This window comes from Anastrepha obliqua, chromosome 1 (assembly GCF_027943255.1).
Source record: "Anastrepha obliqua isolate idAnaObli1 chromosome 1, idAnaObli1_1.0, whole genome shotgun sequence".
NCBI classification, from domain to species: domain Eukaryota; kingdom Metazoa; phylum Arthropoda; class Insecta; order Diptera; family Tephritidae; genus Anastrepha; species Anastrepha obliqua.
This window is the reverse complement of record NC_072892.1, coordinates 57839835-57984013: the sequence shown is the minus strand read 5'-3', so window position 1 is coordinate 57984013 and position 144179 is coordinate 57839835. Positions and strand designations below refer to the sequence as shown.

General features: G+C 33.3%; 2 protein-coding genes across 3 annotated transcripts; one reads left to right on the top strand and one right to left on the bottom strand.

Annotated features, from left to right (window-relative positions):
• The first annotated feature begins 44742 nt into the window (after positions 1–44742).
• On the top strand, positions 44743–51096 carry LOC129253020 (nuclear protein localization protein 4 homolog). Its single transcript, XM_054891237.1, has 7 exons — positions 44743–45024; positions 47173–47316; positions 47379–47468; positions 49816–49982; positions 50049–50577; positions 50658–50856; positions 50918–51096. Exons 1-7 carry the CDS (start codon positions 44995–44997, stop codon positions 51094–51096), a joined length of 1338 nt encoding a protein of 445 aa, XP_054747212.1. The 5' UTR covers positions 44743–44994.
• A 29288-nt stretch (positions 51097–80384) lies between these two features.
• Positions 80385–141669, bottom strand: LOC129245085 (putative cyclin-dependent serine/threonine-protein kinase DDB_G0272797/DDB_G0274007). Of its 2 annotated transcripts, none has more exons than XM_054883070.1 (2): positions 141612–141669; positions 80385–82694 (listed from the first exon to the last, which is right to left on the bottom strand). In XM_054883070.1, exon 2 carries the CDS (start codon positions 82692–82694, stop codon positions 80385–80387), a length of 2310 nt encoding a protein of 769 aa, XP_054739045.1. In that variant the 5' UTR covers positions 141612–141669. The 2 variants fall into 2 exon arrangements, with proteins under 2 accessions (XP_054739045.1, XP_054739037.1); XM_054883062.1 differs by lacking the exon at positions 141612–141669 and adding an exon at positions 138932–139019.
• Between the last annotated feature and the right edge of the window lie 2510 nt (positions 141670–144179).

Here is a 144179-nt window from a genome sequence, read left to right as displayed (position 1 = left end):
ATTATTTTTTTTTTTTTGAGTAACGGGTAATAAATTATTAAATTTTACCGTGTTATTTATAATTTTAATCCTTTCATGAATCCGTGGCAAGAAGAGTTTGAAAAAATATTTATTAAAAAATAAAATAAATTTTATAATAATAAAAAAAATTCAATACCAAAACGCGCTGTATTCAAAAAAAATTGTATTTGTTTTTTAGTCCAACATATTTGTTTTATTTATTTAGTCCAACACTACAACTGCAGTTTATATTTTAGTGTATAAGTAAATAAATATATTCAGTGGCGGTCAAAATAATAGCAACACGTATTGCCGATTTTGACCACATATTTATTTTACAAAATTTTTTTTAAATTTCTTCCATATTAAAAAATTTCGAGCATTCGTTATGTGAAAGAAAATCTATAACACCATCAAAAAAAAAGAAATTTACTTGAGCCATTTATTTGAGATTTCCAAAGTTGCACTTTATTACACCAAAATTCAGTGGGCTATAACCATAAGTATGCAAAGTAATTTTGAAAATTCTCTCTAAAAAATAGGAAATTTTGATAAAATTTTTTTGATGTTTTGTTTTTTAATTTGCAATGAAGTTTGAAGCTTTAAGATGCATCGTTTCTGTTGTAGTAAAAATTGGCAAATTGTCTCTCTGATATTATTTTAATCTCATATATCTAGTGTAGTGTGCGCAACAATGCTAACAGTTTTATATATAGTTACCACCCTAATCAAATCATCATCCCTTTTAAACGTTGCGTTCACTCCAATCGACTCGCAGTCAATATATTCTTGCATGCCAAATATTGTGTAATAACCACAAATTATATATTACATATCAACACTCCGAAAAAATGAAAATTATTCATGACGTACCTCAAATGTTAAGAAGAGCAACGTAACAAGAAAAAAATTATACACAGCATTCCTTTTTTTTGTTGTTTTGTAATCATAAGCGTAACTCATTTTATCTTTATTCTAACTTGCTTTAGATAATTCAGAGAAAAGTTAGGTTTTTATTATCACAAATATGTATGCTGATACATACATGTACTATAGTTCTCTACTTTCTTAATAAAATTATATAAAAATTTATGAAATTATTATTATAATTATTAATTTCATATTAAAAATTTCCCCCTTCGATCGCAACGAGGCTTTGGAGACTCGCTGTCTGCTAGTTAACAATGTAATGGGCGAAAACATTCCCACCTCACACTGCTGTTTACCTTCGCACAGAGTAAACAAATCACAAAATTCATTCAAGCACAGACAACAGAGGCAGAAACCATCAGCCACCACCTACAATCACCTGTAGCCAATTTGTTAGACATCCTCGTACACTTGTGCGTAAATCTCTTGCATTTACATGACGCATATGTATGTGCATGTTTGTTCATAGAAAACCCCGGAAAGCAATAAGTAAACCTCCATAGGACTATGTATTATCAGAACTGCCAAAGTGTGTGTGAAAATCAATGCTATGGCTATTGGTTATACTCGAACATTGATAAACAGGCATGTGTATGTAATATTACAATGGCGCACTGAACTGTCAGCCCTTTATCGTTTTGCCAAGATAAATTGAATTTCTGCTGGCTATCAGTAGTTTTTTTTTTTGTATTTACTTATTTATCGACTTTGTAAGCTATAATTTTACTGTAATACTCGCCATATTCCACAAAGGTAAACCGGCATATATTTGACAGATCGAGTATTTTCCTAATTGTATTTTCATAATCCGGGTAATGTGTTATCTTAATTTTGCGCTGCGAATATGAAATATGCATGCAATGTGTGCAGAAGGGCCTACAGGTTCTTATACATATATCATACAAAAGAGACTTTAAGTACATATGATAGTATCAAAATTATAGTATGCATTAGGCTGGATCAGCTTTTAATTCCATTTGCAATGCCCCTTCATGAGTGGAAATTTTTACTTCTGCCATTGATATTGATCTGGATGAAAGAGCCATGAAAACACATTTGAGTTCTGGAATACCTAATGCATAAAAATGCTATACATCGTAGAAGACTAATTAAGCGAAAATTCTAGGACAAAAGAAAAAAAAGGAATCTTCGGTCTACTTCTCCGTAAGGCGTAAATGTTATTATCTTTCTCGCCACTCGAATGGTAGATATTGGGTAGTGTGAACCATTCAATAAAATTTCCCAATTATAGTGCTTTTCAACATATAAAATTTGAGCATATAAAATTATTTGCCGTACATTCTTTGCTAGGTATTTGGCTGACCTCTCTCTATCCTCTAATACGTGGTGTGCGTCGGGATGTTTTTCTATAAATAGCTACCTTCCAGTGACAGATGCAGTTTTTTTATTTTTATTTCTCAGATTCTTTTTTTTTGTTATAACGACGATATATCCATAGATGTAAAGTACTTATTGGGACAATGATACCTGTATAAAAATATAAAAAAAAAATCGATACCAAAAACTATAAAATTCTAATGTCTAGCAAGTCTTCACATGTTTTTCTAGCAACGAATGGCGCACGATGTATAATGTTATGAAAAGAAGAAGAGAGAGAGAGAGAGAGATTAACACTATTGTTAGAAGAATAGTTCTATCCTTGACAGAACCAGTTTCTTGAAATTTTTTCCACCCTTTGAATATTCGACTCTTTGGGACGATTATTTCTTTAAAAAAAAAATCACCAATTCTGCGTTATGTTGTTTTTAAAGATCGGCCATTTTCATAATAAGTTTCAATAATTTTAACGTAACATTTTTCTATCATGTAAAATTGTACATTTGTCTACATGGCAAATGTCAAAGATGGCTTAAAAAAAGGCACCGTCTGGTAGCTTCTTAACTACTAACATCTAGGCATCTCTTCTGGAAAACCCTTTACAAACACGGTAGTCTAAAAAATTAGGTAATGAATTTGAGCAAAGCTAAAATATTAAAAAAAAATTTTTTATAATTTTCATTAGGATTTAGTGAAAGACTCTTTCTTGAAGACTTTCTTCTATTTTTTCAAAAAATTCGAGGCATGAAGAAGCATTTTGGTATAATATTGTGCAAATTCGAAGTAGCTCAACAATCGCGTTGACTATTCAAACAATTTTCGTGTTGGTAGTCTTCTGCATTTTTTCCATACATAAAACACTTCAAGTACTCGTTATGCAAGGTGAAGTCCAACATAAACAAGACTGGCGTCATAAAAATGATTTTGATGGGACTATCTTTTTAATGAGTTACTACGTTGGAATTTATATCACTAGCTGACTTCCAGTGAAAGCTTGGTGACATTCAGTTCAGTGAAAGCGAAGTTATTGCGTCTAAAGTGTCAGCATGATTGTATCATCGGCCAATCACTCCCCGTGTTTTCCTGATATGGCTCCCTGTGACTACTACCTATTCGGAAAATTGCATTTGGCCATGAAATGAAAACGTTTTGCGTGCGTAGAGGGTACCCAAAAGGCTTGGACCGGATGGCTGTTCGGAGTTGGCTTAAAAGGAGGAGGTGCTCTGTTAAATAACAAAATAAAATATATCAAAAATCAATGTGAACATTGGGTCTATTTTTAACTGACATAATATTAAATTGGCTACAAACTTTTGCATAAAAACGTTCATGAAAATTTGTTGAATTTTTTTAATATTATAAAAAGTTTCAAACTTTGAGCTAAACGGTTTATGTTTTGGTTTACACTATATTTTATAAAAAAAAAAGAAAATTTAAATGGAAAGTAATTAAATGGTCCCAACTTTACCACATGTCCAGCTGATATTATTGTGAATGTATTTGTGTATGTTATGGCGGTAGATGTAAACTTCACAACCAACCTGTTTCTGTTACTAATGTACCCGCATAACTATAGGTGGTCTGGCATTGGAACACAACTTTCTTTCTGCCCATTTCAATACAATTATTTGCTTCATTTCCCATGAATTGTCGGCAGTAGAGACTCTAATCAAACGTTTGGCTCGATGAAAGTACCTTATGGTGCACAATTCACTTCCAATTCAAATACGCAAAATTATCTTACTTGGGGCTAAACCCAGCTTTGCTAATATTTGAGAAATTTCTACTTGCATTTTTCAGGAATGTATAGGATACATTTTTTACCAGCAGAAATCATACTATATACTTTAATACATATAAATATACATATATACTTTAATAATACTGGGCACTGTGCAGCGGTTAAGATGGTACAAGAATGCGGTATGGCAATTGTGAAAGAAGAAGAGCTGTTAAATATTGGACCATCTGTCTTTTTGTCTTTAAGCTTTACAATTTTTTGCCACTTATTCATTTATTATATTTTCTTTAAGGGTATATAATAAATTTTAACGGTGCTTATTTTAGTGAAATATTTTATTTTAATGTTTCTTGCACATGTGAGTCATTTTGGCCCTTATTTTTTAAAATCTAAATTCTATTTGTAAATTTGTTGGAGAATAAAGATGCTCCACGAATATATTTCCAGAAACATTTCAGTATGAAACTTTTCAGACGAGTGAGATAATGGACAAAAGTACATCATTAACTTGTTTCTATTAGCAGGCATATGCTACATAGATGATATTAGAAAAAGCCAGGTGACTTACAATTGTTTTATTTATTTAATTATTTTCTTTTATTTATTTATTTATGTAAATTTCTCAAAACGAGTACCTCTCAAATAGATTACTTAAAAGTAAAAAATAATAATAATTTAAAAAAATATATATTATGGACTACTTATTTTAAAACTCTTAAAGAAATTTGAGAATGCGTTTAAATTTTTAGAACTCAACCGCCAGTGCCAGGACAATCTTTCCAAGTAGGCAGGATAGGAAAGAAGGGAAAATCTGTACCGATGCTGGTACTTCTAACGACACTGGCAGTTTCAAGATGGAATCAGGAGTCAGAGCAGAGAGTTTCTCTAAATCAGCCAATTTATTTATTTCCTCAAACTGCCGAATACTGCTAGTGTTTTTCAGGCAGAAGTCTTTGCCATCCTGCAGGCATACAGAATGCTTAGGGAACGTGGGAGTGAGGGAGAAATTAACATTTTTTCAAGCTGCGATCAAAGCTCTAACGAGCTATGGTGCAGAGTTAGATAACTCCTGAAAGGAGGAGATCAAATCTCTTGGGTGTGCAGGTAAAATTTCTCTTATTTGGGTTCCAGGACGTTGGAACATTGAGGAAAATGAAATTGCTTGTCAGGAAGAGGACTTAATTGGTCTCAGAGACCTCTCACCCGGTCATCAGTATCCCCCTGACTGTTGTTAAAGGGCATTTCTCAGAAAAGTGCATGACAGATGGAGCTCCATTTCTTCGTGCCCTTTGGTACCTGCGGACTCCTCGCGATTCAATTTCCAAACTCATAGCTGTATTCACCAGTCATTGGATGAGCTGTATACGCGCAGAAAGGCTAAGGTTATCACTTAATCTCTATTGCAGATGAGGTGGGGACCCCTCAGAGAAGGAGACTACTGAGCACTTTCTCTTTAAATGTCCAGGTTTGGGAGCTAGACGATGAAGGTCACTGGGTGCTCCTTTCTTCAACATCCTGGAGCAGTGCTCTAACCTAGATCCCATTAACATTTTGCATTACATCAACAACTCTGGTTGGCTGTGTAAATATCTGCCCGTTGGAGATCTCAAAATGGCCTTTTAGTGCTACTTGGGGAGTGCCAGAGTGGTATTGTAACCATTTCACCTATCTGACTTGGTTAGTCAGCCTGTTAGACAACGTGTAAGCGATGTATTAATCCCGAAATCGATTTTGTGATAAGTTACATAAAATTTGTCCCAGAATATAAGATCCTTAGCAGGACAATTGTAAAGAATTTACTCAATCAGAAAGTCGGAATCCACGAAATTTTACTACGCATTTCTAATGTCGGCAATGCCAACAGAAGGCACCTACTTTTATAATCAGGCATACTAAAATTCCAACAAAGGGAGTGAATGGCATACCCAGTAAAGCTTTTTGAACCTTTTCTACACTTAAAGTGGAGCAAGAATAGATTAGATCACAAACGATGCTGCAATACTCAATATTCGATCTCACAAATGAAAAGTATAAACTCTTGAGTGTGGAAAGCTCCGGGAACTATTTGAATTTTTCTTTAGGGAACATAGTAGCACAAGACTTAGACTTAGGCTTAGTAATCATAAAATCTATGTGTTTAGTAAAGGAGCACTGAATTATCGTTGCGCGACTACTTTATAACTTTATGAATAGTTTCATCAATTATTACACCGCATTCTGAAATTTGCTTTTCACTTAATTTCACAGAATTATTTTCCCAAACAAAAGGATATATAGAGAAATTTCTCTGATTTGAGGTTTGCACTTCGACCTCCAAAACAAAATCATAATGCGAATAATTTTTTTTAATTTTTTCTAATTCATATCACTTAAAAAAAAAAACCACAGAAACTGCTAAAGTGATAACTACTAACTACTTGTCAACATATAATTGCCAGATTAACAAAATTATGCCGGACGATATTTCTAGTAAAAAAAAATGCCGAATACCAACTAAAATTCTGCCTTTGATAAATGGATCAAACTGTTTCTGCGGTTAACAGGGCTCTACTACATATAAGCATGGCTATACACCGTCCAATAAGCGCTTACTCACACTAATCTTTTCGTTCAATAACGCTTGCTGCATCCTTTCACCATCATGACCATCATCTGAAAGAGAAGCTTTTGCTCGCCTAAGCATTTGTGTTTACTTTCACATTTTGTTAAAACGTGCTACTGCCTAATGTCGCACCAATCCGTTATCAATAAAAAAATTCATTTTTTACACACTTTTTGTTACTGCCAACCATTCCACAGCAATAAAAATAGAGGAGATCGCAAGTACGCGCCGGCTCGTAGCCATAGCAAATTGATAGCGTTTACGAGTGGAATGCTTATATTGTATTAACACACACTTTAAATGGCGTGAAGTACTTTTAGTACTCCGCTTAGTGCAAATGTATATTTATATGTATGTATGACAGTGTGCACTACTGTACTAGTAGAGCTCGTGTCAATTGATGGTACATCAACATTTTAACCAATTTTGACGCTTTCTTTTTTTTTTTTGGATTGTCATTATTTGTGTATAGAAATAAAACTCATTGTTTAACAAAGAACATTTTAAATTAAAATTTTAAATTTTATAAAAATATTCGAAAAATTCCGCAAACTTCTTATACCAATTCCGCTGTAATTTTATTAGAATTTTTAGAAAGACTTTTGAAGGTGCTAAAAAATTCCGTTGATATTTTATAATTTTTCCCCTGGTTGGTGCTATTTATGAAAAAAATACATAGTAACCGTTATAAAAATGGAAATAGTCAAAACTGTGTTGTGTTATCATTTTGTCGCGGAGTGTACATAGGTTTCCCTGTTGGAAAGTCCACTACTACCGAACTGGTCTGATTCTAGTGAATTTAGTATGCATCATCACCCACTGATAATTTGGACCTGAGTACTTAGTACTAAAGTCTGTCTCAGATACGCATTTTACTGCGCGGAAGATGTAGGCGTCACATGATGGAACAGTTGTAATTGCGGATTGATTCCGTTTACTTATCTGCTTTCACATATTTTCACACTCTAAAACAGGGTAGATTAGCATCCAAACAAATATTTAGGTTTGAACCCAATTTTTGGTTAAGTTAAGAATTTAAGCATATCTCAAAACACCGTAAACGTTCTCAACAAAAAATGGGTATTTTTCTTTGTGAGAAAATAGGATCGTTTCTCAAGCTGAGAAAAATTTGAGAACTCAAGCATGATTATGATATTGGTCTCAAACATTTCATTGAAATACTGAAATTTAAATAATAAAGTAAAATAATTTTTTCATATAATCTTCTTAATTTTTCTAATAGTTAAATAAGACATGGGCTGCGAGGTCCCGTGCCTAACAAAGGAAACACGTTTTTTTTGGTCAAAATTAAATTTATTCATCAAAGAAATTTCCATGAAGAACAACGTAATCATTCCAGCGCAGCTCTAACATTTCAATACCACTTTTGTAGAATGATTTATCTTTCAGTTTGAGCGGTAACCTCTTCATTCGAGCAAAATTACTTCCCGGCGAGTAGTTTCTTTAGGTTTGCGAACAGCCAGTAGGCAAATGTGGTTAATACGGTGGATGTGGGAGCAGTTCATCATCAATTCGTTCAGTGAGCAAACGCGTCGCCCACTTAGGACAGCGCTTTCTCATAGTCAAATGCTCGTGCAATGTAAAGCCAACTCAGCTAACTCACGCAACTTCACTTTTCGATCATTCCAAACGATTTGGAGGATTTTTTGTATGCATCCTGGTATTACCGCCTTATTTGGACGTTCACTGTGTTGTGCATTATCTGTGTCTCTACGACCACGTTTTAAGTCAGCGAACCACCATTTTTTGTTTCTTCTGATGGAGCGGACTTCTCATAACACTTTTTAAGCCATTGCTTAGCTTGAACGGTATTTTTTCCATCAAGAAGCAGTCTAGAAATTCTTTTTGATCCTTTGTTTTGAAAATAATAAAAGTAGCGTCATTCTTAGCGCAATAACTCACGAACTAATGAATAGAATATCATAAAATTTAACACTTGCCTTTTTAAGGTTAGTATCAGGTCAGCCCATAAGTTCGTGCGTATTTTACCCATAATTTCACTTTTGTACGATTTTTGCATAAAAAAATTATTAGCAGAATATAACGGAACTATTTATACTTTCTCTGATATGTGCATTCAACAAGTGATTTTAATCGCGGATATAAGCACGTATTGTTAAAAAATAAAATGGAATCTTCGAACGCGTATAAGAGGCACATTTAGTATTTTTTTTACAAAAGTGGTAAAACTGCAACAACTGCTGTTGCAGAAATAAACACTGCTCTCAGAGAGGATACCATGAGTGTAAGGACTGCGCAAAAGTGGTTTTCAAAATTCCGAAGTGGAAACTGCGACGTGGAGGATACCCCGCGCGCTGGTCGTCCTGAAGTCAGTAACTCCGACACCTTTGAAAACATTAGGCAAGCTAAACTAGCTCGGATGGGAGCTAATGCCGCATCCACCATACTCTCCGGATATTGCACCTTGTGATTATTACGTTTTCCGTGGACTTCAATCCCATATGAGTAACAAGAACTACTCCTCAAAAGAAGCTATAAAAAGGGAAATCGAAGCGTATTTTGGCTCCAAGGACAAACAATTTTTTGAGCAGGGAATTAAAAATTTGCTTAAACGTTGGGAAGACATTGTAAATAATGAAGGAAAATATATTATTGATTAATAAATACTTTAAACATCTTTTTAATCAACTTTAAAACCCCCTTTAAAAAACGCACGAACTTATGGACTGGCCTGATACTATCTGAAAAAAGGTGAATGCAATAAAACTAGCACCATCTAGCACCGGAACTTTTCGGCCCATGTTTGTTCTAGGATTCAACGCTTCGGTTGTATTATTTCGAATGCAAATACTTTTTCAACGCCGTCGCAGTGGGAGAAATTTGTTTCTCTCACGTTTAGCTCAACTCTTCCGGTTCAATGTTAGAAATTAATTGAAGAATGATGTTGAATATTTTGTTTTGTGTATGTTGGGATGTTACTACTGAAAACATTTGTAAATTTAAGGTGCCAAGTGATTCATCTGTACCCCAAGGCTATTTAACTAATAGATTTTTTCCCTACAGGGTATTTGTTTACATAGTACGCGACAATATTCACTTTTCGGTCTGTTAAGCTTAGCAATAAGACCGAGATTTGTAATGTCTTCTGCAATTATAGTCGTAGTAACAACAACAATGGAATTATTATGCGCCTTTTTTTGCTTACTTTACCGATATTAGAGATTGACATATTTTAGCAGACACATACACTCACGTATAAGCGGGTACAGACATACTATCTATTTATGATAATTCGATTAGATAAAACATTTATTACGCTTTGATAAAGGTGCAATTAGATTCAATAGACAAATTAATAAGGTTAGGGAGGGTGTGGAGCTATTGAATATGAATATGAATGAATTTGTTAATAATCCATGTATGTTTGTGTATGGAAGGGGCCTCTGATAAATTTGCAGGATAAAGTCATTAATGAAGAAACAAATGGATTTATGTTTTTGTTCGACACATTTTCCATACAAGTTTGATGTGTTACGCCTTTAAACCGAGGAAAATATAAAAATATTATATTAGGGTTTTAACAATGGAGCGGCTAAATGTCAAACTAGGGATTCCCTGCATTCAAAATCTTTGTTTTTTATTCAATAAAAAGTTGTTCAAAAACTATTAGGATGATTAGTTTTGCGCCTTTTTGTATTTAAAAATAGTTTCCTTAAAAATTTCGGGGCTCTAAACTGGATTAGAACTTTTTTCATAGAATATTTCCTTGTTCTTTTAAAACGTTGCGAAACTTTATGGTGAAAGAAAGCAAAAAATAAAAAAAAACAAAACCAAAATACAGCCGTACAGATGGGCATGGCTTAAACTCATCAATTTATCGTTCTGATCACTTTATTATAGCTTTTTAGAGGTTTCCCTTTTCTTTTTCTGGTACATACGAGTACCAACATTTGACCAAAGCTACAATATGGTTCATGGTTTCATTGTCTTATACAACTAAAAAGTCAATGAAGCTTAATACCCATTAGCTATTCATTTTGTTTAGTTGTGGCTTTAGAAAATTATAAAAATTTGTTTAAAAAAATTCGTATGCAGATCTGTTAATCATTTCGATGCTGTTTTTTATCCTTTCCGTGCTAAGAAATTCTTTATATTTTCCTTGCTTGATTGATATGTACAAGATGGCGTAAAATCAATCATTCAATATTAAATATAAATTTCGATTTTGAATAATGCTTGTCTGTTTACATGCTGCAATCATCTAGTTCACAAGTGTCAAATATGATTGACGTACGATGCCATTTGCAAAAGTATAAATCTTCTTATAGGGTGATTAATCTTGTGCCACCTTGTATGTATAGGACAAGAATTATATTTGAGGATATGGTCAATAATGCATATAGAGACTTTTGTAATTATTTTTAAGTGAAATAAATTAATATATCATTTATTATTTCGATATTTTTTTCGACATTTTTATTTTCGAAATTGTTTTCATATTCCTGACTTTCTAACATTTTTTTCACCACAATTTTATTTTCGACATTTTATTCGATATTCTTAGTTTTCTAACAATTTCTTATTTCTTATTTTATTTTTTCGGTGTTTTACATTTTTACACATCGTTGCAGTCCCAAGTACTAACGAATAATAGCAAACTTATCTTTAATATGATATATCTGTTGTTTTATCAGTTAAAGGATTCTCCTATTACTAGACCTTTTTTTAAGATCATTTCTTTAATCCAAAACCGTCATATGGGGATATCTCGAAAACATGAGAGAAAACAAATTATGTGGATTTTCGTACCTTGCGACCTATTTTTCATAGGAATTACGTGGTCTTGTTATATGTTTTGTTGTAACATAATAAAGACCCTTATCTTTGGGCAGGAAATCGATTAATAATATAGTTAACATACACCAGAAAATGGTCACCATAAACTTGGACGCCGGCTTTTCGGCTTTGAGTTTCTTTTGTGGCCTTTGTTTCAACTTTGGGTCATACTGATGAATCCTCGGTTGCTTTGACGGTCAAAAATGCCATCCACTTTGTCCTCGGTCAATTCCAAAAGCTCTTCAGCATGTTTGTCTTTGCTGTTTTATCAGCCAGAGGTTACTTCTGCTGATAGTCATATTTTCTTAACTTTTTGATTGGTCACCACCGTCACTGACCATCGGAAATATACCTGCTATTTATACTATCTCTAAATTTAGCAAAGAATATCATTAGTAGCGAGAATCATCACTCGCTTGCCTATATCACGTGCTTATCAAACGCCCCTCTTACTTGCAGAAGGTATTCATACGCTCAGGTGCTCATTTCCGCTTGCACTTGCATTTTAGTTATTACATTTACTTATTTGGCAGATAAATGACCTAACGTGTTGCATTCCAAATATTTATAATCTAACACTGTACGACAAAATTCAATTTTTTTTTCATCGATGAGAAAATTTATTTGTATTTATTTATTTATATGTGCGGGATCCACCAGCATTTGGATCCAGAATTCGAAAAAACTATTATAAATCTATTAACTATCATAAATCATTTGGTGCTACGAGGGTAATTTAAAAATGTTATCACTTGCAATTGTCCTAGTTGAAATATGAGATAAATGTCCTTCGAAATTTATATTATTCAATAACTTAGTAGATTTATTTAATTCAAACTGTTAAAAGAAATTTATTTATTCAATATCTTCGAAAATTTTCATCACAGATGAAATACAGAAAAATCTTAAATTTCGTTTCAAGTGACTTAGCCGCATCTATGGGTATTTATGAACTATGTATTGTATGTATCATGGTCAAAATAATAAATGCATTACATCTTGACACGTTTTCTCTACTTTCCTTTTTTTAATTTTATGAAAAAAAAATTATCAAAAATTAACGCCATTTTGAACCACTTCAAACTTATACTAAGATTGGATGGGCTATACAACTGGGTACCCAATTTTTTATATTTTTTAATATTGAAATTCAAAAGTTTGAAGCTGTTATAGGATTTTCTCGAATTTTTATAAATCCTGTACAAAGTCAGGAAATAGTCAAATTAAAAAACAAATACAGTTCAAAATTAAAAATAAAAAATGGTACCCAGTTTTACAGCCGATCCAATATTAGTATAGCCAAGTCCAAGTTTGAAGTGGTTCAAAATCGAATTAATTTTTGATAATTTTTTTTTGTTTGTAAAAATTCGAAAAATTTCCATAAAAGCTTGAAATTTTTGAGTTTCAAAAATAAAAAAAAATAAAAAATTGGGTACCCAGTTTTATAGTCCATCCAATCTAACGGTCTTGTGAATTTTCTCCATATAAACAAAATTCGTGTATTCGTTACTTGTACATGTATAGTACTTTTAATGAGCAATTAATAAAATTAGAAATACAAAATTTTTGGCAAAGTTTTTCTAAAGTATATTTCAAGAAATATTCAGGAATATAAAATACAAGGGCAAAAATTCCAAAAGACATTTTTTACTTGCTTCAAAAAGAATAAGCGTAATTACAAAGTTAAGTTTAAGTTTCTTTTTAAAATGACTTCATAATTTTAGTGATGTCATGAAGCAATTGAAAATTGTGCTTTGAAGTTTTCAATCTGCAATATCCTTAAAAATGTTCACATTTCAAGGAGTGCAGAAACCGCTTCAAACAGGGAAAGTCTAATAAAATATTTTTGAGTGTGCTCCTTTCTGTTGATACACATTTTTCAAAATGATATACTTTTATGTATTTATTTTTATGTACTAATACCAATTTTTGAGTGCTGTACCCTAAGTGAAATTTACGGATAAAAAAAATTCCTTAGTAAAAACACACACTACCACAACTGAGTTCTAGTACAGCAAGCACATCGAATTTCTCATGGGTAAGAATTACTATCGCACGGTGTTGTATATGTAATCATTGCCCATTACAGCATTGCTCGTAGCGATTTGCGCGTTGACTGCAATATTTACATTCTGAATTTCACTCGCACATACACATACGCAAAAAAAGTGGTCACAGGGTTCGCAAATAAAATAAATGCGCTATGGTAATCGGAAAACTATTTATTAGTATTTTAGCAAATTATAATTGGAATAATCAAAGTATACATTTCGAAAATCAATGAAAATTTGTTTGCTGATGGTAATGGTTGTTTTTGTTGTTGGAAATGGTTGTTTTTGGTTGCGGAAGTACTGGCAATTGGGGAAACTTGTAGGTTACTAATCACAGATTTCTCTTGGCACTGGACTCGGCTACAACAACCTCTAAAGTGGTGGAGCAAAGTAGGAATAGCCTCACCACCTTGAGTGAAAACCACAAAGTAACCTTAATTTGGGTTCCGGCATACCGGAACATAGAAGGTAACGAAATGGCCGATGAACTCGTAAGAGTGAGAGAATAACGTTCTTGCAGTACCGGTATTCACACCATTAGGTGCAGTCAAGAATGCAATTTCCCTAAAGTACCTTCGAATTGCAGATTGTAGATGGAGAGACCAGACGAAATGCAAAATCAGCAGGATGTTGTGGCCCACCTACAACCTCAAGCAATCTTCGACATTGATAAACATGAACGGGACGCCTGTAGACTAACGGCAGTCATAAATGGCTTCTGATCTATCGGAGAACAAGCCGCAAAAATGGGCATCCCTCACAACACATACTGTCATAGTTGTAAACAACCGCAGAAAAAGGAAACAATATTCCATTTCCTCTGTGAATGCCCTGCCCTATAGAAGGATAGAATGTTAACCCTTGGCAAACCGCTGTTCGATAGTCTCGAGCAACTGCCTGGCATAGACATCAACAGCCTAATAAGGTTCCTAAACCGCACATCGCACAGACTGGATATAGTTTTGCTGTAAATAACTGTTAAGCAAGTTGGTAACGAGAATGTGGCAACAAAATGGTGCGGAAGCGCTAGTTGGATTCTGAATGAATCACCACTCTAACCAACCAACCAACGTCAGATTCATTCCATTTTATTAGATCCAGGCGTAGCAGCAAACCTTTTATCTCTATAGATTTCATTAAGTTGCTGTAGGAAAGGCTCAACGAAAGAGCGAAGTTTTGCTAGACCTGAACATTCGCGTAAATAGTGGAGAAGACTTTATTTCACCCCCTACGCCTGGCAGCTTCTACAGATGGGATTGAAAAAAAGGTTAAGTCTGGCCGCATGATTCCCTATCAGTCATGTTTTTATTGTTGTAGTGCATGTAATTAATTGCTTCCACCTTCTTTCGGCTAAAGATTAAAATAGTAGTGGGAAGCAATGAGCGTTTTTATTGTTTTGAATAGGGTAGCAACAGCCAGTCTCTGTTATGCTTGTGCCGAACCTTTTCTTGCTAGCTCATTTGCTGTCTCATTAGACTCTATTTTACTATAATCGGGAACCCATATCAGAGTAAGAAGAGATCGAAGCCAATAACGAAGCAACACTAGTTCTTCTCTACACTGTAAAACTAGTAGTTTGAATGAAAAGGAATTATAATCTAAGGATGGTAATGGTATTATTATGATATTAAAGAAGTGTTGCATATACTCTTTTGGCTTTAAATCCACTCAGACATAGTATCTGATGCCATTAAAACCTCGAAAGAAGGCAACTCTATCGACCGCAAAAAAATACTTAGTCGCCATATCAATCTCTTAGTAGATTTCAATATGGCTTGAAATGCCCTCTGATAAAGTTTTAGAAATATGCTTATAAAACTAGTAATACTCTCAGCACTGCTGTTAAATTTCTATATATAGCTGAAATTACTTAAAAAAAGATAACAAGTGACCTCTAATTTCGAACATCAGCCTTTGGCGTCTTGCTGCAGCCATAACACCCATCCTTCTGGTTGCAGTGGGGATACTTATATGGTCGACATGATATGTCAATGTTTTGTTTCTAAGTCTCGCATGAACACCCTTGCTATCCTTTATTACAATAGGGACTCGAAATCCTGACCCACTATTTGAAATTGTCAGGTTTTTTTTATCTTCAAAGATCTTTAACCAATTTTAACAAGCAAAATTTAAAGTAGAAAAGAGCAGAGAGCGGATTACTGCAATCCACTTGGCAATTTTACCATTTTTATGATTGGCACAAAACCTGAGCACTGAGTCTCCCTTTTCAGTTACCTTTTTCTGTAACATCTGTTGTAGTTAGCAATCAAGGAGTCTTTGGTGTGACTCGAGACAGAATACTTCGTGATAATCATAATGATATTGAAATTGAAAGAGCTTAGTTTCCCGTTCAATTGTAAACTTGCGCTGAAGAAGGTCGTAAAGGAAACAATACTCAAAGGCATTAAGGTTACCTGACTTAGGATTCTAGAAGAAAGTGGAATGGTAAATCAGCTTAGAAGGCAGGCAAAAAAATTACATTAGAGTTGACTTCAAAGGAAAAATATCAAGCTGTCATTTGACGCAAATTAAAAGAAATACACAAAAATGCCTAAATTCTACAAAAAATTAGAAAACAGAAAAAATATGTTCAAAAAACATACAAAAAAAAAATTTTTACCAAAAATATTTGAGAAACTTCAAAATTCTGAATGGCAAATGGGTTTGGAAAGCAAAAAAAAAAGTTACGTTAGGGTTTATTTAAAGGGAAAACTTTCCAACTTACATTTGAACACAATTGAAAGAAAATGTCAAAAAAAGTTTAACTTTTGCACCGAAAAATTTGTAGAAAAAATATGGAAAAAAATGTTAAAAAAAAATTTCGAATTTAGAAAAACTTTCAGCTTTTGAGCATAATTAAAAGAAAAGTACAAAAATGTCGAAGTTTAAACTTTTAAACCGAAAAATTTCTTCAAAAAAATTCGAAAAATCTGAAAAATGAGCTTGGAAGACAGGCAAAAAAATTACATTAGGATTCATTAGAAAGAAATAACTTCAAGCTTCTACTTGAGCATAATTTAACCCTTGTGGGTGCAAACCCAAAAAAATCTACCCGGGTACCCCGACGACAATTTTTTGGGTATAAGTCCTCTATATCCCAAAATAGGTGTATATAATCGATAAATATATATTTATTTAAGTTGTAAGAACATATTTCTAACTGAATACATCAAAAATATTGGTATATACAGCAACTTTCATATTCCTATATCAGGTATAAAACGCAGGCAGCTGCACCCTAAATTTCTCGTTTTTGTGAAGGCCAGGTGGATTGAACTTGAAAGGTCTTCCTAATCTGTTATACCTGAGGTATGTTCGAGAACACTTTTGAAACCAATATAGTTAAAAATTTTGAAAAGCAGTATACTTCAGTTTTCATCGTCGAAGAAGCAAAACGTAGCGGCGTGCAGTCATTACTAAGATAGTTTGTATACTTTAGCGTACGTGAAAACGCGTGTGTTAATATTTTATCTGATTGTGTAATTTTATATTGTGTGACGTATTTTCTGAAATTTGTGTATAGTACTTTTTGAAGTTTTTTATCTAAAATAACAAATAAGCATGCAATAAGTGCAAAACTGTGGAGGAGTTATCGAGATTGAATTTTTTGAGGTAATATAAAGAATATATGTAAAGTCTGCTAAATACGGTCTCAAAGTAATTTGTATGCGCGATGCAAGTAATGTTTATCCGCTGAAAGGGATCCTCTATACAGGCAAGCAAGGTAATACTCGGGGGTAAATCAAGGAAAGCGAGTTGTGAAAGAAGTTGTCGTCGCTTACAAAGAATCTGGCCGAAACATTAGCATGGACAGATTTTTTACAACGTTACCTCTGGTTAAAAGCCTTCTTTCTTGGAACCTTACTATCGGTGGTACTTTGAAAAAAGTAAAACATACATTCCTCCAGAAATGAAACCGTCGAATCCTAGAGAACTTTTATCAACTCTTTTTGGCTATCATGAACAAGTTACCATGTGTTCATACGCACCAAAGAAAAACAAAGCCGTGATCCTTCTTAATACGATGCTATAATCTCTGATTTAGCATTACAAAAACCAGAAATGATTTTGTTTTACAACAAAACCAAAGTCGGCGTTGATACTATGGATCAAATTGCACGAGGTACAGTACGCAACGGCGAACTTGCAGATGGCCGCTAGTTTTCTTCTACACTATGTTGGATATTGCTTATGTTGCTGCTTACGCCATTTATGATGAAAATAATAATATGCTTTCCAACAAAAGCAGTCGACGCAGAATCTTTTTGCGCCAGCTTTCGGAAGAGTTAGCTATGCCGGTGATTCAAGAGCGAGCTTCCAACCAGCAGGTTATGCAAAACCACGCAACGACGCTTGCAGTCGAAAGTTACTTCGAAAAACCAGTAGCGGTGGTAGTATTTGCTGACAACCAACAGCGTAATGTCACTGGCAGAAAAGTTGTAGTTGGATCATGCTACATTTGCAACGAGCAGCTTATTAGTAAGCGAAGAAAGACAAGGAAGTGTTGTGCCGAGTGCGAGGAGCCCGTTTGTGATGAGCACTCAGTAAAGATCAATAAATGTTTACATTGCGATCAGTAATTTTGAATGACGCTAAAAATTAATCATTAAGATTTAATTATTTATAGGTATTTCTCTGTTTATTACTTTTATTTTTTACTTTTATTAATTTTTCACATATTACTGACTGGGCAAATTGCACTATTTGTCGATGTCGATATTTTTTTTCATAACAATCACATTGCAAAATGTAATAATTATGTATATTTATTCAATAAACAATTTAAAAAGAATATATTTTATAATTAATTACTAATAATACTTATTTACTTTTTATTTGTATAAATAAAGATATTTTCATGACATATGTACATGAATCTCGTGTTTTCTGTATAGGGGCACCCGGGTTTCGAGTTTCGAAAAAATTACAGATTTTATTTGAGCCTAATTAAAAAAAAAAAAAACAAATACCGAAATTCGAAATATTAAAAACAAAATTATACAAATTTTTAGCCGAACAATTTGTTAAAAAAATACGAAAAAAAAAATGTTTAACAAAAACGAGATTTTTAACAAAACAAATTTGAAATTTTCAATACATTTTTATCGGAAAGTACTAAAAAAAATCCTATAGAAAGCGTATTCTATGTTGAGCCAACAATTATTTGACGTGCAATTCAAAAAAAAAAACATGCACAATCCAAGTAGCACAATTTATGCCATATAGCATAGCCTCCTTATCAAGTTTTGAGCTGCTCTTGTCCTATTTTGCCCCATATAAGAACAGACCAGAACTTTAAATACCCGTAACGAATTCACGAAATTCTCTAAAAACAGCTATATTTGCCTATCTTTAATTTTTCTCATATTTGCGCCCTGTTAGATGTGCAAATCGTCAAATCGCTCAACTGATTACTTTGTGATATGAGATCGTTTTATTAGTTTAACAATCAGCTATCATCTCACTTTCTTTAATATTTAATCAATGATGTATTTCAATGTTCACCACGTGGTATACGTAACATTTCAACATCATATGAACTCAAATGTTCTCAACTGCATCGAGCAAAAGAATCGACATAGCAATAACTTTCACACATTCATTTATTATTTATTTTTATTATCTCTGTAGGCATCTACACAAAAAATATTTTGATTACAATTTTGCTCACTTACGCTTGAGACTGGCATAGTTCACATCTTCATAGTAGGTATGCTCAGAATTTCTCTTCGCATCGCAAGCCGGTAAAACAATAATTCCAAATTTGTTTCTTTTTTTGCGCTGCACAAAAACTCTTTAATATTTAAGCATGCTATGGGTAGGCTTTAGTTTTTTGGGTACTTTGCAGCCGCAAGCTGCACCTACAATGCGAATAAAGTTGTTCGAATTTTACTTAGTGGTTCTTTTTTGCGGCCTAACAATGTTTTATAGGGAAGAATGTGGTGGTTATTACGCTCATTTATTTTCTTCGCACTTTAACGGAAACTTTTTCCCTTGTGTAGTCTATTTTTTCTGCTTCTGTGGTCGAGGGAGTCTCACTTCTCCCTGTGACCCTCTCCAACACAATTGTAGCGTACGTGAAACTCACTTATACACCAAACTTTTTGTTGTATACTCTTTTTTTCTTTGTTTGCAAAAAAGCAGGGATTAATCACTTGACTTATTTGTTTTTGTATGCTTTTAGGCGCGAAAAATTAAGTTAATTGTTGTTCCGGTTGGTCTTACCCGCACGTGACAAGAATACGTGTTAAACAAGTAATGTTGCTTTGTAAAACATTTGTACAACAACTACAATTGTAGTTGTTTTTAATTAGTGTTTTTTACTTAATTTTTTTTTTATTACACCTTTTTTTATTTTATTTTATTTTTTATTCAACTTCGTGTTATTTAAATGTATTTTATTTTATTTCATTTTATTAAATTTTATTTTATTAAAGTGTTTTTAATTAACAATAAGTTTAGTTAGTTTAGTTTATTTATTTAATTTTTTCATATTTAACTGATTTTTTTTATTTAATTTAAAATTTTTTTTTGTACTTTACTGGTTGATTTTATTTTCATCTATTCGTTTATTTAGTCTAGTTTTTATTTCTGTTTGCTTAAATTGATTTATTTTTTTTTAATTTTATTCAATATCGTTTTTTATTTTATTTTATTTTCTTTTATTTTCATTTCCTTTATTTTATTTAGTTTATTTATTTTAGTTTATATATTTTCATTTATTTTTATTAATTTAACTTAATTTTTTTATTTTATTTTGTTAGATCTGGTTTTATTTGTTATAACTTTAAATTTTTATATTTTATATAATTTTTGTTTTTATTTTGTTTTTCTTCTTTTATACTTAATTTTATGAATTTGATTTTCATTTATTTTGTTTTTTTATTTAATATTTTTTATTTCATTTAGTCTTATTATTATTATCTAATTTTATCTGATTTTATTTTATTTTATTATTTCAGTTTATTGTATTTAATTTTTTGTCTACTTCATTCATGTATTCTATTTGTTTTTTATTAATTTTATTGATTTGTTTTGTTCATTAATTTAATTATATTTTTTACGAAATTATTTTATATAATTTTTTTTATTTTTGTTCATTACTTTATTATTTTATTTTATTTTATTTTATTCTACGTTATTTATTGATTTTTTTTTAGTTTTTTTAATTAGTTTTATTTATTGTATACTATGATTTTATTTCTTTAATTTTCCCTTTTTGCTTGTGATTTCACTTCATTTTATTACTTTTATGTTATTTTGTTTTTTATTATTTTTATTTAATTTTGCATTAATTAATTCTATTTTTCTGACTTTTGCTTACTTTATTTAATTTTTTTTGACTTTATTAATTTATTTCGTTTTGTTTTTATTTTAATTCATTTACAAATCTTTGATTTTTTGTTTTAATTTTATTCCTTGTCTATAATTTAATTTTATTTTTCGTTTTAGTTTTATTTTCTTTTTACTTACTTTTATGAATTTAATTTTTAGTTCCTATCATTTATTTTTATTTATTTATTTTTAATGTCATTATATTTTGTTAAATTTCCTTATTTTTTTTTTATTTATTATTTTTTAAAATTATTTTTATTTTTTTCAATTAATTAATTTTACATTATTTTATTTCAGTGTATGTCATTTTGAACGAATCTCGCGTTGTTGATAACGCCGTAAAATATGCTTCGCGTCTACTATAAACACTTCATTACGTGTACTAGCACCAGAATTCATTCAGAATTTTATCTTTTTATCCGAACAAAAGCATGGTATTTAATTAAAATGCTTCCGAATTTGCTTTCCTGCCACCAATGTACCAAAACAGCAAGAAATTAGCACACTCACGTACGCAAAGTGAAATATTCACAAAAGGAACATATTTTTTATTCAATTAAACCCGGTTAGTACCGCTCACGTTGAAATCGGGCGCATAAGTAATGGCCCAGACGACAACAAACACGCATCGAGGCCTTTGCAAAGGGATGCAATTCACTACATAAGCAACACCCGCAAACTACCAGCAACTCACTGGCAGTTGTCAGTTGAAAATCGAATTTGTCTTACTTACGCAGTAAAAACCGCAAACGGAGCTTTAGTGAACCGCACGCAAGCATCAACAAAAGTGTACTGCAGGTAATCTCCGTCCATAGCATCAACTACTGCTGTTGCCACTGCTGCTGATAACGTATTTCGAATAAGGACTTTCGAAAAATATTATTCGAAAATATCAGCTATATGCGCACGCATACTAACACAGCGTACCAGCTGACAGTGAGAAGCAACGGAAAGAGCAAAAGCAGCAGCCTCCTACAAATCCGAGTGTAACAGTGGTTGGTTGTGGTATGTTTTTTTTATTTTTTGCAGAAGAAAATGCGCCCTTTTGGCTTTGTTTGTAGTGATGTGCTCACGCGAAAAATTGTATCGCAACAAAATGTCTGATAAAATAGTAGATACGAAATGCATTGAATAACAGCTGTAATGGTGTTTTGTTGCTTCCTGTGGACAGAGGAGCATTTTAGTGGTACAAATAAAGAATTATGATTGTTCGTGAATATTTTAGATTGACTAGAAATGTATCAAAACATTTTACAAAATATGAAAATTGACTTATTTAAAATATTTAATCAAGGTAGGATATACGACCTCTATTATTGTAGTTATTCAGCAGGCCTTTCAAACCCACGTTTTCTTCTGGAATTATGCTTAAGTTATCATCTTTCAAAAAATTTGTTCCACAGTCTCTGCTTGTTGTTATAACTAATGGAAATGTAATAGACGTCCTAACTATTTAATCTGCCCAACTAAAGAGGCTGTCCTCAAGCTTTGTTGATTGACATCCCAAATACTTACCGAACAGGAGACTGCAATCGTTTGAGATCTAACGGCAAATTTCTGGGTCTCAATGAGATTCTAGATCGGACGACATCTCTACTCATAACAGAGATATACTTAGTCTTGCCATAAATTCTGTGAGAAATTTCAAATTTTACAATGTATATGCACGCGAACAAATTCGCAGAAATTCCCGTTGTTTTTGCTCATGTTGGTATACTTCGCGAAAAAATTCGCAGAAATCCCCTTAGAAAGCAGAAAATCATGTACAGAGAAATGAATGCATCGACCATATCCAAGTCAAGACTAGTTAGAGATGATTTCCACATGAAAGCCTTCTGTAGACAACTCAATAGATGGAAGCAGCTTCTTCGGTGGCACACGCTAAACGGCCATGAAAATATTATTTTCACCGATGAGAAAATGTTCACTGTTGAATAAGTTTTTAATAAGCAAACCGAAAAAATCTATGCTAAAACTTCTAAAGGCGCAGAAAATGTTGTTCAATGGGTTCAGCGTGGCAACTATTTAGCCTCCGTAATGATTTGGTGGGGAGTGTCTTGAAAAAGCGTAACATCCCTTCATTTCTACGAAAAAGAGGTAAATACCGGGGCAAAAGTGTACCAGGAGGATGTCTTAGAAGGCATGATGAAGCAGTTGAGCAGTACTCTTTTCAATGGAGAGCACTGGATCTTCCAGCGAGATTCCGCTCCAGCCCATACGGCAAAAACCACCCACTTCATAGTCGCAGAAGTTTGACCGTCTGGAAGTATATATCTGAATTCATTGGACAAAAGTTTCTGGCCGACGTCAATATCCATGGAAACCGTGAGTTCTGCAAAAACTGAAGGCTTGTGAAAAAGCAAATCGAATCAAAACTTATAATTTTCCTTTTTTTCCTTTATATGTGTATATATACATATATATAATTGGCACATATGCCCTTCTTTTGGGTGTGTGGCCGAGCTCCTCCTCCTATTTGTGGTGTGCGTCTTGATGTTGTTCCACAAGTGGGGCGACCTACAGTTTCAAGCCGAATCCGAACGGCAAATATATATATTTTTTTATTTTTATGTGAAACTCTTTCACGGCAAAAAAAAAACACTCGGAAGTTTGCCAATGCCTGCCGAGACTCGAACCCACGTTCTCTCCGAATTCCGAATGGTGGTCACGCACCAACCCATTCGGCTACGGTGGCCGCTCTTTTTAATATTTACTTAATGAAATAAAACTAACTTCATTAAAAAAAAGTATTATAATTTCATATCTAACTCATATCATAACTTGTAATAGAACTTATGACAGGACTAAGTATAATGGCTTAAAATGTACTACAAAAAGGTTTACCTAAAAATTCTTCTATGAGTCTTATAATAGTTACTTCAAAGTTCTAAATTCAACTTAAACACCAAAAATAAACTAAAAATGTGTACTGTGACTTACATATAGCTTATTGAAATTTTACCAAAACATTTTATTTTTTAAACATACTAATAAAATTAACCCTAAGTAATTTTTCCCCTCCGCAAACATATCTCGACTCTAGCTGCACCTACCATACCCCGGCTTCTATATACACAATACAATCTTATTACATAAATTTGAGCTTAAAACTGGGTTCAGTAGTTTTCGTATATCATTTGTTAGGTTTTCGATCAATTTTGTTCTTCACACAAAAACAGCTACAAATTCGTTATGGCTAAAAAGTTGCTAAGAAACGAGCAAACCTGAAAATCATACAGCGTAATCTTAATTATTGCAAAGCTGCGCAAGCCCTCCGGGGTCAAAACGTGCATGAGCACAATGTGGATATAGAGCTAATATCGGAGCAATTTCAAAACCACGACAGCCTTTCTTGGATATCGGATGATCTCAACAAGTAGGCGATAGGAGCAATGGGAAAAATGCTAATTGAAAGCAGGCCATTGCTAAGTCTCGTAATGCTTAACGTTCCTGGCCATTGCACCTTTCAAACAGAAAGAGGTAGCTCCACTATGAACCTGACTTTCGCACAGAATGATCTAACGCAGAATAGAACATAAGCTCTATTTGCATGCACGGTGATCATAAAGCTAACATCATCAATATACCAACTGATGGGAAAGGGTATAAATGAAGTACAACGAAAGTTGGTAAAAAGAAGTCTATGATTCCAAGGTATTCAACGTGATATGGTGAAGAGTGACAAATGCTGAAAGAGTGGCAATGAAAATAGCAGACCACCTAGAAAAAGAATGTGATGCAAACATGCCTGGGCTGCATAGAAGACGAGACAGTCTAGTCGAGAATACGAGAACAGAACAGTAATGACCAATGTTTCAAAGAGCTGCGTGAGACTCGCACTCTCACCCTGACAGAACAGGTTACAGAACTGTCTTGAACAAGATTAAAGTCCGAGGGCGCCGCAGCCAACGTGCTCTTCTGTGATCAGTGGTAGCTACACTTTTTCCGCAACAGGAAGAAGCCACACTTTTCCATGATCAACCATGTTGGTGAGCGTAACACCCCAGATGTAACCACAGAAGAAGTAATTTCGACAGCAAATTGCATTGCTGATAGCAAAACTCCCAGCCAAGATGGTTTACCAAATATCGCGATGAAAGCAGCTTTAAAGGGGACACCTGAAATGGATACAGGATGTACATCGCATACTTGAAGGAAGCCGTTTTCCCGCCACCCTGGAAACATCAGAGGTTGGAGCTCCTGCTCAAGCCGGGGAAGCAACCTGACCTATCTTCGTCATACCGTCCTCTATGTATGCAAGACACGCTTGGAAAAATCTTAGAGCGCATTATTAGCAATCGAAGTATGTATTTAGAAACACACTGTGGCCTTTCCGAAAATCAGTACGGCTTCAGGAAGGAACGATCTACTGTGGATGCTATCGAAGAGGTCATGAGTATTGGCTCTTAGAAGTATTGTGCAGTTATAACACTAAAAAAATGCAAAAAATGCATTCAACACGGCAAGCTGGATCCAAATAATGAGTGCTCTTAAAAGTTTCGAGGTACTAACAGTGAATGATTGCTGCTTTACGATACGGACGTTGGCGTAGAGTCATAAAATATTACTGGAGGTGTCCTATAAGGATCGGTGCTGGCCCAATTACTATGGAATGCGATGTACGATAGGGTTTAGATGGGTTAAAGTCCCACGGTTTCCACGCTTGCCCACCTCTACACAAAAACAAAAACAAAAAAAAACGACCCTGAGACACCTCCCAGACGAGTCAGGAGATATCTCTTCGACTGTGCTGACGAGATCCAGGACCAAACGTGACTACAACTACTGGACTTGACAGTGCACATACAGGCATTAAGCGTCATTCATCAGCAGCTCCTACGTACCTTCCTAAACTGCCGACCTCCGAATGCCGTTATCGGAGTCTAATCCCCACCCATTGCAGATGAAGAGCTGCAACGTGACATTCGCGTAATTTTGGCTCAATTAAGTTCTGGATATTGTAGCAAGTCAAACTCCTAAGTATTCGGAATCGACCACGACATACTCAATATATGTCCGGCATGTGACGGCACACCGCACGATACTAACCACCTGTGAATAGATGGGTGAATTGGTACCAGCTTAAACCCTCTGACCTAACACCGTTCCCCCTGGGGGTCAAACCCAACGACACAGCACGTTTCGTGGGCCTAACGTTAAATAAGTTAGACGATGACGATCGAGTTAGACGATGACGAGGACTGCTACAACAATAGAAACAACAACTAAAACAACTCGAATTCGCCTTCACTACCATACACATGAAGAAACATCAGCCTCGTAAAAGCCTTGCGTGCGCTCCCTACTGAAATTTCATTGAATTATGTAAGCATCTGACACACAGTAAAATATATGCACGTGTATGTGTTTCGATTCCAGCCCGTTGTCTATGCGACAATCTCATTTGAGGAATCCGCACAGGCAACGTTAGCGTCATTGCTGATGTGGCGCGGATTTATTATTTCTGGAACGAAACGCCACAAAAGTGGGATGTTACCGAAAACCGCACTGATAACAGTTATTAGTGAGCATACATATTTCTATTTTTACTGCCTTTTGCTTTTATTGCACGATGCACAACTGCCACAGAACTCCAGGTTTATTGTGCGACACACTTAGGCGGTGTAAAAGTGAAAACAATAGGATCAGCTCAAACTGAGGGTAAGGCAAGAACAAATAACTTTATGCGAATAAACAAAAGCATTTCATGGAATCTAGCCAACATTAACATAAGCAAGCAACAACAATACAGCTATGAGATGTGAGTGATTTGCATTGTTAGCACTTGTGACACGTTGACGAGTGTCGCTGTCACTGTTGCTGCTGACACTGTTGCTTTAGCTGTTCATTTTATTTTTATTTTCCATCCTGCCTGGCTTCAACCATAAATAGATGCTCACATTGCCTTGCGTGTGCATATTTCAAAATCAATTCGAATATCAAATGCAGTAGCATTAATTTCCATTACGCGTTGATGTATTGAAGATTTCGTGCTTTTGCATAAAGGTGAAGGTTGATGGCAATGTACCATAGAACACGCACGTATGCCGGTTGCCACATTCCTCTGTGTGTGCGACGCGCATATTTCATGTGATGCAGGAAATATTGAAAGTCTTCAGATTGAGCAATACATTAAATTAAATGGATTGGGAAAGCGTCTAGATTTGTTAAATTGTTTTGACGAAGCAATATGGCAGCTACAAAACGCTCCTTGTACTGGTAGCGAATGTGAGAATAATTCTGCTATATTTAGATAGCAGAGTTACTTCTTAAGCAATTGCCAAAATATGCTCTTTAAAATGTCTGTACACAGCCAACTTCACCTCACTATCGTAGGAAAAATCTTCAACCCGGTAGATCTTTTCGCTATTAACGGGGAGCTCAGCTCTTTGCGCATCGTCAAAGAAATTAGGGCCGCTAATGCCTCCGCATCAAAATCCAAACCCAACAGTCACTTTTTCGGTGTGTAGTGGCAACTGAAGAATCTGTTTTAAATTTTCGTTTTTCCTTGTATACGAAGCCACGTATGAAATGAGCCTCGGCACTGAATATCATTTTTTCAGCGAACTCAGAATCTGCCACACGGAAGGTTTGTCGAACAGATAACTGATTTTGATAATAAATTTTAACAATTTGGACGCATTGTTGAAAAGTTTAGAATTCCATGCTAAAATTCGAATACATAGTAAATATATAAATTTATATTTTTTATTAATTTTTGAAGGATGTATATTTACGGCGGCCGCCTTAGCCGAATGTGTTGGTGCATGACTACCATAAAGAGAAAAGAACGTAGGTTCGAATCTCGGTGAAACCAAAATTAATAAAAACATTTTTCTAATAGCGCTCTCCCCTCAGCAGGCAATGGCAAACCTCCGAGTGTATTTCTGCCATGAAAAAGCTCCTCATAAAAATATCTGACGTTCGGAGTCGGCTTAAAACTGTAGGTACCTCCATTTGTCGAACAACATCAAGACGCCCACCACAAATAGGAGGAGGAGCTCGGTCAAACACTCATAAAGGGTGTACGCGCCAATTATATATTTATATATACTATGTATATTTAAAAACAATTTATAAACAAAAACGTGTTTAAAATTTTTACAAAAAATTTTGTGAACAAAAACATTTTTATAATTTTTTTTGTATAAAATATACTTGTATAGTATAAAAATATTGTTTTTTTATTATATTTTACCCTAAAAAAATTACTTGTGAAAAAGAATATTTGTGTTAACTATTTTTTTTTATACATTTTTTTTTAATATTTAAAAACATTAGTATTTATAAAGATTAGTATTTTGAAAAAAGTATCTACAAATTTTTGTTCATATATCAACATTTGATTATATATCAACATTTTTTACAATTTTCTTTTTAGTACAAAATATACTTAAAAAAATTATTTAAGAAAAATTATTTTTTTAACTATTTAAGATAAAATATTTATTTTTAAACACTTATTTGAGAAAAAAAAACTGAGAAAAAATTTAATTCTGAGAATTGAAAAGAGTTTAAATTTTTTGTTAAAAATTCTTAGATAAAAATATTTTGTTTTAGTAAAAAATTTACTTAACTATTTAAGATAAAAAGTTTTTTTTTCAAGTATTAAAAAAAATTATTTGAGAAAAAAAAATAATAAAGAAAAAAAATGATTGAGAAAAAATTTAATTCTTAGAATTTAGAAATAATATAAATTTTGTGGTAAATTTTAACTATTTAAGATAAAAAAATTGTTTTCAAGTATTAAAAAAAATTAATTGAGAAAAAAAATAATAGAGAAAAAAAATGATTGAGAAAAAATTTAATTAAGAGAATTGAGAAATAATATAAATTTTTTGGTAAATTTTTTTTACTTAATTTTTTTTTTTAATAAAAAATTTACTTAAAAAACTTATTTGAGAAAAATCATATATTTTAACTATTTAGGATAAAAAAATTATTTTTAAGCATTAAAAAAAATGTTTGAAAAAAAGAATGGATAATTGAGAAAAATTCAAATTTTTTGTTTTAATAAAAAAGTTACTTAAAAAAAGTATTTGGTACAAACAATATTTTCTTAACTATTTAAGAACAACAGTTTTTTTTAAGTAGTAAACAAATTATTTGAAAGAATAAGAATTGAGAATATATATTACTTAATTTTGAGCATTGAGAAAAAAATGATTTTTCCTTTTTTCCCGAATCCTATTTCACGAAATCCTTTTTCACCATAACCGGTTTCCCGACAAATATTTTTCCCGAATCTAATTGCCCGACAACTTTTTTTTCAAATCCAATTTCCCGACAAATGTTTTTTTGTTTTTTTTTTTTTTGTTTAGACATTTTTATATCATATCATTCTTTATTGTTGTCCTGGTAAGAATATAACAAACATTCTGTTTTGTTTATAAACTTGTAATTTGACACTTCGAAACAAAATATTTCTTCAAAATTTTTGAGAGAAAGAAATGGAAAAACGTATTGAGACTGTTTTACAATAGGAAGAAAACAAAAATTCTGGCACTGTTTCCTCATATCTGACGTTATTGGCACACAATATTGCTTTTCGATGGATTCCATTTTTATACTACGATTTACATATAATATATTAATAAAAATCCTTTTACTATTTATTATTATTTTTTAACTGTCGGGACTTGCATTTTCGGGAAAAAAGTTGACGGGAAATTAGATTCGGGAAAAATATCTGTCGAGATACAGGTTGTCGGGACACGAGTTGTCGGGAAATAGGATTCGGGAAAAGAGGCGGGAATCACTGAAAAATGTTGAACAAATTTAACAATTTGGATATCATTTCAATGTTGAAATGTTGTCGGTGTTTCTTAACATTTTGGCAAAAAAAAAAATATTTTTAGAAAAAAATATTCTTTTTAAGAAAAATTATTTCAGAAAAGGTTACATTTGGAAAAAAAAATTTAGTCATTTTTAAATACTTATTTTTTAGCAAAACATATACTTTTCAAGAAAGTTTGCTTAAGAAAAAAACTCTACTTTAGAAAAAAAAATTTTCTGGCCATTTTTGAAATTTTTATTTTTTAGAAAAACATATTCGTTTTAGGAAAAATTACTTAAGGAAAAATAATTTTGTTTTGGAAAAAAAATCGTTGGCTATTTTTGAAAAAGGACAAAATTAAAGAGATTTCTTTCTTGTTTTAATAATAGCTTAGACTCATCTCTGAATCCCTGCAAAATTAATAGTGGAATTGCCACAACAAATCACTATGTATTCAATATATCGTAGGTATCATATATCAATACATAGATATATGCATGGACACATGGGTGGCGCAAAATTAATTACCATATTGGAAGATTTATAGTCTTTGCAAATGGCGACGTACGTCAATCATATTTCACACTTCTGAACTAATCAGATACAGCACTCAAACAGACAAGCAATGGGTCAAGGTCAAAGTAAGAATTTTATCACTCAAAATGATTTTTTTTTTATTTAGTAAAAAAATTATTCAAATACAAAATTGATGGCTAGTGTTGCACCACCTTGTACTAAATACATATGTACATATGTATGTATATACCCTATCATAAAAAAGAATCGGTAATGTTGAATTTAATCGAACCGCGCAAGTGGGTTCTGGTCCATATTTTTTTCTTATGTTGGTAGGACTGTAAGAATATAAGACACACATCTGTCACTTTTAGAGCCATCGGATCATTAGTGTCTCCCTGTACGTCGCAAACGGCCGGAAATGTGGGCAAACAATTATTGGATTTAGCATGATGATAACGCGCAGTCGCACCGAGCCCAAATTGTGCTGAATTATTTGACCAAACACCAAGTAAATACCATCGTGCAAGCACCGTATTCACCTTTTATGGACCCGTGCGACTTCTTTTTGTTTTTCAAGTTGAAGTTACCACTTCGTGAAAGGAGATTTCAGTCGATAGAGGAGATCAAAGAGAAAGCGACGAAAGAGCTGAAGGCCATCCCTTCGTCGGCCTACCAGGGGTGCATGGAGAACTGGGTTAAGCGTTGGCAGATGTGTGTTGCTTTAAACAGGTCATATTTTGAAGGAGATAAAATAAATTTGCCTGAAATTTTACTCTGTTTTACTTTTGGTTCACGCTATTAGTCACTGCTATTAGAAACAACTTTTTCTATAATTCGGTGCTTCGAACCTACGCACTTCCGAATGACAATCACGCACCAACCCGTTCGACTACAATGGTCGCCCATGCACTCATACAAGCATATACAAGTAAGTACTATATACAAATTTGCACGCTTGCTTATGGTTTCTTAGGCTCAGACATTGTTCGCTGACTCAAACAAAAACCCAGAAAATACCAAAATAATGCGGCAACTAGAAATGCGAAGGCACTAAGTTCGCCAAGCATTGAATGTCAGCGAAGAGACGCTCGGTCAATCAGTAATAAAATATGATTAGAAGAGAATTTTATGCGCTGAATGCGCCTACTAAAGTGTGCTTTGGAACTAAGCTGATGTTAATAGCTTCATATATACATATTTAAACAAGCGCGCAGACACACAAGCAAAAAATATAGTACAACCATCTTCGCCCTTGTTATGCCTAACGGCTTCTGCTGGTCATCATTCCACGTTCGTACTTATGCCAATACTTAAGTGACTTTTGCTGGAAGCGCATTAGCTGACTTCCACGACAGTCGGTTCTACGTAACCGAAACGACCCGGATTTATATCCGGCCAAGGACTGTCACTCCAGCACCATTCTCCGTATGTAAGTATGGGGAATGTTTATGCTGCTACAACAACAACAACAACAACTACAAGACTTGTTCGAATTATTGCCAAATCTTTGCTGGTGGTTGTGTTGGTGTTTTAGATCCATAACCACTATATATTTAGACGTACGCAACACTAAAGAGTAAAGCACTATTGGAGTACTGATTGAAAAGCTCTTACAGCTTGAGTTCTGCTCATTGTTCGCCTGACCAGTGTGGCCTGCGTGGTCCGTCTGCGTTGAACTAACGACAATCGCATTTCAATGAGCGCTATTTACATGCGTGTATTATGCGTAGATGTGTGTCATATATAAAGGGTGTTTTTTTTAGAGGTTAGGTTTTCAAGATGAAATAAAACGTATATAATTTAATGTTATGGCCAAGAATTTAGCTTTATTATAAAGATAAGGGTTTGCCATTATGTTTTAAAAATGATTTCGGGCAAGTGGCCGCCGCGGCTGGCTCGAATAAATTCCAGCCAAGAGGCCCAATTTTCGACCACTTTTTGCAGCAATTGGGGCCGTATGTCAGCAATAACGCGCCGAATATTCTCTTCCAAGACGTCAATCGTCTCGGGCTTATCTGCGTAGACAAGCGACTTAACATAGCCCCACAAGAAATAGTCCAGCGGTGTTATATCGCACGATCTTGGAGGCTACGCCACAGGTCCACGGCGCGAGATAATGCGCTCACCAAAAGTTTCCTTCAATAAATCGATTGTTGCGTTGGCTGTATGACATGTAGCGCCGTCTTGTTGGAACCAAAGGTCGTCCACATCAACATCGTCCAATTCAGGCACGAAAAAGTCATTAATCATGGCTCTATAGCGCTCTCCATTGACTGTAACATTATGGCCGGCTTCATTTTTAAAGAAATATGGACCAATGATTCCCTCTGCCCATAGAGCACACCAAACAGTGACTTTTTGAGGATGTAACGGCGTCTTAGCAATGGCTTGTGGATTATGTTAACTCCAAATGCGACAATTTTGCTTATTGACATACCCATTCAACCAAAAGTGAGCTTCATCGCTGAACAAAATTTTCTTGTGAAAATCGGGATCGGTGGCCATCTCGTTTTGGGCCCATCCACCGAACGTGCGCCGCGCTTGATCAGGTGTAGGTCTATTCATTATGAAATAGCAAACCAAACTGAGCATAAATCAAGTGACAGCTGTCAAAAAGACCATCTACAAAAAAAGTAGTGCCAACTTGAAAACCTAACCTCTAAAAAAACACCCTTTACGTGCCTTTACTTTCCCTCACTGGCATCAAATTCAATCTGTATCAGTTGTGGCATCGAGGGCACAAAAATGCGCAAAGATAGATGGTAACAGTAGTAGCAAATAGCTTGGTAAATAGTGAAAGAGATAAATCTGTCTCTATATTACATACTTTTTATAGGCGCATACATCGAATATGTGCATATGTATTCTAAGTCTACATACGTGCGTGCCCCTCTGCGTTATGTAAAGTGCAACACAATGGCCACTCATTGACCTTGTTACGGTTAGTTCACTTGCGAGCATTCGCTGGCGGGCTAGATGCGACAAAAATGTTACTGCAACACGTTAAACAAACGATTGTATAAATATTGACGTTCACCTGGTGCTTTTGATTTTAAGCCCATGTCCTGATTCATTTTTCCCTTCTTGTTTACTATGCATACGCCTACCACGCAGAGCCGAGTTCATATACACTTTGCTTGCCATCCTTACACTTGCTCCATTGAACAACGTGATTGCGCACATACAAGATGGCACAAAATTAATCATCCAATTTGGTTTTTGAATATCTTTTTTAGTAAACAAAAAATTGATTTTAGGTAACGCAAATCTTTATTTTGAGCTTTACGCGCTCCATTGCTTGTTTGCAGCTGTCCAGTTCACATGTGGCAAATGTGATAGACGTAAGATGCCATTTGCAAAATATATAAATCTTCCGATAGGGGGGTTAATTTTTCGCCACTTTGTACTTAAGTAACTGCATGGCGCTCAACAACAAGCAGCAGTTAATGATTGTGCGGAAGGTAAAGAAAAGGCAATGAAACGAGTAAGAGAGCAGCAGTAGTGTTACTCTTTAGGCTCTTCTTCCTAATCTCTTCTTAATTGGCGCGATAATCGCTTACCCGATTTTGGCTAACTTTAACAATGCGCGTCAATCGTTTCTTTCTCGTGCTAACCGGCGCCGGACACACCAAGTGAAGCCAAGTCGTTCTCCACCTCCTCCAATGCAGAGGAGGCCTTCCTCTTCTTCTGCTACCACCACCTTGTACCGCATCTAATATTTTCAGAGCCGGAGTATTTGTATCATCGTAAAGCGAATACAGCTTTTCATTCCATCGCCATGCCCTGCGATATTCGCCGTCGCTAATGTGCAAAGGTCCAAATATCTTGCGCAGAATCTTTCTCTCAAATACTCTAAACGTCGGTTCATCGTATGTTGTCAACGTAGCAAGACAGATTTTGCCGCCTTCCTAATCACTGTGGCGTCTTTTTCGCTGAAATTCTAGTTATCTACCTGGTTAGGCAAAAATGTGATCATTGCTCGCAATTGACTGACGCCTCTTAACGAGATAGCGGAATATTTGTATTTAATATTTCTATTTAATATGGGTGCCTGGACATAGGGGCATACCAGGGAATTGTAAGGCAGAAAAATAAACGGGAGAGACGGCACTACCACTCGCCTGCCTCTTGGTAATAGAGATTATAAGTATACTCCTCTCAACCTACAAATTACGTGGTGCAGATGCATTGTAATGTCAGCCAACACGAAATGGGCTAATAATCTGGCATGTAATGCTACAAAAAGAATTTGATCAAAATGAGACGGCAGGCGCTCAAAGGCGCTACTTATTCGGTCAAGAAAAAACGTTTCTATGTTAATTACTTTGATCGCAGGCCACTATCTACTGGGCTATCGCATTCTTCCGATATTCCTTTTGCTTCAAAAAGCAGAACAATTGAGACTATCGATGACATTAAACCTCCATATGTCAAAAGGAGAAGACGCAGGAACCAATTTTGGTCAATAGACTCAAACGCGGCACAGATTAAGGTATAAAAAGACAAGCCTATAGCAGGAAGCTGGCTACAAATATGGTGGACCTAAATGTGGGTGCATAGAACTGGCCCATTTCATGGACACCGTTCTGGGCCCTCCCGAAGTAATGCAGAAAATAGTTCCGGGAAGGGAACGTCCTCAGAAGAAGAAGAGGGATAGTTTAAGTGGCCACACCACTCAACGCAGTAGACGACGGCCGTTGTAAGTGCGAAGGCATTGCGTGCCACTAGGTTTAGATACTTTGGCTCCTCATTCTTTTTGTTTTTTTTGTAGCAACTTACTAAACCCTGTCAGAGTGATGTAGTACCAGTCGTCTTCGTCTAACTCATTTAACGGTAGACCCAGGAAACGTGCTGTTGCGGCAAGTTAGGAAGGGGGTGTTAGGTTTGATGGGGCATGTGAAAAGGTGGTTGATGACAAGTGGTTCACTAGACAGGGCTAGTTTACTGGGGCGGCAGCCCTTGGTCGGGAAAAACCCGAGTCATTCCGGTAACGTAGAACCGGCTGCCATGAGAATTATACTGATGACCTTAGGGATATAAATGTCAGCCAGATCAATGGGTTTGCATTTAAAACAAAGAAGGAGTAGTGAATTAACGAGGAGTAGCACAAAAATTGCTTCTCTTTGGATACTGGCAACGGTCTAAGTGAGTTGGTTTAGAGACCGACTGCAACTTCTACCTACCTACCTACGCTTGAGCTAATAAGTTCTTTTTCTGACCCTTTCCTAGCGACTATCTGCCACTTCATGGTCTATGTGACCACTGTGACCCTTTTTGTGGATGCCATCTCTATTATTAGTCAAAGACAGCCCCAAGCAGACTTGGAAGTACTTGTGCTATCCTGCCCAGGCAATGACCATCATCTTGTGGAATGCATAAGCGCCTTTTAAGTTATTTACCACGGTCCTTTGCTTTATTGGTTGTCTTCGAGTAGCCATCACTACACAAAATATTTTTTGTGCTTATTGATTATGAAATCAAACTTTATAAGTTGAGTATAGTCTGACATACCTTTGGTTTCAGTAGGTCAGTGTCGCGCCACTTGCCGCAAACACAAGCATCGCCCTTAAGATTATCTCCTGAAATTTACTAGTGCACTAGTATAGAAGACCAGTGAGCTTACGTTTCTGAACTAATTTTTTTGTGGGGCTATTTGTAATCACTGGTTTAAGCGAACAGACCAATAATGATGAAGTCTTCAAAGCGAACATCAAACATCCTGCAATAAATTTTTAAAACTTTTTTCCAAATTTGTAGGAGTTAATATACATATATATGTATGTATGTATGTATATCCGAAAGCAATTTCCGAGCTCCTGCTCCTATTTGTGCATCCTTTGCTAGGTATTGGGCTGAGCTCCTCCTACTATTCGTGGTGTGCGTGTTGATGTTATTCCACAAAGCTAAAGGTTTTTTTAATAAGTGGTGTCATTTTGATATTCAAGGAAAAATGCTATTTTTTAATATAATTGATCGGATGTTTATTTCATTATAAAGAGGGAGGTATGCGGTTAATAGTGGAAAATAACATAAGGCAAATGATCACCATGACCACGCTTGCAGGACAATATCCTTTTCATGAAATTTTCCATAACCAAATTGGCTACCCTATGTCCTTGATAGTCTCACGAATTCCATCTTTGAGCTCTGGAGTCGACCCTGGGCTGTTGGTGGAGACCTTCCCTTTCACGTGGCCCCGAAGAAAAAAGTCACAAGGTGTTAAATCACAAGATTTCGGTGGCCAATTGTGATCACCTCTTCAAGAGAGGAAACTTTTCCCGTGAAAGGTCAATGGTTTCTATGCTTGTGTGGCACGTAGCGCCGTCTTGTTGAAAATAAACGTTGTCCAGATCAATACCATCCAATTCCGATCATAAAAAATCGTTAATCATCGCTCGATAGCGCAATCCATTCACTTGCAACACCTGTTATTCGAAAACCTTTTACTATTTTAAGCCGACTCCGAATGGCAGATATTTTTTACTTTTTTTTACTTTTTCAGAAATACGCCCGGAGATGTGCCTGCCGAGGTTGCTATTGCTTGCCGAGGGGCAACCGCTATTAAAAAACAACTTTTCATATCATTTCGGTGTTCATACCCTGAGATTCGGACCCATTCGGGTACGGAGGCCGCAATTTATTAGCTTGATAATCCAGCCCAGGTTTCTTCGATATTCAGAAAATGCCTCAAAAAAATTTGTATAGAAAATATTTCCGAATACCAAGTTGAAATTTAAAATACCCTGTATTTGTTTAAATGACATTGAATGTTCATTCAAATACATTAAAGAAATTATTGCTGATGTCCCAACAATTTTTACTAGTGACCCAAATTAATTAAATTGCGAAACAATAGCACGCAATTGGCACATTAAAGAGTATTGATGAATATTGCAGGAATTTGACGAAAAAAAAATGTCACGTGCTGGAACATCAACATAGTTTTTAAAAGTTGCACAACAATTTCGAATCGATGACCTTAATTACTTTTGCGTTAACCTGCACCAAAAATATTCACAATTAGTGACACACCTATTTGAAAGTGGGCCAAAAGGCTAATTGATATAATTTCTTTATATTTCAATTAATTGCGCTCTTGAATGCTGGGGCCTATACCCAACATATATCTTAAAATATACAGCAAATGTCTACTAATAAGCAACAACGTAGAAGTAATCACCTTTGCAAGCTTTGGTCAAGTTTCACAAATAGTCGAGCTTGTTGTGAAATCCAGCTCAGAATTGGAAATCCAAGGATGATAGATTAATAGGTTTGCTATTTAGCTATGGTGAAAAAAAAATTGTGAGGGGTACCTCGGAACCAAAATCTGCGCGATAATTATGCACACCTGACCAAACACAAGTTCACACACTTGCCTAATCAGTCATTGTTCAGACGGCAACGAAGTGTCATTGATTGACTTTTCATGCATAGAAAATACCCTACATTTTCGAGCTCTAGACCACCGGGAAGCGATCAGAACTAGCGTAATTCGGCCTTTTTCATATTTATTTTCTATTAATCCAAGGAAAACGTAACCCAAAGTTGACAACCCAAAGTTGAGAACCCAGGGGTTCTCGATTCAATAAAAATTCAGTCACGTAAATCGAGCATTCCGCCAGCAATTCAATCGGCAGCAACAGTGCGTATTTTAGCACACGAAAGTCACCAAAAATTGGTAGGAAATTAATCAAGTGAGAGTTTAGTAAAAAGTGCGGTATCACTATTTTTACCGAAGATCTTAGCCGTTTTCATGGATTTTAATGAGAAACGGCGAAACGGAAATAAGAAAATTCCTGGAATTACGAGGTTCAAAGTTATTATTATTAATTATTGATAAATTTTTAAAAGGCCAATTTGGTAACAATTGCAATGGCTGCCAAAATAATAGCGTTGCAACATATTGCAGAGTTTTGACTATTTTTTTTCTTAGTTTTTTTTGGCAATATATCATAGTTCATATACATCAAAAACCATATAACTCATAATTTCAAATTTTGCACAGATCTAAAAAAAATACAAATTTTCAGCAAAATTTATCTTTTTAGTTAGAATTTTTAGAAATTAAGTTTTTTTATAATAAATAAAATATAATAATAAATAATTAATCATCCAATTTTGTTTTTGAATAACTTTTTTACTAGATAAAAAAATATTTTCAGTGATGGAAATTTTTTATAAATATGATTGACGTACGACTCTATTCGCAAATAATTATACAGTGTCTCACAGCTTATTTGCTGCAGCCAAAAAAAAAATATTAAGATATCAAATATATTTTATAGTATTTCCATTACAGAAAAAAAATCTTATAATTTTTTTATTGTTAAATAACATGTTTTATTTAACACCAAAAAATGTTTCATCATAAGAAAGATATAGCAAATTAAAATAATTTAGTTACAGTTTTGAAGTCACAGCTTAAATGATGCACTAAATTAAAGGTATTCAAAAATCATAAACACATTAATATTTCGATTTCATGATTACGGTAAGTATTTTTCGACTTCGTTTGTTAATGTTGGAGCGCTTAAATCGGGTTTTTCTTTAACTTTGCGAACAATCCACCTCTTATCTGCATTATTAAATATTTTATTTGGCGCAGATCTGCCTTATCTCCTACCCTGTTTTCGTGGCGAAACCTTTCTATAATGTGCTGGACAGTTGAGGAACTAATAGCAACAATTTCTGCAATTTTTTTTGGTTGGCTTTTGCCTTCTTTATAATGACGTCTTCCCTTTCTTCAAATGAGGTCCGTTTTCCTATTTTTTTACAATAATTTAAATTTTTTGAATTTTTCTTTACAAACATTTTTTGATAATGACCAAAGACGCTAAGCTAAACAGAAAAAAATACATTTCAACGTTATTGCATTCTCAGAGAAAATATAAAATACACTGCATCATTTAAGCTGTGAGCATATTTTGATGATAAAACTATTTGTTTCTATATTTTTCCAGCAAGCTTTTGTTATTGTTCTTTCTGCAGTGGTAAACAGTACATACATATCTCACTATAAGTGGTATACATTTTTTTTACTAAATTTAATAAATAACGCGTCATTTTCTAAAAAAGTATTACCTGCATAAAATAAGCTGTGAGTCACTGTAAATCTTCCGATAGGATGATTAATTTTGCGCCACCTTGTAAAGCGTTTTTCAATAGGTGCGCTTCAACTTTTTCCGATAGGGAGGGCGAACGACGCAATATTTTTTATTTTTCGCTTGTCATTTGTAAACTTCATTAGTATACATTTCATCATGGAACGCTACATACTTGAGCAACGCGTTACAGTTATTCAGGCTTATAATGAAAACGGGCGTTCAAATCAAAATGCATATCGCGCACTTCATCTTCAGTGAGGACGCACATTTTCACCTCAGTGGATTCGTCAATAAGCAGAATTTCCGCATTTGGGCGAAAGATAATCCAAGAGAGATTGCCGAAAAACCAATGTACCCACAAAGAGTGACTGTTTGGTGCGGTTTACATGCCGGCGGCGTAATTGGCCCATATTTTTTCGTTGACGAGAACAATCGCCACGTTACTGTGAATGGAAATCGATACCGCGACATGATAAACGATTATTTTTGGCCGCAATTGAATGGTATGGACTTAGACGACATGTGGTTTCAACAGGACGGGGCCACAAGCCACACAGCACACGCTACAATTGATTTGTTGAAGAGTAAATTCGATGAGCGCATTATTTCCAGAAATGGACCGGTTGAATGGCCGCCGCGCTCGTGTGATTTGACGCCTCTAGACTATTTTCTTTGGGGCTATGTGAAGTCATTGGTCTACAGTAACAAGCCGGCGACGATTTGTGAGCTCAGAGCCAATATTGAACGCGAAATTGCTGGAATTTCGGCCGATTTATGCAAGAGTGGTCGAAAATTGGGTTCAACGATTGGGCTTCGTAAAACGTGCACGCGGTGGTCATGCAAAAGAAATCGAATTTCATACTTAAATGTATATGTTCAAACTCGATAATAAAAAAAAAAATAGTTAAAAATAGTTAAAAAAGTCAAACCGTTTGTGTTTTATTCAAAAAAAAAGTTGAAGCGCTCTTACTGAAAAACGCTTTATATAACGCGTGATTTTTTAGCTATTATCATTTTAAACAGTTGGTTTAAACAGCTGCACGTTTCGTGCTTTGTTTCACTGTCAAACATCTTCAGTTTGGTCTATAATTTAACCATGAATCGTCTTACAAACGAACAACGCTTGCAAGTCATTGAATTTTATTATAAAAATGCGTGTTCTGTTAAGAAAGTTTAAGATCCACTTTTTTATCGAAAAACTGTGTTCAGCGACGAAGCTCATTTTTGGATCAATGGGTACGTAAATAAGCAGAATTGTCGATTTTGGAGTGAAGATCAGCCAGAAGAGTTGCAAGAGCTACCAATGTATCCAGAAAAGGTCACAGTTTGGTGCGGTTGATGGACTGGAGGTATCATTGGACCGTACTTCTTCAAAGATGCTGCGAATCGTAACGTAACTGTGAATGGTGAGCGCTACCGTGAAATGATATCCAACTTTTTTTTGCCCAAAATGGAAGATCTTGGCTTGCATGACATGTGGTTTCAGCAAGACGCTGCCAGCACACGTAACAATGGACTTGTTGAGAGGCGAGTTCGGTGAACATTTTATATCACGTTCGGGACCTGTCAATTGGCCACCCAGATCGAGTGATATTACGTCTTTAGATTATTTTTTGTGGGGCTATGTTAAAGCTCATATCTATTCAGACAAGCCTGCTTCAATTAACGCATTGGAAGACAACATTAAAGCATTTATACGGCGGCCGCCGTAGCCGAATGGGTTGGTGCCTGATTACCATTCGGAATTCACAGAGAGGTCGTTGGTTCGTATCTCGGTCAAAGCAAAACTAATAAAAAAATTTTCTAATAGCGGTCGTCCCTCGGCAGGCAATGGCAAACCTCCGGGTGTATTTCTGCCATGAAAAAGCTCCTCATAAAAATATCTGCCGTTCGGAGTCGGCTTGAAACTATAGGTCCCTCCATTTGTGGAACAACATCAAGACGCACACCACAAATAGGAGGAGGAGCTCGGCCAAACACCTAACAGAAGTGTACGCGCCAATTATTTATTTTTTTATTTATTTAATCTACGAACATTAAATTATATGTGACTGTACTATCGATTTAAATAAAAATGTCATGCTTTTTTTTCTGAATTTTACGTGTGTTTTTTTTTTTAAACACTTTCCTATAGCTCTTAAAAAATCACCCTTTACATATGTATTCTGATCTCCACATACTGCCATCTCCAACTTTAAGTGCCCGCTTCCCTTAAATTCTATAATGTGCATGTCAGTACGTGTGTGTATTTGTGTGAAATTTTCTTATAAAAATTCAAATGTTAATGCTGCCAAAAAAATCGGTTCTGTGTTATATTTTTGTTTTTTTTCCTAAAAAAAAAGTACGTGTAGCGTAGTACACATAACAGACGTGAAACTTTCAAGGCAGACATAGAAAGAGGGAGAGACCCGAGAGAGAATGAGAGAAAGAATATATATCTAAATAAATTCACAACATTTTCAGAGAATAAAAATAGACAAAATTTACAAAATACGGAGAAGGGTCGACCGGTATAGGTAAACGCCGAACACAAACCGTGGCAACAACGCGCACTACTCCGAGCGTTTATCACCCGCACAAACGCAGCGATTCCAGGACTGCAGCAACGGCACAAATTACCGCAAGACAATACCAATAAATCCGGCACCGGAATGGATAGCACTTTATAGTACGCACAAGCACTAGCCAGGAAACGGAAATAAGCGCCAAAAAGTAGGCACCCAAAAAACGCCAAACAAATTGGGACCAAAAAACGCCCCAAACAGTAGACACTAAGGAAATATAACGCCAAAAAGTAGGCACCAAAAATATATTTCTCAAGAGTTTGCACCAACAAACAAGTGCCAAAAAGTAGGCAGTGTTATTTCCCACTAGAAATTAGCAACCACAAGAAAAAACTCAGGAAAAATAGCCTAAAGTGTAGGCTATATAATATGACAAAGTTTAATACCAACCATATAACAAAAAACTGTTTACATGCATCGATTTGGTTTTGATAGGAAACTGAATTTCTGTGACTCATAAAATCGGTACTAATTCTGAATCGAAAATAAAACCGAGGAAATCTAATTGCATGACATCAGCATACATTTTGTCAAAAAAAGTGAGAGGGTTCAGGAACTGTAAATTTTTACAATTGTAAGATGTATTCAACCATACCTACAACCTACAGTATACGGGCATACCTAATTCGCCGGTTATATTTTCAGTGTAGCACCGCAAAACCGCATACAAAATGCGTATAAATGAACATTGCTAAAATAGCAGCTGTGGGAGTAGCGCAACAGCATTGAGGGTAGCGCTCCGGCTAGTTCCTTTGACTACTACTCCGAGCTACTGACAGGAACGAAACGTAGCTTGGAGCGGAGTAAAACCATTTATCGCGCGTTTTGCGCTACCTGCTGCACTAATCATGTGTTCAAGTTCAAAGTAGTAGCGAGAGCAAAAATGAAAACTCAGCACTAGCGAACAATTTCAATACATGTTTCTAATAGTTTCCTCAACAGAACCAGAGAAGCAAAAAAGTGAAGTACGGATGACGTCACATCCATCAGCTGTTTTCTGTTTACTAGCAGCGGTTGACAAAGCGTCGTACTCATCAATAATTTATTCATCGTATCAGCAAGCCCATTCTAAGGGTCTACTTGGGTGCTACACATTCAAGTTTTCATTCGATTGGCTCACACTTCAAAAAAACTAAATATCCAATTGAATTACATATTTCGGTTTAAGACGTGTTTCAACTTGAAGGACAAGTTAAATAGCTGCTTAAAACTATTGTGAATATTTCATATTTCGCCCTACAAAGATTCGGCCGCACTTAAACGATGGATAAAATTCACAAAAATAATGAAGTTTTACGATTCACAGAAAAGTTTAAAGAATTTAAAGTGTTAGTGCCGGCGTATTGATAACAAAATTTACTATATAAATCAATATGTGTGATCAACTTGAAAGCCAGTCTTTTTGCGTGCAATCTTGGTATACAATCGTCCCCGTTACCTATAAATTCCTCATTACTGTGTATTTATTAACCAAAGCGTAAAATATTTAATTTGCATAGCATATACCTTATAAGCAGCTAAAGAAAATTAAACTGTGCTAAGAATACCTGCTATCAACACCTTGAAAGATTATTTCTTTATTCAAAATAAACTTTCAAATTTGTTTTGTTATGTGTTAAACAAAACTGTCCTTGCTTTTAAATTTAAAACGTCTACTAAGTGTACACAGTTGGCAACGCGAAAATTGCTTGAACTACTGGCCGCACTTTTAAGCATAGACACAAACCGTCGATAAATCATGTTGGAGGAGCATGCCTTCGCTGTGCATGTTGCTAATGGTAGAAAATTGCTTTGATAATAAATTTGTGGCAGCTATGTGGTGAATAATATTTACCAATAAATGAATAAAAATTTGACAACCAATCCAGAAGAAGACCCAAAAATTCATGTATTAACATAAATTAAAACGTAATACAGGCGTCATATATTTCCCGGTATCCTGGAAAAGAGGCGTAAATGGTCCCTGATGTTTTTCACGTATTTTCTTGTAAAACATTATTGATAAAACGTCTGAGAAATGCATATATTTCAATTCCAGAATAATTGAAATCAACAAAGGGGAATATTTTCTAATCAATTGCTGCAATAGTTCAATTGCTTAACTCGTTTTTCTTTGCATTGAAGCAACTGTCTTAAATTTCCAGCACAAAAAGTTATAAGCTGGCTCAGCAAAAACTTAAAATATTCTCACCATAGTAAACTGGATTTTCACCGTACCAATGGTCTACTGATTGGCATACAAAAAATCCTATTCCTCCTATTTTTTGTGTGCGTCTTGATGTTGTTCCACAAACGGAAGGAAATACAGTTTTAAATCGACTCCGAACAGCAAATAGTTTTTTATGTGGAGCTTTTTCATGGTAGAAATACACTCGGGGGTTTGCCATTACTTGTCAAGGTTCAACTGTTACTAGAAAAATATCTTTCCATCATTTTGCTGTTTCATGCGTAGAGATTTGAACCTACGCACCCCGCAGGTATGATATAAAATTATAGAAGAGACGATTATTGTTCTCGTCCTGACATTATTCAGACGCTTTACGCAATTATTTTCGTCTGCATCTCCTTCCTATATATAAGAAGATTTTCTTCCACAAGCTTTTATATATTTTGAAAAATGTGTTTCAAATATTTTCATGATAAATTTATCCATTCCCTTTACTACTAAATTGCTTTAAAAGCTAATAAACATTGTGTATTTTACAATATCACTCAAACGCGCAGGTTCGTTTCTTAAGATACGTTTTAATATAGAGACATGCAATAAGAAAATTAAAACGGACTAACAAGAAAAATATTTTCTCTAGTACTTTGGAAATAGATGGGGCTTGAATATGTTTACATACATTGAATTCTGAATGCTGATATACAATTTTTATATTCAAAGTAAGCAAAGTTGTGTATGTGGGGTAGTTTTGTTATTTATTGGAATGCTGGCAGCCCTGCACAATGAAGCAAACGTGTTTGACATTTTGGAAATAAATGACAGTTGTCCGTGCCCGTGGTCGTGAATTTGCGATTTTTTTCTTGCGAGTTTGATATCTTTTATTTGTGCCGCAACTCAAATTTGTCTGTCTGTTGTACTGATTGTATGCCAGTTCAACCATCTCCAGTCGTAGTTCCTTGTGCAAAAATTGTTTTTGATATTTAAATAAGTCGACTGCGAAAACAAGTGCAAAACTTAGCCAAACAAACTGACTGACGTTGTGAGTGAAAATGTCAAAATCTAGCGTTGGCGATAAAATTGTAAGTTTTGTTTTTATATGTTTAGTGAGTCTTTGTTGATGCGATGCTTTTTACTGTATTGGTCGGCTTTGTTTTGTATTGGTCATGGCCAATAAATGCAGTTGAAAGGATGTTTTGACCATTGACAAAGACAAGTTGGAAAGAGGCTGCGACCGGCAAAGACGTTGCAGCTGTTTTTTTTTTTTTTCACTGCAATGAATTAGCCTGATCTAATCGTTTAAGTGGAATCACAAAATTAACTAAGATTGGTTCGTTACTCAGCAAATTAGAATGCATTTTTTTTGTTTATGCCGACTATTCTTCACATCAGCTGATGCAAGAAGCAAATTTAAGTCAACTTTTGCCGGCAGCCGGTTCATGCCGGTAAAATTCAAAAGTCAATAGAGAAAAGCCGGCAAAACACGAAGCCATCCTCTGCATCATTTACACAGCCGCGAAACAGCAGCAGCAACAAAAGTACAAGTAGGAATAAAAGCGGCAGTGATAAACTTGTCGCAAATCATGATAAATACACTAGTCGACACGGTTGTTTTGTGCTGGCCGACAATTTGTCGGGCAACCAAGTAGCTTCACCGACAACTAACAAAATAAATTCTATTCAACGTAGCAAATGTAACGTAACAATTTTGGCAACTATTGTATAAAACCGACAGTGTAGCACGAAGTGTCACAAACCGCTTGCTTCGCCCATCCACCCACTATCTGCCCGCCGTGGCTGCAAGTTTTTGCCTGCCACCGTCTAAGTATGTAATTCACTAGTCAGAATACCGCGGGCATTGAATTTGTGGGCATTTAGTATATCGTATGTATGTATGTATTTAGTTGTGTCACTTATTATTTGGTAGGGGAGTTAATTATTTTAATATCTTCCATTTATAAAAAATCAAACATGTGCATTGAGCGAAAACTTCGGATCGCTTTTACTGCACTCCAGCAATTGAAATCTTTTGCAAGTTTTAAAAGTTCAAAACGTATGGATGCTTTATTAAACATAAACGACATGTGAAGCAATAAAAAAATTGGAGGGGCATGGCTTTATGCCCTTATAATATATTTTCAGAGCACAAAACAGTCTGAAAACGCCGATCCATCTGGGGTAGTGCATAGGTCTTCATCTCACTTTCATTTAACACAAGTGTCGAAAAAGTGAAAGAAAGTCTATGGTCAGCACGAATTCGGACACGGTAGCGGACAGTCACACCGCCAGCATTTCCGAATATTTTTGAATAGTTCTTTGTTTTACTAAATTCAATTCTGGCCCCATACAAAGTTGCCCATGCTTTAAAAAAAAATAGTAATATAAAAAATGAAAAAACAGAAAAAAACCGTCATCAAAGCTCAATTAAGCGATGCAATAAAAATATATGTAAGTACATTTGGTGAATCAAATGCCATGAGGATGGTGGAAAATGCATTCAGTTTGCAGCAAGTGTTAGCAATGTCAACAAGTGCCGTGACAACAAAAAATCATACAATTTTCAAGTGCCCCTGCAGTACTTCAACGGGCCTTTCCGCCTCTATAGACTTTACGAAAATGAATAAAAACTAAATTTCAAAAAACCCGTAATCGCAAATATTTTAAATCTCCAACAAATTTTAAATTAAATTAAATTAAAAAATTTTAACGATGTCGATGTGCGAATTGGAATCATTACTCTATCGCAAACGGAATGTGGTATATGCTTTTGTGCGGCACCGGCTGATGTTGATGTGTAAACAGTCGGTAAGGAAAGGAGTTCAAATGGAAGTTAAAAGAGTTGAATAAATAAAGATTACAATGGTTAACTGCAATCATTTAGTGGGCGCGTGCACTTCAGGCATTTCGGAAATGCGCAAATTAGCAGTGATGCTGTAATTGAACTTGAAAATTTGGCATGCACTCTTAGCATATTTAGGAAACAGCAGAGAAAATCGCAACAAAATGAAACAAAGTCGTTCACTCGTGCGGAAGTAAAAAGAAGAAAAAAAAAACAACCGACGAATTATTCAAAAAGAGCGTATATATTTGAATATATGTATATATATATATTTGTATAAAGAATAGTACTTTGTATGTATTTCGATACTACTTTTTTCTCTTTGTTTTGGGCCAGAATTTTAGTTTACTTTATTCTTTAATTTGTTTTGTTTTTTTGTTCTTTCTTTCAGTTGATACGAGTTCAGACGGCGGAGGGCATAAAACGTATCGAAATTTCGCCGAAAGCTAATTTGAAAGAGCTTTTCGAGACGGTACAACAAACCCTTAAAGTTGATGGCTTCGGACTCTTCAAGGAGCGCAATTTTCTTACAGAAGTAAATTTTAAAACATATTACTTTAGATTATGAATTAACTTGGAATTCTTTATATTTTGCAGTTGCATTCTAGTCATTCGCTGAAAATCGGATCTATTCTCAAACATGGCGACATGCTATTCTTGAAAAAAATAGCTGGAGGTTCGATTCGTGTAAGCTGACAAATAGATAGTTATATATATGTATATGTATACATATATGCGCTAAGAAACACGCGGTAGTTTTAAGCTAGGACCTATTTTTCAAAATATTGACATCAGTACCGAACTATTTATGCATGCATACTTCTGAGTCTACTAATATAGCTACTGCTGAAAGAAACAATAGAATAGCAATTTGCTGGAAGAACGACATATTCCAGTATATCGAGAAAGCAGGGTTCAAAGTTTTCGATATACTTAGTCTTGCCATAAATTCTGTGACAAATTTTACAATGCATACGGCGAGAAGAAATTCCCAGAAAAAATTTCCGTTATTTTTGCTTTTGTTCCTATGCTTTATCTACTCATAAATTATACACAGTTTCGTGGCAAATTTTGCTGTTAACAATGGAGTGGGAAGCTAGGGAAAATCAAATTGCAATGCTTGCATTAGAAAAGTGTGGTAGAAGTGCAAATTTGATTTACGAATTGCTGAAAAAACTTATACAGTAGGTTCTGTTTTTATGCGGTAGATACGTTCCGCAAGAAACAGCATAAAAAAAACAGCATAAAAAAGCTACTAGTTCTATAGTAAAACTATAGATACTTTTCAAATGCTAAAACCGCATAAATCTGAAATAATGTAATAAAATCGTATAAAAAAGGGCACTAGTCCCATATTATAACTATAGATACGTTCCATAGACTGCGTGAATCTGAAATAATTAAATAAAATCGCATAAACAAAATATTGTATTTTTGAAAATTATATCTTTATTTAAGAAACGTCAGAATCGAAAAATAAATTTAAGTCAGAAATAGAATCAGACATTACCCACATGTTGCGCGTTCGTTTAGGATTTGGCGTAAAATCACTTTCGTCACTTTAGGAAATGTACACGTCTGATCTAGATAGTTATGCAGGCGGTTCCATACTTGTAGGGTTAGCATTTCTGATGTAATCTGTGATGAGTTTTTGCTTAGCTGGTTTAGAATCTTGTTTATATGTACAATTCCCGATAGGTCGACATGCATTTTGTAATTTAAAAAAAAACCGCACTATTTCAAAACCGCATAAAAAAAGCCGCATAAAAACAGAACCTACTGTATTACTGTCTGAAGTGACAGACAGAAAAAAATGGTTGTTGTTGTTATTGTTGTAGCAGCATTAACATTCCCCATACATATGTATATGGGGAATGCTGCTGAAGTGATAGTCCTTGGCCGGATAGAAATCCGGGTCGTTCCGGCCATAAAAGCCGTTCGAGAAAGAATTCGTAGAAATCCCCTTAGAAAGCAGAAAACCATGTCCAAAGAAATGAATGTATCGAGCAGATCTATTCGAAGACTAATTAGAGATGATCTCCACATAAAAGCCTTCCGTCGCTCAACTGGACATTTTTTGACAACGCGTTTAAAGAAAATTAAACTCGACAGATACGAGCAGCTTCTTCGGTGGCACACGCTCAACGACCATGAAAATATTTTCACAGATGAGCAAATTTTCACTGTTGAAGAAGTTTTTAAAAAGCAAACAGACAAAATCTATGCTAAAACTTCTAAAGACGCAAAAAAATAATGTTCCAATGGTTCAGCGTGGCCAGTATGCAACCTCCGAATGGTTTGGTGGGGAGTGCCTTGCAATGGCGTTACATTTCTTCATTTCTGCGAAAAAGAGGTTAAGACCGGGGCAAAAGTGTACCAGAAGGATGTCTTAGAAGGCATGATGAAGCAGTTGGTTCTGCTGAACTCTCTTCAATGGAGAGTGTTGGAACTTCCAGCGAGATTCCGTTCCAGCCCATAAGGCAAAAATCACCCAGCAATGGCTAAAAAACAATATTCCTGGGTTCATAGCCGCAGAAGATGGACCGTCTGGAAGTTCAGATCGGAATGGCTATCGAAGGCCTCATAGAAATTTGGGTCGAACAGCGACCTCGACCGTGCGTGCTGCAATAGCTGAATGGTCTAATCGTTTGAAGGCTTGTGGAAAAGCAAATAGCGTCGATTTCGAATGAGAACTTAATTTTTTTTAATATTTACATGATTAAATGAAACTAACTTCGTTAAAAAATCATTATAATTTCATATCTATAACGGACTTAACTTGTAACAGAACTTATGGCAGGACTAAGTAGGTTCCGTTATGTTGGCTTACCTCAAAACGTTTTTGTTTTTTTGCACTCTTCCAGCATACATTTCTCTTCCGTTTAGTTAATTAAAAAAATCAAATGCTATTTTTAAATTATTGTATAAATGATTTTAAGATGTACAAAAATATCTCGGATAAAGGTTAAGAGCTAAATTATTCCAAATCAAATATTTTTCATTAATATTATCTCTCTTTCACTCTCTTCTCTAGCGTACTAGCACCACAGCTATAGATGACTTTGAAAGCTCTAGCACTACTTTACCGCCCACAAGTGTTTCTAAACTTTTTCAACCTTCAGCCGCAGTGGTGGAAGATGAAGTGGATCAGACTCTATCTAAAATGGATGGATTAATTGAACGCGCACGCGATCCGAAACTGTAAGTTATATTAAAGAAAATTGTATTTTACAATCTAATGTCACCTATTTTTCTTTCTTTTGCTAGTTGCCGTCACAATGCTAACGGCCGTTGTGTTCATTGCTCACCAATCGAACCATACGATGATAACTATTTAAAGGAGCAGAAAATCAAGCACTTATCCTTCCATTCGTTCATACGCAAGCAAAAGTCAGGGATTGATCGCGGTAAATATGTAGGATTTGATGATATCAATTGCCGTATTAAGCCCGGTTGTCGTGAACATCCACCATGGCCCAAGGGTATCTGTTCCAAATGTCAGCCTTCGGCCGTAACCTTGAATCGCCAAATTTATCGACATGTCGATAATATTATGTTTGAGAATCCAACTATAGTTGAACGCTTTCTGGACTATTGGCGCACCACAGCACATCAGAGAATGGGTTTTCTTTATGGCACTTATGAAGTGCATGCTGATGTACCACTTGGCATACGTGCAACCGTTGCAGCCATTTATGAGCCGCCGCAAGAATCTACACGCGATTCTATTCGTTTACTGGACGATGAAGCGATTGCTGAGGTGGATGAGTTAGCACAAGCTTTGGGTTTGAAGAAGGTGAGTGGGAGGTTTTTGTTTTTGTAATTCTTCAAAAAACAATGACTCAAATAAAAACAATTTTTGCATTTTTTAAACAGGTTGGTTGGATATTTACCGACCTTATCACTGACGATCCAGCTATTGGAAGTGTGAAGCAGTTGCGTGGCATTGAGACACATTTCCTCACTGCGCAAGAATGCATCACAGCTGGCGAATTGCAAAATCGTCACCCCAATCCATGTAAATATGGTTCTAGTGGATACTTTGGATCGAAATTTGTCACTGTGTGTGTAACAGGTTTGTACTCTTTTTGGTGAATCTTAAAACTTTTGTAACTAATGTTGCTTCTTGCTTCCAGGCGATAGCAGCAAGCAAGTGCATACAGAGGGTTATGCTGTGTCAGCTCAATGTATGGCTTTGGTGCGTGACAATTGCCTAATACCTACAAAAGATGCACCCGAATTGGGTTATGTACGCGAATCAACGGATAAGCAATATGTTCCGGATGTTTACTATAAGGTAAGTGATTCGAAGTGATTGCTAATCAAAAAACTAATTCATACGCAAGATGTTATAGAAAAAATTCTTAGTTGCTATGCTCAATAACAACATAAAACAGTATCTGACATATTGTCTTATAGTTGATTCCTAAAGTTGCACTTAGTGTGGAGAAGAAGCAGGTTGCTGCATCTCCATTTCAAATATTTTGCAAATGTATAGAGCACGAATAATGTCATTAAAGTTAGAATCTATTGAGGTGGAATGCTCTAAGCAGAGGGTTATGCTAGAGTTCAACCGCGTTAATGATATTGCTGTTTGAGATTCCTTGTCCTTATAGCCTAGACAGATGGCGGCGTTATTCGGGATTATAGGCGCAGTTAATTCTGATTAAAATTGTCGTGTGACAGTCGCTTATTGCAGGGGTTAGTCAACAGCTGATTTGTTTATTGGATAGTTTCTTCAATAAAAATTCACCGCAGGCAACAAATGCGGGTTTTAGCTGCCCTGATACAAAAAAAATAATTATTTGTTTAAAAAAAAATCAGTTAATGTAATTTTGATCTGTTACTGTTAGTGAAAATAGCAATGCATCCAGTCTTTCTTGTTCTTCTCTATAAAAGTTTCAATATTTTTCATTCACAATAGATATTAACTTTCATTTGTCGGCACTGTTGCCATCGAAGATTCCCCTAATCCGCTTAAGTTATGAGAATTAAGTCTAGTTGTCAATCCGCATTAGTTGGACTTAATTCCTGAGACATAGATTCGTTTAATCTCGATTAACGCCACCGTCTATCTAGGCTAATTAGATTCTAAATGCATTCTGGCTATCAATTATAACCATTGCGAAATGCATTTTAAGCGTAGGGAGTATGAGACTCCCATGAGTGAAAGGGTATTGTTCCTCGTTCCAAGTGCTGAGCATTTGTTAGCTTCTTCTAATTGAAATTCTATCTAGAAATCTGTGACCCGAATTTTAATATTTTCTGAAGTTTCATCAGAACAAAAACACTTAAGGGGGTCTTCTACCGTCGCGCCTTAATCTCGGGCCTATTTTTGGGAATTAATTACAAAGCAACCACTTGAGATAGTGAAATCAGATTTTTTTTATTTAATTTGCACAAGTTTGCACTATTTAAAAATATATTTTTCAAATCGAATTCTTTGGCCCTGTGTCCTTGAACCGTCCTCGAGGTTGCCCTTGTAAAAATGTCCTAGGCGACTTTGTGGCACACGATCGACCATTTTACTTATCTGAAATCAAAAAAATTTTTTTTTTTATCATAAAGTGTAGCGTTGGCTATGTTTTCCCAGTGGCGATTTTAAATATTTTGAAATTTGTAAAAAATGCGTGATTTTAAAAAAAAAGTTTGAAAATTTCCTCTTTTTTTTACACTTTAGAGGCCCGCAAAATTAAACTAATCAAAAATTGAAAAAAGTGGTCTGGGAAAACATAGCGAGATGTTCACTGAATAACTGGAAAAAAGATGGAATGAATTCGACAAATATTTATAGTAGATGTGTGACCAGAAAGTTGAAAAAAGTCAACTTTCGGGAAAAGGCGTTTAAAGATAAAGTTTGGTATAACACATGATTGCAGCATGCATGTATTCTCCCCGAAATGCTCATGAAGGAACATGTTTTTCATAAAACCCTCTTTATAGCATACTCTTAACATTAGTAGCTTTTAAAAAATCTAAAAAAAAAAAAATCGATTTTTTCAAACCGTGACGGTAGAAGACCCCCTTAAGGACCTAAACGTAACATTCCCTAAATCAAATTTTTTTAAAAGACCACTCACTTCCCTCCGCTAGTGGAAATAGGTTTTCGAATGATTATGAATGCATAATATATGAAGTGTTTTTTAAGAACTTGAGAACTTGATATGATAATAATATACAAAACAGAAATATTGTTGGAATGAATGTTTTTATTATAATCTGCTAGATAATTGCATGGCTTTTATTTTTTTGAATATCGTATCCGGCATATGTCCGCTACGGCTACGATTTACATGGTCCATTCGATGCGTCCAATTTTTGAAGATTAAGATACGATGCGCTAGCTATTTTAATCGGCACTTCATATTGAATTCTCCGGTCGATAGGTCCAAGCGTCATACCACCAGACAGCTGCACAAACTGCCGAACAACCGTGCGCCACTTGCTTTCTCCAGCGATGAAGTTCAGGTGGCTATCAAAAAGGCAAAAGCTTCTAAAGCCATTGGCTCAGATGGACTTACCATGCTGATACTGAAAAACCGAAATCCATTGGAAGTAGGATATCTCATAAAGGTGTTCAACGTGTCTATGGCCACTCTCATAATTTCTGGCAAGTGGAAAACGGGGAAACCTGGGAATCCTGCTAACCAAGGGAAAGTGTTATCGTCCGATAACTCTCCTTTCTCTAGTAGTGAAAACACTTGAGGCCTTCCTATTATCTTTCTACACGAAACATCTGACCCCAGTCCCACATCAGCTTAGATTCCGCAGAGTACCACCACAGCACTCACCTCCATAAACACCTAGATAAACCGCGGGCTCAAGTTAGGCCGCCCCCGGGAGATGATGCTAGCGCTAGATGATATTCTACAGTCGACGCTCCCGCCGGGTCAGCGAACCATCTTGAGTGGTCGGCGTTCGTCAGTCATCTCTCGAGATCAAAACTCCAAACAGAGAAGGATCAAGCAAGATGTAACGCAGGTTGGTGTTCTTTCACCCTTGCTTTTCATTTTCTACATCTCGAAACTCTCTCAACCACCAGAGGGGGTTCCCCTGGTCTCCTATGCTGGCGATTTCTCGATAATGGCGTTCGGCATTGACATGTTTCGTTTCTTCATTGGGACGAATCTCCAACTTTCCCTCACTAAATCCACGCCGACCCTCTTTTTTCGGTCCAATTTTTTTCGGTCTTTCTCTGCTGGCCTCTTGCCTTTTAGTAAAAATCTATTTTAATCTAATTTCGAAACAAAAGTCGCCTAGCACACCAAAACACGTTTATTTAATCGAGTTGAGTTAAATGTTCGTCTACCTTAAAAGTGAGCAGCTCGTTGAAGTCTTCTTTATCAATTCATATACCTAGCAGATCGGTGCATATCTCAAATGTAACTGGTGAATTGAAGGTGCACACTGCGAGTGTACAATAGTCATTGACGCGTCACAGCAAGAAACTCTTCCCAGTAAGAGCGACTCTGCTGAATATTACCAGGAAACGCTGCGGGAGAGGAAAAGTGATATCATATAAAAACATGGAAGTGCTGAGGCTGCAGCTCCCACTTACCCAGCTACCCAGAGATGATCATCAAATTCGAAAAGTTAAACTGGAGTATACCTGCATTTGAAAAGAAACTCCAGAAGTAAATCCTGCACTGGTATGATGATGGCTCGAAAATCCCAAAAGGCATAGGGATTGGGATCTGCGGTCCCACAACCAAGCGCTCTGTGCCGATGGGTAGTTTTCCAAGCATCTTCCAAGCGGAGAAGTATGCCATATATCTATGTGCAGAGATAAACTTAGGCAGAAATTTCCGGAATAAGCGAATTGACATTCTGAGCGACAGTCAGGCGGCACTCATGGTCCTATCGTCCTGTGAGATCAAGTCCTCACTGGTGCTTGAGTGTATCGAAAAACTTAATCTACTAGGAACACATATCCAGCTAATTTGGGCCCTAGTACACAGGGGTATAACTGGGCACGAAATAGCGGACGTATTGGGTGCGACCTCACCTTTAATAGGACCCAAGCCCTTCCTTACTATGGGACAACACATGGGACAACCATCAAGGATAAGCTTACGAGTGTAAAGCTAGGGCTAAGGGAGGTTTGCTGGCACCAAACAATGGGACTACGGCAGGCAAAATCCGTATCCACCATAAATATTACGAGCTATCAGGCTCAAATAAATAAAGCGATGAACGAGCTTACCTAAAACTCCCACTATCCTCGATTCCCCCCAATCTCCCTAAACTAATCAACGTGAAACCTTTACATCTTTCAAAGCCAACCAAAAATGGAAAATGGCTAATTAGGTAAGGGACAAAATTCGAATTCGAAATCTGAACAAGTCCAAACAAAAAAAAAAGTAGTTTGTATGGGGAAATTTCTTACCGGAGTTTTGTTAGCGGAACGTATCGGGATTGCAACTTCTTATCTTCATACATTTTTTTGCTAAAAGTCCCTATGTTTAAGTAAATGGTACTTATCATTTCACGTGCCTTTAAGTATGTAATTGCGCGATTACTATATTGTTTCCTTCGCCTAGCATCTATCTGCACTTCTCTGCCGGCTTATGAAGTGATACATTGAAAACCTACACTCCTTACATGTGGTATGGGCTCAGAGAAATTGTGAGCCTGAAGATTCATTTTTTTGATAAAAGTTAACCAGTCGCTTTATATTTGTGTGTCACAGCCGGATTATCGTCTCTATCCCGATCCAACACTCTTTCTAAGCTAAACATCCCACATTCGTGAAATAAAGACATGCCTCCCAAATGAGAATATTTGAATGTATTCACCCCACTATTATTTCCATTACTATTGTTTTGCTTTAAGTCAGATGTTTCCTGTCGGTCGGTTTCTAATTCATCTATGTTTCTACAGTAGGGTGCATCATTCTTCATACAGAAAAAAATGGTATTGCCTTGTTTTATCGAAAATAGAAAATATATTATATTCTAAGACTTCCGTCAAAATATTTCGGATAAATATTTAAATTTTTAGAGTTATGTGACTTGAAAGTACCTCTTAAAATGTCATTATTTTAATTCCGTTGGTAAATTTTTTAAACATTTTTCTGCAGACTTTTCAAACTACAATTCTGCTATCATCTGAGGTGTTTTTGGGGGAAATTTTTTTAGAAAATAATTTTTTTTATGAAACTCGATTTTTGGAGAAGTTTTCCAATTGGTTACATTCAATGAATTTTAATATTTTTCCGAAATATTTTAGTGGAAGTCCTAATATATAGTAAATTTTATAATACCGGTGGGAAAAACCTCAACTTTTTTTATGATACACCCTAATGTACAGTACCAGGTTAATTTATTTCAATATGCCCGCCAATTAAAAGACGTTTCGCTTCCTGGCCATTTATTCGTAATTAATACCATCAACATATACATTTAACAACAAATTCATTTTGTTTTACAATTTCTTTACTTTTTCGATATATTTTTATTTTCTATTTTATTTTATTTATGTTTTTATCATTCACATTATTTGGTTTCAACAATACAACGAACAATAAATTAATGGCTTTCGGTTTTAATACGGTTTACATTTTTATTTGGAAGTTAAAAAAATGAAAAAAAACCTAATATTGGAATGCAATTATTTTATTTTCAGCTATTTTCGAAAATATTTTGAATATAAAAAATCATTTATAATTCTTAAAAGCAGTTAATCTTGAAAAATCTTAATGCAACTATGGCTGCTATTTTCGAAAAAATTTTAAATAAAAAAAGTATTTATACATCTTTTATATATTTAATTTTGAGAATTTCGAATGCAATTATTTTCCTTTCTGCTATTTTCGAAAATATTTTAAATATAAAAAAACATTTATAATTGTTTAATGCAGTTAATTTTGAGAAATTGGAAATCAATTATTTTCAGTTTTGGTATTTTCGTAAATATTGAAAAAAAAGTATTAAAATTTGTTTTATGCATTTAATTTTTGAAAATTGAAATGCAATTATTATCTTGTCTGTTATTTTCGAAAATATTTTGAATGAAAAAAGTATAAATCTTTATACATTTAATTTTGAGAATTTGGAATGCAATTATTATCCTTTCTGCTATTTTCAAAAATATTTTAAATACAAAAAAAAAAAAATTATTTATAACTCTTTTATGCAGTTAATTTTGAAAAATTGGTGCATAAATATTTTCTTTTCTACTAAATTCGAAAATATTTCTTATATTAAAAAATCATTTATAATTCTTAAATGCAGTTAATCTTGTAAAATCAGAATGCAATAATTTTTTTTCTGTTGTTTTCGAAAATATTTTAAATAAAAAAAGTATTTATAAATTTTTTATATACTTAATTTTGTACAATTGGAGTGCAATTATTTTCCTTTCTGCTATTTCCGAAAATGTTTTAAATATAAAAAAAATCATTTATAGTTCTTTTATGCAGTTAAAATTGAAAAAAGTACACATTTTTAATCGGTTATTTTTTTTTCGTAGTCATTTTCCATTAAGTAACTGTGCCTGGTGTCTTATAATGTCCTTTTGCATCATTTCTTAAAAAAAGACCTGACAATTTTTATCCTTTATGGTTCCTACAAAATGGTCTCTTTCCAACCTTAATATTTTTCTCGGTCTTTACAATGTTAATTTATGGACTTTGGAAACTATTACAAGGTTTGCTCAATATTAACGAACTTCTCTGCATAATTACTTCAAATTGAAAAAAAACCTAATATTCAAAGCATTGATAAAACATAAATTACTACGTTTACCTCGCCATGCAAGAAGTTGTGTTCTTCCGTTTGCATCTTAAACAATACAATGGATTTTCTCTATTTTTTTATTTTTTTGAAACTTTTATTATTAATTTATATTTTTTTTGTTTGGAAATTTTAAATTTTTATTTGTTGAAAATTTTATACTATTTCTTATTAAGCTTTCCATTTGTTATTTCTGCTTTTTTATTGGCTTACATTTCGTTTAATTAGACGCTTATTCACTTTGTACCAAAATATCTGCGCTCTGGGATTGTCCATTTCAAAATGTCATAATCCACTTTTGGGGTTGCTTAAATTCAAGTGGAATTTCTTAAGTTTAAAAAATTCATTGCTACACCTCTTTCGGCCGTTCACTTTCGCTGTTTATCGTTTTCTGTTTCTTTTTCTTTTTGTTGTTATTTGCATAGTAGTTCACTGGTATTCACTTTCAGCAGGCTAACATTGAATATAATAGACATTTAAATACAATTAACTTTGGTTTATAGTTTATGGTTGGCGTTGGCTAACTGGATGTGCCCTTTTTTTTTTGTAATAATATTATTTTACTCACATGCTTATATTTTTTTGTTTTTCTAATAGCATTTTAGAAAACATTTAAAGCATTTCCAGTTGGGAGAGGCAAGTAAGGAAGTGAAATTATAGGTATTTTAAAAAGCTGAAAACCTATCATTTTTTGTTGCTTCAGTAAGTGAAAAATTTGTTTTTCTTTTTTTGCGTTTTGTTTACAAATCGACGTTACAAGTCAATTAACTTTCATATGGTTTTTTTAGTTTATTTAAACAATTGCAAATTTGCTTTAATTTCAACAAAAATGTTTTGCAAGTGCTCGTGCGCCAAAACGATTTGATTTTCAATGTATTTGGTTTTGGGTATGTGCAATTTTTAATTTCTCTCGCATGAGAGTTTTTTCAACTCTATACTCGTAACATGGAACTAAATAATATTTACAATTTAGACGTTTCGTTTTTACAATTTCAGATTTTTGTTTAGTTTTCATTTTATTAGCAGTTCAAAAATTTAGTCACTTAAAGAGTTAACGGGTGGGCTGAATTTACTCACAAAAACTTCTTTCTCCGCTGTTTTTTGTTTCTTTGATTTTGTTTTTTGTTTTTTCTGTTGTTACCTGCTAGTCCGCTTCCGAGTGCTACTTTTTTCCGTTAGTAAGTACAAGTAGTAAATCTAAGTCATAATAAAAAAGTAAAATTGGTTTATACCTGTAAGTTTTCGAGTGGAAAATTTGTAAACATTTTCTACATATTTCTATGGTGGCTTTAGTGGTAGATTTCTTTATTTGCGTTTTATTCTCATTAGTTAGATAGATGTGTGTTTGTATGTGAATCGGCATATGCTTGATTGTTGTTTGATGATTTATCCAAAACTTTTTACTTTAGTCTTTATACTTTTCTCAATTGTAATTTGGAATATTTTTGGTATGCTTTAATTGTCTCACTCTGTTGCGAAATTCGTTTATATCATTTCCAATTTTAATAAATTCATAATTATGGGAATTTTCAAATTTATTGGGTTGATTAAAAGTGTAGCGAGTAATTAATGTTGGGTGACACATTTCATTTGTCAAACCATTTTTGACTACTTCCTAGTTGTTGCTGCGCTGGATATTCAAGTAAATACAATAACTAACCAATTAATGCAAGAGCGTAGAAATTTCGCTGGAATTTGGAAATTTGAATTTTTCGAAAATAAATTTTCTTATTTTTGAAACAAAATTTTTTCATTTCTGAAGATGACTTCTATCTAGTTGAGGTCGAAAAATCGATAAATAAATAAAATCTAATATTTGAAAATTCGAACACTAAATATTTTAAGGCGATTTTCAGTTCGATAATTAATTACGTGTTATCGATACTTTCAAAGTCCAAAAGTGCACTGAATACGGTACATGTGATTAAAAATGGTCGAACTTATTTTTTTTAATAAAAATAGTAGAATTTTCCTTAACTTCTGAAGATCTTCGCTTATAAAAATATTAGTTCCTAAATTGTAATTTAAACAAATGGCCGACAGGTTGCTGGAAATTTTAAATTCAAGAATCTGTTTAACGCTATTAGCGGTATAGTTGAATAACTTTATTTAATATGTACCAGCAAATCTAAAAATTTACTATGTTAAGAATTTTTATCCGCATTCGATATTTCGAATTACGTATGAATATTTGAGTAAACAGACTTGATAGGATTCCATAATTGCCGATAAGTATAATATTTTTTTCGGTTGAATATGTGTGGATGTGTAAAAAGTAACCGTTAATTGAACAAGCGATAAGTCTCAAAATTTTGTATAATGTCGATTAATTTATCTTGATTCGATATATCCAATGGCTTGTATTAATTATTAATCAAAATCTTTAAAAATAGTTTATAACCGATTATAACTACCATTTTCTTTAAATATTTATGCGCGATCAATCTTATAATTTCATAATTTTCGCCCTATGCTCCAAATAAGAGCGGCACAGTTTCTAAATTTATGCATGCATATTTGAATTTTTACTGTTTATATATTTTTAAGATTTTCCGAGGAATAAAATTTTCATAATTGATATTTTATGAATAAAATGTGTTGTCCACCTTAAAATATTTAGTATTTTTCGTATTCCTAAACACAATAATGCAATTATTTCTGAGTCATGTGATAGTTAGTCTTATAAAATTAATTCCGAGAAATAATCAACAGTCGATATAAAAAAAGTAACGATTATTATCGATTATATTTTCTTTCGACATTTAAGCACAATAAATTTTATAACCGGTAAATTAAAATTAAAAACAAAAAATTGTTATCAACAATAATGGAAAAGTCCCGATTTTTATCGATTATATTCTCTTTCTTCAGTTATGCGGGAGAAATTTTCTAATCGGTAAATTAAAATTAAAATATTTATTTTTTATCGGTACACATCAAATAGATAAAATCTCTTCAAGTGAATCTCGAAAAATAATCGATAGTCGATAATGATGAAAAAATCTCGATTATTATCGAGACTATTTTCTTTTGACATTTATGCACAATAAATTTAATAATCGTTAAATTTAACATTAATAATTATTAATTTTTTTATTAGTAAACAAAATGCCGCAATTATTTTTTAATTAAGTCAATGTTAGTCTTATGAAAAGAATCCCGAAAAATAATAGATAGTCTATAATAATGAAAAAGTCTCGACTATTATCGATAATATTTGTTTTCGACATTTAAGCGTGACCAATTTTATAATTGATATTTTTTTAAATTTTTATTTATTTATTTTATTTATTAGAAAATCAATAATTATGAAACAGAAACTAAATCACTGACTATTATGGTCTTCGGTTATCGATTTATGAATTGGAAATTGTCTGCCACAATTTTTTTACAAATACTTCGGACTACTATTTGTTCCCCAATTTGAAGAAATCTCTGGCGGGAAAAAGATTTCATCCAAACGCGGAGGTGATTGCAGAAACAAAAGGCTATTTTTCAGACCTGAACAAATTCTATTATTCGAAAGGGAGCAACAAACTGCAGCAGCGTTAGACGAAATGTATAAGCATAAAAGGAAACTATGTCGCAAAATGAGAAAGGTTTACCCCACACAATTAAGTATTTTTTATTTTTGCACGGACCTTTCAAATGATCAACGTGTATTTCAACATTTCAAGCAGTCAATCAATTTCGGGATTGATCATTTAATCTTTTTATTTGTAAACAAAGTAAACGAATTGTTTATGCCTTAAATATAGTTCTCCAATATTTGATAATCATTATCTTTATACAGTTTTCTGGTGAGAAAATGAAGCCCGAAAAAAACAAAATTCATAATCGATTTATTTCGATAGTAGAAAATCGCGGAAAATTGCAACAAAGTTGGAATATGAAACATATGCTCAGGGCGGATCGGAATCGAATGTATATTGCTAATGTGTGTGTACGAAATGTGAAAAGTCTCCTTACTTTCAGAACACATCTTGTGCACGCAAAAATCTCACATCTGCCTCGTTTGATTATGCGAATAGTGCTTACCTTGACAACATATGCTTGGAGACTGATTTGATTTGAACTAAAGTTAAATATTGCATATAAATATTAATCTAAAAAAATCATTTTCATATTTTGAAATGCATGTGGTATCGATAAACTTCCCTCCAATCGCTAGATTTCACTGATTATTCTCCATTTTACTACCCATCACTAATTACTCGCTTGCAACTCGCACTTATTCTCTGTTCACATAGAGCATTTACACTTAAAATCATTTATAAATTCGTTACTAAGAAATTGATTGTAGCTGCACACTCTATTCTTCGGTTACATACGAGTATATGTATGTATGTATGCATTGTTTGTATGTATGTAACACGATTTGGCAATTTAAATTTTTTGTTTGTTCTTATTTCCTCCTACTTATTTCGATTAGTGGAAATTTCGCTTGCGTTGTGTGGCAGTTTCGCCGTTTTGAAGAATGTCGTGAACACATTTTCTTTTTGGTTCTTTTGTTCATTAACAGATTTTCATTAATCCATATGTATGTATGCTACGCGTTTGACTGAACACAATTTCGTGAGCGAGAAGTGTTAAAATTTTTTTATTTAAACATTCAAATTTCAATAGTCAGGGAAACAATAACATTTTCGGGGTATTCACACTGCGTTGTTGGCACGTAAATTTGCTTGCATATATTTTGGATTTGTTCTGTAAAAAGAACTTTTGGATTTTGGTGCGCTTATGAAATTATTCAAGTGATTTTTTATTAAATATTCCTATTTAATTTGCGGCAGCATTTATAAATATATTTTCTCAGTACTATTTCCGGTGTGGGTGTTAACAATAGCAACGCTTCGTCATGCGAATAACAAATGAGTGTTTGAATACCCCTTTTTTTTAGCAAATGTACACACAGGTTTTGAAACAATTAATTTTTTTCTACTATGTTGCCACACATTTTTGTTGCCAAATATTTAGTATTTTCTAGGCTTTTGTTTCTTTGTTTATTTGTATATACAGGGCATACGTCAAAGTTTAGCTTAAAATTTGTTTATTGTACTTTAAAACGCATAAAGCTTTTATAACAGTTTACTGTAATCCGTACTGCCGTATTTCGAGTAGTTTTTTGTTGTGTGTGTAAATATGTAAAATGTATGTATGTAAGAATCTAAAATGTGTATATGTAAGATGTATGTATGTATGTATGTATATATGTATGAATGTGTTTAAGTATGCATTTGTTCAACAAAACGTATCGAACGATCTATATCGGGTAGAGCTTAAGTATTAAGTCTTTAATAAGTGTACATAGATACGCACATGCCTCTGTGTGGCTTAGTGTAATAGTTATTTAAATTTGTTTTTGCTTTTGTTTTATTTTTCATTGTATGTAGTGTATCGTCACGCCGTTTGGTTTTGTATAAATGTCGCTTTTTTATTTTTTTTTTTGTGTTTTAAATTTATAAATTCTTTAAAATACGCAAAGAAATTTAATGCAATTCGAAAATGTAAAAGTTAAGTCATAAGTTATACATTTTATTGTATAAATAGATTATATATATATATATATATATATATACGTAACGATTTTTATACATAGACGTAGATTTTTTTTTTAATATTTTTTCTCTGATTTTTCTTCGAAACACGTTAAATTCTTTAACGAAAAATATTTTTGAACGCTTTAAGAGTTACACGAATGCGAATACGGTTTTTTCTTTATTTATTTTGATTATATTTTATTTATATTTATTATTTTTTACAAATAATTTCATATATATACATGCATTGTGGCGCAGAAAGACAGAGAGAGAAAGAGAGAGAGCGAGTTAGAGTTTAATTTGAGCCTGAAAAATAAATTTGCCTAAATAAACTGTACTTAATTGAAGTATTCTGTATTTATGAGCCATAAGTTGTTCAAAAATATTTGTTTATTTGCACCTTTTTGAGATAAAATTCAAAGTGCTATAAAATTGCGTACTGAGTTTTCTAAAAATTCTGCTTCAAAAGTTTTAAATTTCGATGAAAAGTAGTTGAATATTTAAAAATTTTGCACCAGGTTGGAAACTTTAATGGGGAATGTTTATGCTGCTACAACAACAACAACAGAACCGCCGCCAAAATTTCGGGCATAGCAAGTTGTCCTTTCGCGGCGTGTGTCTCTCCAATACTTCTTTTCATGTGGTCCGCCTAAGTTGAAGTTTTTCTCATCATTGATGTTAAGTCACTATTCCGACCAAACTTTATATTTGTCAGCGAATTTCATTGGATCCTATTCATGGCACGGTTTTAACTTAGGTTTATGCAGCCTGTTTTAGTATTTGATGTAATCATCAGTACTCAAAATTTGGTGAATTTGACGTTTAGAGACATATAATGATAACTGGGGCTTAATGTCACCTGCATTTCACGTACTTATTAACTGCTAAATACATAATACGACGCTTTGTTCGCTCATCAACAATAGAAGGACGGCCACGCTTTCCTTGTTTTAAGTAATCTTTGGGATTTTGAAGAATCTTTAGCACAGTAGCTGCACTTAATTTAGCAATTTTTCTTATATTTTTACCTTCCACACGCAAATGGACAACTATTTGTATCATGGATTCTGAAAGAGACTTTCCGGACGGCATTTTTGCTTTTATAACCTACGAAATAGTATCAAAGTCTTCAATATTGCCTCAAAACAAATAAAATTTAACTTTTAACAGAAAATGCATACATAAATTCGTCGAATTCGGCATTTACGTAACTAAATTTTTAAATCTGAATCCACTATTTATTTCGCACACCACGAAAAGCGTATTTATCGCGCAATATCCATTAAGCACCCATTGAGATGAAATTATCTCATCACGTACTCTTCAGTACCTTTGTTTTCACGAGTCTAAGATTAAAGAATCTTGGCGCTAACTATTTTCTTTACAGCTGCGGAAATAGCAAGTTTGTGGTTAACACAAGCGTAAATAGTCGTCCTTCGGTCACTCATCACTTATATATTCCTCTTTGCTGCTACCCTTTACTCCTTTATTAATACCACAATTAATAGATTTCTAATTCATATCCAAGCAAGCATTCATATATTTGGGAGCCATCATCCAACCTGACTTTAATTATAATATTAGTCACTTAATGATTCGCTTGAAATTGTGTCCTGCAGAATAGCTCAAATTGTTTGTTTTAGACCGAAATGGGAATATATCACATCGAAAATGAAAGGATCACATAGTTTTCTATGGGCACATCACATAGTCTCGTAGATGGTGTTTTATGAGAAATTTTTGAAGCTTTTTTATGGCAGGAATACAGTCGGATGTTTGCTACTGCGTGCTAAAAAAAACCTTTCTATCATTTGATGTTTCATGTCCACGCACGAACGCCTTCAGCTATGCCGAGGGCTGGTTAATGTGATTTAATATAAATACAAACTTTAAACGCTGGCTATGCACTACTCAGTTCTTATTTTTGGAAACTGACTCCACTGGTTGCCCCCCTCTGTTGCGTCTCACTCTTAATATTAGATCCATAACAAGTGTAGATTTTAGAAGTTTTTAGGAATTTACGAAGTTGCCAATAAAAGTAGTTATTTTTTTATGAGTTCCAATAATTGCAAGAAGCAGTAAATTTTAGATGAATCTTAAATTTTTTTTTGCACAACAAATTACTTAAACCACACCCGCCAATTGGCCATATCGGCGCTTATCGCAACTATTAATTTCTTTTAATGAAATTTTCTACTATTTCCGACTATAGTTTTCGAAAAATAGCTCGATAATTGTTCTTGAGCATGCTTGAGCGTAATGACGAAATATATTGAGCCGCAGTGAAGGTAAAAGTTAGATATTTGGAACCAGTTGCATAAACTATAACACCGTGGTTAGTGTCGTGCGGGGTCTTTCACATGCAGGATATATGTTTAGTATGTCGGGGTCAATTCTGGATAAGTAGGAGTTTAACCTGCTACAATATCCAGAACGGGTCTCACGGGGAAGCTGGAGATCTTCATCTGCTGTAGGTGGTGGTTGGACTCCGATTACGGCATTCGGTGGTCGGGAGCGTGAGAAGGTGGTGATGGTCTCTCGATGAATGTCGTTTATTGTCTGTATAAACACTGCCTGGTTCAGTAGATGTCTGTTCGTTTTGTCCTGGATGCCGTCGGTGTAATTGAGGAGGTGTCTCCTGACGTGCCTGATAGGTTGCTCTGTCTCAAGCAAGTGTCTGCAAGGGTGAAACCTGCGGTAGTACCCAGCCAAAAACTGTTTGCTGAGTAGTTTATTGTGCTCCTTTATCGGGAGCATCTGTGCCTCGTTGTAAAGGTCTCTTCAACAGGAGGCAACCTGTCGCTGTCCGAAAATCAGTGGTAAGTTTTTGGTAAGTCTGGAGCTTTATCCACTGCGTGTCACTAGTTCCAGGCGACCAGACAAACGTAGCGTAGTTTAGAACTGACCGGCCAGTTCATTTAAATGTCGTTAGCAACATTTCTTTGTCCTTGCCCCAAGTGCTGCCGGCAAGCGATTTGAGGTCCTTCGTGCCATTTTGGACTTTAATGGCAATTGCAGAGAAGAAGAGCAAACTGTCAAAGGGTAAACCTAAAATTTGGTGCACGACACTAATCACCTTTTCAAATGCCCCACTAAACCCACTCATCTAACTCACTCTGGACCCAACCTGTCGAACCAGCAAGTTTTCTGGGCCTACCTTTAGATGAGTAAGACGAAGTCGACCGGCGATATACATTACACTGACAGGGCTTAGTATCACTGCTACAACAACAACACCAACTATTACACCGTTACACCCATTGGGCTTAAACACTACTCGCTTAAACAATTTTTTTACGTGACATTCGTGGATTAGCTTTAAAGAGAAATATCGCTTGCAGCTCGGAATCTATTGGTAAAATTTTTTGCTCTTCAAAGTTAAAAACTGTGGGAAAAAAATTTAAAAGTAGGGGGAAAAAGCTATAACTTCTGCAGAATTAAATCGCATCAAGTAATTTTAAAAAAATCGAACGCTCCGATTGATTTCTGTTAAGCCTGGGAAGTGTTAGTATATTTTGAACATTCTTTACTTTTTTAGAAAATTGATCTTCTTCGACTTATACTTTGATATGCAACCGATAATATTGCAATGAAAGCTGTATTGCAGCCACTTTTCGCATCTTAAAAAGAAGAAACCTACCCAAGCAAATATAAATTATTTTAAAAATAAAATTTCAACTTCATCATTGAAATAAAGCGAAAATAGGTGGAGATTTTTTGCTTCGCCTAATATTTGAGCCAGTCAAGAAATCATAACTTAAATTGTTTCGTCTGCTCCTTTCACCTTCATGCCCTCACTCCATCTCTTAAGCCTGCTTTCCGCTTCCAATATTATTTTTTATTTGTATGCATGCATATGTGTATGTATGTATTATATACATATGCACTATGTATGTATGTTACTTCTTAAATTTATATTTTTTATAAATTTTTCTCTGCTTGTATATATTTTTTTAAAGCAACGTTTACATTAAAATTAAGTTCATTGTATTTTTTGTAATCATGTTTTTGTTTTTTTTTTTTTTAATAGTTTCAATTATATATAAACAGACACATATATTTAAAACATCGAATTAAAACATCGCTATTCTTTATATATATATTTATCTATGTGTTTTTGGTTTTTTGTGTTTTAATATACGCGCGCCAATTCCCCTCCTTAATTATGTAAGTATATATATTTTTTTGCTCGCTCTATTTATATATATATTTTTGCTTAGTATTTGTATGCATTCATTTGTAGTCAACTTTTTTGTTAGTAGTATTTGTAAATTCAAAGTATTTCGAAATTGTCTTTCACTTAAAGCTAAAACACCGAATTGTTTTTGTTTTTCCTATACATGTATACAGTTTAGTATGTATGTATGTATATAGCAATAGGTATGTGCTCCTCTTTTTTCTTTAATTTTTGCGCTCCTCAATGCCTACAAAAATATATATATGCATTATGTATGTATTTGCTTATACCTACATACGTATACATATATGAGTATATAAATAAATACAAGGTGGTGCAAAATTAATTATCTAATTTTATTCTTGAAATTTTTTTTATTAAATAAAAAAAATTATTTTGAGTGATGGAAATATTTAATTTGAACTTTGCTTTTCTGTTTGTGTGCTGCAGCTGCGTAGTTTACAAAGAAAAAAGAACACGCTTCTCGTGTTTTCGAACACAAAAATTATACCAACGTTCTGTTTACGCGGCTCCCACCAGGCACAGTCAAGAGTTCCTGAAGCTAGCTTCTAATTGCGGTCGAAATACTGACAAATAAATAAAAATGTATAAGTTTATTTTTTTTTATTATTTAACCGGCTTTGAGCTCATAAAAATATGAAAACTAAATATGTAGAGGTCATTAAAATGGTTCAAATTAGCTTTTAGAATTGGGAAAAAGTAGATCTCCTCTTGCATCTTATAACAAAAATGTCCTTAAGAGTAAGAGAAAATTAGGCAGCTAACATTTGAAGACCGAGTTGATAGGCTGGGTTGTACACAATTTTCTATTAGCGCTTTTAGTTTCTGTATGACATCTTCTTTCCTGTTATTAGCGTCCCTTCTCTACTGATTCTGTTTTTTGTGCGGGAGTAAGGATTGGAAGGATAAGGTTGTTGTAGTTGAGGAATGAAACTATTATTATTATTATTATTTTTTTTTTATGAGAAAGTAGGTAAGTTTGGAAAAGTGCGAAAACCGTGCTTTACGTGGGGTTCGAACCCACAATCGCTCAGATGGCAGGCTAGTGCACTTACGCTAGACTACCGAGGCCGCCACTAATCTGTTTATTTGAGCCTTGATAATGGTGCATTGCGCGCCCCATTGCTTGCTTGTTTGTATGCTGCAGTTGTCTACTTCACGGCATTTGGGAAAAAATAGAAATCTTCTAATAGAGTGATTAATTTTGTACCACCTTGTACTTTTCCTCAGCTTGACCTTTGCATCTTTGCCATACCTTCACAAATATTTAGCACAAATACAATATATTAAAATTTTCATTGCTCTTTCTGCCCTGACTCCCATTGCCGTTTTGCTCATAACACTTGGTATTCACCTCGATAAAGACACTTTAAGTTTCTACTGCTTTTCGCTGCACTGTATTGGCTTAAAGTTTTCGTTTCGGTTGCTTATTGATTTGCGTTTTGTTAATTAGTTTAATTTTGGTTGATTTGTGAGTGGGGTATATTTTTGTTTTTGTGTTTATTCTCTGAAACACTTATTAAGCCTCATATCACCACAAGTTTTGGTTTTTTTTACGTGTTTTTTCTACTGTACTCATGTATGTATATCAACTATCTATGTAAACATGTACTCGTATGTATGTATATATGGCTTATGGAAATTTTCATGTTTTATTTTGTTTTTGTTTCTTGTATAGTTTTTGTTTTTTTTTTATTGATGTTGAGGTTCTTAAACCAAAGGTACTTATGTATGCATTCCCATTTGTCATTTTTAGACGAGTATATGAGTTTAGTTTGTGTTTTTTTGTTTTGGTTTTATGTTATTTTTCGTCATTGGCTTTGTGTGTATGCGTCTGTTGTCGCTTGCTTAGCGTCAAGTTCGCTGCTACTCCTCCGCTTGACCCCCACATTTCACTATTGCAAAAATATTTCTCTTTTATACATACATACGTATGTATGCATCCCGCTTTGTTATTATGTAATGCTATGTATTTGTTAATGTACATATGTATATGTTGTAAATGTGGTGTTTTTCGGTTATTTGCTTTTGTCGTTTTTGTTTTTATATTTTTCGCTTTTACTTTAATGCTACATAATCATAAAAAGTATGGAACGGCATTGAATTTATTGTTTTCTCAAACGGAAGTTAAAGTTTATTATAGCGACTTATCATTTTTCTACTATTCTATGCGTTTACATATGTTTGCTTAAGTTGAAATTTGAATCTATTGTACAAGCAAACTATTTCTTCATACTTTTCTTTTACAAGTGTTTTTGAAAAAGTTCTACAAAAGGTTCGCAAGGTTTTTTAATTTGAATTTTTCTGCTTTTTCCCTGTTAAAAGTCCGGGAAACCTGTTTATATGTGAAATAAAAAACAAAAACTCAGGCATTCTTTATATCAAACCCGAATTTTGAGCCAATTTCAATTTCGAGCTTACAGGATTATATATTATAATTGGCGCGTACACTCTTTTTGGGTGTTTGCCCGAGCTACTACTTCTATTTGTGGCGTGCGTCTTGCTTTTGTTCCACCTGCCAAGGGGCGACCGCTATTAGAAAAATATTTTTCTTAATTCACCGTGTTTCACCAAGATTCGAACTTACGTTCTCTCTGTGATATATATATATATAACAAAGTGGCAGTTTGCATTGCCTTAAAAGTTGCTTTGATATTTGAAAATTTTTTCCATATACATATAAAAATGTTGAGCAATCGACATATGAACGAAAAAAAAAATTTTTTTTTCGAAAATTAACCCGAATTTTGAGCTACTTGAAACTGGCAAAAAGCTACAAGAATTTAATAGGCTACGAAGCAGCATACCAAGCATTTTTCTATAGACTGCCACAAAAAAAATCCGAAATTTTGTTGAAATTTTGATTTTATTAAATATAAAATATAAATTTTTTTATTTAAACTTTAAAACGCGTTGCATTTATTGTAGCATGAAATATATTTTTACACAAAACTAGCAAAATTGGCATGAAAAATATTGCGAATTTTGTAAAAAAAACTCTGTGAACAATATTTGTTTTACCCACTGTATAAACTCTTATATTTTATTTTAGAGTTTAAGATTTAACGATGAATAATTTTTTTATTTTTTTTCCAGTCAATATTGTTTAATTTTCAACTCTCGCGAACATTTTGTAGGCTTTTACTTGCCCTTCTAAGTTGTTTTCTTCATCCTCCTAATTTGCCGCTTACATTTATTCTACTTATCCCTAACGAAATTAACCAGCTACCACCAAAAATTGTATTATCCTAAATGTACATAGATAATAAATAGCCTTTATATTTGCTTTTTGTTTTTGCTTTATGCTTTTCTTATATGAAACGTATCGCGTAAAACTATGCAATCAATCAATTGTCTTAAAATTTAATCACACAACATTTAAAGCGTAATTTTTGTTTGCAATTTCTTTGCTGTTTGTTCTTTATTTGCTTTGCTAATTTTAATCGTTACGAATATGCATACGAGTACAATTTTCATAGTTTTTATTTTGGTATCTTTTTCTTATATTTTCATTTTCATCTTCACATTAATTTTTTGTCTGTAATGTCCTTTGATAGTTCATACTTTCCGTATGTAGGTATGCATTTTTATGTGGCATAATAAGGTCGATTAATTCATTAATGTAATATAATAATTTCGTTTGATAAATATATTTGTATGTAAGTATATGCGTACACTTAACTGTGTATGCAGTTATATTAGTTAATTTAAAAATTACTTGTGTAAATTTCGAAAGTAATTCAATTCAAGCGCGGTATCTCTTATTTCTTGTCTCGCCTCTTTTCGTTATAACCGTTAAATTTTGTCTCTTACTTTTTATACGAAATAGTAGTTGTTTTCTTGTTGTAGAGATGAGTATAATAATATATTATGAACTTAGTTTTTTTATACGAATTTAGCACTTGTACGCAAAGTGTTTAATATTATTTTTTATTTATAATATAATTTTTAATTTTTGTAACTTTGGATATGTCAAGAGATTATGCATCAGTTGAATGGAATTTATAATACAAACTTTTTTTTTAATGCAAAAGTTGAAGATTTTAATTTTGAAAAAAGAGCGTAAAATTTTCTACTTATATTGGTAAATAATTTTAGTTAAAGAAATATGAAAGGAACTTTTAAATATGTAGGAAACACATATTTGGATAAATAAGCGCTGAAATTCGATAAGTGTTAATTGGCAGCTGATTTCGTTGACTAAAAGAATTAAAAAAAGATAAAATAAAATAAATTGAAAAAAAAATTAATAAACAAAACAAAAAATAAAAAAACAAGTAAATAAAAAAAACTAAATAAAAAATAAAAAAATATTAACAAAACATAAAAAAATAATTAATAAAAATAAAGAATATAAAAAAATAAAAAATAAAAATTAAAAAAATATATGCATATAAAAAATTATAAAAAGAAAATAAAAAATAAAGAATATAAAACATAAAATTTAGAAACATAACCAAAATATAAAAAAAAAAAAATTTAAATAAAAAATATAAAGAAAAAAAATATTAAAAAAATAAGAAGGGAAAAAATATAAAAAAATAAATTAGTAAATAAAATTAATAAATGTAAAAAAATATAAAGAAGATATAAAAAAGTATAAAAAATATAAAATATATTGAAAGTTTAAAAATCAAAATAATTAAAATAAGTAAAGATATAAACATAAATGAATAAATAAAAAAAAAATAAAATAAAATAAAATTAAAAAAATAATTAAAATAAGTAAAGATATAAAAAAAAAAATAAAAAATATAGAAAAATAAAATAAAAAAGTGAAAAAAGGTAAAAACAAATATACAGAAAATATAAGAAATATAAAAAATATGAAAAAAGAAAACAAAATATACAAAAAAACCAACAAAAAAAATTACGAAAAACTATGAATTAAAATGAATAAAAAAAATCGAAATCATATATTGTAAATAAATAAAAAAATGCAAAAAATAGAAATAACAAAAAACGACAAATATTGTTGCCAGCTTCAATACAAAGAAACCTATTAATGTGTTGCGATTAGAGCTCTAGATAGCCAGCCATCAAACAGGTGTGCGAGCACTCGTTGCTCATACGCCCGGGCTGTTCGAAAATGTGCGAACAAAATCGAGAGCTCTAATTGCGTTGTATTGATGAATTGTGTGTGTGTGTTTTTTGTTTTTAATTTAATTTACACCGTTAAGCTTAAAAGACAAAAACTTCTTTCTTAAAAAATGTTTCTTTACCTGACAGACATATGACATATCTTTATAAAAGGATTATCGCTTGCAGTTCAGAGTCTATTGTAAACACTCTCTTCGAGTTGTACAAATGGTTTTTGTTATTTTTTTTGTACACATTTGCAACGGTTGTTCATACATACTACGTGCCCATCATTTCAAGATGAGATAGAATAGAAAAATTCGTAATTAATTTTTTTTTTGTTAGTGATGGGAACTTTAAGCTTCGTACACATACAAGTATAAAATATGATGAACAACATTTGAGAACTCACAGCAGTGATAGTTTTAGAAAAATGGTTTTTAAAAACTTAAACAATGAAAAATCTGATGAGTAATTGCTTCGGGATTTCTTAGTCTTAAAAAACAAAAACGAAACCACTTCTAGTTTTTTTGAACACAGATATAATACCAACACTTTGCTTCAACAACTGTCACCAGGCAGCACAGCCAAGAGTTCCTGAAACTGAACTCTAATTGATGGTGAAGTATCGACAAAAGAATAAAACTTTTGAGCATATGTTTTTATTATTTAACCGGCTTTGAGCTCATAAAAATATAAAAACTAATTTGGAGGCCGTTAAAATGGTTTAATCAGCTTTCATAATTGCAAAAAATTAGATCTCCTCTAGGCAGACTTGCAGCACTTGAATCTTATAATACAAATGTCGTTAATAGTAAGGAAAAATTAGGCTGTTAACATTTAAAAGTCGGGCTGATAGGCTTAGCTGTACACAACTTTCTTTTAGCGCTTTTAGTTTCTGTGTGAGATTTTATGAGCTCCTTCGCCAATGATCTTCTCTCCTGATATTAGCGCCTCTTCCTTACTGATCTGTTTATTTGAGCCTTACTAATGTGCATTGAGTGTTGACTTTATTTTGGCTGTAACCATCACTTGAGTAGTAACCTCTACCAAGCGGCCGTTGTCTTAACAGGTGGAAGTTAGCTTCCATATTTTGCTAGACAAATTAATGACTCGAAGATTTCGGTGTGCTTAAGTGTGGGATTGCTTTATTATTCATTCGCTTAGTAGACACGTCTGCAATTTTTAGGTTATGAATTAATGTATAGACATATCTACTATAAGTTGGATTTTCTCACTACCAGCATTAGAGCCGTCCAGCTATTTAGCTCGAGCAAATCAATAAGTTGAATTAAGTGTCTAAACGCTGTTCAAGCTTTGAAGTATTGGTTAACCTTTGAAGTATTCGTAGAGCGTTTGATTAAAGACATAAAACGGATGTCATAGTTTCGTCATACTTTGATCTAAACCTTATGGCGCGTCCTGATATCTTCAGATGCATGTGTATAGTTTATGTACATAGCACCTATAAGCATACTAGCATATATTACCTACACGAAGGCAAATACTTTGGTCCAATATTGGCTTAATAGATGGCGCTGTGGTCAAGTTATCTCTACAAATTCTATTTAGGTATGGTTCGATTTGGCTCAAATTCAAAGCAAATCTTTCAACATTCCCTAAGATTATGGGTACTAAATATTTTATGCTGCTATGTCAACAACTACAAGGTTAAATTGAATGATATGCTTTCTTAACGAAGTTATGTATCGGGTGTTTTTTGAGAGCTGGAGAACTTAAAATGATAATACAAAACAGAAATATTTGTTGGAATGAATTTTTTTGTATTATAATTTGGTAGATAATCTCATAGCATTTATTTTTTGAATATGATATCCGGGATAAGTCCGCCGTGACTGCGAGTTACATGGACCATTCGATCAGTCCATATTTTTGACTACTATTTCGAATAAATGTGGCCATATAGCGTCAATGATGGCTTGAATATCGTAAAACGTCGATTGTATGGCAAGTCGCACTGTTTTGTTGCAATCAAATGTCGTCGATGTTTAGCTGATTATTTTTTGGAACCAATAACTCAGTTTGTATGGCTCGATAGCGTGAGGTCAGCCCCTTATTGATTTCGAAAGAAATAAGTACCGAATATGCCGCCAGTGCTGTATGAACTTCGCGAAGAGATTTATCATTGTTCTTTTTCAGAGCAAATTTCCATTATTTGGAAACGTTGTTCTGACGTTAAACGATTCATAATGATATGCGAAATCTTACGGAACAGAAATATCAACAATTTACCATTCTTCGCTGTCAAACCATAATTATCGACATCGATAGTTCACATGCAGCTGAAAACACAACCGATACATTAATGCTTTCATTAATAGAAAAGTAATTTCATATGAAATTCAATTTTTCAATTTTTCAAGACTCTTCCGTAAGCGATCCATTCACGATGGCATTATTATAATTCAAAAAAAGTTAAGTTTAATATCTGCTGTGAGTTCCATCAACATTGAGTTTGGAAACCATCCATTTATAAATACATTAGTAAACATTTTCTTCAAATAATAATCTGGAAGAAAGTTTTTTTTTGTTTCTTTTTTTCAAAAAATCTTTTAATTTCGCAGTGAAAGTGTTTTGTATTTTCGAAAAATATATCCTTATTTTAATGTAGAATCTTCGCATGTTCGGTTTTCAGCTATTTTCGTCATCTAATTTTCCGAAAAAGTTTGTTTATAAGTTTGAAAATCGCTGGGGTTTTTTTTTCTTTTAAACGCGTGTGCTTTGAATCTAATTTTTTAACTAGTTATGTGTATGTGCCCTTGTATGTAGATATTCATATTTCGTTTTCGTAAAAGTTTTCACCATTGAAAATCGTAGTATACAAAAAGTAATAAGATAGTAAAGTTAGAATTTGGTTTTATTATGGAAAAATTCGTACATTCAAAAGGTTGAAGGGATCCTCTAACTAGGTATATATAGTAGGTATATATATAGTAGGTATATATGTATAATGTTCTTTATTTTGTTTTTTAATAATTTGTTTTCAAACCTTTGCATGCGTAACTTTTGTCGGCGGTTGCTTGGATATTTTGTGTTTTTTTTTCTAAACTTTGTTTTTTTATGTAACGTTTGAAGACAGGTACACTTGTAGCGCATTTCAACACAAATGTTTTAGATAAATGTATTCTATTTATCAATATTCAACATTGTTTGTGTTTGTGTGGTTTTTTATTATTTTCTTTTATTGGTTTTTAAGTAAATATTTTATTTATTAGACTACTTACTCTTTTTGGTATAATTTTGCAAGTATTGTGTTTTGCTGCTTAAGTTCGCCATTTTGCTATAAATATTTTTATGGAATTTTTCGTTTAATACTGGATAGTTTTCTAGATGCAATATTTAATTTCACATTTACTTCTTTTTTTACGCGCACTTAAGTTTTATTCGCCCTATTTGTGTGTTTTTGCTTCTTTGGACATTCAAGTTCAACGTTTAATAATATATTTATTTACTCTTAACATTTATTTATTTTTATTTTTTTAATATAATTTGTCTTTGTGTACATCCATTTGCCCATATGTTTGTTTTTGTTTTTTCTTTGTTCTTTGTTCTTTTCTTGTTCTTTCTACTAAATATATATGCATGTACGTTTTTAATTGAGTCTGTCTAATATATATTTGGTTCAATTTTATATTAACATTCGAAAGCTACACATCGAGATAATATTTATATAAATAACTATATAGTTGTTTGTATATATATATTTGTTTTTTATTTTATTTTTACTTTCGCTTTACTGCTTAAAACGATAATTTTATGTTTTAGACATAGTTCCTCAATAGCGTTGTTGGCTCAGTTTATCTATATATATGATTTTTTTATATACTTTTTTTTCGTTAATCGGCTAATCTTCAACCTCTAAGTATATTTATGTAGTTATGTAAGTTTTCGTGGATTCTCCGTATAATTTAACTATTCATCGCATAGTTTCATAGGTTTATTTATTTTGTTTTAGTGTCAGTTTTTGTTTTTATTTTTTTGTCGCTCTACAAAAGTGCTAAAATGACGCTTACTACTCCATGAGTAGAAATTCCCTAGATGTTTTCACTTTGTTCTTGTTTGTATGTTTCGGTGACAAATTATGTATTCAAGTCATATCGTTTAGTTGCTTAAAATTAGTCTAAAATGAAACTTCCTATGAATATATTTTCTTATTGTTCCTGTTTATAGTTTTCTATGCAACAATATTTGTCATATTCTTACAAAAAACAAAAAAAAAACACAAGTAAAAAGTGATTCAAAGAGTTGTTTCGAGTTTTCTAACATTTTCGATATATGGATTATTACATACATTAGGGCGCACAATAGATCTTCCAGGTCGCAGTACCTAATTCCCTATACTAATAATACGTACATATATTAGCTTTGGCGCTATTTGCTAATCGCAGAAATAGCCTTCTAACAACAGGAAGATTCATTCCAACTTGAGTTTATTTACATGTTACACACACACAAAGATATACATAGTATGTATGTATAATCTTCTACTATGGACCACTTTTACTGCCTACTAATTGGCTGCTTATATTTAAACCTGAAGCCTTGCAAAATTCTCTTTAGTTTTTCATTTCACAATCTCTGTTGTTGCTTTGGTACGAAATTCGATTTTGCTTTTCATATAAATTTTTGAAAGATATATAAATTCTTCACGTATAGCAATTTGTAATTAACAAAACTGTTTTTATATATTTGATTGAATTATTTATATTTAATTACGAACTATATCTAGCAAAAAGTAGCGTCACCTGTCGAGCCAGTTGAATTCCATCACACATAAATAAAAAAGTGTGCAGTAGAAAAAAAAAAAAATAAAAATGACGTGACAATAGAACAATTGAGATGTACCACTGTGGGAACAATTTTTTGGCTGTTGTCTGGGTTCTCGATCAGACCAATTAGAGACCTTGGTACTCATGCGTAGTAGTCAAACGCCAGGAGCACCTGGCTCCATTTCATCACAATTTGACCGCATTTGGATCAACTCGCGCTCTTGTTCCGCCGAGATTTTTTTTACTATATATTAAAGTATAAATTTTGTTTTCGACATACCATAAACGCCTTTAGTTCAATTGAAATATTACGCATAAGTCAAGTTCAATTGCCATTACTATCGTCAGTGATAATAAAAAATAAATAATAAAAATTTAGGTAGAATGTTTTGGCAGCACACTTTAACCCTCTAACTTCTAAGTGGGGGGTCGTTTTGACTTTCTTTTGAAAGAATTTATGTGACAGTTAATTATTAATTAAACATTACAATTAGAGACTTGAAATGTTCTACAGAAATTTTAAGTGGAGAATTGCCTAAGGTCACCGAAGAAGATAAACTATTACGGCTTAAGGTGAGTGCAGAAAGAAATTTAAAAAAATTAAAAATGCTCAGATATCATGAAAATAGGCGTTGCATGAGTAAGAAGAAATTGAGATTCGCTCATCTAGTGAAGCAAAAAGTTTGACTACTGAAATTCTGATGCTTTTATAGTGAAAGCAAGCTTTTTTTTCAGTATGAGAGTGTGTAAAAGTAAAACATACTATCCACCTTACGTCAGAAGCATTGAAGCATTGCTATTCAAAACACGCTTCAAATATTTGAGGCTCCACAGGTTGACGAATTCGAAGACATATCAGCAGTGGGTTGGAAATGCCTCCTTCGCAATTCGCAATAGAAACAGACACCATGCTGGTGAACTATTTAAATATGCATAACCAATGAACTACATCAGGTATAGCTATGACCCGAACCGGTCAATGCGTGACTGCAAGCCAACCACGTCAACCTAATCTAAGCTATGCCAGTAGCATGGATGTGTCGAAAATTAAAAGAATTTTTACGCATGGAATTCTGTCTTTTCGTACAGATAAAAAAACATCCGAATGTTAATCAAGTCAGCCCATTAATTCCATATTGGAAAATTGGCACATTCATGTTTCTGGCATAATATTTGTTATCAAATGCCTAGACCACAGAGAAATAGCAAAATATGAGAAATAAAAAGAAATAATGCCTGCGATATTTTGATCGACGGCACACCACGCCTTAATATTATATTCTCCGGTCTAATAACGCATTAATGTTAAAAGTCTGCAAACTTCACTGAATTCTTTTTTTCGTACTTTTCTATTTGTTTTTTATGAGACTAGTGTTCCATGTATGTTTTGTGCGTTACTCATGATTCATTTTTTAGAGAAAATTGCGGGTAAATACCATACATTTGGATTTCGCGTCCGCCATCTTAGATGGAATTTTGAAAGATTAACACCAGATTCATAATTAACGACGCCAAAAACCCCCTCATCTTCAATTTGGTGATGCCCTTTTCGGCTTTTTTTTAATGAGATTAGTGTGCGAAGTATTTTTTTCATCTTCAATTTGCTGAGTTTGGCTGAACTTTTTGATTTTGCGTCCGCCGTCTCGGATACGCCATTTTGAATCTTAACAAAACTGCCATCGAATCAGCGATTCTAAAAACACCCGAGTATTATTTTGTATGAGTTGCCTGTAGTTTTACAATTGACGATTTGAGCGCAATCACTGGTCCTTAAAGGGTTAATGCCGCTTAATGAAAAACTGGTTTTTTGTTTGTTTTTTGTAAGTTGCATGTATGGTTGCTTTGGTGTAGGATGCAATTAGAGTAGAGTTTGAGGCCTCTAGGACTCCAGATTTTGCGAATAATATGAGCGAAAACCCTCTAAAACATTTTTTATAAGATTGTTTCGACACTTTTTTTAAAACCATGACGTCTGAGAATTTTTGGCATCTCAGAATTGTGCTAAGCGCACAAAAATCCAGTGGAAACTAGTCTCTCGTAACAAAAAAAAAAACAAGCAAGAATTCATGTTGGCCTATGCTCGTTAACATATGTATTTTACGTGTATCGATAGCCTCACAATGTTTCGACTATAAAAAGTTACGTAGATGGAAAAAAGTCAGAGCGATGGTAGTCATAGTAATAGAAAATAATTGTTCAACTTAGAGAGAGGAAAGTAAAAGTTGTAAATATATAAAAATTAATATCTACTCGCCGCCTCTCTCAACGAATTTTTTTTTAGAAACAACAAAGTCGCCGCAACATCGACTAATCAGTTTAATTGCGTTTGGTTGTGAACCTTTAAAAACCAAGTGTTATTTTTTTAACTCGAAATTATTCTACAAGTGTGATAGATTTTTCACGTCAAAGTATTTATGATTTGTGTAGAATTTTTCTATAAAAAAAATACATTCGGAAATGTAGATGCTTTGGTTTATTAGTAAAAAAATATTTGTACCGATTCGCAAGATATTGAAAGTAGGTGCATGTTTTAGAGAATTTGTTGTAGATGACTTTATAATTCGTTATTTTCGGGCGGCTTTGCATATATATGTAATTTTCGATTTTTTAACTTCTTTTTGCGTAAATACTCGAAAAGAATTTTTCAGACAATGGAAAAATCGCCTTAAAACTCAGAGAAATTAAAATATTTACACCTACGTAAAGTAAAACTCTAACTTTTGTGATAGTGGAAAGCAAGGGCTGAAAACCAATATTACATGTTTTTTCCCAGCTTAACCAATAAAGATATTTATATGCCAGCATGAGTCAAAACTTTTTCTTAACTAAATTCAATGGCTATTCTTTATTGGAGGACACTGTGCTTTTCGGTTGATATTGATTTTTTTTCTTTTGACTTCAAATAGTCGAAACACTGAGCGCCGTGAAGAAAAAATAATAATTTGGTTTTATGAAAATTATTTACTCTAGAACAACTTTTTTATAGTTATAATAACCTTTTTTCAATAATGGAGAAATTATTTTTTTTGCACCAACTTACTACTAAACACTCTTCAAGGAGATACTCACATCTCCTTACCACGCCTACAGTCTGCAAAAGCCGTACTCCTTGCCAAAAACTAACCTTCATCTCAAATGTTTTCTCATCACAAAATTAAATGATTTCAACTTCGACGTACCGTTCCGATCTCTATTCTTTCTATCATTTTTTTTTTTGTTTTGTGTTTTTAGAAGCTATACATCCCCGAACGCTTCCATTTCATCTAACCCAATTGATATTTGCCACAACTAACAATAACAACGCTACTTTGGGGCTTGCCCGTTGCATCACCCGTTTGTGATATCTTCTCTACCAAATCCAAGCCTTCAACTACAAATGCAAAAATTCCGGTAAATCCACGCATTTCTCTTAAAATTATACGGAACTGTGAACCTACAAGTCCTAAGTTATCATGACGCTTCTGACTGCGTCGCATGCCGACCGAACCGCGTATGGCTAATATTTTAGTATCATCTGGCATAAAGAAGCCCTCATCGTATACAGAACGTCCGCCACGTCCATTATTCAATTCAAAATCGCCCGTAATAATACTTTCATTTTCCCAACATTGGAAAATGTGACAACCCTTATAACCGTAACCGAGCTCCTGCGTGGCGAGTGCATTGAAATTCTTAGCCATTTTCGGTGCTACATCACTGCGCACTTCTATAAGAATACGTCCCGAATGCTGACCGTTAATCTCGATGTTAAAGTAATAGATTGGGTAGACGTGTACGCTGGGATTGAGTAACAATGTTGATTTCGATTGTTGTTGCTGTGCATTGGAAGCAGTTTGTTGCTGTAGATGCAAGAGGCTTAAACCTAAACCGTTGAGGTCATTGCTGGAAAAAAGATGTGATGTGGTATTGCGTTGGGCGCCAACGACTACCGAAGTGGAGGATGTGGTGGCTGGTGTGCCAATAGGTGCAATTTCCGAAAAGCTACTACCCGTGGATTGTTGTTGCTGTAGCAATTGTTGTTGTTGTTGAGCATTTTGCAAATTCGTAGTGGATTTGTTGGAGAGCGCAATGATATCGGCGTAAGTCTTGTGCACCGGCGAAGGGGGATTGTTTGCTTGTAGCTGTTGTTGTTGTTGCTGCTGTTGCTGCGAAACACTATTGCTCGCCGGTTGATTCTGCTGCAGTGCCTGTGCGTATGTTGCGTGTGTAAAATTGGCATTCGAAGTAGGAATGTTGCCGTTGATCGAATTGGCGAGGCTTACATGTGAAATCATGGACGTGAGCAGACCATTCGATAGCAAATGCTGCTGTTGCTGTTGATGCTGCTGCTGTTGCGCATGCTGTTGCTGCTGTTGTTGTTGATGCTGCTGTTGCTGCTGCTGCTGCTTGAGCACCAACATATGACGGGAGTACAATTGCGATATGCAATAGTTGGCCAAAAGCAAAACTGGATTCTGATGATGCGTGCCAGTAATGCCATTCAGACCCCCAATCACTGAGCCCACACCAAAATTATCCAAATTGCCGCCATTGAGCACGCAATTGTGCATTTGCACGAGCGCCTGCTTGATAAGGTCAAAATCGAAAACATAACCGCAATTGCGAATCATATCGTCTAGCTTACATTGCAAAAACATTTCCTGATACTTAGCCATAAGACGCTGCTTCTCGCCATGCAGCGTTGTATAGAGTTTCATTGCCTCGGCAGGCGTTTGCTTGTCCAGCATTTCGAGACACAAACGCGCCTTACACAAATTGTCACGTATTTCGGAAATCTCTAGAGTGGGCATATGATTGATCAGCTCCGTCTCGATTTGCGTCTTGAGCGTGGTGCAACTTTCTAATATTTTTAGCAGAAAATCGCGTTGCTTCAAAACTAGATGTTGCACATCGTTAAGCGTCTTCTGCATGCCGAGCAGTTCGTTTGATATGTCCGTACGTAGTGATTCTTTAGCCTCGATTTTGTTCTTCACCAAATGTGAGCGGTGCTCTTCAGTAGCGGCACAGGCACGACATAGCAACATGTTGCAAACGCTGCACCACAATGTGTTCGGCATGGCATGGGTCATGCAGTTTTCGGTCATTTTTAATTTATCAACGTTGTTGTTGTTGCTGTTGCCAACACCAACACCAATACTACTAATATTGCTATTGCTGCCGTCGTTGTTGCTGTTGTTGTTATTATTGGCACTGCTATTGAGTGCGCCACTCCCGCTGAGCGCACCAGTAGATCCATTCGAAGCAATCGACGAGGAACGTTGCTGACGATCACGTTCGCCGGTTTTCATTTTCAAACTAAGCGAAGTCAAATTCTGAGTGAGATACAAAATCGCATTGTAGGTGGGTAGACTGTCGGTGCGTGGCTCGGGTCCTTGTAGTTCAGTGCGTTTCCAACAGTGTACACAGTAGAGTTCATCGCTACCCTCGCGCAGCAATGAATTGACACATTTGAGGCAGAAGTAGTGACGACACGTGAACAGCTTGGGCAGGGCATCGTTATCGTTGAAGGGCAGATGGCAGCAGCTGCAGATGAGGAGCTCTTCAAGCTCCGGTGGTACGGTCGCCAAGTCCATCTGTGGTGGGCGAAAAAAAGAAGAAAACGGAGAATTTTTCCTATTAAAAAATATAAATTAAGTAAAAAAAAGTAACATAAAAAGTAGGATAATTTGTGAGACTCTACATAATTTTTGAGAGGCTATGCTGTAATGTACGGCCGCGGTAGCCGAAGGGGTTGGTGCGTGACTACCATTCGGAATTGCGTCGGTTCGAATCTCCGTGCATGAAGGCAACGTTCTGAATTGAAGGAAATTTATTAATATTTGGAAGTATATCGTTAAAGGCGCTGGACGCGACTAGAACAACCTCTAAAGTGGTGGAGCAAAGTAGGAATAGCCTCACCAACTTGAGTGAAAACCATAGAGTAACCTTGATTTGGGTCCCGGGACACCGGAACATAGAAGGTAACGAAAAAGCTGATGAACTGGCAAGAGGGGGATCTGCCATGAATAGCGCTCTTGCAGTACCAGTATTCACTCCACTAGGTGCGGTCAAGAATGCAATTTCCCTAAAATACCTTCGAATTGCAGATTGTAGATGGAAAGACCAGACGAAATGCAAAATCAGCAGAACGTTATGGCCCACCTACAACCTCAAGCAATCGTTGACATTAATAAACATGAAACGACGGGACACCTGCAGACTTACGGCAGTCATAACTGGCTTCTGGTCCATCGGAGAACAAGCCGCCAAAATGGGCATCCCTCACAACACATACTGTCATAGTTGTAAACAACCGCAGAAAAAGGAAACAATCTTCCATTTCCTCTGTGAATGCCCTGCCCTATGGAAGGACAGAATGTTAACCCTGGGCAAACCGCTGTTCGAGAGTCTCGAGCAACTGTCTGGCGTAGACGTCAACAACCTAATAAGGTTCCTAAACCGCACAGACTGGATATAGTCCTGCAGCAAATAACTGTTAAACAATTTGGTAACGAGGATGTGGCAACAAAATGGTGCGGAAGCGTTAGTTGGATTCTGGATGAATCACCACTCTAACCAACCAACCAACCATATCGTTAAAGAGTAGAAACCGAAAGCAGAAGAGAGCTGTATGAAGTACTAAATAAATACGCATGTACGAGGGTTTCTATGTATATTTGTGGCCTAACCGTAAAAAGTAGAAAAAAATATTGTTTAAAATCCACTTTGCTATATCGCAGCTGAAGAGTAGTTGCATCAACTTTGAAATGTCTTTTTCGCCAAAAACCTGGTGCAGAGTGAACGAAAAACGTTCTGAAGAGAGTTCGGGCCTTAAACGTGAATGTATGCCCATAGCGGCTGCACCACTTCAATATATAGAACAATTCAGTAATTATCTGTCCACAAGAATATATTCACTATGAGTATTTGAACTGAATGTTATAACTATAACAGTCGTAACTTGGTCCATCTCGCTTCGCTAGCCGCTTTCCCCTCTTTCAACCAACTGCTGGCTTTGTTTCCCGCCTTCCGGGTCATATTCAAATAGTCAGGTATCATTTCCAGTGACTACTCATTCCAGTGAATGACTCATTCAATTTCTGCCGTCGCTCTGAAGCTAGAGCAAAAAATTCTTAAGATGTTGCTCAAAAAGTGGATTTGTACAAAAAAGACATAAAACACAAACGTGTTATCGATTTTAAACGCCCGCTGGAACTAGAAGAAGGTCTGCTCTTACGATATGTGCTATAAATTTATTTCCGTAGTCCAATTGCCATCCTCTTAAGGACCAAATTTTTGGAAAAACTCCTTGAAAACCAAATATCCGGTATAAAAATAAGTTTAAAATTTTTTATTTTTAAACCATTTTATTTAAGAGTTTAAAATAGAATTCATAAACAATTCCAACTACTTTCCAAATTCTTCACTATACTTGAATACTTCTCGAAAATCAAATAAACCGCTTGAAAATAGTTTTTAAAGTATTTCTGTTATACGAGCCATTGTAGCGCCAATAAGCAAGTAATTTTAAAGCTGCTAATTTCTGATATTATTAGTCTCTGCTGGCTGCTCTCTCTCACGTATTTTTATTTTTGGGTACATCCACTTGACCATTTTCACCAAAATAATGCGCTGCGTATGGTTCTAAGAAATGGAAGCACCCTAAAACCGGAAAAGCCACATAAACTTGCTGTTTATTCTCAAGAAACAGTAAACAGCAATAACAAGCCACATACACAAATGTCAGTAACATTAAAAAAAGAAAGGCACTTATGGTGGAAACAAAAAACAAGTAGCAACAATAACCATAATATCATACTTGAAGATACACTCCCACCCATAAACACACATACACACTTATTTTTTTAGAGAGAAGTGAACCCAAACGTTGGCGAAAATGTGGATACGTGCTCACCTCACGCCTATTGGGGGGGAAAGAACATTGCCTTAGAAAGGAAATTCACACAAAACTTAATGGGCGGGCACAACAATAAAGCGCAAAAAAAGTAGGAAAACGACCTTAACAAAATACCGCAAATACTTCAGAAAGTACATATGTACATACACATACATATGTGCGCACACATTCTCACGCATACTGTGTATTTGTACATTCATGCAAAAACTGCTTAATTTGATGTGAAATGCTAAAATATTTACAAAAATTAGGTGTAAGCAAGAAAATATTCATGCCTTTCCACAAAAGATTCCTTGTTCTTCCCCATTTTCCTATTTGCAGTATTTCTCACTCTACCCTCTTTTTTCAGTGACTTAAGTTAAGCACCTTAAATGGTCTATGTATACCATTTCACACAAAGCCACATTTTGTGTGCACTTTCTCGAGTCTCCATCTACAGGTTGGGAAACTTTCGTCAACACAAACACACTCGCATGTTAAGGAAATGAGATCTTGCTTCTTTTCTTTTTCAATACCGTTCACCACAAATGCAAATGTATATATGACACTTTTGGATCCCAGCTGTTTTAGGCCATTGCTCCTGCATGTTGAGTGTGTCTGAAGAGTTGAGGGGAAAGCTGTGCGTGGGTAAGTATGTGAGTGTGTGACTGGGCCACGCACTCTATTCTGCCCACTGCTGTATATACCTACGCAGTATTACATTTAGCAATTTCTTGTGCCACTTTCTTTAGAATCTTTCACTTTGCTCATGAAAACATATATAAATGCACAGATTCCTTTATACCTACCTATGTAACATGTCCCATAAACAGTTACAGACATAAAAATGAAGGCACCCAATAAAGCGTATTATATATTTTAAATATATATATATATATATAAGTATATATTCTTATATATGTAATGAGCTTTAAAATACATACAAAAAAGGAAATCTTATAGTGGATATACATGGCCCCGCGTGAAGTAGTTTACCAGCACACTTCTTCTTAACTTAAACAAATAAATGTAAAATGTTAAATTTTGTGAAATTTTAAAATTTTAATTTTTTTAAATATTTTTGTAAAATTTTTTTTTTTTTGTTAATTTTTATAAAAAAAAAATTATATAACCCATAATTCATTCATTCAACATAAAATTTTTTTTAATTTTATTGGGTATGGAAATAAGTCTCTGTCCTCGTAAAAAAGGTGTCGCTGCTGATACTATTTTTGACATCGCTCTAGTAATATACTGGTGATTTGAAGGTGTATATGTGAGGTCTCAATCGCAGTAGTTGACTTCACTTCAAACCGTGAATATCCGCTTTTTATCTGACGTCAAAAAGGTCTATGTTGTCTATGAAAAAACAGCATCCAAAGTGAGTGATAAAGATCGCAAAGAGGCACCGAAAAAGTTCGAAGATACTCAACTACAACAATTATTGGATTTAGACGCATATCGAACCCTTGATTATATGTCTAAAGAGTTGGATGTTGACAGATCAAGCATCGGTAAACGTTTGCACGCGATGGGAATGGCCCAGAAAGCATGTAACTGGGTGCCACATCAGTTGAAGGAGAGATATATCGAGAGACATATGACGTGTGAGATTCTTCTTGAACGGCAGAAAAGAAAAGGTTTTCTGCATCGCATCGTAATTGGCGATGAAAAATGGATATATTATGATAACCCTAAGCGTCGTTGGAGCCTGCCAAGTGAACCAGGTTCATCAATAACGAAAAAAAAATTCATGCATCAACGCTTATGTTGTGCATCTATCTGTTGAGATCAGAAGGGTATCATCTATTATGAACTCCTTAAACCATCTAAAACCATCATTGGCGATCGTTACCAACTGCAGCTAAAGCGTTTGAATCGAGCTCTCAAAGAAAAGCGGCCCGAATGGTTCGGTAGACATGACAAACATGACAGTGCCAGGCCACACGTTGCTAAATCAGTCGAGAAATATTTAAAAGGACTGAAATGGGAAATATTGCCCCACCCACCGTATTCTCCAGACATTGTATCTTCGGATTACCATCTGTTCCGTTCAATGCAGTGAGCCCTCACTTCTTACGAGAGCATGGCAAACTGGCTCAATGAATGGATCAAGTCAAACGAACTTGAATTTTTTATCAGAGGCCGAAGAAAGGACGGAAACTTATTCCCAAACCCAATATAAAATTATAAAAAAATTTATAAAATCTTATCCAAAAATTATAAAAATTTATATATTTATAATTCTTAAATTTATGTATAGCAATTTTTTTAATTTTTTTTAACATTATTATAAAACTTTTTCAACTATCGTTCAACTCATATTGAATATAGTTCATGCGGCCGGAAGAACTAAAAAAAAATTTATTTAAAATGCAAAAAATGCAAAAATTTTGTTTTCCGTTGAGTGACATTAAATATTAACCCCTTTTCCATCTCTTGCTTTCGTGTTAAAGCGTATTCGCATATTCTCAAAATGTCTGAATAAATATGTATGTATGTCGGTTGGAAAAATTCGTATTTCCGCTTATACAAGAACGTTTTAAATTAAGTTTATATTGTTGGCATATGTTGAGCAACGCTTAATGAATTTCAAAATGCGCATTTATGATTTTATTTGTGTTCGCGCAATGTGGACAAAACCGCAAAAACGGAAAAGTGAAAACAAAAAAAAATAAAACAAAAACAATCAGTAAACGAAAAACTTGTATGCGAAATTGTAACAAAAACCAGGACAAGAAAAAAGTTTAGTTTAAATGAATGCAATTTTGTTGTTTTTAGCGAGGCAAATATTAAAATTTATAGAGAGAGGATATGTAGGTGTGACTGAGAGTGTGAGCTTTAACGTGTGTATGTGTACGTTATTTGTGTGTTTGTTTGAGTGTGCGCAAAAGTGGGTGGGTGGGTGGTTTGACGCTAGTGCTTTGAAGTGGAACTGCCGGCAACAGTTACGCGCTGTCGATGCTGCTGCTGGGCCTGCAAGCTGTTGAAATCTTTGTTAGTGCCTTTTATAGTGCGCTTACTCTATTCCACTTTCAGCCAGTCAGCCATTTAGGCAATTAAAAGTTTCTAGCCAAGTTTCAAGCACAGATTCCGGTGTCACTACTACATTCATAGGTATGCATGTACCAGATAACACGTTTTCACACTTTATTAAATACACATTCATGTATGCATTTTACTAGATGTGTGTATGTATGTATGTATATATGAGAACTATATATTTATGTAACTATTCTACGATTTTATAATAAGTATTTAATTTACTTGCTCTGAAAACTTACAGCCAATTTCTAAATATCTTTCTTTTTTTATCTTATTTTCATTACAGGTGAGTGAAAGTGTTTCAGTTGTGAAGTTTCCCCAGAGTGCTCTTATGAATGAACACGTAATATACGCACATATGTAAGTAGCTTGTTGTTTCGTTGCTGTTTACATTTATATGTATGTATATCTACACACTTGTGCTCAGAACAATAGCAGCCCCATATATTGCAAAGTTGTGACTGTTTTGTTTATTTATTTTTATTCGGCGGCCGCCTTGGCCGAATGGGTTGGTTCGGAATTCAGAGAGAGAACGTCGGTTCGAATCTCGGTGAAAGATCAAAAATTAAGAAAACGTTTTTTCTAATAGCGAGTGTATTTCTGCCATGGAAAAGTTCCTCATAAAAAATATCTGCCCTTCGGAGTCGGCTTGAAAATGTAGGACCCTCCATTTGTGGAACAACATCAAGACGCACACCACAAATAGGGGGAGGAGTTCGAACAAACACTCAAAAAGGGTGTATGCGCCAATTATATATATATATGCATATAATATATATATATATATATATATATATATATTATTTATTTAATTCTTGTAATATTGTTTTTATTTTGTATGTAGTTTTTAGATACAATTTTTTAGCTTTTATTTAATTTTTGCCTTTTTTATTTTGAATTTCATTCTCTTTCTTAATTTTTATTTTTTTATTCAAATTTTGTACAAAATTTAAAGAAATGCAACAAATTTTTTATCCAAATTTCAAACTTTTTAATCAGAATTTTTAGAGTAATTTCTTTGTATAGCATTTTGTGAAATACTCAAAACGCACGTGTTATGAATTTTCTTCTTGATATTTTTTATATGGAGAAAATGCACAAAACAACTAGCAAAGAAAAAACAAATTCCCATAAAGCAACACAACTTTTGAGATATCTACGTTAAACTTCCACTTTAATAATTATAAAACTGCAGACTCGATATTCTTCTATAAATTCTAAAAAACAAAAAAAAATTAAATTTTGATGATACGTATTATTATTATGATTGATATTATTTTGATGATATTATGTTTGATATTATAAGAAATTTGAAACTTTGCGTCAAAATAAATAGTTTTACAAAAGAATTAACAAAAAAATAAATAAATAGTCCAAACTTTGCAATATGTTGCACTGCTATTATTATGAACACAAGTGTATGTATGAGCAACGGCATATTTTTACCGTAATAAATGCGCAGGTGAGCTAGTTTTTGGTTTTCATTTACTTATATTTCATTTCAACTTCTTTGTTGTTGTTGTAGTTGAACTTTAGTTTTGTGCACTTAATTGAAAACTTTGAAATCTCTGCGGGCTTATAATATGTAGGCACGTGCATGCAGATATGAGCCATAAATAATTACACATACCAAGTACCGACAAACATGTGTCTATAGCAGAGAGAGCTGCACCTAAAAGTATGCCTTGTTCGTAGTTTTCGGCACAAAATCATTCATAACATTAACGCATTATGCATTAGGGCCGTATGTCCTTAATAAAAATAAAAAAATAAACTGAAAACAGAAAAAAAACTTAAAAAAAAGAAAAAAAGGGAAAACAAAACCTAAAAACAAAAAATTGAATCATTTATATGTGGTCTCACTCAAGCACAAATTGCGGCAAACTTCGTCCTTCACACTACACTTCGTACGCTCTTGTACGCAGTGGCGCACACATTTCTCAAGGCCACAAACGAAAGCGGTTACTGGCATAGTGGCTGATTGAGTGACTGCCTGGTTGGTTCGTTGCTTGGCTGGCTGCATTTTTGTCAGTTTTCCAACTCAGCATTTCACCCTTCACTCCCCCACCCTAACTTGTATATATGTAGCTGTCACGAGTTTTTATTATGTTATGATGAATTGCTTACTGTCGCCGCTACTTTTGTATTGGGCCGCCGCTGTCACTGATAGCGCACTCGCTCACAAATAACGCAAATAAATGAGTGAACCTTTAATAATTTTGCTTCACTTGCATATTTCAATTTTCGCTGTAAGACAAAATGTCGCCTTTCAACACGGCCAAGCATGCAGCCAAGCATTCATTTTCACTTTCCTTTTTCATTTTCTTTGCAATTTCCTTTTCGTTTTCCGTGAACATTACCCACAGCATGTTTTATTCTGCTGACAGGCAGCGTGTGGCAGTAAACTTATCACAGTGGTCCAATGCATTGTGTTTACCATAACTTTGGTTTGCTTGAAAAATGACGAAAAAGAAAACAAACACGCACAAGACAAAAAGCAGTAAACGAAAGAAAAATCCCATAAAAAATGTTGATATGATAGCGGTAACAAATTTTCATTAAAATCCTTGTTTGTATAAGTACATAGGCATGTAGGGTTGTGTGTGTATGTGTGTGTTTACTGTGTTTGCATTGTGCGCCGCCTAACTGTAGGCTGCTTCTTGTACTTGTAAACACAAAAACATAGCATGGCGTGAAAATTAAGCCATAAAGGTGAAAATTCGCTGTAAGAAAATGTGTTTAGATGTGAAAAATTAGTGAGACGATTCCCTGTGCCTCGTCTTTTCTTGAAGTGCAACTTTGCTGGGCTTTGGGAAATAAAAATGTAATATAGCACACCTTTATATCGTACGTATATAGGTGTGTGCCCATTAATGGCTGAAAAGTTTTTGAATAATTTGGCAGATGTGTAACAAGGCGTTGGTTGTTGGGAGGCACTTCAAAGGCGTTTTGAAATACTTTTTTAACTTTGCTTAATATGCAATAGATTTTGTTTATTGTTATGCGGAGTCTAAATTATTGCTGCGCGTTCTATTAAAGGCAGCAATGAAAGACAGTTAAAGTATGGATTAGGATGGTCCTCTAAACAATTTTTTATTGAAGTTTACTCTAAGCCCTAAATAATCAGACACCCATTTAAAAATAAGGAATTCAATGGTAGTTTTCAAAGATGAGGAGGCACAGGTAGAAGTTAGAAAACAAAAACAATTTGAAATAAAAAAACTTTTTTTTAATATTAATTTTTTGTTTTTAATTTTTTTTAATTGTTTTTGTTTTCGTAAAAACCAAATTTTAAATTTATTTTTTTAAATAATTTCCCTACTAAAAAAATTCTAAATTTGTATATTTTTAAATTAAAAAAAAGTGTAATTTTCTTTTTTAAATTGCTTTCGTTTAAAAAAATTTTAATAAAATTGTTTTCGTTTTTAATTTTTTTTTTTTAATTTACTTTAATCTTCCGATAAGGCGATTAATTATGCGCCACCTTGTATTTTTAATTTCTTTTAAGTTCCCTTTAAAGAAGTCCAGAAAATTATATATTATTGTTATTTAAAAAAAAATAAATAATTTTTTATAGGCTCCTTGAAAACCCCCCAAATGTTAAAAAAATTTTCTCGTTTTTTTTACTAAAATGATTAATTTCGAGAAAAGTTTGATTTTTTTTTTTAAATTCAATTATGAATATAAGTATTTTTCCCATTCAATTATTAAAAATGTTCATAATTGAATTCCTGAGGGCATCATTGAGCTATCGATTTGAAAATTAGTAGAAAAGTGTAATTTGTGTATATAAATCTATTAATTTTTTAAAGTAAGTCTTCCATAGTTCTGTCACATACACACATACACCCATGGACAATAAAATAAATATGCGAAAATTAGTAGAAAAGTGTAATTTGTGTATATAAATCTATTAATTTTTTAAAGTAAGTCTTCCATAGTTCTGTCACATACACACATACACCCATACACCCATGAACAATAAAATAAATATTTCCAAGTTACTATTATTTTTTTTTGTTTTTGTGTAATGAACATATTGTTGATGATGTAATAATAACTCTAAAGTTTTGTTTTTCAAACTTGTTACTAAATTCTAAAAAGTTGAAAAAAATTCCTTGAAAATTTCAAAACTTTTTAGTCAGACTCTTTAGGAAAGTTTTGCCTATGCAGTTTTGTAGGCTATTCAACTTTGCTATTATATTTTGAAAGTTTGGAGTGCCAAAAAATTCCAATTGATTTTTGATTTTTTTTCTTGATAGTGTTGCGCATCTTCTTCCCTATAGAAAAAATTTCGAGCTTTCGCTATGTGGAAGAAAATGCATAACACCGTCAACAAAAGAAATAAATAAATAAAAAAAGCAACAAAAAAATCAACACCAATTTTGAGCCCGGCCAGGGTATTTTGCCTGAGTAAAATTAGTTGTGCGTCACTATCATTCGTTTAGTTGCGAAATAAATGCACCTACCTAATGGGCTCACAGTATTTAACTTATCAGATAATAGAAATTTCTGTGGACCTATGTAGATCGATTGCATCAGTAATTTTTTGTTTTTTGTAACATGAAAATATATTTCATCGAACGCTTCCATCCCTTCTAATATAGCATTTGCTTCATTTTACACCTATGCCTATTGTCCTCTTTTTCTATTGTCCACTCACCACAAAACCCGTTGGTATTACAACACATTGCACAATACTTCTCGTATCATCAAACGTACCATTATACAATTATCCAATTTATACCCAACAGTGATAAATAAAAAGATAGAAAAATAAGAAACAATGTGAAAATGCTTCAGCGGCTTTGTCATTTACTTTCGAATGGCGTATTTACCGTAGGTAGTAGTGTGTTGTAGTAGTAGTGGTGACATTAGTATTTGGCATTTGGTATACTGAGTATACATTGTGAGTGTGTTGATTCGCAGGTCGCTGATGGAGTGAGCTAGCCTGTTTGGCTTGATTGTTTTGTTGTTCGAATGACACAACCGAACAATAGACCTTGGCTACACCACAGCGCGTAATCAAACTAAGAATTAACTACATACATACATATGCATCACTGGTCAATAGCCTGACAAAATGCGGCAAAAAACAAAGGAAAAATGCTAGTAAGTTCAAATGGAATTAAGTCGGAGAAGTATATAAAGCGTAAAGTGACTTGAATGGCGTACGCAAATAGTGGGGAAAAAGTAAGGGATTGTGTTTTGCTACTTTAGACATAGCATGCATACACATATATGCATACATATGTAGCTGAGTAAAGTGGCGTAAACGGAATATCGATAAATCGATTTCGTGGTTACAATCAAACTTTTATAACAGCAGTCATCCAAACGACAAAAGCCGAGTATAAGAAAGTTGTAAAAAGAGCTAACAAAATGTAGTAAATAAATAGATAAAAGCAGAAAAAAAGGCGCTGTAGAAATAGAAAATAGAAAAATTGGTGAGCAACATGAATTTGTGTCCGCTTGTTTGCATTTTGATTGTGTGGCTTCGCGGCAGCCTGGGCCGCTGCTGGCAGGACTGGACTGCGAACGACCGATTGTTGTCTACTAATGTGCTGACAGCCTGTCTGTTTGTGTATCAATTTGCCAGCAATTTTTACTCTTTTTTATTACATCAATTTTTCCTATTTTCATATTTTCTATTTTCATTTTTACTATTTCCTTTTTGTTTAGATTTTTTTGTTTCAATGTCACTATACGGCCATGTATTCGTGCGTGCTTTAAGTGTCGCAAAGGCTGAACAAGTATAGTAAGTAAGTGACCAAATTGTTGTTATACGAGCCTACGATGAGTGTGCACATACATATCTACTTATGGCTATATGAATGTTCGGTGTGTTGGGTTGATCGTCCAAAAAAATGTTAATTTATAAAAAAATGTTTCTGAAATTTCGCACGTAACCCTCTGTCTATCAAGCTTTACTGGCTTACATATGGTATTGCGAGTGTTTTCTTTTTTCTACTCTTCATTCTAGTCACTATAATTTTATTTTATATTATCTTTTTTTTTGCCGCCAACTTTTGCTGTCTTTTTCTTGTCTGTTGGTGCTTTGTTTAGTTTCATATAAATATCTGCTTATGTATGGCATCATTCATATATGCACGTACATACTTACTTATTTTCTGCTGCATACATTAATACCTTATCTTGCGGGTGTGTGTGTGCTTGTTTTTTCTTTGTTTTCCTATTGCATTTGTAAATGTATGCTTCGTTCGCGTTACGCTCGCGCGCTCGCCGGTTCACATCAAATAACAAAGCGTGATAATCAGAGTTAACACGCCCGCTTACTCACACTTAAAGAAACAAGAAAAAAAAAAAAAAATTGCATTAAGCATTGTCAGACCCAATTTTTCAATCGCATACATCCACACGCTTGCATACTCTTCTGCTTGCTTGCGTACCAGCTACGCGTATTGTACTTACACACATACTCGTTCAACCACTCACACGCATGGTGGCATCTATTGTTATATTGATAAATAAGAAGAAAATAGAGGAAATGAGGCTTTGCATACGCAAATGTTTGCTTTTCTCTGCCTATTTATTTATTTTCTTCTAAGTTTTTGGACGCCTTTGATTTTAGCAACACTATAGACAATTTTGTTTTGTTTGTTTTTTATTTTTTATTATAGAAATTTATGAGTCAAGCCTTTATATTCTCAGTTTGTGAGGGTTTTTGTAATTTGAATGCGATTATGCACACACATGCAAACTTCCTGGGCTGGTATTATAATAGTACTTTACATACAAACAAACGTACGTAACTCATGCGATTATGTGGGCAGAAGTTCATATGTTTCTGTTTAAAAATTATATATGTTATATATCAATTATGTCGGCTTGACATGTCAACTACCAGTTCTCTGTTTGCAGCCCATTTTTCGTTTTTAAAACTCATCCTGCATTATTTTCTATTCTTTACTTTCGCCTTGTTTTCTACTCCGTATAAGCATAGTAAGGCTTCCACAGTTTTCTTCTCTTCACAAAAACACTTGCGTTACCCTTACAAAAATGTGCGCGAATATATTTTGTCCTACTTATACATTAATTGATCTTCAACACGAACAACCTTTTTTAACATTCCTTTATTTTTCGACATTCCTGGAGGGTATTTTTATGCATAAAATGCGAGCTAATGTGCTGCCTGTAGTTTACGTCTAACTACATTTAAACATCGACTTGAAATGCCCAAATTACTTTGCCATTGTTTACATTTCAAATGTTACCATAACTGTTGTTAAATTATCAGTGATAGACAGCTATTACAAATATAGAAATTTTTGTAAGATGCTTTTAGGGGCAACCGGAGACTTGACTATTCAAACAAAAGAGGAATTATTGATTGCATTTTATGCGGTCGAATTTTTGTACAGAATGTAACTATTATTTAATTTGTAAAGTAAAGAAATATATTTTTGTTATTATGCTAAAAAAGCAAGCGATATACGTAAAACTCGTGATTGTTATTCTTTACATAAAACTGCAAGCAGTTCTGTTTGCCATATGTTGTCACCAAACCGCAAATGTAAAAATCAGTTGCAGGCAACGTGGAAGCGAAGCGGAAGACGAAAACAGTGCATTAGTTCATACAAGTGGTGAAATTTTCTGGAGAATTTATTTCCTGAATTAATTTATTTTTTCTTTGAGTTTTACTTAAAAACAAAAACAAAGGTTTTCATTTAGAAGCAATTGCTTATCTGAAGACGAATCCATTTTAAGTGTTATTTCATTGCCACTTCACTGTTCTTCAATATGAACACACACCAGATTGTCCGCAACGCAAGCAATTCGTTTTCGGATTCGTCTCTATCTTCGTTGTTGTTGTTATTGTAGCCCGGGTCGTTCCCGTTACGTTGGACCGACTGTCGTGGGAACGGTTGTTATTGTCTCTATCTTCGACTTCGCTTCCACTCTGTCTGCAACCTTTAACAGAGTTCTTAATTGAGTTCTTAAATTTTTGGTGAAAAGTTGCCATTAGCTATTTTTCGTTAAGAAGTGCTGTTTGATATAAAAGTAGCTCGGGCAATAGTGATATTAAGACTAATCACCGCTGTTGAAACAATTCAATAAGTTGGGAAAGTTATGGCCGAGCAGATTTTGCAAAACTTTCGACAAAGTTCTATCCTCTCTCGCTAATTTCTATCCATTTTTTGCTTTTGTTGTTATCGTTATTGTTGCTGTTGTAACAGCATAAAACATTTCGCATACAATTTTGAGGAATACTGCTGAAGTGACGATTCTTGCTCGCCTATAAGTAAATCCGGTTCGTTCCGGCAACGTAGCTTCAACTGTCCTGGATACAGTTGCTGTAATAGCACAAAACATTCCTGACACATTTTCATTTGCCATCTTATTTTGTTTTTGTTGTACAATCACTGCTGATTATAACCAACCTCCAGACATGAAAGCCAGTAGTTTCCCAGTAAGAATAGTGACCAAATATGGACTTTACCAATAGGGTAGGGTAGTTGCCCTCCTTAGAGTATATATGCAGACTAAGTAAGCTTGATTCTTATTCGCTTAATACTATAGGCCTTCAAAGCACACATTAGCTGTCTTATTATTTTTAAGCATTTCTAAGGGCCTTCTATTTGTGGCTAAATTATTGCTAAATAAATTTTACAAGCTATTTTGATGTACTTTAAGGCCAATATGTGTGCTAATATCTTATAGTGATGGAGGACAACTGTCCGATATAATTTTTGAAGTGAAAACTTCTTTAGAATCGTTGGGAGTGATTTGAGAAAAAGTGAAACGAAAAAAGCGACCCTCTTGGCTACGAAGCGTTATATTATATGTTGATATAAACGTAGCGACGAACTAAATAAAAATAACTTTTATTTTTTCTTGTGATTCGAACCAAGGATTTTGGATCGGAAGCTCACATTGCTAGTCGCTCGGCTACCGCGCCATGCTGTCGGCGCTGGCCTAAAAGTTATTTAGTTACGAAGCGTTATATTATATGTTGATATAAACGTAGCGACGAACTAAATAACTTTTAGGCCAGCGCCGACAGCATGACGCGGTAGCCGAGCGACTAGCAATGTGAGCTTCCGATCCAAAATCCTTGGTTCGAATCACAAGAAAAACAATTTTTTTATACAGTTATTTTATTTTATTTTATGATATGTTTATGAGGAGCTTTTTTTCATGGCAGAAATACACTCGGTGTTTTGCCATTGCCTGCTGAGGGGTGAGCGCTATTGGAAAAATAGTTTTCCTTAATTTTGGTGTTTTCACCGAGATTCGAACTGAGGGAAAATATTTGAATAAAGTTTGCTTACTGTTTACACATTTTCCAAAGGTGACGGAGAACCAAAAAAAAAAGTCGATTTTCAAGCAAATACGAGTGCATATGTGTAATTGTGTTAGAGTTTCGGTCACGCCCCAGCAAAACCTGCGTGCATATGTGTTTGTAACATTCAAAAAAATGTAATTGTGTTAGAGTTTCGATCACGCAGGTTTTGCTGGAGACGCTCATAATAGCAACCGCGTGTGTATTTTTATATTCGTAAATATTTTCATTTTTAAATATTTACCGCAATTATGCCGAAAAATAATGCAGAAAAGTGTCGTGAATATCGACAGAAAAAAAAATCAATAAATAGCATCACGGAATTTATTCACGAAAATTTAATAAAGTATACAGCAGAAGTATCGCGGATACTTAGAAAAGATTAGGATAAAGTTCCAATGATTTTAAGTGGCGATTTTAACGTAAATTTTGCATTGGACACAGCGGTTCCTTCAATTGACTTTCTCAATACAACATTCAATTTAAAAATGTATAACAACCACACTGAATCGACAACACGATCAAAAACAACAATTGACGCGATATTTCAAAGATATGTTGACAACATCGAAACCAAAGCATTTGTATCATATTTTAGCTATCATAAGCCACTCGTATCATTTGTTGAAATTGAAAACATGGAGGCTGAATAATAATAAAATGAAGAAAATAAAATATGAACTTTATAGCAATATTATAATGAACCTATAATTATCCCGCCCCTAATGCTGCTTTCGTCTCATTCTCTCTCAGTTTGTTTTACGGAAGGTTTCACTTCTATCGCGTCTAACCGTTAGACTGGTATTTTTTTTATTTATAACTACGAAACCCTACTCTTTGTAGTACAATGAAAATTGGAATCATTTTCATCTTAATTCTGTATTTTCTTTTAGTTTGGAAACCAAAGTTCTTGTGAATTGAAAAATTTAAGTACTTTAAAACGCGTCAGTCTTTTGTGAAAGTACACTTCTACCACTAGCTTTTTTCCCGGCTGCTAAATGATATTAATTGCCATTTAACTTCCCGTCATCAAGAATTTTTTGAAATTTCCCTCAATTTATTACTTTCTTTCAAGCTAAACACGACCTTTTCTTTATTAATTTACTTATTTCTTAATTCTCATATTTGTTCCTTCTTTTTTGTTATATGCTTTTTTTCATTTTGTCGCTCATTATTTAACTAACTTCATTCGCTTGCATAGCCTTACTATTTCGTAGATTTTCATAACTCTGAAACACACCCTCTTCAAATGGTGTACATATTCACTTGATTTACATAAATATTTACATACGTTTGTAAATAATTAAGTAAATGTGTAACCCCTTAATATTAATGGTAAATTATGATTGCGTGACTTGCTCAGTGGTTTGCAGAGATTTTTCTAGTTTCCGTTTCCCGCTATACGTACACCTCGTTTTTGTTGCTACAAATAATACAAGTGCAAGCTTTCTCTTCGGCATATACTGGAGTTGCCTTACTGAGTATTTGTGTGTGTGTGTTTAATCAAGTGCGTTTTTATGTGTCAAATTGTGTCGTTATTATTATTATTTTATAGTCGGTCAAGCGATCTGACAAGAGAACCAAAAATGTAAGCCTAAAAACAGTTGCGAGAAGTTTCTTACTCACAAATATACGCTGAAAAAAAAGGAATTCTATAAACGAACTGTGTCGCTTTTGCCACTTTTTCAATTGATTGATTAAATTTCATGGATAATCCCATGCATCATTCTGAAGAAATTTATTGCATACACATTTTTGTTGGAGTCTATATTAAAATTCGTTTTTTTTAATAAATTTTCATAGAAAATATATTTTTATTATGACAAAGCTCTGCTAATATACATATTTTCATTGTTGCTGGAGAGCTTCCAGGCTGACTCGGAGACTATTAAAAGCCGGGTATCCACTCACTTAGTACTAAACCATATACGTGCCATAATATTGCAATTGCCAATTTAAAAATCATAAATATGCGCTTTCTTTAATCTACATACATATAATTTGCTATTTTTCCAACTCTTAGGCGCCTACAAACTCATAATTTGCTTATTGTTCCAACTTGCGTGGCGTATTCGTAACATTTTCGATTGCGAAATTTTGCCCTTATTATTTTATAAAACTCTTTTTTTTTGTTTTTGGTTTTTTGGGCAGAAAATTATCGAGTACAGAAACCAAATCACGTTTTCGTGGTGTGCTGAAATCTGGCGCTTGTGTGCGGAGCGTATACGCAACATTTTGGTTCTATTACGCAATTGTGAATTTTATTTTGGCGAAGGGAAAAACAAATTTAGTTAATCACGATGTATTGCTTTTTTTATGTATTGTTCGAAAAAAGGGAAGAGCGACATAAAATGATATTCAATATACAAGTGATAAATCCATCAATGCTCTGGCTTTCAGCATTGTTTTTGTATGCTTGTGTTTGGCTACAAACTTGATAGCTTTTGGCTAACAACAATCAGTGTCGAGTTGAGTGAGTGAAGCTGATGAATTAACGGATGGCAAAATAAGAGAGTAAATGAAAATAAAAAAAAATCTTAAAAAGAAAAACCAAAATGGGAATGAGTTGTAGTAAAGCAGGGAACGGGCATGAGGCTTTGATTGAGTAGTAGTTGAGCGCCACCAAAGTTGGATTTCAATGTACCAAAAGCAATCAACCCAAACTATGGCAATATGCTCGAATAGAGTAGTTGCTGGAAAGATGGATTGAAAGAGCTAAAACCGCATACTGTGGCACACCAATGACCAGTAGTATCGGCTACTCAACAAAATGCTGTAATAAAATTTCAAGCGTAAAATTTCGTAGTTAATTTGAAACGACACTTCCAGCAAAAATTGTAATTGCTTTAGTAGGCAAAATAGTGTAGTTAATCGATAGCATGCCACAATAATCGTTTGGAGAAATTTCTAAAATAACAGATTAATTTAAAATTACTAGCACACCCATGCCTACATTTCACAGAAAATTCCCAAATACCTTATTAAAAATATACGCCAATTAAACGACTGCCTGTGTCGTGCCTAGTATCAAATTCTTCAAATAGTTACATTTTCGCTAAATTAATTAGCGACCAAGCGCCGCAAAACTCATAGTCATTAGAGCTATTAAAAGCAGACTACTCGTCGTAGGCTTGTCCCTCAAATACATAATTAACCAAACACCCCTTGCTGCCCGCCTGTCTGACCATTGCGTTGTACTCCTCAGGCGTAATTTCACACTAATAGTCGTTTCGGACCAACAAACAAGGGTGTTGAAAGCACACCAGCGACTGCTACACTCTGCAAATTTCTACTCCCCAGACCATAATTGCAGATTGCATGCGCTTAATTATGATGTTTAGTGAAGATTCAGGAGCTGTGTGGGAGTGTAAACCTTGGGGACTAAACGCCAATTCGTGATGGGTAAACGAATAAAGTGTGCAAACCGCGAGAATAGCTTATTATTACAATACACTCGATACATAAATAAAAACAGTGAATTATATTTTTTTGGTTTTTGTTTTTAATTGGCGCGTACACACTTTTTAGGTGTTTGGCCGAGCCCCTCTTATTTGTGGTGTGCGTCTTGATGCTGTTCCACAAATGGAGGGACCTACAGTTTCAAGCCGAGACCGAACGGCAGATATTTTTATGAGGAGCTTTTTCATGGCAGAAATACACTCGGAGGTCTGTCATTGCCTGCCGATGGGCGACCGCTATTAGAAAAAGGTTTTTTCTTAATTTTGGCGTTTCACCGAGATTCGAACCTACGTTCTCTCTGTGAATTCCGAATGGTCGTCACGCACCAACCCATTCGGATACGGGGGCCACCGAATTATGATTAAAAAGCAAAACGAAAAGAAAGAAAGAGTAAGCACCAAAGAGACAAGAATAGGTGGCAATTGAAATGACTTGCTGACTTCAATTTATTCGCATGCATTCATATTAAAATCGAAAGTACTTCATCGAAAAGGCGCAGCGTATACGTAACATTAGTATGAATAAGGAAAGAAAGAAATGGTGCTTTATGCTTTCTGTTTAAAAAAATTTACATAAATTATAATAGGACTATGTTTAAGTTCGTGCGGTTTTACAACAGATGGCGTAACTTGATTATTATTCCATCGATCCACATTTCCAAACATTCATTGGAGAGCTACTGTCGTAAGGCACAAACGTCAGTATAAGTTTTTTATTTGAAGCGTAAACAACAATATTTTTACCACACTTGAAAATGTCGAATTTCGTGCCAAATAATGTGTTTTTGCGGGGAATTTTTTAATATGAAGAAAAAAGCAGCCGAAAGTCATCGTATCTTGGTGGAAGTTTATGGTGAGCATGCTCTAGCTGAGCGAACGTGCCAGAAGTGGTTTGCACGCTTTAAAAGTGGTGATTTTGGCTTGGAAGACGAAGAACGCGAGGGTGCGCCGCCAAAGTTCATGGATACCGAATTGGAGGAATTGCTCGATCAAGATCCGGCTCAAACGCAAGAAGAGGTTGCAAAAACTTTGGGAGTTGATCAATCAACCATTTCCAAACGTTTAAAAGCCATGGGAATGATCCGAAAGGTAGGCCATTGGGTGCCGTATGAATTGAAGCCAAGAGACGTTGAACGCCGTTTTATGGCATGCGAACAACTGCTTCAACGGCACAAAAGAAAGGGTTTTTTGCATCGAATTGTGACTGGCGATGAAAAGTGGGTCCATTACGACTGGATACCCTGGCCATGATTCAACATCGACGTCGGCGCAGAATATTCATGGCCTGAAGGTTATGCTGTGTATCTGGTGGGACCAGCTGGGTGTTGTGTATTATGAGCTACTGAAACCGAATGAAACGATTACGGGGGATGTCTACCGACGACAATTGATGCGTTTGAGCCGAGCACTGCGAGAAAAACGGCCGCAATACGCCGATAGACACGACAAAGTTATTTTGCAACATGACAATGCTCGGCCACATGTTGCACAAGTGGTCAAAACATACTTAGAAACGCTCAAATGGGATGTCCTACCCCACCCGCCGTATAGTCCAGACCTTGCGCCATCCGATTACTATCTCTTCCGATCGATGCAACATGGCCTGGCTGACCAGCACTTCCGTAATTACGATGAAGTCAAAAAATGGATCGATTCGTGGATTGCGGCAAAACCGACCGAATTTTTCACAAAGGGAATCCGTGAATTGCCAAAAAGATGGGAAAAAGTAGTAGCAAGCGATGGACAATACTATGAATATTAAATTTGTAACCATTTTACGTCAATAAAGTTTCAAATTTCGAAAAAAACCGCACGAACTTATTCATAGTCCTATTAACTAAGCTTATAGAGACCATGAAAAAAACTATAACTCTCTAAGAAAAACAAAAATAGTTAGTAAATATTACAAAAAATTGTCTAAACAATTATTCAAAAAACCATTAATAAAATCTTATCTGGTTGGTAGGGATTTCGTAGGCACAAAAAAAAAAGAATTAAATTAAAACTTTTGTTTTAAATTGTAAAAATTTTTTTAACTTTGAGGAGTGCCTATTTTTTCTTAACACTTGTAAAGCGAAATGCACTAGGGAAATGAAGTAATATTGATTTGTAAGCATTTTGCCAAACGAATAAACCTGGCAACGCCTGAATCAATTTTGAGATAAGAAGCATCGCTTCGTGTACTTAATATATGTTTCGAGTCGGGACCAAATTGCAGCATAAATACGATTTTTAGAGATATCTCAACCCACCCTCGTCATCTTCGAATCAAATTTGGGACAAAATATTTCTCTTCGTATAGCTAATAAAGTAAATAAGTTGAGCCATTTTGGGATTTTTAAAAAGGACTCGACCACTGACCACTTTTTTATGGCATAAATAAATTTTATAAAAGATTTGAAAAATTTAGACAAGTGTAGCGAAAAAAAAAAACAGTTTTCGTTATTAATTTCACACTTATTTCTCTCTATTCTGCGAGCTTTTCAATAAAACACCATTTTGCATATACATACAATCGCCACGAAATAGTTACTCCATTGTATGTATATGTACATTGAAAAATGCACCCTACAGTGCGTATGAGCAACTTTTGTATGGAAAACTCAAATGCGTGCTTCGCTCTCGAAAGCGAAACGAAAAAGGCATTTACATTAAAACGTAAAGCTTCTTAAATTAATAAGCATATATATATATATATGTATTATAAGAAAAAAAGTGCAACGGTGCGTATGAATGACATGAATAAAACATCGTAAATTAAGAAATAAGAATACTCGCTGCTCCACACTTACGAGTATATATTTCTTCTTTTTTTCAATTCAAACTTTTACAAAAGTCATAAAAGAAATTACTCTCAATGAATACCCAATGATACCAATGAAATGCTGAGCACGTGAATGTGTGTAAGTAGAGCGTGAAAAAATGCACCCGAAAAGAAATCGCACAAAGGTCATTAAAAGAAAGCTTGTTGTTTTGAATTTATTTTTATTTCCCTATGTATATTCGTGTTAGCAAATACATGTGCCTATCTTGTTTATACAACACACATAATGCCGCGGAGCAACTCAGAAATTTTCATCGCGTTAGGGGCGCATCAATTAATTTCCACAAAAGCATGCGTACAAAAACAAAATATATATTAAAGAAATAATTTTCAAGTGGCAGGAATTCTAGTAATGCTCTTTGCAAGTTGCTCTATACAGCTAATTTCAGTTGCGCAGAGTAATTTATTAAATGAAACATGTACGGTAGTTGCTAAGGTACTTCACATCTTCTTAGGTTCTTAGGTGCAATTACCGTGGTATTGAATTGTTGTCTGCACAAAGGTAACCGCATACCCATACGAAGCGTACGTAAGCACACGAACACATAACGAGAGTAAAGCGAGTAAAGCGACACATCAATAACCTGATGTTGATATTAACGAGCAATCTCCAAGAATGTCTTGTGCAAGTGCCTTAACGATGACTGGAGAAAGACTGCTTGTTGTCAGCAAAGACACGGGTTTGTCTTCTCGCTCTACACTGTTGTTGATTTCTTTTACACATTTCATTAAACAAAATGCTCATTAAAATTGTGCTAAGCATACTAAATTACATACAAATTTCAACCTATACATAGAAATGCTTTTTAAAATGTTGGGCGAAATTTAATATTGTGAAAATGCTACAACGTAGCTGATGAAAGAGATAGAAGGGTACACTCGTACGGATACGCATAAATTTAAAGTAGTAGAAGAGGGAGATGACAGGTTGTGCACAGTATAATAGGAATCTGTATACAATTTGTTAATTAGTTTTTATTTCTAATTATTACTACGCACAAATTAAGTCTAGTAGTACAGGGCGTATACGCAATAATTTGTGGATACTCATAGAACTTCGAAGAATTAAGCACAATTACTATTATTTGCATATTAAATATGAGATTTTAATGTTTTTATTATTAATTCTTAATATTATTATTCGGATGCCATAGCAGAATAGGTTTGGGCCCAGATTCGAAATTAATTGCGGGCATTAAATAGCAAATTATGGAAAAGGTTTTTTCTCAAATTCGGATTTTAATATACTCTTCACACTATTTGAAAGCTTATACTTTGTGCGTAACACTTTTTTAACAGATTGTTGCCACTTGTTTATAATTCAAAAAGAGTAATTTATTGGAAAATTCAAATAAATGTTACGACAAAGTTTTCAAAGCTATTTGAGAAAATTGTTATCCCTACCTAATTTTTAGTAGCGTTGCCACCTAAGTTGTATTGCAAAAATGAGAGCTCCTGGCGCGATTGAATTAATTACGCAGAGTAATTAACGGAACGATTTTAAAAAATAGTTGAGAAAAAATGTTTATGAGTGCCGTTTACAACTAATTCTTATGGCCAAAATAAAAGTCAATTACGAAACTGAGTTGAAGATTAAAATGTGTCTATTAAAGGAAAGAAAATGTGTTTAATGGTGTTGCCTCCTAAATTTTAATTATAAAATATAAGGTACTAAAATATAAAATAATAAATATTGGAATTTTATTGGAGATGGTTGTGTTATAGAAAGAAATGTGTTGAAATGGAAAACAAAATATTTTGTAATAATAATCGAATAAAACATAAATTAATAACAAAATTGGTTTAGTTATTGGAGCATGGTTTCTTATACAAATAAATAGGAGGACAATTAAAAAAGAAATATTTTGAATGGCGTTGCCACTAAAATTTCTATAATTACACAGTTGAATTAAGTTTTTGAATAATTTTAACTGAAAAACAGCAATTGTTATTTGTTGGTAATTGTTTTTGTTTTTGTTTGTGTTTAGTCTTACTTTTTGTCTGCAGCATCAGCTAGATCAGAATATAAAAACCATAATTCATAGATTAATAGATTTCAGTAAATTTTAGGTGAATGTACTATTATCTTTTTCCATTAACTAAATTTTTCTCTTCGCACATGCTCTTCTTTCCTCGCAGCGCCGCAAACCTCTGTACGGGTCTTTCACATGCTCTTCCTCAATCTTTCCTCCCAGTGCCACAAACCTCGGTACGGCTCTTTCACATGCTCGCTTAGTTGCTTATTATTTTGCGCACATTGTCATTGTCAAAAGCTTACGTGCATGTCCTTGTCGCCTTTGATACTTCTGTTTAACAACAAACGTTTTCTGCAGCTCCAATATGTCAAATTAACTTTGCTGGTCGCTTCCTATCTGCACGCACGGGCTCACCCGCCACTCCATATAATATGGCAAAATGTTAATTTATAAAATGCAGATGTTGTTGCTATTTTTGCAGCTTTATCAGGTTTTTGTTTCTCGTGGGAGCAGCTCATTTTGTGGGCATTTTGTGCGCGACAATTTAGGTATTGAATTGGGCAACGAAATTTTGTCCGAAAATTTTCAGCTAAGTCATCAACATGTGTAATTATGTGTACATGTGTATGTGCGCATGTATGCGTGTGGTCGATTTTAATTGAATTAAATGCTGTATCGGATGGGCGGCATTTAATTTTTAATAACAGTTAAATCAACAAGTTCTGTCGATGCATATTCGCTTGTAACTTTTACTTGCTTTTGTATACACAAAATTACTCATCCGCCAGGGTGGACTTACATATCTGCCTATAAATGTACATATGTATATACGTAATTTTCCAAGACGAGTCACTGTATTTGATTGTTAAGCATACTTTTGGGCATTATTATGGTTGAGTTTATCGTCTGTTTTTTCTTTCCTTTATTTGTACGTTCGTCCGCCCGCTTGTGTTGCCCTCTAGCATCACTTAACTGTAATAATATCGTCCTTGTGCTGCGGCTTCTGCGCTTCATAACGACGTAATCGCTTATAAATAAATGTCATTATTTTAATATTTCACCATCAGTGTCGACGTAAAAAAGCTGCTAGCTGCCTGTCAACTTTGCTGGTGAGACTTTCTTTGGGGTTTACTGCCACTGTGCTAAGTCAGGAAATGTAATAATTTATTGTTGTGGCGAGTTCTAGTTTGTTTTTCATTTTTAATCCACTTACAAGAGTGGAGTTAGCAAATTGATATAACAATTGTCTCGGAGGTTTTTTTAGCTTCGACTTGGCCACTGAATATTGGATATTTTCGAAGGAAATTTCGAAATAGAATTTTTGTTTTACTAAAGTAAATCGCTTGAGCTAATCATAATGGTAATGTAAGAACTGAAGAGATATTAATGTTACCTAGACCCACATAATAAAATATCGACATAGTTCAGCCACTAACCACTGGCCCGCCCTTTAAGTACTAAGTCTGTGTGCGCCACACTATTAGAATGATGAATGAGTGGCATAATGGTAAAGTCAGGGATAGCTTTTTACTAGTTTTGTTTTTAATTTATTTGATTTTTTTGTTATAAAAATATATTTAATTTTTGAAAATTTATTAACTTTTTTTTTAATTTAATATTTAATTTTTGAATTTTAATCAATTAATTTTGTTTAATTAATTTGATTGTTTTTACAAAATATATTTAATTTTTGAATTGTAATAAAAAAAATTTTTTGATTGATTTGAACTTTTTTACAAAAAAGAAAAGATATTTAATTTTTGAATTTTAATAAACAAAAAATTTTTTTAATTGAAATTTTATTTATAAAAATATAGTTACTGTTGGAATTTTAATTAATTAATTTCAATTTTTTGTAATTTTTTTTGTTATAAATACATATATATTTATATTAGTTTCATAAAAAAAATTTCAGACTTATTATTCAGAAGTTGTAGAACATTTTTGAGTATGCAGTTTTATAGTCTATTTAATTTCAGTATAATAAAGTAGAAATGTAAAGTGGCTGAAAATGTTCGCTGAATTTTCATAACTTTTTTCTTCACGATTTTGCGCTTTATCTCCAAAAAACGTATAATTTATCTTCATCTTTACATTATGCAGCGCTTCGATACTTATTTCTCATTATTATTATTTGCATCACTGACCCGATAACTTTACTCAAGTTCTCACTTCTTTTTTTTAAGTTTTTGTTTGGTCATTTTAATTCAACTTTTTGTCTTATTTTTCAGTTTTCCTTATTATTCAACACTCTTTGTTACTGTTATTCTTCCGATACTTTGTTCCTTATAATACTATTCAATTTATATAGCTTCCTCTTCCGTTTCCTTTGCCATATATTTGTTCTCTCTCTGCTGTATAACAAATCATCGCAAATTTTACAACCAGCTGAATCATTTCCAGCGAACATTTAAACACTTAATATACAAGCATTTGATATCAAATCAGCACGAACCCAAACACACACTTCTACATGAATATTATTCGATTTCACATTCTTGCCACGAACTCTGGTGGCTCAAATGTCCAGTTTTGGAAAAAAAGCGAAATAGTTTGGTGGTGGCTTCTTTTCGCCAAACAACTCAAATCCAGTTTTTGTGTATCAGATATATGAGAACATATCGCATTTTTAGCTATTTTAGCTCCCTATTTTAAAATTTACTCCTCAATTCGTTGCGCATCGTCAAACTGAATTAAATTCCATTAGCGATTGCTTCTGTGGCGGGGATTTATTTGCTTTCCTCCATAAATTTTGTGGATGGAGAATTCGCATTTACTCTAATTTATAACGGAGCGTAAATTCTTCCCCCCTATTTTTAATTTCCCAACCACGCACGTAGGGCTTCTCAGAAGAATTTTGTGAACAAATTTCTTCTACTACCACTTAACTTGACCTGAGCATCTTTACCGTTCCGATATTGTTTATAAAGGGTGTTTTTTTAGAGGTTAGGTTTTCAAGATGAAATAAAACGTATATAATTTAATGTTATGGCCAAGAATTTAGCTTTATTATAAAGATAAGGGTTTGCCATTATGTTTTAAAAATGATTTCGGGCAAGTGGCCGCCGCGGCTGGCTCGAATAAATTCCAGCCGAGAGGCCCAATTTTCGACCACTTTTTGCAGCAAATGGGGCCATATGTCAGCATTAACGCGCCGAATATTCTCTTCCAAGACGTAAATCGTCTCGGGCTTATCTGCGTAGACAAGCGACTTCACATAGCCCCACAAGAAATAGTCCAGCGGAGTTATATCGCACGATCTTGGAGGCCACGCCACAGGTCCACGGCGCGAGGTAATGCGTTCACCAAAAGTTTCCTTCAATAAATCGATTGTTGCGTTTGCTGTATGGCATGTAACGCCGTCTTGTTGGAACCAAAGGTCTCCACATCAACATCGTCCAATTCAGGCACGAAAAAGTCATTAATCATGGCTCTATAGCGCTCTCCATTGACTGTAACATTATGGCCGGCTTCATTTTTAAAGAAATATGGACCAATGATTCCCTCTGCCCATAGAGCACACCAAACCGTGACTTTTTGAGGATGTAACGGCGTCTCAGCAATGGCTTGTGGATTATGTTTACTCCAAATGCGACAGTTTTGCTTATTGACATACCCATTCAACCACAAGTGAGCTTCATCGCTGAACAAAATTTTTTTCGATGCGTCGCGCGAACCGAACCATTATTTTCGTAATAAATTTGGACGATTTGCAAACGTTGTTCAGGTGTAAGTCTATTCATTATGAAATGGCAAACCAAACTGAGCATAAATCAAGTGACAGCTGTCAAAAAGACCATCTACGAAAAAAGTAGTGCCAACTTGAAAACCTAACCTCTAAAAAAACACCCTATATGTTTCAAAATCCCTTTTGTCATTTAGAATTGACTAGAAGTTCACCTATTCGAAATTGCTTGATTTTCCTGCAAAGAATCTGCAATTCTCATCATCAGCATCATAAAACTGAGTCTCCTTTCTGTCGCCTATACTACGCTGGCTGCTAGCACACTTTGCGGCTCAAGTACTTATTAAGTTGTTTTGCCAGCAAAATACTTGCACACTGTACTGCTTTGTTTTGTTTGTAAACGGCGATATTGTACACACACTCCTCAAGAATCATTTCCTGCATTTAACTTTCTGAAATAATTGAAAAATTCACTTCATCTTTCTAGTTTCCAGGAATATCACTGAGTGGGCTTGAAATGTCATGCAAAAGAACCCCTTAGATTAACCATAATTTCAAGTTTTCATGTTCATAACATTTCACTTATTTTCTTAAGTTGCCTTTTACATTTCATTGATATTTTTTCAATTCCTGCGTAATAAATATATTTTTAAATTTTTATTGGTCACATATAACCTGGAGCAATAAGAGCATTTCTTGTTATTTCTTTATTATATTTCTGTATTTATTTCGTCAAAACAAAACTGCTTCCCAAACCCCAATTCTAAATTACAAAAGTGGAAAGTGATGCCTGCCTTTTAAAAAGGGTATAAATATTGCATGCTTTTTTGGGGGTTTTTTTCGACACATATCAGCTGTCCATTTACTGACTGTCACTCTAGCACAGCCACACAAATTTTCATTTATGCTGAACGAAAGTTCGCGCGCATGAAAACAATAAATCTTTTAATAACCAAAAAAACAGAAAATTTTTTTAATATAAAAACTCACACAAAGAGCGAAGGTACAGCTTCACTTAGCGATGAGCAAAAAACAAAAACGCATTTGTTGCTGATACTCAAAACTCACAAAAGCAGAAGAATATCAACAAACAAGAAACCACAAAGTACATTTACAGTACAGTTAGAATGAAGAATTTATTGTTTTTATAATATAGCTTTAAAATGAAAGCATTGTTTGCGCATTTCTTGAGGGCTTAAACTGCTGCTGAGTTTTGTTAGCGTTTCTCTTTTCACTCAATCGCCACAAGTACTTGGGTATTTGTGTAGGTATGTATGCATGTGGGTATGTACAATAAAATCGAAAGGGAATATTTTCAAGCACAAGTACTGTAAATATTTTTCGTGTTTAGCTCTTGCTCGAATGGTTTCACTTTCAATTTACTTTCTTTTTTCACAAGTTTTTTGTTTTGGTTTTGCTCACCCGCCTTTGTGCTCATATCATACATACTTCCCTTTGCTTTTAAACCTTCCAAAAATAAAAATTCAATCACTGCACGATACTGGCTTTTTTCCATCGTAGAAAATACTGTGGCGCGTCGCTACTAAATAGCTTGTAAACGAAAAATGAGTTGACAGATTAAAATGAAACTTCAGATACATTCATAAGAAGAGTGAACCAGCATAACATAAAAATGTGGCTAGTTGCAACGAATCGTTAAACTTTCTGAACAACCTCGTAAGTTGTCCATAGTTAGGAAGGCCTTTTACTACTTTTTTCAAGTACCACCGTAAACAGGGAAGCATCACCTATACCTGGTGGCTTTAAATATTTGTCTAGTATTATTATGTGGAGATGAATAAACGGAAGATAAAAGTGGATCATTTTTGTAGTAGAGAGTCTGTTGTCCGATTTTCGTTTGGGTTTGATTTGCATCTAAAAAGGCAGATGTTTTTCATGTCCACCTATAGTTTACATACTATAACCGGAGCTAATTTTTTGTTTTAAAAATATCTCTAAACACATCACTTCAATCCTTAGTTGGTATTCTCTGGCCTGAGCAAACCTACTTTCTTATTTAATCCAAGGGTTTTTATTTATTTTTATCTAGATTTCCGAACATGTAGATTTCCATATAAAATGGAAGAAAATTCTGAATATCGCATGGAAAAAAATTTATCAAAAATCAACGAGAATTTTAAAACGCGCATTTTATTACCTAAAATTTAATGGGCTAGAAATCAGAATACCCAGAAACTTTATAAACAAACTGATTACAAATTTGAAAAAAAGGTGATCATTTTTGTGAATTTTGTACAAAGTTTGGGTTATAAGTTTTTTTGTTACACAATTCAGCATATTTTTATAATAACTTAACAAAAAAAATATTATCAATATTGGAACAACTTAAAATGACTTAATTGTGAGCACAAATGCGTGTCATCTTTTATGTGTATGTGTGTGAATATTGGAAATTAAAAAATACCCGATTTCCATATATAAAGAATTTTTATTTAATTAAATTAAGTCGATGCTGTTATTGACGAAAGCAAAATGTGTCCTTTTTACTGCATTTTCCTCCAATTTTTCGAGCATTTCGGGTAGTAAAGCGATAATTTCGGCATGAGTCTTCTGATCAATATTCTGAGGCTTGCTGGCGTACACATTCAAATACATAACTCCTCAAAAAGAGGGTTCTAAAGTGGAGATCTTGGACGCCATTTTTTATTACCAATTGACCTTCAGTGATATGAATTAGCACAACTCAAGACCTATTTTCAATGATCAGCGTCATTAATTCCGTTCATTGTTTCGAAGCGATTCAAGGTTAAATTTATACTGAATTGTCGTCCCAGAAACGTGGCTTCTCAGGTCGATTGGTTGACAAAAATCAAAGATATTCAAAGTTTTCTCACAAACATAAGAGATGGCTCAGCCAGAGGCTTAGTGCATTGAATAATAATCCTGATATCTTCGGTTCGGTGCCACTATAGGTGTGAATTATTAAAGTGTTAATACTAAAAATTTTTTCTCAAAGTGGTTGCTACTGTGTAGGAAATATTCCGAATTTATTTTTGAAAAAGCGGCCGGAGCTTTTCACATCATCAATGGGTTTTATTTTACTTCACTCGATTCTACCAATCTTTTACTATTTTATTTTAAATGATTTATTTGCAATGTGATTTGTGTCTTGCAAAATCCGCCATCTCCTCAAATACCCTAAAAGTTGTTTTCTTTTTCAAATTGCTTCCGGATATTAACTTCCCTTCTCTCCCTCGCTTTCACCCTGTATCTCTCTCTCTTTCTCTATTTGTCGTCCTTACTTTGTTGAAACGCACAGCAAGCAGCTTGTTGTGCAATTTCCTCTTCCTTTCAAGCGTTTAATCTTCCAGCATTTTCGCACTTATCGCACATCTATGCACTTTGAGTAGTGCTTTGCTATGTACACATACACACGCATACTACATTTATGCACATAAATGTGTATGTATGTATGTATTTAGGTACTACATAACCGTTTAATCGATCTTACACTTGAAATTTTCACTAGCACTGAATAAGTCAACTGTTATTATGATGGCTTTTGTTGTTGCTATTCGCAAATACAGACTTTGCCTAAGCGGCTAGTGGTAGTAGTACTTTTAGTAACCTCCTTGTACCCCTCTTAATCATGCCCCACAAGTACCTACTTCAACTGCACACAGCGCGCAAGTTAGCTCAGCTTGGTTAAGAGCTTTGCTGGTAGTAGGGGCTGTAAGGTGTATGTGTGTGTGCGTGGGCATACGAGTGCATGCCTTTATTTGCTTATTTATATACTCGTATTTTATGTTTATACCCATATACTCGTATAAAGTAATATGCTTGTGTATACATAAATATTTGGGTAGTTGCGTTTAGCGAACTATTACCATTAGTATCACCACTACTACTATATACAATTACTACCTACTGTCACTGCTACAAGAAAGTATGTTTAGTGACGACGCTTCTCCTCGAAACAGGCATTTAATGGTGAAGGGAAGCTGAGGGTCGAGGTCAATAGCGCAAATAATGTTCCCAAGGTGGGTGAGCGCGCCAATACGACGACAAGTGTAACAAAAGTGGGCGCACTACTTAGCTGCTGGTACGCGCACTTTTCTTTAATACCCAACAGTGCCATTTTTCTCTTACTCTACTTTCTCAGCCGATAAAGCGTGTTAATTCACGCGATATTAGTTGCATGTAAGCAGTGCTAACCAAGTGAATTGTGTGCGACGTAGTTCCGCGTGCATTCTTGGTGTTGATGTGATAAATGAGAATTGGTGCAAAGCACTAGCTTAGGGATGGTGGGGCGCGCTCGTTTATCATTAGTGCCAAAGTGTATTGAAGCTTAATGGTTTATAACAAAAATTAAAAAAATAGATGTACAATTGTGTTCACAATAAAACATACTGCAAGACTTTGAATATTAATTAATTTTTTTTCCTTATTATATTTTTACTTTTTTTTATAAAAATACAACAAACCCTCATTACTTTGGGTTTCAAACTTTATATTAAATTAAAAAAAAAATTCAACAAACTTTCACTTAAATTTCAAACTTTTTAAACCGAATTAAAAAAAATTAAATTTAAAATTTTAATTTCAATTAAAAAACAATAAAATAAAAAAAATTCAAAAGTGAAAAAAAAAAATTGTTTCACCTCGCCCTATTTAAAATGCTGTTTTTAGGGTGCTTCTTTAAAAGCATGAAAAACGGAAACGAAAAAAGATTTTTTATCTTTATTTTCTGTATTTTATTTTTTTATCCATTGTTAAAAAATAAACATTTTTTTTTGCCATACGAGGTTCTTTCAAAGAGTTGTTAGCTTTCAGAAAATTGAATTTTAGTTTCAAAGCACTCAAATTTCAAAACATCTTTTTAAATATTTCTACTCAATTTCTGTATCAAATGAAAAAGTAATTAATATATATATCGGGCTATTAAAAAAATGTTTGCTTTCTTTCCGCCAGAACATATAAAATGAAATAATGCCCTTTGAAAAATGTATATCTAAATTTTGTAATGAATTATTTTGAAGAAATTTCTTGTATATGAATATGTGAAAATAAACACATATGTTTTATATAGAAGACGGATTAATCATCCAATTTTGTTTTTGAATAGCTTTATTGAAGATTTTAAAATTTCAATTTCTTGTCGATTGTTTTTGTATAAAAAAATTACCGTGCTTGATTCAAGAACGACAATTTATTATTGATTGTTTTTTTGATTAACTGTTTTTATATAATTGTTTTTTTACCGTACTACTGAATTTTTCCTAAAAATTGGGACCTGATACAGCTGTGAAAATAGTCAGTTGATTCACTTTGCCCATATATGAGATCGAACTTGTTAGAGCTACTATAAACACTTGGTGGCATGTGATATACACATAGGTATTTTGCGCGCCATTATTTAATTCCATTAGCTTCGCTTTATCTTCCTTCCTGGTTTTTTTTTCTAAACCCGTGTATCAAATTTCCATTTTTTTCCTCATTCTCAATCGCAAATATTATGCAAACATTTTATGTCTCCACGCATTTTATTTATCAAATTTTTTCTTATACTTTTAATGCGCCTAAAAATAGGCCTACCATATGCTATTCACCTTTAATAAAGGTGCTGGCATATATACATATGCATTTGATTATGTAATAAGTAACAGGTAGTCGGATGTAAGATGTGCGTGCGCGTATCTTGCTGAAAGGCATACACACAGCCACTTGTATGTATGTTATTTTAAGGAACACTTGTTGTTACTTGAAGAGCTTAACAAATACCTATTTTGTTTGTCAGTTTTTGTACACCTACATACATTCATACACATATATATGCTCGTATATGTATATATAATCATAAGTACATAACATTTTGCTTCACATGCATACCCACATATATGCAGCGCATACTCTTCACTCTTTAAGTCGCTCTCATATATATATGTATGTCGCCCCGTTTTTGTTTCCTTTTCCTAATTGCAGAATATCTCTACTCCTCGATTTTCTGCTGCCGTTTGGTTGTTTTGTTTGTGCATGCGACATCTCTTGTTATGGCTTTATATCTTTACTGAACATTTCAGCTTCGTTTGACAGCTGTTACATACATTTTTCATATTTCGTACACTGTCGGTATTTGAAATCGTTGAAGATGCGAAACGTAAGCTCCAACGCTATTTTGATTGGCATATTTTAAAATAATCTTTATTTAAACATAATAAAATATGCAGTATTCTGCATTCGACACTCCATTCGATTTTCATGCGTGAAATAGCTTTTTTAAAGTGGAAATCAGTTCTTCGAAATGTAGCAGCAGAGATTTCAACGGAAATTGAGATATTTTCGAAAGTTGTTCATTCTTTCGTGCCACTTCTTGTGGCAAATAACACTGCATATTTTTCTGCATAAGTACACCATACTTAAATACATATATATGTATGTATGTATGTATGAACAGTTTCATATTTTTTTGTATATTTTCTGTCATGTTTTCTTGCGACTTCTATACATGGCATTGCTAGAATTTGTGATGTCCCCGCTTCTGCGTCCCAATAGTATATTAATTTGTTTCTTTGTGAAGAGCTTCCTTTGCACGGCGTACGAATTTGTGTGAGTGACTGATGTTTATCAATGTGTGAGAATATTTTCAATGTGCACTTATATAAGTACACTTGTACACACACTCACTGAGGCATATGAACTGTTTTATATTCTTTAACCCTTTCAATTTTTTCTTCTTGTTTATTAACTTCATTTTGTTTTCATTACATTTTCGTTAGAAATTTCCACATATTTTTTCATGCATTTCTATGTAGTTATGTGTTCATACTAAACTGCTACAGTCTACAGGCAAAAACGAAAATACGGCGTACGCCTTCGAGTCTAAAGTACTTTTGCAAGGCAATTGTGGAAATTTTGTTTTTACATTTTTCGTCATATCTTCGACATTCATAGTCGGATTTTAGAGTTCTTGTCTTGTGAAGAAATTTATTTGTTTTAAAGATCATTGGCCTCAAGTACGCCGATCTAGTATTTACCCACCACATCTCAGATTCTACTAACCCAATGCCAGTAAATTAAATCTACCCAACAATTATTACAATTTTGCTAAGGAAGCACCTTTGTTAGGAAGGTTTTACGATTCGAAGACAATTAAGCCTCTTGGTTTTTGGCCAACATAGGGTTGGCTGTTTTCTTTTTAAACAGAATTTTTGAAAAATTTTGAATATGCGTTTTTCGTGTTTTTTATAGCCATTCTAATTTCGGTTGCATTTCTACAATTTTACAATTCGAGCAATGGAAATGGCTTATGATTTCTAAGTTTTCACTATCAAAAGTATTCCTGAACTGGAATTGGTATTTGCTTTCTTTTTAATTTTAGTTATTAAATTTAATTTATTTAATTAAAAAGGAACTGGTAAAAATTGCAAAGAAAATAATTAAAACAAAGTTGAAAAAAATAATTAAAACAAAATTGAAAAAAAAAAATTAAAAAAAAAATTTTAATTGAAAAGAAAACAAAATTAAAAAGACAAATTTTACAAAAATTAAGAAAAAATGTTACAAAAAAAAAACAAATTTTACAAAAATTAAAAAAAAATTAAAAGAAGAAAAATTAAAAAACAAAATTTACAAAAATTATAAATAAAATTTAGAAAAATTAAAAAAAAACTAAAAAGAAAAACTAAAAAAAAGAATATATACAAAATTTAAAAGGTCAAATAAGAAAGCCATCGATACCAAGAATTGTGCAATCGCAATCTCGATTAGCCATTTGGATGAAGAAATATGTATCCAACAATACAAACAACGTTACCGAGAAAGTTGTCCCAGACATTAATCATTATCCTAGGGCATTAGCCGTTTTCGAGATACTCGGTGTTTTGGATTATTAAACAAAAATATATATTTTTGCTTTTTGCTTGTACATCCTCCTCTTTTTTAATGTTAGATCAATGGTCCGATGTTTTTTTAATTTTTCAAAAATATTGAATTTTATAGATTATTTAAAAAAATTGTTTGTTTGCTTGCTTTGCTTTGTTTGCATCTTTTTAAATCTTAGTTTTTTTTGGTTTTATTTAAAAGGTATGTCATTTACTAAAAATCATCACCAAAATTTGAACTACGCCCCGACAGTTAAAAATGGCTGCTTGATAAAATGTGGAATTTAAATTTTTACTAAGTTCTTAGAAATATTCGATTTTATAGATTACTTTAAAAATATTATTTGTTAGGTTGTATGTTCACATTTTTAAGGTCTGAGTTTTTTTTTTTTTACCAAAAATCATCAATAAAAATTTAACCGCTGATAGTTCAAAATATGTCAGCTGCTTGATAAAATTTGGAATTTACGATTTTTCACCAAGTTTTTCCTACTTAACATCGGTAAACATATTTTTCTAATTACAACTATTCTGCAAATTATTTTGAAATACTCTTTAAAATCGAATGCCTCGAAAAGGGTTAAGTTTTGGGCATCATGCTTTGTAAACAAATTAATCAGAAATTACCCTTCTAATAATGTCTATGGGTATCTAGGACAACTTACCCGGTAACATATATAATCTTCAAGTAGTGGAACCTGTAATATCAAACGCTGATGAAATCAGATATTACAAGTGCTACTGAACTCAGACAACCCTGCGAACCGAAGAACCACAGCTTCATTATTTTTAATACAGAGCTTATCTGTTTCCTTCCGCCTCCGAGAATTATTTCGAAGCTATAACTATGCGCATAATTTATTTAAACGAAACTGATTGCTTTCGTGCATCATTATTTATTACACATAAAATTCAGCGTCTAATGACTAATTGATCTCTTGACCTGAGTTTGTGGCCAACATCTACCTGCACCTGAAACGCTTGTCGTTGCACATAATTATGTGCCACCAAAACGTGTTTAGAATTTCTATTTGCTTCCGAACTATTCAAAGTAACTGAACTGAGTTAAGTCACTGCTCAGCTCACATCCACCTACACTTTTTGTCCATTTTCATTATGAATATTACACTTGTATGCGTTTTCTTTTCATATTTACTATAGTACCCTCACGCTGCTTATGCTCATACAAACTACATTAATATGTACCACTGTGACCCCCAGAAATTTTTTATGATTTTTTATGTACGCCATTTCTATACTTTCTCCAATGACTTTATCCGTGTGCCGCTATTCATGCATTTGACCTCGACTGAATCTAATAAAAATGAGTTGCGTGTATGTGGGTTAGTACATACATAAATACATAGGTATGGATGAGTGGGGTTGGCATTTGTTTGTGTGTGTGTGTGTGTGGTAGTTGATAGGTATGCAAAGTTTGTTGGTGACCGTAAGTAAAAGTGCTTTGCGCAAAAAGTTGTTCGCATTAGTCTGTCAGTCAGTTGGTTAGACAGTGTTTTTCATTCGTATGACTATGAATACACTTACATAGACATATTGTATTTGTATATAAACAAAGTCCTAATATAATATATTCATGTGAAAAGGGGTGAAAAAGGCGAAAATAAATCTAGCAAAGTAAAAATTGTCAAAATATTTGTTATGTATTGGGGGAGGATGTGTCGAAAGTTTTGCCTTAACTTTGATTGTTATGCACAGAGGTATGTTTACTTAGAAGTTGAATTTAATAATGACAATTGTCTGCGTGTGTATGTATGAACCAAGTTCTTTCAACGTGACTATAAATAAAATTAGTTTTTCGTTCCATTAAAGGTGATTTCCTGCGAACCCTTGTCGATTTTGCAATTGTATATATTGATGTTTGGGTACAGCCCCCTGCTTCGTTTGTCTAATTTATTATTTAACAAATTCCAAAAACTCTCTGGAAACAAAATATTTATTACATTCAAAGCGCATCTTCAGTCTACAGGTCGAAAACTAACTATGAAAACTTATTTACTTTTTTCTTTCTTAATTTCCGCAAAGTTTGAAATGTAAATTTTTTGGACTTTTCTGATTGAATGGGCTATTATTTTTTTAGAGAAATTATTGGAATTTTTTAAACAGCAACAAATAAATTTAAAAAAAAAAACATCAACATAAAAAAGTGTTCGAGAGCGGTATTCTACACTGATTCGTTGTACGTCTTTGAATAGAATTCGAAAAGTTATGCGAATTCTATTATGAACAGAACATAGTCTAAGTTATTATTAAGAGAAATAAAAAGAAGAAATAATTTGAAAAGGCGCGGTTTTATAAAAAATTATCAAAAATACATATTTTTCCCCAAAAATTTTGAAAAATATTGAGTTTTTTCTCAAATACAATTTTTGCAAGATTATACTTTATCCTACCTTATCCTTTTTATACTGCATATAACTCAAAAAGTTATGAAAACCCCATTATGAAACCTGGAGGGATTATTGAGCCTAGTTTAGTCTATTATTAAAAAAAAAATCTGAAGATGTATGTTTTTGAAAAATGATCCATAAAGTTTTCTATCCAAACATTTTTCAACAAAATAAAAAGACAATTTTTCCCAAAATAGTTTTTATAAAGTTTACTTAAAATACAATAATAATAAAAAGTTAAATAATAAAATAAAAACAATACGAAATATAATTTTTATCCAAACATTTTTCAACAAAACAAAAAAACACTTTTCCCGAAATAATTTTTATAACGTTTACTTAAAATCAAATAACAATAAAAAATTAAATAATAAAATAAAAACAATAAAATATATACTTTTTTATCCAAAAATTTTTCAACAAAAAAAATGTTTTCCCGATATAATTTTTTTAAAGTATACTTAAAATAAAATAATAATTAAAACGTAAATAATAAAACTAAAACAAATTAAATTTTTTTATCACTTAAAAAAAACTTTAATTTTTTATCAATTAAATTTTTTAATATTTAAAAATGATATTTTTAATATTTAAAAAATATTTTTTTTTAAGACTTCAAAAATAATTTCTTTTGTTTAAAGAATTAAAAACAAAGAAAATATATTTTTTGTTCAATTAATGAAAAAATGCATATATAAATTTTTTTCTCAATTAATTTAAAAAGAAAAAATTTAATTGTTTTTCTCAACTAATTTTTTTAGGTATATTTTATCCTAAAAATGGTAAAACTCTGTACCACAATTTTCGACATTGACAAAATCTCTAAATTATTAAATGTTTTTCCAATATTTTTATAAAATATTCTTATGCTCAAGCCTACAAACAAACAAATTTTTAGAATAACTGATAATTGAGTAATTGACGACAAGACCCAAAACAGTTGTGTCACTTGACATGGAATCGCTCTTATGTTCCATACGAAATGCCGAAGTACACAGCAGATAGTTGTTAGCTTCACTAAATGCATACTGAAATGCCATTACATCATAATCAGACACGCTCGACTGCTTTTCTTTTTCTTAAATTTTCCATTTGTCAAGCTAATTTACAACTTTTCATTGCATTGTCTGCACATCATTTTGACAAGCTTCTAAAAATTTTTGGTTTAGTTAACGAAGCTTTCGACGGATGAATGTATTATCCAGCTGCCATGTACATTTGCCTCTTTGTTTTACTTATTTTCATACAACATTTAAAATATATATTTTTTTGTTTGCATATATAATTATCAAATTCAACAGCTTCAAGACTTGTAAACTTAAGTAGCCGGCTGATTGACAGACTAACAAGGTTTGTGGCATAACGACTCGGAAAAAGCTGTCACCAGCTTATTTAGTTTTGCCAGTGATTGAGCATGTAAATGATTGATTACGTTAGTGAGTAAGTAGTGGTGTAATTGAATTGTAAAGCACTTCAAAATCTTTTTTACAATACCTCAAACAAATCACCGTCAATTTTTTGTTTGTTTGTGTAGTTAGAAGGGAGTAGGCGAAATATGAAAATGCTTTACCGCAATTTATGCAAATTTTAATGGAAAACAAATTGCATTTGCTGCTGCAGTGAGCAGGAAATTTCTGTGTAATAATGTGCAAATGTGTAATGTGTGATAAGGTAGTTATAAAAAAAAAAATAAATGAAATTAAACGAAATAAAATTAAATAGATTGTAGTAGAAATTTAACGAAATGAAATGAAAAGAAAATCTCCCCTTCAAAGCGCCGTAAAAACAGTTTTTTGCACATCGAATATGTCAATATTTGCAACAATTCATAAGATGAATCTGAAAATTAAAATAAATAGTGCATCATCTCCCTGATGATCAGCACATTATTGAAGGTTCCCGAGTCGATCTCCATAATATTTGTTTTAAAATTATCTTCCCCAGTTTGCTTTAATATCACTGTGCGACAAAAAGGAATTAAAAAATGAGTAGAATGCGGTATAGTAATTATGTAAGAGGCAGAGCATCTGCTGTTTTATACCGAAACGTCACAATTATTATTATTATTTTTAAGCGTGTTGGAAGTTTTCCTAATTTAGCCAGAAGTTGATCTAAATTATTTGAAAAAACAACTCGAGTAAAATTACACTCACCATGAAAATATCTCTCCGAATTTATAATCAAATTTAATAGCGCATATTTTGTTTTGGAACGTTTTAGCCCATTATTTTCTACACGTGTAGGTCATTTAGACCCTTATTTTCTAAAAATTGAGTAATATTAAGTTGCTATGACCGATGAAGGATTGAAATGCTCGACGAAAATATTTTTCGAAATATTTCAATAGGGGTATTATCAGACGAAAATTCTGTGCGAAAGCGATGTGAGTCATTTTGATCCTTATGTTTTAAATTTTGAAAAATATTAAATTTGTAGTGCTGCACAAAATAGTTTCCGGGAAATTTCAGTAGGTGCCTTCTCAAACGGAAATAGTGTGCGATAGCTGATAAAAGTTCACCATTCAATTGTTTCTAAAACTATTGAACTTATACTACTCACTATACTCTGTACTCTTCTCTAGTGAAGTCACGAAATTAGCAGCCGGATATATTGCAAAGCTTTAACAATTTTTTTTTTATTATATGTGTTTTTAATTTTCGTTTTTGTTTCTAATTAAAAAAATCTTTTCTATTTTCTATTATAATATATGATATATTTTTTCGGAATTTTCATCAAAATTTAAATTTTTTTATTCGATTTATTTTACTTATTTGTTTTTTTTTTATAATATTGGTTTTTAAGGTTTGGATTTGTATATTGTTTTTTTTTTTCAATTAAAACAAATTTTATATTTTTTTCATTTAGTTTTTCGGAATTTTCTTATAGAAGGCGTGAAGAAATTTGCATCAAAATTTCAAACTTTTTAGCCGATTCATTTTATTTATTTGTTTTTTGATTTTTTATTATATATATATATGATATATATTTTGTTTTTTTTCCAACTAAAACAAAAGTTGTCTATTCTTCTATTTTTTCGGAATGCTTATGTAAAAAACGTGAGGAAATTTGCATCAAAATTTCAAATCTTTTAGTCGAAATTCGATGAAAAGGTTTGAAATTGTGACGTAGATTTTTTGCCTATTAACTAATATATATTTTTATGAAAAAAAAAATTATAAAAAATAAATAGTAAAAACTTTGCAATATTTCGCCCTGCAATAAATAAACCAACACCGATAATGACTTCAAATCCAAATACCAGCGGTAGACAAAATGCGCTCACTGATCTAAATTACTGGAACAAGCAGGAGAAATTTAATGCAGATACCCTCTTGGAAAGTGCTTATACTATAAATAGTATTCGAGCTGACATGCCAATAAAGCTTTTCTGCGCATACGAATGTATGCTCTATTACATTTAAGATGAGGTTTTTGGCGACTTAGTGCAGTGTGGACACCCAGGTGTATATCACATGAAGATCTGTAAAAAAAAACACTTACCACTTTCGCTTATATTTATATATTTCTGCAAGTATTTTAAAATTAACTCCACTTGTTCTTTCTTTTTCGGAATACCTCAGGCCACGTCTCATATTCTCAAAGCGTGGTATGTATACGAAATTTCTCACGATGCGTACTGCATAACGGAATGCACAACTATACTTGAAACATTTAATTTATTTTAATAACTTTACTCTATATATAAAATTTTGGCGGTCACAGTAGATAAATTAGAAGTAATTGTCTGCTAATGCCAGTAATATCTCAACATTACGATATGCCTTATATCTTGGAGGAACGGTTTTCCAACATTTTCTGCTACTTATCCATTTCTGAAGGTGTGCATGTAATTCATTGCCGAGCAAAATTCTTGCATACGCTTTCAATCATGTCCGTCGATATTATCAATAGCCTTATTGAGCTTATTGAAGCACTGATAGCAAAATATAAATGAAAATATTGACGGAATATTTGAGTTTTTTACTTAAATGAATTTTTCAACTAATTTTTCTTCGATGTATTCTACTCAAGTACATTTGTACTTTTGCATTAAAAGCTTTAGACTTTAAGTGACACTGATATGCACTAATTCTACACGAGAAGACCATAACTGTGTAATACCGTATGTTAAATCCTTTAAGCGAAATATGCACTTTGATGTGGAACTCAATCAACCAGGAAAATACACTTCAAAGCCAACCCTTAATGCTGTACCTTTGGTAACATCAGTACTCTGTGCTAGTTAACTTAATCTGAAATGCATACATGCAACCGTACTCATTGTTACGATATGTTTACTTTTAAAAGCAATACACTTCCCAGAGTCCCCGAGGCGCAAGTCCCAACATATTTGGATAAATTGCAAAGCTAAAAAGTAATCCGAGTTATCAAACAAAAAGGTACTCCACCCGCATGACCCAGCCCCTCTCGCTTCTCTCTCTACCTTGGCCACTGCACATATTTGGTTGCTTTGAAAATAAAAAATAAAAAACCCAATTTCTGTTTTCTATTTTGCATATTCCAACTACACATATACAACACAAACAAACACACTTTGAATGCTTCAAATAGCCAAACTTTTTCAAAAATCAAATTTTTCTATTTTTTCATTAAGCAAATTTTTTACTACTTGTACATGTGCTGATTTACATGCGTACGTATGTAACCAAAAATATTTTACGACAATCTTCTCATAGCTATGGTTCATAAATTTAAATTGCACCTTTAGGAATACACCAACAACACTCCAAGGACAAGGTAAAATTTTTTATGCATTCGCCAGGAAGCAACTGCTATATTTAGTTGCAACAGCAGCTGGACTGTTAATCTATTTTTAAATCTCGTGCGGGCACTGCTGGGCCAAGCATGTGAGAATACTAACAACAATATTTACAATGCGCGCACGTCTGTATGTATACTCTCAGCGCGCCTACTTCATGTAATGGCTGTACTACTCGTCGTATACACAATTATTAATTTTTTTCAGTTTATATTTTTGTTTTAAGAGAATGAAGTGAGGAGAGTAATGGTAAAACAAGTTGGTATAAAGAGCGCAGAATTGAGTTGGAGAGTACAATGGTGCTGGAGTAAATCAATTCAAGCTGTGAAAGTTTGTATTGTTTATAAGAAAATTTCAAAGAGTCTACTTATCATTTTTCGTATGCAGCCAAAGCTTTTGTAAATGTCAAATGTATTCCTCAAAGTCGGCCCCAAAAATGTCTGCCTGCCACTAGTTACTTATTTTCTTGTTTACGGACAACGTAAAAAATTTGAATGCGCTCAAACCGCTAGTCAGTCCTGCGTTAAAGTTGTCATTAATTTGTCAAAAATGTCGTAAACTGTCTAAATGTCTTTTAGTCCTTTTGTCACATCGTTCTTGTTCCGCATCTCGAATGTTGTAATTGCCAAGCAACAGCAACGGATGTGGAATGTGGCTCAGCTGTTGTGATGGGAATGAGACCAGCTTCACAAAAGTTTTCGCAGCCTCATACCCTCAGACACATACATATGTATGTATGAAGTTCTAATTTGTATGTGAATACATTGTGCCACTTTAATGGCCCTCTTCTAAATTATTTGAAGTTCCACTCGCTGGCTTTCGTTAACTATTCCAACCCTAATATGCCTTAAATGTGTTGAACAATTTAATTATTTTATCTTTGTGTATGCTTTTAGGCGCACGTATACCCGTAACTCCAAAACATATGAGCTTATTTGCGTTTACATTTGTGTATGTGTACGTTTGTGTATCTATTGAGAAATATAGTGGAGAAACACATTTGCAAAGTATAATTGCCAGAGCATCTTAAAAATTACGTTAATTTAAATTAGATAAAATTTATCCAAATAGATGAAAAAATTTACTTGGATTGAATTTGATTTAATTGAAAAAAAGTAAAAGTAAAAAAAAAATATTATATCAGCACTGAAATTAAATTAAATTGATATATAATACATAATTTAAAGAAAGAAACTTAATTTAAGGGGAAAAAGAAAGATTAAAAAGAAGAAACTATTTACAAAAAAAAAAAAAAAAAAAAAATAACTAAAATAAATTTGATCAAATGATTTAGTAACTTTATTGAAGTAAAGTAAGCTAAAATAAGATATGCCACAATAAATTAAAAAATAATAATTAGTTTAAATAAAATGCAGTAGTTTAAAATCAAATTAAATATTAAAATAAATAAAATTAAGTAAAAATAATAAAATCTTATCAAATAAATAAAATAAATTTAATTAAATTACAATGAGAAAATAAAACAAATATTAAATGCAACAAAAAAATATATACTAAAACAAGGAAATCAAAGAAATTAAATGAATTGAAGCAAATCAAGCTTAAACGAAATAAAATAAAATAAAATAAACTGAAAAAATAGTAAATTAAAATCTAAGCAATTAAATTAAATAAATTGAATTAAATTAAATGAATTAACGCCAAGTAGATTTATGTAAACCAAAATGCAATATATTAAAAAAGCCAGAAAACAAATTTCCACAAAAAAATCTTATTGAAAAAAATATGTATACGAGTATAATAAAATAAGATGAAGTATGGATTGCAATTAAAATAAATTAAAATTATCTACAAAATCAACTGAAATGCGAAAATAAAATACATTAAAATTTAATTCAATAAGACAAATAAAAAAATGGAAAGCAAATCTAAATAAAATGATTGAATTAAAATAAAAATTTAAATAAAAAATTCAATAATAATCGCGGCACCACGATTCCACAACTATTAACTTTTATTAGAAAAAAAAAACGAAGAAGAAACGCAAAAGAAAGTGTAAGAATGGGGTTGCCACATTGCGTGAATAAAGGTGGTGACAGACTTGATAGATAATTTGCAACACTTCTGTAACTCTCAAATCTGACATCATTTACAAAATGATGGTAGCAAAACTACAAGATTTACATTTCATAGAATGAGCAAAGAAAATAGAATCCAAAATTGATTCGGGGTGGCGCGCAATCCGAGCAGCTTCACATACTTTTCTGACGATAGATTCTGGCCAATTGTTACCCGAATAAAGTGATGACGTATGTCGAAAACTGGATTTTTGCTTAATTTCTGTTCGCTTTTTTGCCGTTGATTAATGCGGATTCGCTTTGGCCCTGCAGTTCACTGAAAAATTACTTCAAATAGAGGACTTCCTTTGCTGAGTCGGACAAGGTCAAATATTCAGCCTCGGTGCTGGATACAGTCACGGTTTTTTGTTTACGGGACTCCCAACTAATAAAGACATTCGCATATTTGAAGGCAAATCTGGCTTAATTTCCTACGAATTAACGCAAAGTTTTTTTATTTATAAAAAATGCAATTTGTTGATATAAAAAAATTAAATAAAATAGTCAAAAAAGAACTCAGATAAAAAATTAAGTAAAATATGAGTAGGTAAAATAATGGGTTAAAATAAAATAAAATTATATAAACTCAGTTAAAAAGAATTAAAAAATTTAAATAAAAAAATAGAATAAAATGAAATAAATTAAAATTAAGTTAAAACAATAAAAAATAAAATCAAAGCATTTAATAAAAAAAAAAAATATAAAATTAAATTTAATTTACAAAAATGTTACAAAATACAATAAGTAAGGGTTGAATAATGGGTTAAAATTAAATTAAAGGTCCTCAAAAAACCAAACAAAAACTTACTTTAAGGGGTAACACCACTCTACACGCGTAAAATAAACACGATTTTTAAAGAATTTTTTTGTATAGAAAGAAAGGGGAAAACAATCACTCTGATTTGGGAAGTTATTACTTATATACTAAAATACAAAACTACAAAGTTTGATCGAAAAATTTTACAAAATGACGGCATTGGAGACATTTTTGTAATGTGGTTTCTCTTGAAGGAGCTCCGCGGCACGCAGCACAGAGGGTTCAAATTTTAATGTGGAACAAGGAAATTTATTTTTTCTCAATCTAGATAAGAATAGCTAGAGAAACACGTAGGGGATTTAAAAAATATTTATTTTTGTGGTATTAGCAAGCATTTGAAGAAAAAAACTCTATTTTGGACTAAAAAAACGGCACTTAAATAATTATAACAATCGTTTAAATTAATCTATCGAAAATCCCCTACGCTCTTCTCTTACAGACGTAGTGAAAAACCTGATTAAAAATATTTAAAATTGTTTGAGTTATGCTGCGTGCCAATTTCAGAAAACGTGTTTTGAGAAAAACGCGTTTAAAGTTTGGAAATTTGGAGAAGTCGTTAGGTAGCAGTCACTAACGCTTGGTTAAAAGCTTAAAATATTTATGAAATAGACTTCGGTAACGTATAAAACTTTTTGTTCTGTATTTTAAAAGGTTCAAAGAATTTTTTAAGCTTATAAAAAAAAAATCAATTTTTTGAAATTTCTACAGTGGTGTTACCCCTTAATAAAATATATAATTAAAAATATAGGAATTTAAACTGATTTTCGTTAAAAAAAGACTAATTGGGTTTACATGCATTAAAATAAAGCTTAGTAAAGCAAAATAAAGCAACGAGACCTCTGACTCCTTATCTGAGATGAGCTCTGAGGCCAACTTCTTTGACCCGCATTCCATTCTGCCAATCCCTTCTGCAGCCATCAAAGCCACGGTTAGCAAATGGGTTACTACAACCCACTTGGAAGCCTGAGAGAGGCTGCAGATGGACTAAACTAATGTTACCTGTCATATTTGACCGTCTGTCGCAAATCCTCCTGTCATTATGCAGAAAGGGCTACATACAGCTGGTTGGACTGATGTCGGGCGACTTTCTGTGGGTGAAGCACATGAAAGCGGTAGTCATCTCAGACAGTGCACTCTGCCCAGCTTACGAAGAGGAAGATGAGATGGCGGACCACTTTCTGAGTGTCTGCCCGGCCTTCGCTCGAGTCAGGCTTGAGGTCTTTGGCACTGATGTATTGAGAAAAAGCCACCTTGGCTCCTTGGCACACAAGACCTACTCAGATTTCTTCGGAGAGCGGGTAGATTTAAAGAAAATTAAAAGGGAATCCGAGTGCAGTACAATGGACTTAATTGTGTCTGAGTGCTGTACTTGCTAGTTGTCCCTGACAAAAAAAAAACTTAAAAAAAAAAACGAATTCAATCACATCTATATAATAATAAAAATGTGGAAACATCCAGAATAAATTATATAAATTATTCGCAATTATTGACAACTAATAATTATTAATAGACGAACGTATTTTGTAAAAGAGAGTTAATCCTTAAACTAAATTAACTACACATAAATTAAATTAAAATCAACAATAGAGCAAATCATAATAAAATACAAAAAGTAAAAAAATATACCTCCAGTTAAAAAAACCATTCTTTTCTTTCTCTGCTAAAAGTTGTATAAAATACAAAATAAATCTCCCTAATCCCCGCCATATGCAACTACATCCTATTTTCCTTCTCCGCTTATTTTCTTATTTACTTATATACGCATAAATTGTTTGCTTAGAAGCTTACATGCATACACACACATACACATACACGTACTCCAACATAAGATTGTCTCGTTTATTAGGCGCTTTGCCGTCATTTCTGCCGGTTTAGGTAACTGAAATATCGACGAAATGATTTCTAAATTGAGCCCTAGGAATCGATTTAAGTTTCGGGAGACGTTATATTTAATATATAATATCATAAATATACATATATATATTTAAATATAACGTCTCCCGAAGCTTAAAACGATTCCTTGGGCTCAACTATGTGCAAATGTTGCTTCCAAGAATTTATAGATATTTGATTAAGACCATCCCTTCCCTCCATCTCAATACACATTTTATTTCCCTTTCAACTTTATTTTGTTTTCACTTTGAAAACCATTTACTAGCTGCCTAGTCTTTCGATTGCCATCGATACACATCAGCATGCTTACATCTTTATGAGCTACCAAATTTCAATTTTTTTTAACAGTCCTCCTGACACGGGTGTTAATTGCTAGCGTTGCATACTTTAGAGCGTTACAAGCAATAAGAAATTAAAGGGTCGACTTTTCGTGACTTGTAACTGTATCAACAATTATTATACTTATATATATATATTATTTTTTTCCAATTTTCCCCTTTAATTAATTTTCCTTTTATAACTGCGCCAATGCTTATTAGAGTATAAGCAGAAATTATGCGCTAAGGGTTGTTTGGATAAAATAAGGAATACTGACGGACCGAATATAAGTTTACTTCATGTAATTTGCTGCATGAGCATTTAACATTTTTTTATGACTTATCTTTAATGACACTTTTAAGTCGGACACACATTTTTTAAGTAGCTTTTAATTTTAATTTGTAGCAAAGCATTTTTGGAAAAGCTATTTGCAGTTAATTTTAATGATTTTTAATTTCATGTATTTGAGAATGCTCTTTTTGTATTTTTCTAGAGCTGTAGGTGGAATGAATAACGACCACCTAATATAGGTTCATAATGAAGCCGAGGAATTTGGCAACTGTGCCAATAAACTACTTCGGACCTTTATTTGGGTAGAGATCTACTTTGCAAAGCTTTACGACTCCTAAGTGTAATTTTTATATGTCGTTAGTAGAAAAAACGACACTGGTCTAGTTCGGCGCCATCTTTTCTTGCTTCTTTGTATATGACTGTATGCAGTACCAGATGCGACTTTTACTTAAACTGGATAATCTTTAAGCGAACTTTTATCAAACAAGCCGGCATATTGCCTTATCTATTGCATTTCTGGCCACTACCGCAAAGCAGGGAATCACTTTAAATTGCTGCTTAAAATCTTTGTACAATGCCAGACTTTTTTTTTATGCTAAAGCCTCTGCAGAAAACATTCCATAGCAGCTTCAACCGATATAACAGAGTTTTTCTTTTCTCTAAGCTTGCCACCTTTTGCACATTCTTATGGTAAATCGGCATAGGAAAATATGGTATATAAAATGTTGTGGAATTTTATGTAAAAATCAATGGTGAATATTTTTTATGGTACATTTTAACCCTCTAACGCTTCAACCGATGTACCTTTTTGGTATCTTTTGTGAGAAAGAGCAAAAATTCTCAAAACAGAGAAACAGAGAAGATATCTGACTCTTCCTTAAGCTCATTAATGATAGAAATAACAGAAATAAGGCAAAAAGAAAATTTGCTAAGGGCTAATTTTGTTAGAGTGTTATGACAAAAAAATTGTTTTGGTAAAATTTCAGTATACGTAAGTTACAGTTCAAATTTTTATTTAAATGTTTTTTAATTTATTTTTTAAGGTTATTTTAATTTTTTTTAATGTTTTTTAATATGTTTTTTGTTTTTTTTTATTTTTTTTATTTTTTTTTATTTTTTTTTTTATTTTTTGTTTTTTGGATTTTGTTTTTAAATTCTTTTTTTGTTTTAGGTTTTTTAAGATGTTTTCAATTTGTCACTAGTAGCATCAAATTTTCGCATAAATAAATATATGAAAGTAAACTTTAATTGTTGTTGTAGTTTACTTAAGTATTCACAATACGTATAACTGTAAAGGGTACTTCCTAAAAATTTCTGCCCTGTTGATTTGAATTGAAAAAGTTAGTACTACATATTTAGCAATTTTTATTTTTGATTTAAAGGCGAAAGTTCTGACTGCTAATCCTGTTTTTCTTTGCAAAAAAATATTATTGTTTTTTGCTATTTTACCTTTGTAAAAAAATATTTTTCTGCTATTTTTCATTTAATAAACATTTTCTATTTTGGCCGCCCCTCAACTTCGCGCTACCTCCAGAATACCTGGATTGGTGAAAAAAAAACCTGAAGCGCTTGCAACAAACCTTTTCTACATTTTCTTACGCTTTAGATTCTTAAAAATTAATTATTATTAAAGGCGAAAAAAAGTATATTTTTACTTGTATTTTAATTTGCCTGCTTCGCATTTTTAGAAACGTACTTTATTGCCTGTCTTTATTACACCTAAATATATTTCGAGCTTACATCGTCAAATGTAACTTGCCTATAGAATTTTAATTGAATCATTACCAAGTTGTGCCTTCAGTTCGTGACGCAATTTCATCTGCGCTCATATTGTAAGGGTTTGGCTGGTTTGCAGGGGTGAAAGCGAGCGCATGGCGGCAGACAAGCAAATTTAAACGCACACGCACTTTTTTTATAATCCCATATAAGTATGTGAATGTCTTACGAGCGCTTATTTCGCTCGCAATCCGCTCTCCTCTCTCAGCAACATTTATACTAATTCTCCTGTATTTGTTGTATTGCATGAACTTTTGTCGGCATAGTGTTTTTTTTTACTGATAAATCATGAACTTTGTTACAAAGGTATAGTTTACGCAACTCGTGTTTTTTATTTTTGGGTTTGCTTTTTTTTGTCGTTATTCGTTTTTTTTTTGTGTTTTTGTAAGCGCATCAACGCAAGTAAATATTACGTTTGCACACAGTAACTGTTAACTGAAGAGCTATGTATTGCCTTGGCACTGTACTGCACTTTTTTTTTGCTGCCTTACACCTGTGGTGGACGTGTATGTATGTGCACTTGTACTGGTACTTATGCCTTCGCTCGTATCCCAGCTTTAGTCGTCTTTTCTAGCTTTGTTTGTTGCTATACTTGCTTTTTATTCACTACTCACATGCAACTACAAAGTCACATTACATACAAAGAAGAGAAACAGTAGTAGGAGAAGGGATATTAGGCGAAAGAGCATGCGAGTTTTTTCCCCTCTTTTATTTATAGGAAATGCGTGTGGGCGGGCGATCATTAGCAGTCGTTGCATTGGTGACACAACGACTAAGCTAAGCCGTAAATGCATGAGATTGTAGTGAGGTTGTTGTTGTCAATACGTATTTTTTTCCTCCCTTTTTTAAGTTCAACTCAACAAGTCGCATTTTGCCACCCATTTTTTTTTTTTTTTTTTTTTTTTTTTTTTTACTTGTTCCCCAAGTACCTTGACAACTATAATCGTTCATCTTACAAGCAGTAAGTGTAGTTTACATTTTGTATATACGTATGTATGTATGCATGTATTGGAAAGTGTGTACGTTATTGACCTTGATTTTGCTTACCTAATTTGTAAACGCTTGTATTTTATAGTTGCATATGTGTATGTGTTGTTGTAAATTTACCAAAAAGGCATGTGAACTACCTGAACCTGGCGAGCATAACTGAGTGAATGGTGATTTTTTTAAATATTTGCAATATTTTTATGGTTACAATTTTTTATTTATTTTCTAGTTTTTTTTTAATGTTGCATTTGTTGTAAGTAATAATAAGTAATAAATCAACGAGATTTTTTAGCCGTTTAAAACTTACACTAAAATTGTATGCGCCGTGTCACTGAGTACGCAAACATTTTCAATAAATATGCAATATTCAAGATTTAAATAAAAATTTGTTGAATTTTTCTAAATTTGGTTAAAGTTTGAACATTTGATTTATATGTTTTTTAAAGCATGAGCAATATTTAAAAATATAAATGCAAAAAAAAATGTTTCACTCAAAAAACAAAAATTGTAAATATAATATTAAAACAAAAAACTCACTATGTATTCAGTTATGTCGTACATACATACAGCAGTATTTGATATACTCGACAATAAACGATTTCCAAATGTCTGTTGTGGAAAAATCGATAGAGGCCAAATTTTTCAAAATTTTAAAAATTAATAATTTCAAAATTTTTATGTACTCAAATAATTTGCTTAAAAGCACCAAACCTTGATGTGACAAAATTTCACCTCTCATTTGATATTTCACGTTCTCAATGGCCTGCTACCAACCGATTGGTGCTCATATCGTCTCGGTCTCGACTACGTTGGCTGGCCAAAAGTGCAAAGCAAGAAAATTCAAAGCTACGGTGCATTTAATAATTTTTTATGAACAATTTTTCCCTATTCTATTTCAAACACCATAAAAATTCAAGTTTCAAACTTTGTGGAAATTAAAAAAAAGACATCAAAAATTTTCTTCAAAATTAAAATTTTTCTTAGTAAGAATTTTTAGAATAATTTCGAGTATGCGATAATGCTCGAGTATTTCTGCAGGAGCTGTCAAGCAGAAGGTGCGAAGGAAAGTCTTTTCCACTACTTATGTGAATGTCCAGGGCTAGCTAGGGCACGACTCCGCTCCTTTGGTAAGCCTTTCCTGCAGCAAATTAATGAAATCGCAGACATCGAGATAAAGAATTTGCTGCTATACTTGGACCTCACTAAATGCATTTGACTTAGAGCAAAAAAAAAACATCATTATACGAGGACGGTGGTAGTAAAACGGTGCTGGTCACTAATTAGGATTATTTCAGTGGACCCCATTGCTTGTCTATTTGTATATTGCAGCTGCCTAGTTCACAAGTATCAAGTATTATCGATGTACGACGCCACTTGCCAATATTATAAATCTTCTAATAGGGCAATAATTTATGCGCCACCTTGCAAATATTCCCACCTTTGTCCCATTGCACACGTGTGTACCGCCACTTTCCTCACAATAAATCTTTCCTAAAATAAATTTTCAAATAACAAACCGCCGCATCACTGAAGGCTCTACCCTTTCAAATCATCAATACGCTTATTACCACACTCGGAAAATCATTCTCTGGAAAGTTCTGCTTATTTTGGAAAGCAGTTTGTGTGTGTACGCAAATTTGGAAACTCATAAACAAAAGCAACAATTTAAGCTTCGTCTGCGACTCACATTCAGGCATACGTTATGAACGACTCGTTTTGTTTGTATAAATAATAACATAAAGTCAAATATAATCATACAACATAAGCGCAGTGAAAGCTTTAAGATACATGCATAATTATGAAATTTGACAAATTAAGCCATCAGAATGTACGAGTATTATAAGAAGTACGATTCATTACCCTAATGGCGCATTTACGAGAAATTTATGAAAGAACTCTCACCCCACACACCAAACAAATAGAAACTATATCCAAATTGCAATGCCATTCAATGTGAGTGTATATACGTAATTAATTAGCGGGAAACGCACGCATGTATGCATACTGTCATTTATAAAGTCAGCTATGCAAAAAAATTCTGCCAGACAAAGCCGCATTCACCACGCAATTACTTAGTCGAATTTACTCATACGCCACCTGGTGCATGCAGACAGAGCTTCACCGTTCGCTCACTTTCTTATGCTCCACCGCAAATTCAAAACACAAAGCAAAACAAAAATCAATTAAGCATTCTTTAGTTTGTGTTCTGCAACAAGAAGAAAGAAAGAAAGAAAAACAAACGAGCAGCATATTTGATTTGATTTCTTCCACCTCCTGCACTTATACGCTGGTTAGCACTCATTTGCATTCATTTTGTTTACTATTATTTACGAGTGTTTGTATGTAAGGTATGGGCTTTGAATTCTTAGGCCTTTTACGTTGTACGTTTGTGTGTATGTGTGAATTTATATGCAAACTGTAAGTGTTTGCGGATTGTGGTGGCGTACATACATATGAAGGCAAGCGCTAAGCGCTTTTGTGCATTTCCAAATGGTGTAAAGTCCTGAAATTGTAAGGTTTATATAAAGAGCGTATTTTTTGTCTTGTGGATTATTTAATGGCTTAGCAGATAATATTTTTAAAGAGGTTATGTGACATTAATTAAACAGAAGTTAAAAAAAAAAGTTAATAAATTTTAAATTTCAATTAATATTTTTATTTTATTATTTTATTTTACTCTATTTTATTATTTTTTTTAAATTAAAAAAAATTTTTTTAAATTGTTTTTTGCCTTTTTATATTTTATTTTATTTGTTTTTCTTCATTTTATTTTATTGTAAGTTGTTTTGCCTTAATTTTTTGTTTTTGATTATATCCAATTTTTTTATTTGCGTAATTAATTTAGTTTATTTTTTCGTTTAACTATATTTTTGAATATTATATATTATTAGTTACTTATTATACGTTTTTTTTTATTTTTAGTCTCGATAAGGTCCTCCTGACTCCCACGAGAGAGAGTCTACTCATCCAGACCACTGATTCATAGGTAATAATAGGTCTTATCAAAGCCTTGTAGATCCATAGGACCTTGCTAGGAGAAAGACCCCACGTTTTCCCAAATACACCCTTGCACTGCCAGAGAGCTGTCAGTGCTTTGGATGTCTTTGTTTCAACGTGTGATTTCCATAGGAGCTTACTATCGAGGATTACTTCAAGATATTTAATTTCCTTGGATAGCTCGATTGTGACTCCTTTTAGCTTAGGCAGAACGAGTCCATCAAGCTCCCTCCTTCTGGTGCAGAGGACAATACCAGTCTTGCCGATAGCCCATTCGCACAGCACCAAGTGTCAATCAGATCCAGAGTTTTCTGCACTTTCCTGCAGATGCTCATAAGCGAAGGGCCTGTTACCAAACAAGCAACATCGTCCGCATATGCTTGTGCGTAGACTCCCGAATCGTTTAAGGTGGTGATTAGAGGTTCGATTACCATGCACCAGAGCAATGGAGACAGCACACCGCCTTGGGGGCAACCTCTATTAACCCTGGATTACACCAGCAGATCTTCCTCTGCTCGTACCGAGACGGTTCTTTAGGCCAGCATCGAACGAATCCAATTCACTAGCACCCGGTCTACGCCGTGTAATTAAGACGTAGTCTTTCTTATTTTTGGGTTTTAATGTTTTATTTTTTTACTTTATCTTATTTTATTTCAACTTTTTAGTTTGTATTATTTTAGTATAATTTTATTGTAATCTGTTTGCCTTTTCTATTTTATTTATCTATGTTTTTGACTTTATATTTTGTTATTAATTAATAATTTTATTTTATTTCTTTATTTTACTTCTATATTTTACTCCAATTTATTATAATTTATTGTACTTTTTTATTTTACTTTTACCATTTCCTATTTTCTTTATTTTTGCCTTCTATTTAATTTTTTATTTTTATCGTTTGTGTTATTCATATAAAAATTAATGCAATTTACTTAATTTTTAAAAGTCTGCTTTCTTTTTATGTTTTTATGTCATATTTTGTTTTTATTTCATCTTTCTGTCATTACTTCTTCATTTACTATTTGTATTTATATTAACATTTTTTTAATTTTTGTACTTTCTTGTTTTGTTTTAACTTAAGGTTTTTTATTTTTAATTTTTATTTATACTTTTATTTTAACTTATTCCTTTCCTTTAATTTCACTTTATTTTATTGTTATATTTTATAAAAATATATTTTCTTGGGTTTAGTTAAATTTAATTTTTTGTAAACTTAATTTTTTTAATGTTGTTTGTATTTAAGTCAGCTTTACTTGATTAGTTTTTTTATTTTTTATATATTTTTCCACCTTTTTCTTTTTTTTAGTATTTTTTTAATATATTTTTTATGTTTTTATATTTTTTATTTTTTTAATATATTGTTATATTTTTTTATATTTTTTACATATATATTTTTAAACTTTATTTTATTTTTATTATTTTCTTGTTTTTAACTTTTGTGTTATTTATATAAAATGTAACTCAATTTTATTTTAAAATTGAACTGTATTATTTTATTTGCTTTCAATGCAATCTTCTTTCATTTACTTAATATATTTCCTACACTGATGCTTTCCATTTCAATTCAACCGGGCTATTCGGGTCATGTTCTTCGATTTCGATGTAAGTCAAATGTGTTGCTCCCTGGTCAAAATAATGAGACTGTATTTTTTGTTCGCCCGAAAAAAATTTTGTTTCAAGATTTATTGGCAATTTTGTTTTTCTGCTCAAAATCGATTTTTTTAATTATATAAGAAAATTTTTTTTAAAGGCTCATAACTTAGTCAAAAATGAACCGATTTTAATGATTCTGGGTTCAAAGTGATCGTCATTACTTGCACGAGGGACTTCATGTACAAACAATAGCAAAAAGGTAGTTGAAAATTTATTATTTTGCAAAGAAACAAAAAGTGTGATTTTTTTCGAAATTCTCAATATTTCAAAAAGTGTATTTTTTTAATTTTTTCCAAATCAAGAGGACACCTCAAACTTCAATTGAGCTGAATGTCCAGTAGTTGTTTTATAAAAATTAATTTTATTTGAAATTATTTTATTTTATTTTACTTTTTTATTATTATTTTATTTATATATTATTATTTTATATTCTTATGCGCCTTAATTATTTTTTTCATTTCTTTTAATTAATTTATTTTCTTTTACTATTACTATTTTACTTCCTGTTTTTGTTTGTTTCACTTCATTGTTTCACTTCATTGTTTAATTTTATTATATTTTACTTTTTTTGTTTTATTTTATATTCCTTATATCTAAGATGTCTGTTATTTATATAAAATTTAGATACATTTCTTATTTAATTTTTATAACTAAACTTTTGTGATTTAATTTTTTCATCAATTTATTCTAGTTTATTAATTTTCTTTATTTAATTTTTTAATGTTTTCGATTTTACTTTTTTTATTTTTTCTATTATTTAATATTTATATTATATATTTTAAAGTGTTACTTAATTTATAATTTTTTAAATTAGCTTAGTTTTTCTTTCTTTTACTTTGTTGTATATTATTTTAATAAATTTTTTTCTGTATTATTTGTTCGTTTATTTTGATATTTTTATTTTTTTCGTTTAGTCCTATTTTACTGTATTTTATTTTACTTTATTTCAATTTATTTCTTTTTTTATTTGCTCGTTTAAATTTTATTTTTATGTTTTATACTTTTTTACTGTAATACATTTTTTTTTATTAATTTTTATTTATTTTTTAAATAATTGCTTTTTTATATTAATTTTTTGAATTATTTTATTTCATATTAATTTTCTATTTTTCGGTTTTAGTTTTTAAATTATCTTATTTTTTCTTTCGTTTAATTGAATTAATTTTTTTATTTATATCTTTATTTTTATAAATTTAGTTCTCATTTCATTTAAATTTATTTCATTATTTTTTTGTTCGGTTATATCTTTTTATGTAAAAGTTTCATATAATTTTACTGTAATAAATGTTTTTATTCTTTTTTATTTATTTTTTAAATTATTATTTTTTACTATTAATTTTAAAATTATTTTGTTCTTATTTTCCGGTTTTTGTGCTTCAGTTTTTATATTCATTTTTTACAGTATATTTATTTCAAATGATTTTGTTTTTATTTCATTTTTGTTTTGGTAAAATTCGTTTTATTCTTTTTGCTTATTTTATTTATTGTTTGTAAAATTTTTTATTTAATATATCTTATTTAAAATTTGTTTTAGTTTAATCCATTATTATTTCGTTTTTCATTTTATATATTTATAAATAAAAATTATGTTGTACTGAACGCCTTTTCAATTCACATTAGTTTGTGAACACCTTCAATGCAAAGAAATTAACAGCAGCATGACAAAAGTAAATGCATTGAACACAATCATAAGTTGATATACATTACTATATACATTGTATGTATGTGTGCGCTTAAATGAACGACTAACACAAATAAGTACATTGTTTTGATAATTTTATTTGATTTTATTTTTGTTTTGCCTACCGTTTCAAATTATCTCTAGACGTTATATCACAGCTAAAAACCATTAATATTTGTTTATAAACACATTTCCGTGTGTGTTTATAATTTTGTTGTGGCTATTGTTGTTTTAACGTGTTCTATTTTACACTGGTGCAATAATTGTTTGTTTTGCTTGCTTTGTTTTGGTTTTGGTTTTATTTTTATTCTTACATTTGTCGTTATGTAACTCCTCGGATTGGTTTGTTTACTTTTTAAATTTATTTTAACTGTTGCTTTGTATTTTTGCTAATTTGAATTTTCGTTACACTTTGCTTATTGTATTTCTATAATTTTTTGTTGTTGTTTTAAAGTTCTAGCAGTTCGACTATTGGAGGGCTTACTTTATTGAATTCACACGCTCGCATTCACTTGCTTATAATTAACAGATCTTCGTGCGCTGCAGCTGCAGGAAATGTTGTACGTAATTATTTAATTTGATTGGTTTTTTGTGTAAAAAAATTGTTGCGACTTTTATTTCGCGCAGTCTGTTTTTGTTTTTAATTAGATTTAGTACTGATAAATGCCCTTAATGATCTGGAATATGCTTTTGCTTTATCCACTTGCGAACTAAGGTCCTAGTGTGAAATTTTCATTTGGCATTGTAAATGGGTGGGAAAGGAGAGAAGTCTTCACTAACATAAAGTTCTTTGATTGATTTTTGTACTGATGTAATCCAGCAGTGTGATAAGTTATACTTCTTAGAGAAATTCCAGTTAGGATTTCTCTTTTACCTACGAATATAACTCAAAGAAAATTGCATTAACTTCCACACCGAATGTTTTAAATTGGATTGCATTGTAGACGCGACATTTTTTTTTAGAAGCTTACGAGAGCTCTTTTTGTCTTCAAAACGGGATGATTGCCTTCAAAACACAAGAAATCATACCGAGGATGATATTAAAAGTCAGTAATTTGGTGCCAACCAAGGGATCTACTGCGATAGAATAAAACCCGTGATTTCACGAAGGGACACAATCATTTACTTTGTACTTTGCAAGAAGAGAGGGATTGTGGAAAGAAAGTATTAAGATGTTATGGTAACTTTTAAGGGGTAACACCACTGTAGAAATTTCAAAAAATTGATTTTTTTTTATATGCTTAAAAAATTCTTTGAACCTTTTAAAATACAGAACAAAAAGTTTTATACGTTACCGAAGTCTATTTCATAAATATTTTAAGCTTTTAACCAAGCGTTAGTGACTGCTACCTAACGACTTCTCCAAATTTCCAAACTTTAAACGCGTTTTTCTCAAAACACGTTTTCTGAAATTGGCACGCAGCATAACTCAAACAATTTTAAATATTTTTAATCAGGTTTTTCACTACGTCTGTAAGAGAAGAGCGTAGGGGATTTTCGATAGATTAATTTAAACGATTGTTATAATTATTTAAGTGCCGTTTTTTTAGTCCAAAATAGAGTTTTTTCCTTCAAATGCTTGCTAATTCCACAAAAATAAATATTTTTTAAATCCCCTACGTGTTTCTCTAGCTATTCTTATCTAGATTAAGAAAAAAAATGTTTCTTTGTTCCAGATTAAAATTTGCACCCTCTGTGCTGGGTGCCGCGGAGCTCCTTCATGAGAAACCACATTACAAAAATGTCTCCAATGCCGCCATTTTGTAAAATTTTTCGATCAAACTTTGTAGTTTTGTATTTTAGTATATAAGTAATAACTTCCCAAATCAGAGTGATTGTTTTCCCTTTCCTTCTATACAAAAAAATTCTTTAAAAATCGTGTTTATTTTACGCGTGTACAGTGGTGTTACCCCTTAAGCAGAGTTCTTCTTCAAAATTGCGATATTTTTGGAATACAAATTGATTTCATTTATGGACTGGCGGTTTCAAAAAACATATGGAATAGTTGGTGTTAATAAAAATGGTAAATTGAGTGCTTCCAAATGACCCAATAAACCGTTGACCTTCAACTTGGCATTATTTCCATTTTGATTTTGGCTAGCCAAACTTCGACTTCTAACAAACTAAATAATGAAATTTTGCGATCAGCATAAGCTATAAGTCGTTAGCAGTCAATCGTGGCGGAAAAACATCAAATTGATAATCGCTTTTGATTGTTCAGGAGTTTGGGGTCGAGTGGGCATAGGCGTGGCTATGCTGGGGTTGTTCTTGTAAAACCACCAATATTCCCTATTAAGGTGTGGCCGTTCTTGGCCACATAAAAATTCGAGTCAAGGGAACGGTTGGTGCCAGTCCCCGCTTGGTTGGATGACCACTGTGAACATGAAGCATCGAATGATATAAAAAAATGTGAATAGCGGATGCCACTCGGCAAGCAATCGCAAACTTTTATTTCTATTAAAAGCCTTTGCATAAAGATTTTCCCCTGCTCATTTGATTTATTCATACGAGCATTTAGGTATCTTTCGCACTTTCAAGGAAAATCACGGTGTAAACTTTTTGGCATTTTCGGTAGCTTACTGTATCCACATATTTATGTATTTTCAAACAAATCAACTGCCGTGCGGAGGTGGCATAAATTTGTGAGAAAAATATGAAGACGCACCCACAAACAGATGGAGGAGCTCAGACAAAAACCCAACAAAAGGTATAAGCACTAATTATATATGTATGTATGTGTGGATGTATATACATACATACACATATTCCTGACTATACCCAGGTGTTGCACGCATTTTTTCTCACCTTTTTATTCACAGGCTTGTTTACTCATTTATTAGCATATTTTTGCTATTAAAGTTGTACCGTTATATGCAGTTTATTCTTACTTAGTTGCATATATTTTTTTTTTTTTTTTGATAATTAATCGAAGTGCGCTTTTCTTTCAATTTCTATTTCGTTTTTCTTCTACTTTCTTTACTCTAGTCAGAAGAAAATCTCGTGTCATACTTTTCGCGTTGTTTTTATTTGCTATCGCATTTGTTTTTGCTTTTACACCGAACTATGCCTCGGCCCTCAATGCTTGCATTTTTCATTTGTCCGCATGCAACATGTTGCCAACATTAGCGTCGCGTGCATGCCACTTGTTATTTGTTTATTTTTCTATGCGTATGTTTATTTGTAATACTGTGTGTCTGTGTTCGAGTATGCTATTTGTTGCTTTACTTGCATTACTTGTTCTTATGCCTAAAAAGTTGCTTAGGAACTTTCGCTTATCAACATGTTGCTCGTCTATTTCAATACATTTCGTCGGTGGTGCATTGCGCTCGTAAATTGTGTTTGTTGTAAGTTCAGTATTTTCTGTTACTTATTACTACAATTTGTTTCTTGTTTTTTGCTTTTTGTTTGTGTTTTTAGTTTTTTTTTTTTAATTTGAAATCTCTCGTAATTTGTTTGTGTTGGTGGGGTGTTTGTTGCTTTGTTGTATGGTGGCTTTCATCGTTGTCCGATTGCCTTTGGCTTTTTACTGTTTCTTCCTTTTTCTCAATGCATTTACATATCTACTTATGCGTCTATATATGTATATGTATTTTCACATTTACATTTGCGTCAACAAATATACATATATCTGCTTAGCTGCTTTCTCCTGCTGCTCATTTTTTGCTCTCGATTCTGCTCTCTGCCCGACTCTCAGGCGTCAACGGTAAAAGCCAGCAGCTATTGTCGAACCCGACATATGTTAACGCGTTTAGTATTGTTGCAGCGCAAATTTATATTATATTTCATTTATTGTTGAAATCTATTAAGTGATTAAATGAAAATTTACGTACATACAAATATACGTATATATTTCATTTTTATTCAAACGCGTCCATATTTAAATATTGCATTCTAATCTCGTCTTGGATTGATACAAACAGTCGAATGGTCAGCTGGCGTACACTTTTCCATGCATAAGATTGGGGACGCTGCTGGTAGAGGAAATGTTGGAAGTAACAAAGCAGCGGTATTTATTTAGCAGCATTTGGAAAAAAAATCTAAAAACAACGCGTACTATTTTTTTGTGCAAAACTTTCACACACTTGCAATATATGTATGAAGAATCACCTTTCGCCTCGCGAGAGCTACGATCATCTGCGCCTATTTAATTATCACATATTTTCCACAACTTATTAATATTTTTTTGTTTTTGTTTTCTTTTTTGTATTTTCCGCACGCTTTATCTCGTAACGTCAACACGTTTAATTTTCAATTTGAACTCTGGCGCTGCAAAATGTTGCAAAAGCTTAAAGGAAATAAAAACGTTTGAAGTACTAAGAAAAAATAAGCAATTGTTCCCTTTTATTTTGTAAGAAAACCGTTGCTTTGCGCAAATTGTGTTTAAATTTTTCTGCGTTTTTGTCCTCCGCACCGTTGGACAGTTCGATTGCAAATGTGCGCTCTCCGCTCACGGCTTCGAAAATTTCACTTTTACACAAGCTAAATGAGCTAGTCGTGAGAAAGCTTTTTGCAAGATTAACTTTTTCTCTGTATACCTACAACAAGCAGCGTGCTCTAGTGGCACACTGCGAAGCTTATTGGGTGAGGGTGCCCGCCACTTGCTCGTTAGAACTGCATGGCCAATACAGTAGCACCCCAAAAGGCTGCGATACTCCATCGCACATTGCCTTCTCTGTTTTCACAGCTCTCTCATTATTATTATTATTTTTTTTGCGTTTTATTCGCATTACTTTTGTTAAAAAGCTCTAACTTTTCTAAGCCAGCGCAGGGGTTGAGTTGGGGCGAATAAGTACATAGAAACATACATACATAAGTGCATACCTAAACACACTAAGCGATTGCTCTCCTTCCATCTGAGCAAGGTGTTTCTCTCAATTATTCACTTCATTTTGGTATTTTCTCACGCTGTTTTTGTGTCTTGTCAGAGTCAATGTCGACATTAAAACCTTAAATAGGTACACTAAAAAAGTAATTTTTCGGGACCGCAAAAACAAAAAAAAAAAAGAATCTATAAATAAAGCTGTGCATTGTGCGTTCTCTCTTTCACTTTCTCTTTCCTTTGCTCTCTTCCACGTCGTTTGATATTCTGCTCTAATGCGACGGGCCCTTTATTTGCCGGAGTTAACTTTCATTGCTTATCATACTGCGTACTGAATAAATACTAAGTTACACGTACATAGGTATGTATGTGTGTATATTTTTTAAGTATACCTCCAGCTTTTGTATGAATATATTTTGGTATGTATGAGTGTATGGCAAATTCTGCGCGTGCGGTTGTTGCTCAATACAAAGCCCGGAAAACGTGTTGCATCTACTACAGCGTTACGAAGGTTAGGAAGCATTTCTTGCCAACCAATGACGCACGTGCTTTAA

Bases quoted from the DNA above. Each gene is read 5' to 3' on its own strand.
- LOC129253020 (XM_054891237.1), top strand. From the start codon at position 44,995: ATGTCAAAATCTAGCGTTGGCGATAAAATT. The intron at 47,317-47,378 runs GTAAATTTTAAA...TATATTTTGCAG, and splicing joins AGCGCAATTTTCTTACAGAA to TTGCATTCTAGTCATTCGCT. The intron at 49,983-50,048 runs GTAAGTTATATT...TTCTTTTGCTAG, and splicing joins CGCGCACGCGATCCGAAACT to TTGCCGTCACAATGCTAACG.
- LOC129245085 (XM_054883070.1), bottom strand. From the start codon at position 82,694: ATGGACTTGGCGACCGTACCACCGGAGCTTGAAGAGCTCCTCATCTGC.